This window comes from Lissotriton helveticus, chromosome 1_1, assembly GCF_964261635.1.
Source record: "Lissotriton helveticus chromosome 1_1, aLisHel1.1, whole genome shotgun sequence".
NCBI lineage: Eukaryota > Metazoa > Chordata > Amphibia > Caudata > Salamandridae > Lissotriton > Lissotriton helveticus.
The window spans coordinates 832276863-832421041 of record NC_136057.1 but is presented as its reverse complement, the minus strand read 5'-3'; the positions used below and the strand labels follow the sequence as shown (position 1 = coordinate 832421041).

General features: G+C 45.7%; 1 protein-coding gene across 3 annotated transcripts; it reads left to right on the top strand.

The window, feature by feature from the left end:
* The first annotated feature begins 71275 nt into the window (after positions 1 to 71275).
* WASHC3 (WASH complex subunit 3) lies at positions 71276 to 140416 on the top strand. Of its 3 annotated transcripts, none has more exons than XM_078674650.1 (7): positions 71276 to 71426; positions 76062 to 76160; positions 84797 to 84862; positions 93671 to 93799; positions 104597 to 104695; positions 129326 to 129390; positions 140231 to 140416. In XM_078674650.1, exons 1-7 carry the CDS (start codon positions 71376 to 71378, stop codon positions 140313 to 140315), a joined length of 594 nt encoding a protein of 197 aa, XP_078530776.1. In that variant the 5' UTR covers positions 71276 to 71375; the 3' UTR covers positions 140316 to 140416. The 3 variants fall into 3 exon arrangements, with proteins under 3 accessions (XP_078530776.1, XP_078530786.1, XP_078530769.1); XM_078674643.1 differs by having other exon boundaries at positions 71277 to 71426; positions 104594 to 104695; XM_078674660.1 differs by lacking the exon at positions 84797 to 84862 and having other exon boundaries at positions 104594 to 104695.
* Positions 140417 to 144179: the final 3763 nt, after the last annotated feature.

The window sequence follows — 144179 nt, the reverse complement described above, 5'->3', positions numbered from 1 at the left end:
AAAGAGACAAAAGAGGTACAGAAAGAGGCAGGAGGGGTGCTGAAAGAAGGAAGAGAAGTGCAGAAGAAGCAACAGAGGTACAGAAAGAGGCAGGAGAGGTGCAGAAACAGGCAGGGAAGGTACAAAAAGAGGGGACAGGGATGCAGAAAGAGGCAAAAGAGGTGCAGAAAGACGCAAGTGAGGTACAGAAGGCGGCAACAGAGGTGCTGAAAGACATGAGATTTGCAGAAACAAGCACGAGAACTGTAGAAAGAGGCAAGAGAATTGCTGAAAGAAGCAACAGTGGTGTGGAAAGAAGCAAGATAAGTGCAGAAAGAGGCAAGTGAGGAGCAGAAAGTGGCAAGAGAGGTGCAGAAAGAGGCACGAAGGGTGCAGAAATGTGTAAGAGGAGAGCAGATACAAGAAAGAGCAGTGCAAAAATAACCAACAGAGGTGCTGAAAGAGGCACGAAGTGTGCAGAAAGAAGCAGGAAAAGTGCAGAAAGAAGAAACAGAGGAACAGAAAGAGGCAAGAGTGGTACAGAAATAGGGAAGAGAGGTGAAGAAAGAGGCAAGAGGGTTACAAAAAGAAGCAGGTGGGGTACAGAAAGAGGCAAGAGAATTGCAGAAAGAAGCAACAGAGGTGCAGAAAAAGACAAGAGGAGAGAAGAGCACAGAAAGAGGCACAAGTGGTGCAGAAAGAGGGGACAGAGGTGCAGAAAGAGGCAAGAGAAGTGCAGAAAAAAGCAACAGATATGCACAAAGGGGGAGGAGGGGTGGAGAAACAGGCAAGAGTAGAGCAGAAAGCAGCAAGAGAGGTACAGAAAGAAAAGAAGTGCAGAAAGACTGAACAGAGGTACAGAAAAAGGCAAGAGGAGTGTAGAAAGAGGAAAGAGGGGTGCAGAAAGAGGTACAAGGTTTGCAGAAAGAAGGGACAGAGGTATAGAAAGAAGCACGCGAAGTGCAGAAAGAAACAACAGAGGTACAAAAAAGGCAAGAGAGGTGCCGAAAGACGGAAGAGGGGTACAAAAATAGGCAAAAGAGGTGCAGAAAGAGGGAACAGGGGTGCAGAAAGAGGCAAGAGAAGTGCAGAAGGAGGCAAGAGTATTGCTGAAAGAAGCAACAGAGGTGTAGAAAGAAGCAAGAGAGTTGCAGAAAGAGGCAACTGAGGTGCAGAAATCAGCAAGAGCAGTGGAGAATGAACCAACCGAGGTGCAGAAAGAGGCTAGAGGGGTGCAGAAAGAGGCAGAAGAGGTACAGAAAGAGGCAGGAGGGGTACAAAAAAGGTAGAGAAGTAAAGAAAGAAGCAACAGAGGTGCTGAAAGAGGCTCAAAGAGTGCAGAAAGAGGCATTAAAAGTACAGAAAGAAGCAACAGAGGTACAGAAAGAGGCAAGAGAGGTGCAGAAACAGACAGGAAAGGTGTAGAAAGAGGGAAGAGGGGTGCAGAAAGTAGAAAGAGGAGTGCAGAAAGAAGCAAGTGAGGTGCTGAAAGAAGCAACAGAGGTGCTGAAAGAGGCTCCAAGGGTACAGAAAGAGGCATGAAAAGTGCAGAAAGAAGCAACAGAAGTAAAGAAAGAGGAAAGAGAGGTGCAGAAAGAGGGAACAGGGGTGCAGAAAGAAGAAACAAGTGCAGAAAGAGGCAAGATAATTGCTGAAAGAAGCAATAGAGGTGTAGAAATCAACAAGAGAAGTTCAGAAAGAGGCAAGTGAGGTGCAGAAAGAAACAAGAGCAGTGCAGAAAGAACCAACAGAGGTGCAAAAAGAGGCAAGAGGGGTGCAGAAAAAGGTAGGAGAGGTGCACAGAGAGGCAAGAGAGGTACAGAATGAGGCAGGAGGGGTGTAGAAAGAAGAAAGAGAAGAGCAGAAAGAAGCAACAGAGGTATAGAAAGAGGCAGGGAATGTGCAAAAAGAGGGAACGGGGATGCAGAAAGAAGCAAGTGAAGTACAGAAAGAAGCAAGTGCAATGCAGAAAGAACCAACAGAAATGCAAAAAGAGGCTAGAAGGATACAGAAAAAGGTAGGAGAGGTGCACAAAGAGACAAAAGAGGTACAGAAAGAGGCAGGAGGGGTGCTGAAAGAAGGAAGAGAAGTGCAGAAGAAGCAACAGAGGTACAGAAAGAGGCAGGAGAGGTGCAGAAACAGGCAGGGAAGGTACAAAAAGAGGGGACACGGATGCAGAAAGAGGCAAAAGAGGTGCAGAAAGACGCCAGTGAGGTACAGAAGGCGGCAACCGAGGTGCTGAAAGACATGAGATTTGCAGAAACAAGCACGAGAACTGTAGAAAGAGGCAAGAGAATTGCTGAAAGAAGCAACAGTGGTGTGGAAAGAAGCAAGATAAGTGCAGAAAGAGGCAAGTGAGGAGCAGAAAGAAACAAGAGCAGTGCAGAAAGAACCAACAGAGGTGCAAAAAGAGGCAAGAGGGGTGCAGAAAAAGGTAGGAGAGGTGCACAGAGAGGCAAGAGAGGTACAGAATGAGGCAGGAGGGGTGTAGAAAGAAGGAAGAGAAGAGCAGAAAGAAGCAACAGAGGTATAGAAAGAGGCAGGGAATGTGCAAAAAGAGGGAACGGGGATGCAGAAAGAAGCAAGAGAGATGCAGAAAGAAGCAAGTGAGGTGCAGAAAGAGGCAACAGAGGTGCAAAAAGACACAAGAGGTGCAGAAACAAGCAATAGAAGTACAGACAGAGGCAAGAAAGAAGCAATAAAGGTGTGGAAAGAAGCAAGATAAGTGCAGAAAGAGGCAAGTGAGGTGCAGAAAGAGGCAAGAGAGGTGCAGAAAGAGGCAAGAGGGGTGCAGAAATGGGCAAGAGAGTAGCAGATACAAACAAGAGCAGTGCAATAAGAACCAACAGAGGTGTTGAAAGAGTAACGAAGGGTGCAGAAAGAAGCAACAGAGGTACAGAAAGAGGCTAGAGTGGTACAGAAAGAGGGAAGAGAGGTGTAGAAAGGGGCAAGAGGGGTGCAGAAATGGGCAAGAGAGTAGCAGATACAAACAAGAGCAGTGCAATAAGAACCAACAGAGGTGCTGAAAGAGTAACGAAGGGTGCAGAAAGAAGCAACAGAGGTACAGAAAGTGGCAAGAGTGGTACAGAAAGAGGGAAGAGAGATGTAGAAAGAGGTAAGAGAGTTGCACAAAGAAGGGAGAGGGGTGCAGAAAGAGGCAAGAGAGGTGCAAAAAGAAGCAGGTGGGGTACACAAAGAGGCAAGAGAGGTGCTGAAACAGGCAAGAGAAGTACAGAAAGAGGCAAGAGAATTGCAGAAAGGAGCAAAAGAGGTGTAGAAAGAGACAAGATGAGAGCAGAAAGAGACAAGAGGAGAGCATAAGGAGGGAAGAGGAGTGCAGAAAAAGGCACAAGTGTTGTAGAGAGAAGGGACAGAGGTACAGAAAGAGGCAAGAGAAGTGCAGAACAGAAAAAAGCAACAGAGATGCAGGAAGGGGGAGGAGGGGTGGAGAAGCAGGCAAGAGGGGTGCAGAAAAAGCAAGAGAGGTGCAGAAAGAAAAAAAAGAAGTGCCGAAAGAAACAACAGAGGTACATAATGAGGCATGAGGGGTGAAAAGGAGGCAAGAGAAGTACAGAAAGAAGCAACAGAGATGCCGGAAGAGGGAAGAGGGATGGAGAAAGAGGCAAGAGGGAAGCGGAGAGAAGTAAGAGAGGTGCAGAAGGAAAAAAAGAAGTGCAGAAACAAGGAACAGATATGAAGAAAGAGGCAAGAGGAGTGCAGAAAGAGAGAAGAGAGGTGCAACAAGAGAGGTGCAGAAAGAGGCAAGAGGAGTGCACAAAGAAGCAAGTAAGGTACAGAAGAGGCAAGAGATGTGCAGAAAGAAGCAAGAGAAGTGCAGAAAGAAGCAACATAGGTACAGAAATAGGCAAGAGAGGTACAGAAAGAGGCAAGAAAAGTGCAGAAAGAAGCAAAAAGGTGCAGAAAGATGCAAGAGAACTGCAGAAAAAGGCATGAGAGCTGCAGGAAGAGGCTGGAGAGGTGCACAAAGAGGCAAAGGGGATACAGAAAGAGGTGGTAGGGGTACAGAAAGTAGCAAGAAAAGTGCAGAAAGAAGCAACAGTGGTGCTGAAAGAGGCAAGAAGAGTGCAGAAAGAGGGAAAAGGGATGCAGAAAGAGGCATTAGGGGTGCAAAAAGAAACAAGAGAGGTGAAGAAAGAAGCAAGAGAAGGTGCATAAAGAAGCAACAGAGATGCGGAAAGTGGGAAGTGCAGTGGAGAAAGGCAAGAGGGATACAGAAAGCAACAAGAGAGGTGCAGAAAGAAGGAACATAGGTGCAGAAAGAGGTAGCAGGGCTGCAAAAAGGGGGAACAGGTGTGCAGAAAGAGGCAAGAGGGGTGCAAAAAGAGGGAAGTGGGGTGCCGAAAGAGGCACAAGGGGTGCAGAAAGAAGCAAAAGAGGTGCAGGAAGAAGGAACAGAGGTGCGGAATGAGGCGAGGAGAAAGAAACAAGAGAGGTGAGAAAGAAGCAACAGATGTGCAGAAAGAATGAAGAGAGATGGAGAAAGAAGCAGGAGAGGTGCAGAAAGAAGCAAGAGAGGTACAGAAAGTAACAACAGAAGTGCAGAAAGAAGGAACAGAGGTTCAGAAAGAGGCAAGAGGAGTGCAGAAAGAGAAAAGGGGTGCAGAAAGAGGCTCAAGGGGTGTAAAAACAAGCAAGAGAGGTACAGAAAGACACAAGATAAGTGCAGACAAAATAACAGAGATGCAGAAAGAGGGAAGAGGGGTGCAGAAAGAAGCAATAGACATGCAGGAAGGAGGTGGAGAAAGAGGCAAGAGGGGTGCAGAAAGTAGTAGAGATGTGCAAAAAGTTGAAGAAGTGCAGAAAAAAGCAACAGAAATGCAGAAAGAGGCAAGAGAGGTACAGAAAGAAGCAAGAGTGGCTTGCACACCATTAGTACCAATTTAACACCCACATTCAGCAATAAGTAACAGTTGACCATTCTAGGTTTACGAAGGACCTTCCACCATCATGCTGTAACACTTGTCGCTGCATCTTTGGTAACGTTTGATCCGTTTGAGCTAGAAACAAGGCTTTTTTTGTTCAAATCTGCATATTAGGCAGCAGATAATGAATTATTAGGCTAATGCGGAAAATGTATAATTGTGCAAAAGTTGGTGCAGTCAAACAGTCGTATAAGTCCAGTGACCCTGCTCCTACCTCTGACTAGGTCCAGAAGTGCTCCTCAGTGATTCATTCTTTTTTTGTCTCATTGAGTTCATATGGAAATGAGGAAGACTAAACCTGAGATTACCACTACACAACACAGACTACCATACCACATAATTACTCTCCATAACACATAATCCCACTCTTTATAATTCCTATAAAATAAATACCACATACTTTCTATCCACATAATTTCACTGCACAATTTACCACATAATTCCACTACACACAACGTACATCCACTCAACTCCGAAAAACATTATTAAAAAAACTTTTACATTTACATTGCCAATACCTCTAACTCTCGCAAATGCAAAACCTATTAATGTGCAAACACTTTTTTAACTACTATTCGTATTTGCAGAGTGGTGGAGAAAGGGTGCTGGGCCTCCGACCAGTGCAGAGGAAATCTGCTGCATAGGAATTACAAGAGGTACCAGGAGGGCTTCTTAGCCCCCAAAGTCCCTCCGGAGTAAATTAGACTTCATCCCCCTTCCCGTACTCTGCAGAGTGTTCCGAGGCCACCCTAATTTTTACATTACTCTGCAAACACGGTTACTGGCGCACTGCTATTTGGGGGATGAAGTCCACTTTAGTCCTGAGGTTCTCAGGACACAAGAGGACCTCATCGCCCCACCAGCAGTGTGCTAAGAGGCGCGCTTGCAGAGTGGTGTAAAAAGGGGCGTGGCCTCGGATCACCTCTCAGCAATCCAGCTGTGTGACACTTACTGGAGTTAACTGGTCAGCTAGTTGGCCCCCAGGGACCCTCAGTATTCAAGGGGACTTAATTCCCCAAATTAGAACAAGCTAGGGTATGCGTTTGCTGAGTGGTGAAGAGAGGGGCGATCCTCTGGCGTGATGCCAGCTTTAAAAAAAGAAATAAAAAAATTCATTGAAGGGGGGCTGTGGGGCCCCACCCCCTTTTTCAATATGTTTGGGCCTTGGGGACCCCATCCCCCAGGGCCTACTCATTAAAACAAAAACAAAAACTGGTAGGGGTGTCGTCCCTTCCTGAGGCATTTGTCTGTCCCAGGGACCCCATCCCCCGGGGCATTGCTTCTTTTCTTATTCTATATTTATTTTTATTCCGGAGTGGGGCCGCCCGGCCCCTCTCCTCTGGCCCAGTTCTGTCCCCGGGAACCCCATCCCCCGGGGCATGCCCAAGTCTTTATTTTTTACAGGGAGACTGGGCCATTTTTGGCCCTGGTGACCCATCCCCCGGGGTATGGCCTCTCGTTGGGGACCGCTGGGGGAGCCTCAATGCCCCCGCTGTCCCAGCCAACTCCTCGCCTCCTGCGGGAGCTGGCATTACTTTGGCACAAGGGGAGCTGCATGTCAGCAGTTCCCCTTGTGCCAAAGTAATCTGCTTTGCTTTTTGGAAGCGAGAGCAGGTTTCCTGCTCTCGCTTCCAAAAAGCAAAGCAGGGTTTGCTATGGTAGGGTGGGAGCCGCACGGCTCCCGGCCTGCATTAGCAAACAGCAATGTCCCGGGGTGGGCCCCCAGGACATTGCAGGAGCTGGCCCTGGAGGGTGGCGGTCCCCAGGGTCATCAAGGGCACCAGGAGGGGGGGGCGCGCAGCCCCCCTCCCACCATTTGTAAAGCCCTGGGGAGATGGTGGGCCCCGGGGGTCCGTAACGGACTCCCAAATTTAAGTAAACAGTGCCGCCGATAGGTGGTGGTCCTCGGGGCATTGTAGGGGGCTCGAGCCCCCTAACACACTTTAATTTTGAATATAGCCCCAGGGAGGTGGCGGTCCCCGGGGCTGCGGGGGGCCACGTAACCCCCCACATTTAAATCAGGTAGCCCTCGGGAGGTGGTGGTTACTCGGGCCTAGGTGTGGCCCGTGAGGCCCCCCACATAATTAAATGCCCCTGAGAGGTGGTGGTCCCCGGGGCTTGGGGGGCCCACAAGCCCCCCCACATAATTAGGAATGCCCCGGGGCAGGGTTGGGGTGCAGGAGCCCCCCCATGCATATGATAAACAAAGCCCCAGGGAGGTGGTGGTTCCCAGGGCTGTGGGGCCCCCACACCATAACTAACAATTGCCCCTGGGACCGGGCCCACCCAGGGGCTTGAAACAACCAAAGCAGGGGAGACCGTGCTTCGTTTTTTTAAATAATTGCAGCTGAATGCACGCGCCCAGCGCAAATTCGGGTAAAATTATATTTTTTAATGATTTTTTGGGCCTTGGGGGTCCTTGTGGGAACCCCTGAGCAGGCCTAGGAGATCAGGGTGTTTCTACCCTGCCCCCTTTTCTTGTTTTTTAACCTTTATTTTACTGTTTTCGTGTGACTCGGTTCTACCGAGTCACAAGATGGTTACCAACACTTCCTAGTTTGGAGTGTTGGCAGCCAATCAGAAGTAAGCTCTTGCTCTGGAGGAGTCGCTCCTCCTCCTCGGTGCTCAGATATCGATATTTATAGTTTTTGAATTTCTCAGCAACTACTAAACAGATTTACATCATTTAAAGAAAAGAGTGCTTTCTGGACCAAAAGCTAAAGTAATTCCGTTCAGCAGTTCGGGCTGTAACCGTGTCTAAAGTTCCTACGGAAATTAACATGGGGAAAATGCGTTTTGGGACCGCCCTTTTTTCTCAGCCCCCGCATGACGAATCACCCCGAAACCTTCAAGTCAGGAGCTGACCTGAGGGGATATATATATCCTATTTGTTTTGTGGGATGGAGAGGAGGTGTCATTGATTGAATATGTTGCCATTTTATACATCAATCCCTATAACATACATTGACTGCCACTTGGAGCACTCAGGAAATTGATTTCTTAGATGTGAAATTACAAGTAATGCGGAACTCCATACATACCAAGGTCGTTTGAAAAGAGGCTTCCTGTAATTCATTTCTACATGCCAATTGTGGCCATCTGCGCTCTCTAAAATGGAGTATACCTTATAGTCAATTACTTAGGGCACGGTGGATCTGCTCCACTGATGAGTTGTTTGAAGTGGAGACTAAATTGATGATTGCACGATTCTCTGAAAGGTGATATCTAATGCAGATTCTCAGGGAAGCGAAGTTAAGGGTTTTGACTAAAAATAGGGATCAGATACTGAACATTCAAACCAAAAACACTACAGCTGGAGAAATTACAACTGATCGGAATGCAGTGACACATTTTTTCATGGGCTACAACATGAAATATGGTTCTATTCGCTCCCTGATCAATAGGAATTGGCACATTTTGAAGCATGATGAACATTTGAAGGATGTAATTGGTCAGTATGCCAAGATCACTTATCGGAAGGCACAATCCTTGGGAGACATATTAACAAGATCTATGTTTTACCAAGAGCTTGATTGGTTGACAAGTAGGAGTCTAGGCTTTAGAAAATGTGCCACTCGTAAGTCCTGTAAATTTGAAATCAACTGTACGGATTATGAGACCTTTGAGGGCAAGGTATGGAAGAACATGGAAACAATAACGTTATACAGAGTTTGTGGTCTATATATTGGAAGCGGTTGTAGTAAACGATATGTGGGCAGCACTATTAATAGGCTAAGACTCAGGATTTTGCAGCATATTAGGGCCATCAAGCATCAGGACCGAGCAAACCCCATGGCGAAGCATTTTTGGGAAGTGCACTATGGCGATTTGGCATCCATATGATATTTTGGTATTAAGCATATCAAGCTCCAGCCATGCAGGGGCAACAGGGAACAGGAACTTCACCGATGTGCATTGCGGATGATTATCCTCTTAGGCACTGAAAGACCTGGGGACATAATCTTGATGCTGAGTTGCATGTCCATTTATGAATAATGACTTTGGCCTAGATTTCTGCTGTTCTGCTATAGCTGTGTTGAGATTTTTCTGTCCCCTTCAAACTGAGAACTGGTTGTTATTTATTGGATATGAAATGTTTCTTTACCATGATATTTTAAGATTACGCACATTATAGCACCTGCACTTTACAGGGTATTTAGTAATAGAGCTATGTTTACCATGTTTCAGCAATGGGGATGCACCACTTAGGGGGAGACCACACAGCCACATTTTCATTTTATATATGAAACTAGTGATGAATTTTGTTAGACGGGGACCCTGAGGGTCGGCCGGATACTGGGGGAGAGATCCCCGAGTGGGACCGTCTCCGGCGATCGTACAGTCAAGTTACCTCCCGCCCCACAAACAGGCACCACACCAAGTCGAGTTCAATGCTTTATGTAAGGTTCTTAAGGTAAGGATATCAGCGATACAGGATATCTCGGACCCGGGGGTCCTCTCACTTCTAGTCTCTGTAGGGAAAAGGGGGTAGCGGGACAGTCTTGGTACCGGATCGGTACAGGTGGCGTTACGAGGTGAGCTCACAATCCTCGAGCTGGAGTGTCTGTGGATCGGGCCGCGGCGGCGCCAGCAGGCCAAGATGATAGTCTCACAAAGCAGAGGGCCGCGGCAGCGCCAGCAGGCCAAGACGATGGTTTCACGAGGCAGAGGGCCGCGGCAGCGCCAGCAGGCCAAGACGATGGTTTCACGAGGCAGAGGGCCGCGGCAGCGCCAGCAGGCCAAGACGATGGTTTCACGAGGCAGAGGGCCGCGGCAGCGCCAGCAGGCCAAGACGAAGGTTTCACGAGGCAGAGGGCCGCGGCAGCGCCAGCAGGCCAGTTACGGATGAGTTCTTCTTGGGTCTCTCGACTCCAGGATACAACTGCCTTCCTGTCCTGGGGCTGCCTCAGTTATAGGTCTGGCACTCTTTGATGTCCGGACCCTCGCTCTTGGAGGTCGGGAGGTCTGGGATGAGGGAGTCCAGACACCCAGCAGGGGGGTGGAGCCAGCGCCCGAGGAGGCTGGGGGTGCTCGGCACCTGGCGGGGGAGAGCCATCGACACTTCGTACTCCCATTGACCTGCCAAGTGGGCCGTTCACCTCCTGGGTGGAGGGTGGTGCCGGGATGTCGGGGCCTGGTCAGGCCCAGGGTTGGGGTCGGGCTGAGGCCGCACGGCCGCGTGGTGCCGTGTCCAAGATGGCGGCTGGGCCGGGCAATGGTGCTGACGGTGGCCCGGGCCCTGTCCTGCGGGGAGGGAGCGAGCCCTTCATGTGGCCTGTCCAACATGCGTCCCCCCCAGCTGAAGACGGGGAGAGTCACCCATCTTTTTGGGGACTTTCCTCGTCGAGGCGGAAAAAGCGGGACAGGCCATCCGCGTTGGCGTGGTCTTGGCCGGGTCGATGTTCCACAGTGAAGTCCATCCCCTGCAGGGAGATGGACCAACGTAGCAGCTTCGGGTTCTCCCCCCGCATTTGCATCAGCCATTGCAGGGGTCGGTGGTCTGTTTGCACCCGGAAGTGGGTGCCGAAGAGGTAGGGCCGGAGCTTCTTGAGTGCCCAGACAACGGCGAAGGCCTCTCTCTCAATGGTGCTCCAGCGCTGTTCTCGGGGCAGGAGGCGTCGGCTGATGAAGACCACCGGATGGTCGACCCCTTCGGCGTTGAGTTGGGAGAGGACGGCCCCCACACCATGATCGGAGGCGTCCGTCTGCACAATGAACTCCCGGCTGTAGTCGGGAGCCTGGAGCACGGGGGCCGTGCACATGGCGGTCTTTAGCTTTTCGAAGGCCGATTGGCAGGCCGGGGTCCAGTTGACGGTTTTGGGGCTCTTTTTGGAGGTGAGCTCCGTGAGGGGCCCCACGATGCTGCCATAGTCCTTCACGAACCGCCGGTAGTATCCGGTGAGCCCCAGGAAGGCTCGGACCTCCGTTTGGATCGTAGGGGGTTGCCAGGCCTGGATGGCAGCGATCTTGAGTTGGAGAGGGGCCACCAGCCCGCTTCCCACTTGGTGTCCTAGGTAGGTCACGGACCCTTGGCCAACCTGGCACTTGCTGGCTTTGATGGTGAGCCCGGCTTGCTGGAGGGCGTGTAGAACCTCCCGCAGGTGGCGGAGGTGGTCGGTCCACTGGTGGCTGTACACAGCAATGTCGTCCAGGTAGGCGGCGCTGAAGTCTTCCAGGCCCGCCAGTACCTGGTTTACCAGCCGTTGGAACGTTGCCGGGGCGTTTTTCATGCCGAAGGGCATGACTTTAAAGTGGTAGTGCCCGTCTGGGGTAGAGAAGGCGGATCGTTCTTGGGCCCTAGGGGTGAGGCCGATCTGCCAGTAGCCCGCTGTTAGGTCGAAGATGCTCAGGTAGCGGGCGGCCCCCATCCGATCAATTAGCTCGTCTGCCCGGGGGATGGGATGAGCGTCGGTCCGGGTAACTGCATTCAGCCCCCGATAGTCCACGCAGAACCGGAGCTCAGGGGCAACGCCCGGGGCAGCTGCCTTGGGAACCAGGACGACTGGGCTCGCCCAGGGACTGTCTGAGGGTTCGATCACTCCTAGGGTCAGCATTTTGGACACCTCTGTCTGGATGCAGGCTCGTACCCGGTCTGGTACGCGGTACGCTCGGTGTCGAATAGGAGGGCTGTCCCCGGTGTCCACATCGTGGAGGCACCAGGGGGTGACTCCGGGGGGTGAGGGAGAACAGGGAGGCGAACTGCCTCAGGAGCGTTTGGCAGTCTTGGCGTTGCTCCGGGGACAGGGCCTCGGAGAGCTGGACCCCTTCCACTGAGCCATCCTGCTCGAGGGCCCTCAGTAAGTCCGGAAGGGGTTCGGAGTCTTCTTCTGTCCCAGTATCGGTAGCCATCAGGAGGCTGAGTTCGGATCGCACAAAATGGGGTTTGAGCCTGTTGGCATGGAGGACCCGTAGGGGGTTCCGGGCAGTCTCCATGTCGATTAAATAGGTGACGGGCCCCTTGCGTTCGATTACCTTGAAGGGCCCGGACCATCTGTCTTGGAGTGCACAGGGCTCAACCGGGGACATCACCCAGACCTGTTGTCCAGGTTCGAACTCAATGGAGGACGTGTGCTGATCGTACCACCTCTTCATGTCCTCCTGACTGGCCTCGAGGTTGGCTTTGGCGGCGTCTCGGAACCGCCGGGTCTGGTTGCGGAGAGCCAGGAGATACCTGTAGATGTCCGGGGGAGTTTTCTGGGGAGGCTGCTCCCAACCTTCCTTGACTAGGCTGAGGGGGCCCCGGACGGGGTGCCCGTACAGGAGTTCAAATGGGCTGAAGCCGAGGGACTTCTGCGGGACCTCCCGATAGGCAAACAGGAGGCATGGAAGTAGCACGTCCCACTGGCGTCGAAGGGGTTCTTCTAGACCCCTAATCATCCCCTTGAGGGTGCGGTTGAATCTCTCGACCAGTCCGTTTCCTTGCGGGTGATAGGGGGTCGTGAACTTGTAGGTGACCCCGTATTGCTGCCAGAGGGACTTCATATATCTGGAGATAAAGTTCGTGCCCCTGTCACTGACGACCTCCCGGGGGAACCCCACCCGGGAGAAGATCCCCATCAGGGCCCGGCCCACCACGGGGGCCGTCACAGTCCGAAGAGGGATGGCCTCGGGATAGCGGGTGGCGTGGTCTACAAGGACCAGGATGAACCGATGTCCTTGGGCTGTTCGCGGGTCGAGGGGCCCCACAATGTCTATTCCCACTCGTTCAAACGGGGTGGTGACGACAGGAAAGGGTTGTAACGGTGCTTTGATTTTTCGGCCACTTTTTCCGCTGGCCTGGCAGGTGGGGCAGGCCTTGCAGTGGTTGGTGACATCCTTCCGCATGTGGGGCCAGAAAAAATGGGTCACCAGGCGGTCGTAGGTTTTATCCTGCCCCAGGTGTCCGGCAAGGGGGACATCGTGGGCTAAGTTCAGGAGGAAGTCTCGGAAGCGAAGGGGCACCACCAGCACCCGACCGGCCCCTAGTTCTGCAACTTTCTGCTCGCTGTAGAGCAGGTCTTGGTCCCAGTAGATCCAGTGGGCCCCCGAGGTATCCCCGGTGCTCTGGGCCAGGGCTTGCTGCCGGAGTCCTTCGAGAGAGGGACAAGTTTTCTGTTCGGCCCGGAATTGTTCCTGCGTGGGGCCTCCCTCCTGCCGCCAGTGTGCCAGGTCAGGGACGTCCCGAAGCTGGTCGGATCCTTCTTCTGTTTGGGTCAAGGGACTGGCTTCTGGGGCGGCCTCCTCTGGGATGAGCGCGGGAGGAGGTTCTGGCCACTCGGGCTCTTCCGGGCTGGGGACCGCGCGGGCGGTCATGGACCGGGTCGTGACGCAGACCCATTCGGGGAGGCCAAGCATCCCCAGGTGCTCCCTCCGCTCGACAGCTGCCCAGGGAGAGCTTTCAAGATCGTTTCCTAGGAGGCAGTCCACGGGGGCATCATCGCGGACAGTTACTTTTAACATCCCTGTTACTCCCCCCCACTCGAAGGGGACGCAGGCCATGTGGCATAGGCTTTCAGAGTTGTCGGCTGATCGGACAGGGCAAAGAATGTTCGGCAAGATTTGGTCTGGAGTGACGAGGTGGCGTCGGACCGCCGTTACACTGGCCCCGGTGTCGCGGAGGGCTTCCGCCCGGCGGCCATTAATGTTGACCCATTGACCGTACTTCTGTGTGTTGGCGGGAAGGGGGGCCCGCGGAATCATGTCTCTCTCCCCTAAGCAGACCAGTGCCATGGCGGCGGGTGCCCATTCAGAGGGATCGGCCTCGTACTCTTCTTGGTCCTCCGGGATTAGTTCTTCCCCTAGGGCCGCCGCTGCAACTTGGCGTGGGGTAGTGTTCGGATTCTTTGGGCAGTTGGGATCACTGGCGTAGTGGCCGGGTCGCTGGCACCTGTGGCACGTAATGTTGGCCCGGAAACCGGCCCGGACGGCAGGGCTTCCTCGGCCAACCGGGGTCGAGGGGTTTCTGGGGGGTGACGAGGGGCCGGGGTCTCTCCCCCGACCCTGACTCCCTCCTCCCCCTCGGGGGCGATACGATCTGGATAATTCGCTGGGTGCGTTCCGGCCAACTCGGGTGCTTTCCCACCGGTCGGCTTCGACGGCGAGTTGTCGAGGGTCGGTTAGCTTACTGTCCAGGAGGTGTTGCCGGAGCTCCACGAAGCAGTTGTTCGACAGGTGTTCCCATACGATAAGGTCAAAGAGTTGTTCGTAGGTGGTTACCTTGTTGCCCTTGATCCACCCCTCGAAGGCTCGGCTAAAAAAGTTCACGTACTCCACCCAAGTTGTACCCGGAATCCGTTTGCAGTCGCGGAACCGTTGGCGGTACATCTCAGGTGTGAGCCCGTATCGAGTGAGGAGGGCGGCCTTCATGTGGTCGTAGGAGGTCATCAGCTGGTCCGGGAGTTGCAGCAGGGCGTCCCGCCCTTCGTTGACAAACCTCCCCCATAATCCGGCTCCCCAATCGCTTCGGGGAATCCGGTGGGAGGTCGTTGCCACCTCATAGGCTTTAAACCACTGCTGTATATCATCGTTCTTGTGGTATTCCCGGATGACATCTTTGGGGATGTGAACCTTGGGTTCGGTCGAGGCAGACGGGGTCGGTCGTTCGGGGAGCCCGAGGTCTTTATCTTGTTTCTGGATCTCCAGTGCTTTGAGATTGCGCTCATGTTCGTACTCTAGTTTCTTTTCCTCTAGCTCCCTCTGTCTTTGCTTGTCTTCTCGCTCTTCCCTGAGCCGTAAGTGTTCCAGGGTTATTTTTTGTTCTGCCAGCTTGAGTTCTCCATCCAAGCGAAGTCGGGCTAGTTCTAATTCGTGGAGTCTGTTTTTTTCTCTTTCTCGGATCTCTTCCAGGGAGAGACCCGCTCTTTCTTTAGTTGGTGCGGGGCTCGTTTCGGTTGGTTGTGTTCGGGGTACGGCCGTACCCGTTTCCGCCCAGGCTTCTAGGGCTCGTTTGAAGTCTTCCTTCGTACTCAGACCCGTGGTTGGGAGACCAAGTTCCATGCAATATTGCTTCAGTTCTCGGTGGTTGTAGTCTTCCAATTTTTCCATCTGGAATTTCTCCGTTGTTCCGCTTTCTGTTGTCATGGTGGTCGTGTGTCGTGGGTCGGGTGACTTTCTGTACGATTATGCGTAGGTTCGGATCCCGTCGCTGGCCACCAATGTTAGACGGGGACCCTGAGGGTCGGCCGGATACTGGGGGAGAGATCCCCGAGTGGGACCGTCTCCGGCGATCGTACAGTCAAGTTACCTCCCGCCCCACAAACAGGCACCACACCAAGTCGAGTTCAATGCTTTATGTAAGGTTCTTAAGGTAAGGATATCAGCGATACAGGATATCTCGGACCCGGGGGTCCTCTCACTTCTAGTCTCTGTAGGGAAAAGGGGGTAGCGGGACAGTCTTGGTACCGGATCGGTACAGGTGGCGTTACGAGGTGAGCTCACAATCCTCGAGCTGGAGTGTCTGTGGATCGGGCCGCGGCGGCGCCAGCAGGCCAAGATGATAGTCTCACAAAGCAGAGGGCCGCGGCAGCGCCAGCAGGCCAAGACGATGGTTTCACGAGGCAGAGGGCCGCGGCAGCGCCAGCAGGCCAAGACGATGGTTTCACGAGGCAGAGGGCCGCGGCAGCGCCAGCAGGCCAAGACGATGGTTTCACGAGGCAGAGGGCCGCGGCAGCGCCAGCAGGCCAAGACGAAGGTTTCACGAGGCAGAGGGCCGCGGCAGCGCCAGCAGGCCAGTTACGGATGAGTTCTTCTTGGGTCTCTCGACTCCAGGATACAACTGCCTTCCTGTCCTGGGGCTGCCTCAGTTATAGGTCTGGCACTCTTTGATGTCCGGACCCTCGCTCTTGGAGGTCGGGAGGTCTGGGATGAGGGAGTCCAGACACCCAGCAGGGGGGTGGAGCCAGCGCCCGAGGAGGCTGGGGGTGCTCGGCACCTGGCGGGGGAGAGCCATCGACACTTCGTACTCCCATTGACCTGCCAAGTGGGCCGTTCACCTCCTGGGTGGAGGGTGGTGCCGGGATGTCGGGGCCTGGTCAGGCCCAGGGTTGGGGTCGGGCTGAGGCCGCACGGCCGCGTGGTGCCGTGTCCAAGATGGCGGCTGGGCCGGGCAATGGTGCTGACGGTGGCCCGGGCCCTGTCCTGCGGGGAGGGAGCGAGCCCTTCATGTGGCCTGTCCAACAAATTTGTTTTGGTGAAGATATGTTTGTTTCAGAAAGATGAGGTTCGGTGTACCGGCTCATTATGCTTATTTATGAGATTATAACGTTTTTATGATGCCTTCTAATTCATTATGCTGTCCATTTAAAAAGGAAGGGCCAATTCATTTTTGATGAAGATATATTGTATCTGTATGATTGAAGTTGGTTGTTTACATATGCATTAGCACTTTATAGTGGATGGGTCAACTGTATGTTTGTTCAGGAGTTTAACGACTGGTCCACTGGTCGCAATGTCTAGGAACTGGCATTTGCACTTTATGTGACTGGTGCAATATTAGTTAAATAGTGGTTGAATAGGTTGTTTACATCTGTATTTGCACTTTGTAATGGACAGGTGAGCTGCACAATGGCCCCTAGTCAATATTTGCATATGAAGTTAGCAATTATTGGCCCATAGTGAGCATTGTCTAGGAACTGGCATTTGCACTTTAAGTGGTTGGTGCAATATTTAGATAGCAGGGGGTGGACTTTGCGCTCTCTGTGCACACACTATACATTTGCAAATACATCTGATGCAGCTGCACATTTCACAGATGTAGGATACTGCAAGATTATAAAGGAGAAAGGTGCCCCCTATAGTCCTTAAAGGTCCAAGAGGAGGGGGAAAAACAATAGGTACTAACACTGAAGACCTCTTACCTGACCTATATTACTTTTGTCGTGACCTGTACATGTTCACTGTGTCTGTAACCCATCAATATTATACAACACCTCAAAATTTAAGACAAACAGTATATATTTTTTTTAGATTTTATTATATTTACAACATATTTTCTTTGTGCAAATAGATAAATATTTTGAATTCGCTTTTCATAATTATTTTATCATTTAGTACACACATTAAATAGACAGAATCACAAAAAAATCATAAATACAAAACAATACACTTTTCTTCAAAATTCATAGCTTATTGCAATGGAATTTGTTGTATCAAGATACTTAAACAAGCACCAACTTATTGTCATGCCTCAAGCCCCCTCCCAGTGCGCTGTCCCTTTAATTGTGCACTATTTAGGTCTCCTTGACCCAGGGAGCGACGCTTCACGTTCTTGCGTCTAGCTCCGTTGGGTTCGTTTGCTGCCTGACTTCCTGTGCCTGACTTCCGTTTCCTACGTCCTGGCGTTCTTCCGGATCGAGAGTGTCCTCGGCTCCGTTGGTTCGTTTGTGAGCCTCCGCAGCCCGTCTCTCTTGTTTGCCAAGTGCCTTACCACCGCACTTGTGCATTTTGACACGTTCCGTGTCGTTTCCCGATTTTACTGCTTTTCCAGTGTTCTGGTGTCCCGCCCGGCGGCCGGGTTTATCTCCGCCATCCGGCGGGATTCCTCTCCCTACCATTGGCCTCAGTACTGCTCCGTTTGTCAGCCGGGCTTGTGCTCCGCTGACGAGCTGGGCATCCTCTCTCTGCTGTCGGCCTCATTTCCGCTCCGCTTGTCAGCCGGGTTTGTCTCTGCTGACAGGCCGGGCAAACCTTCACCCTTCCTTTTTCTCCTACACCGGGGTGCTCCGCTGCCAGCCGGGTTCTTCTCCGCTGGCGGCCGGGTTGTTACCGGTGCTCTTACCTTAGTCAGTTAGGGCCTTTCTTTACCCCTGCCCATCCCTTCTGACACCATTTTCCTTGGGGTCATTCAGCTCTTGTGATATATATTTCACCTATTTGGACTTGGTATCTTGCGTGGACCATTGAGGATTGGGCTACAGCTACATGTTCCAGAATCACGGTAACAGCGCATTATTGCGCTGCACATTGTAATTGGTATCAGGAAGACTGTATTGAAATGTTTGATTCCCTGTTTTGTTTATTGTAGATGTTGTTCCCACTATCAAGGATATTGGCAACCGAGTTCTTGTATTCAAACAAACCTTTGGGGTGTGCTTCGTGGCAGTTGAGACAGAAGATCAGAGTGAGCAGGATATATTGTTAGTCACTCATAACACAAGTATACATAGAGTCATTAGACTTATGAGGGTTTTGTCTTCTTCACTGCAGCTCCAGTTATATCCATTTCCAGAGGTTCTCCCATATCCATTCAGGGACATTAACATACAACCAGCTAGGTATGAAAGGTTATGTTGTGTAATTGGGAATGTGATTGTCCTCTTCAGATTTAAGAATATAACTCTTTGCATTACAGTCTCTCTTGATTGCCAAGCCCACAAGAAGGTTGAGACGACCAGTCTGAAGACCCTCAACACCCACTTGTTACCCCAACCTTTCCTTGTTTTGTCTCCCTGTTTTCCCCTGGCTTGCCTCCTGTGCTCTAGTGCTTGATAGAGTCGGAAGGCAGCAGGGGAAGGCTGTGGATTATACTTCGGATTCCTGACGCTCCTGCAGAATCGTCGTGTATCCTTTACACTTATAATTCATTCATTCATACTACACATTCTAACTGCAAACATACTATAAATACACATCGCTAGAGATTCGGCCCTCTGGGCTCCGGTGGAGCTACCTGATAGCTATAGAGGAGATGGGCTGTGGACTTCCCCCTCGGCCGTCACCTACCCAGCCGGACTTTGGACAGACTCTCCTTTGTCTCTCCATCCATCCTTTCTCCCTCCTATTCCTTTACCCCACCCCCTTACCCTTCTAAGCTCAATTTACTTCATCTTCCGACGCTCTTGAAATGTTTTCTTGGAACTGATGTAACTTGTAACTGATGTAATTTTGTGGATCCTTATGTAAAGCGCTCTGATACCCCCGGGTCTAGCCAGCGCTATATAAAACTCAAATAAATAAATAAATATTAGAGAGATCTGTATTTGTAGAGGTCTACAAACAATCCTAGATGATGAAATTGTCTCTCTAGGACCACTTCTCAGGGGCAGGCTTGGTCTACGCGTGTTTCGGTGGCAACGCCACCTTCTTCAGGACTAAAGATTGTGAAGAGAGAATATTGCATACATAGGGGTTGTCTGCAATACTCCTGTCCGTTTCTAAAAACAACGGGCAGGAGTTTTGTACAATTAAAAACTGACAGTCCTACTCTCTATATCATGTTTTGGTGGCCTATATCGCATTCCTTCTACTTAGGACCATCGAGCCTGTCGCCCTTATTATCCAGCATGATTAACTTCAACATGGAAGATGACACATATAGTATTCTTTTTAGGTCGAGCAGACCTGCATTCAATGCGAAGCATTGATTGCTGTCTGCTTCTAGACCTATTGTCAGCCGTATTTGGGAATGTGGACAAGAGATGGGCACGAGCGCAGATTGCACCTCGTGGGCGCGCATGGCGCCGTGCCCATCTCCTGCCTCGGAAGCTCCAACACGCATGCGCATACCCAGAGACACACACACGAGCGCCCATGCACGCACCCATACATACAGAGAACCCACCCCCGCCGTCGCATACACACACACGCGCGCACACACACACACTGCATACACACACGCTCCCCCCCCCTTCTTACCTCACCAGGCTCTTTTCTTGCCCTGTTTTCTTGTGGGCTCCGGCTCCCAATGGATGGGCGGGGGCGATGCGGCCAGGGGCTCCAGTGCTGCTACGGCGGGCGGGGGCGATGCGGCCAGGGACTCCAGTGCCGTCCATCGCCTCTTGTACGCCATCAGCAAGCGGAGCCGGAGAAGCGGCCAAAAACACTCTGTGCCTGCGCGGAAGTGCGTGCGCCCGCCTGACGTCACTTGTGTTTGTTAGTGTTTAATTCTCAGTTTCCACTTCAAAATCTGAGAGGGGGTGTGTCCACTGCGTCCTTTCCCCGCCCCATGCAAAATCGGGTGGGAAATTCCTCCCTGTCCTTCGTGGTTCCACGCCCTCCGCGTACACGGTTGCATCCACTTCACACGACACAAGAACTGTGAGCCGACCCCAGGATCGCGAAACTGCGACATCATAATTAATAACCCTACAACGCTTCTACTTCACACACCACTTGAGAATTCCCTTCCCCGTTCTCTATATCTACGCGCTACTTTATAACCCCGCCTCCATTATGACAGCCAGCCGTACCGGAAATGGTGAAACGGACGTGACGTAATACTGGGAAGTGCTGCAAATAACCCAGCCAGGAGAGAAGAGGGTCTGAACTGAAGAGAAGGTGAGAGGAGAGTGGTGAAATGTGATGGATAGAAATGTCATGAAGGAGAGACTGATTCTGGAGGGTAGTAGGGGTTATACCTGGAGTTCTATTATGAAGCTGTGTATGAGATTAGAAGCAACACCAAGCTAGTACTGGAGGTTCGACCCGCCAGTAGTATGTCCTTCAGGGTGTTGCGGTAATCTAGTCGGTACATATTGTGTCTGTGAAGGTAACTTCTTCTGGCCGTGAAAAAGGTGACCGTACTTTGAAGTGAAGGGGGACGTTGTGTACGGGACATATTCAATGTAAAGTGCTGAAAGTTACTGGATTTGTCCATGCGAGGGTGTAGGCGATAATTGAATCTGTCCACAGAGGGAAGGTAGAGTAGATTATGTGTAGGGTTGTAACATGCCGTACCCAATTATTAGCTGGGGCTCAGCACTGAAATTCATATGTGGGCTCAGGGACTTCATTGGAGAACTTATATTCTCGTTTGCACTGGCTTTATAGTGTGAAGTTAGTTGTACGCATTTGCTTGAAAAGACCACTAATGCTACAGCAATAGTGCTAATTGTGAGTGACACGTTCACATATTTAGTCCAAGCTTGGGACTGCTGCCACAATAAAGGGCAATGGTGCCGGTGTCATAAGAGTCCTCTGTTGGTGTCCATCACGCCCCCATTAATGTGTCTTTCATTGGTTGTGTTGATCAAGGGAGCACAACGACAGCGATCTCCTTCCTGCATGTCGCCCACGAAATTAAGTGACGCGGGACCGCCAGGCACTTCTGTGTTAAGATTTAAAAAATAGTTCATAACAAGTAGAGGCTTTCATCTTGACGCATGGCAAAGAGGTAGCTTGCCAAGTCTCATATGTTTCACGAAATTCTGCTGCCCGTAGTTCGTTTAGTTGTCCTAATACAGGTGTCAGAATGCCGAAGAGGTACTTGACACTGAGTGTCTGGACAATTTATGAACGACAGGCATTGAACAAATACAGGACTGCGCGTCACATGGCGCAGACAAAAAACAGGTCCAGTGGGGCTGCTCAAACCTGAGGTTTACAAAATACGACTTGAGGATTTTGTGGGATCAGCTGTGTGAAGCGAGCTAGTGCTTCAGAGTCTTAACAGGGGTAGTAAGCACCATATAAATACCCATACAATACCACACTGCATCCCAAAGGGCAATGATGTGAAAGAAGTCCCAGTCTGGCGGAACTCAGACTTACTGGTATGGGGTCACGGAGGCGAGAGGAAGCGCTCACAGAGCCTGCCCCGCTGCTGGGAGCACTGCAGTCAGCGCAGACCGGCATGTGTGTGAGACTTGAAATGCAGTGCACAGACACTGCCGCCCGGGCTGCACCACCGCTGACACTGCTGCCCAGACACACGTGTAAGCCACAGCGATCCTTGATATACACTGCATCACCACAGGCACTGCCAGCTGCACTGCAGCGCCACTGACACTGCCGCCTGCACCGTGCCACCACAGACACTGTCTGTCGTCTACTTTGCACCACCGCTGACACTGCCGCCCAGACACACGTGTAAGCCACCGCGATCCATGAAATACAGAGCACCGCCACAGGCACTGCCATCTATACTGCAGCGCCACTGACACTGCCGCCTGCACCGTACCACCCCAGACACTGCCAACCAGGCGCAAGTGCCTCGAAATACACAGCGCTGCCCCAAACGTTGCAGCCCAGAATAAGTAAGTGTTCGCCGACATAAAGCCTTGGAAAGATGTGCAGAACTAAAGACACTGGCCGCCTCAAAATAGGTGCAGTTGCACAGTAGCTGCCTAAACTGTTTTTCCCCCGTGCATGCTGGTAAATGCAGTCATTTGTCCTGCCCCTCAGGGTAAATGTTGTGTTTTGAAAATAGTCATTCATTCCCCAACCACACACTCCAAGCTTCGCTGTGAGGCATAGCACGTATATTAAGAGCACAGAACAGCCAATGCACAAACAGCAGCAGTGCAATTTAAACTAGCATCGAACAGGTGCATCCAGACTCCGACCCGCGGGCTAAGATCGTCCTGCAGACAGAACGGGAAGAACCCCTTCTGTAAGAGTGCACATCTCATACGCACTGCACGCACATATGTTTTGATATTCTCCATTCTGTGCAACCATTCAACAACAACTAGTTCAAATATGTTCTCTCAATGTTTCAAGCTTTATTTCAAATGTGACAAAAAGATGTTAATATTTCACTTCTGTTCTTGGATTTACGTCACAATGAAATACACTGAACATAATCTTCACAAAAGTTATTTATAAAAGTTTATGCTATTGCCATTATAAATTACAATGACTTTTATGTAAGTATTAATTATTACAAAAAATAAAAGCCATTGTTATTTGTAATATCAATACATCTAAGTCACGTAAATACAACACATATTGCATTACAAATGCTATAGGTGTCACATTTGCGAAAGGTGTAACTATTGACACTGTAAATGAAAAAGCTATTAATTTCACTATTTTCAAAACTAACACATAAATAAAAAAATTGTCATTTACAATACCAATAGCTCAAACTTTCCTAATGCGAGACCTATTGCATTGCAAATGCTTGTTTAAATTATACTTCTTCTCTTGATATTGGTGTCCTTGGGCGAGTCTGTTGGGCATCCATTCGCACCCGACAGGCTCACAAGGGAACACCTTTATTGAAAGAAATAGAAAAAAGGCCAGGCCCTGGGGAATTTGGTCCTCGGGGCCGAAATCGGCCAAACGAAGGGGGACTAAGGTAGGCCCCTTCCATTAAAAAAGAAAAAAAAAGGCAGCAACTCGCCGAAGGCCCCACCCCCTTTGTCCACTACTCTGCAAACTGCCACTTGACGTGCTGCTGGTTGGGGGATGAAGTCACCTTGGCTGCTGAGGGCCCTTAGCGGCCAACAAAACCTCCTGTTAACTCCAGTTAGCCCCACACGGCAGGATTGCTGAGAGGTGGTCAGAGGCCACGCCCCTTTTCTCCACCACTCTGCAAACATGCCTCTCGGCGCACTGCTGGTGGGGGTTGACGTCCTCTTGTATTCTGTTGGCCTCAGGACTAAAGGGTACTTCTTTCCCCAAGCAGTAGTGCACCTGGAGTTGCATTTGCAGAGTGGTGGAGAAAGGGGCGTGGCCACCAAAAACCTCTCAGCAAACCCACTATGTGGGACTTAATAGAGGTAACAGGAGGGGTAGTTGCCCCCCAAGGACCCTCGTTTGCAGAGTGGTGGAGAAAGGGGGCATTGCCTCCGAACACCTCTCAGTAATCCAGCTGTGTGGGACTTACTGGAGGTAACAGGAGGCGTAGTTGAACCCCCACCAAGAACGTCCTTGGGGGTCCAACTACCCCTCCTGCTACCTTCAGTAAGTCCCACACAGCGGGATTGCTAAGAGGTCTTCGGAGGCTATCCTCCGCCACTCTGCAAACGCGCCTCCTGGCACACTACTGGGTGGGGGATGAAGTCTACTTTACTCCTGAGAGAACTTGGGGGCCAAGAGGCCCTCCTGGTACCTCCTGTAATACCCACACAGCAGGATTCCGAGAGCTGGTTGGAGGCCCAACCCCCTTTCTCCACCGCTCTGCAAACGCCACTACTACTTAAAAAACCATAGAAATTCACTGAAATATAACCATAGGTTGCTGGGACATTATCGTTAGGAATTAGCATTTAAAATTCTGCAAACGCGACTACTACATAAAAAACATAGAAATTCCCTGATAACACCAAAGGTTGCAGGGGCGATTCACTCGTACAAAACCAGTGAAATTAAGCAATTATTGTTAGCTAAGCCAACTATTACTCGCGCTCCCGCAATGCACTGCTTATAACCTCATGTTACATCACTAATGACATGCTCAGTGACATCACGGATGACATCTCAAATGACAACACTGAGTACACCATCCACAGAATCTGATGCCCCCACTCACACCCCATATAACCTTTCATACACAGACTCCAACTTCCACACTAACATTCTCAAACCCATTCACACACCCATACAAGTACTTACAACCCACTCACTGATTCATAGGTCTACACACACCCAGTTACTCACTCATAAAGCCACTCACTCAAACTCTGACATATTCACTCATACACCCATACAGCCACTCACACACTGCCAGTCACCTATAGAGCTACTCACACCTACTCACTAACCCATAGTCAATCACACAGCCACTTACTCACCCATATAGATACTAAAACGTGCCCTCTCACCTATATAGTCACTGACACAAGCACACACTCACCCATACAACTACTCCCACAATCACTCACTCACCCAAATAGTCACTCATATATCCAACACTCACCTATGCTTTCTTTCACATATGCAGTTACTGACTTGTATACCACCGACTAGCCCTGCATACACTCAGTCACCCATACAGCCCTTCACACATGCACTTACTAACCCATACAGCCACTGACTCACCCACTCACTCATCCATACAAGCAGTCACACACCCCCTCACCCACCCACCCACCCACAGAGACACTCAGACACCCTTTAGGAAGCTGTCTCTGTATATACCATATCATAGTAAGGTATAGTGTGCACAGAGTCTGTGCAAAGGAGTCTCCAAAGGTATAACAGAGGCTAAATTAGGTAAGTACTAACAGCTCTCTTTGTGGTAGTGTGGGCGAGCAGTTAGGCTTATCCAGAGGGTGTGTTAAGCATTTTTTGTATTCACTCAATCAAGGACTGATACACACACTCAGAGACAGAATCCAGACCAATTAGGTAAGTATAAAAAAATATCTACTTAGGTTTTATTTTAGAGCCAAGCAGGACTTGGGACATGGAACTAAAATATGCTTTCAAAAGCAAGACTGTTCAAGGAAATGCAGTTATGGTTGAATTTGCAGTTGTAACAGCTTTGTAGTTTGAAATGCAGTTAAAATTACTTTTAGATTACTTTCTGAATACTATGAGTACTGGAGGTGGTATACCTAGATACCACACCGTACGTTCGTGCAATACAAGGTAAGTACCACTTTTTATACTTTGCAATTGAGTTCACAGTTCTCCATACATTTAACAGTTCCACACTTTAAATATTTTTAGGCCCAAAATCCTATAACATGGGTTCCTATGGGAGAAAATGGTTATTGGTTTTGCAGGTAGGTACTCGACTTACAAGGGCTAGTTTTTGAGGTTAGGACCAAGATTTCCCAAGGTCTAGGAGGGCACTCGAGTTGAACCACCAGCGTCACTGGGGCGGCCTGGTGCACAATGCAGGGGTCCAATGTTAGCCAATAGGGCTAAGGGGGTCTTTGCCTAAGGACTGCTGACGTGCAGGCCACTCAGGTGTGGTAGCAAAGCTCGTGGGGTTCAAGGTCAGCACTGCAGGGGTCAACAACCAGCACAGGAGCTGCATCACCAGCGGCACTGGGGCAGCTGGGTGTAGGGTGCAAGTTGCACCACGGGAACCCTGTGCTTCCAAATGGAAACCTTCTGTTTCGGAAAGATGCTACAGGCTCGGGCAGGGAGACTTCCTGAATGCGACCACCTTCTGGAGAGGTTAGCTGGAATCTTGGGTAATGCCTGAACACCGTTGGTTGGGTCACCCAAGGCTGTGGGGCATCAGGTGCAGGGGTGTTGGGTTTTCTTACCAACTCCAGTCGCGGTCGGGGGTACCCTTCAGGTTGAGGTTGCAGGCGTTGCCTTGAGGCTCACTGGGGAGACCTCCTTGGGGTGTTGGGCCACTCAAAATCGGGCCATGGGCGTCGGGTGCAGAATCGCAAAGACACTGTTGTCCGGATTCTAGAGGTGAGTCATTAGTTGAGCAATTCCGGTGCTCACAGGAGAGAGTTTGTGGGAAGGTTGCAGGGCAGGTCTTCCGGGCTCTGGGAGTTGCTGGCTGCTGGACTCGCTGGGGTTCTTGCTGAAGTCAGGTCGTAGACGGGACAGGGCTGGGGCAGGGGCCAAGGCAGTTAGTGTCCTTTTCTCCTTTATGGGGAAGCACAGCTCTTCGGTCCTTCTTCTTTGTTCCTCGAATCTGAAAAAGGCAAGGTTCAGGGTCACCCCTTAATACTAAATGTAGGGGCATTAAAGGGGTGTGCAGGTCATGACCCATTGGTCCCTTTGTTGGGGTGGGTATACCCCCTATTATGCAACCAGTGGGAGTGGGCATGAGCCTCTTCCTAATTGGAAAAGTCCCCTCATCTTCAAGATGGAGGGAACTGAGATGTGTGCTTCACCTCACCACCCCCACCTAAGGGGTGGGGTTTGTGAAGGTGGGCACACCCCTCTTCCTATCTTGGTTTTCCCGCCGATTCTCCCACCCAAAGTGGGGGTCAGAACCGGTGGGAGCCAGTTGCTGGGGGGCAGCAAAAGGCAGGGACAGCTTCCAAAGGCGGCAGGCCTTTGAAGCCTTCCCTTTCATGGACCCAGCCAATCCTGGGGGAGGAGGCATGACACCTCAGCCCAAGATGGGCTTCGTTCCTGGGCCCAGAGAGCGGAGGCTCTCTACCCAGGGGTCCAGAAACCTGTTTGGTGGTGGCAAATTGCAGGCAGCCATTCAGGAACCACTCCAGGGCTGGTCGATTTATTTTCAGGGGGCATCTCTGAGGTGCCCTCTGAGCGCATTTTACATTAAACCTCACACTGGCATCCATACAAGCAGTCACACACCCCCTCACCCACCCACCCACCCACCCACAGAGACACTCAGACACCCTTTAGGAAGCTGTCTCTGTATATACCATATCATAGTAAGGTATAGTGTGCACAGAGTCTGTGCAAAGGAGTCTCCAAAGGTATAACTAGGCTGTGGGGTTTTAGGTTTTAACCTATAATAACTGATAAAACCCCACTGAAACAAAAATAGCCCTCACCGGTGAAAACATATAAACACTGAAAAAACACCTGCACAACCACAAACTAAATGCCATTTAAAGAAAGGGAAAAGAAAGTAAAAGTAATTTTGTTCATTTCTGAAGGGGTCAATAAAATGTAACTTTGTTATACAAGCTAGCAGTAAGAAAGACTGGCTAACATTATTCTGCTTGAGTTTTGTTCTTTAGGGATGCCACTAAAATATTTTTTCTTCTTCCTTTTACTTTTTTCAGTTTTATGGTCTTTGGTCTAAAGATGCAGGGTTTAGTTTCACGTTTTAGGTTTAGTTTAATTATTTTATAAACTGTAGAGAATCAGGACATATCAAACTCACATTTGATATTTTGGCTGCATTAAAAAAAAAAAAGTCCACATTTGTAAAGCGCACAATCACCCGTAAGGGTCTCTAGGCGCTGGGGGGCCGTCGGGAAGATTAAGCGAGCTATTGCCCAGAGTCACATGGTGCTGGGCTAACCTGCCGCCGGAGCCGGGGATCGAACGGTGGTCCCCAGATTCCAGCGTCAGTCGCCCTGGCCGCGGCGCATTGATTCTTTCACTGGTAGGTAAAATGGCTAATTTCATAAAAATCTTTCCTAATATGTGTCATCACATTTACCCACAGAGAATGGGTAAAAACCCTTAATACATCAGACCATAGTTTCTAGTGGGTCAGTATTGATAGTAAGTGAACTTCCAACACCTCAGGCTTTAAACATTAAATGCAAGGTATAGTGACAAATATATATCACCAAGCATCTGGGATAGTGGTGAAAACGTGACACCAGACTTTTGGAAAGCATGGAACGCAGTGTCACTTGTTATGCTCTGCAAAAAAGGGTATTTCCAAGTTCAACAAAGATTGGAGTGATATTGTTTGTATTTGTAGTGATTCAGCTACGTATATAAAAAATTTGTGTGATGACCTGTCAAAATTGATACCCGAGCTGAAGTGATTCCCTGTAGGAGATCCTTGCCACTTGTTAGATGGTATGCTGAAAGCATCTTTACAATCTTCAGAGTTAATGAGGCATGCTATTGACTTTTTAGTCCATTCTGGTGCACTGTTTTCTTCTGCCCAGGAACTAAAACGCAAATATTTATCATTTCGTGCTTTGTGGCATCAAAGAAAGAGTCATCCCAACTGTGTCCCTTAGCTGACGGTTCTCAGCCCAAGGGGCTATGAATGCTGAGAGGGCCTTTTCACAGAAGTTTACATGGGAAGGAAAGCACGAGCGAACATGACCAAAGACTCACTGAAGAAGTATTGTACGGTGTACTGCAGTACAATTAATTTGCAAAAATCTCTTTGGACCTCATATACACTATACGTACACTGTCTATATACCATGTTCTTTCAGTGCAGAAAGCAAGCAATGATAAAAGCAAAACGTTCCATAAACACCGGAAAAACACTTTTTCTGTTGTTTTTAGTGGCGTGAAAATGTGTAACCACTGATAACTGTTTTTTAAGATATTGAAAACACTGAAAAAACCCCACCAGAATTTACCAAAAATAGAAACTGAAAACAGGACAGCCTAGGTATAACAGAGGCTAAATTAGGTAAGTACTAACAGCTCTCTTTGTGGTAGTGTGGGCGAGCAGTTAGGCTTATCCAGAGGGTGTGTTCAGCATTTTTTGTATTCACTCAATCAAGGACTGATACACACACTCAGAGACAGAATCCAGACCAATTAGGTAAGTATAAAAAAATATCTACTTAGGTTTTATTTTAGAGCCAAGCAGGACTTGGGACATGGAACTAAAATATGCTTTCAAAAGCAAGACTGTTCAAGGAAATGCAGTTATGGTTGAATTTGCAGTTGTAACAGCTTTGTAGTTTGAAATGCAGTTAAAATTACTTTTAGATTACTTTCTGAATACTATGAGTACTGGAGGTGGTATACCTAGATACCACACCGTACGTTCGTGCAATACAAGGTAAGTACCACTTTTTATACTTTGCAATTGAGTTCACAGTTCTCCATACATTTAACAGTTCCACACTTTAAATATTTTTAGGCCCAAAATCCTATAACATGGGTTCCTATGGGAGAAAATGTTTATTGGTTTTGCAGGTAGGTACTCGACTTACAAGGGCTAGTTTTTGAGGTTAGGACCAAGATTTCCCAAGGTCTAAGAGGGCACTCGAGTTGAACCACCAGCGTCACTGGGTCATCAGTGTGGGTTTAATGAGCTGAAAAGTTTCCTACTAAACTTCCTAGTTTTTAGTAAAGCCATTATGGAGACGTGGAGTTCGACATGACCAACTCCCAGACCATATACTCTTTGTGGCTTTACTACACTTACAATGTTTAGGAATGAACTTAGACACTGTAGGGGTATAGGGCTCATGCCTCTGTACCCTCACCTTAGGGCTAGTGTACCCTGTTAGAGGGGTGACTTACCAAGACTTTAGGTACTAGATTGCAGGCAAGGCACACAGGAATGTGTGCCATGTCAACTCTTCACTTTTCTCTGCATAAAAACACACAGCCTGCAGTGGCAGTGTATGTGCTGAGGTGCAGGGCCTCTAAGGGTGGCACAATAGGTGCTGCAGCCCTTAGAGGCCTTCTAAGGTCACAGTGCCCTTGGTACCTTTTACAAGTGGCCTACCTATGGCCAGGGATGTGCCAATTGTGGATACAAAGGTACAGTTTTGGTAAAGACCACAGGCCATAGGAACCTGATTGGCAGGGACCCAGGGCACATCAAGTCAGGTTGCATCAGATGTCAGGCAAAAAGTGGGGCGTTACAATGCAAAAAGGGGCACTTTACTACACCCCCATACAGGTACTCAGACAACCAATCACTCACCCGTACAGCCACTCGCATACCCACTCACACACCCATTTATACACCAACTTACACACTGATACAGACATTTAAACAACCAGTCATTCACCCATAAATTCACTGAGACATGTAATCACTCACTTATAGCCAGTTAAGCACCCACTGAATCATCCATACAGGCACTTATATACCACTCATATACCAATATCAATAAACCTTTTAAAAACAGTCACTGGATGATTTCATCAATGATGTCACTGACCATGTCATGAGTTATGTAGTATGTGAAGTCAAATGCAGTGGATTACGGGTTTGCGAGTTATAGTTAGCTCAGCTAACTATAACTGCTGAATTTCACTGGTTTTGTTTGAGTGAAATCTGAGCCTAACTATAACTTCCCTGTAACTTTTGTTTTTTTCAGTGAAGAATATGAATATATATCTATTACTATATCCTACTGGCAGTCGCCAACAGGTAAGTTATAGTTAGGTCTATGTTTCCATGGTTTTTTGACTTGCCTGGAGCCGGTTGATGAATCTTCACAAAAGTTTCCAAAAAGAGTGTGCCGGTGATTCTTATTGTGCAACGTCCATGTTACCTTTGTTATTTTTCGGGGAATTTCAAAGGTTTTTTAAGTAGTAGTCACGTTCGCAGAGTGGTGGAGAAAGGGGGCTGGGCCTCGGACGACATCTTAGCAATTCAACTGTGTTGGACAACTGGAGGTAACAGAAGGGGTAGTTGGCCCCCAAGTACGTCCTTTCTTTTTAAAAATATCTTTCCCCTATAAAGAGGCCCAATCCCCGTGGCCTGGCCATTTCTTTATTTTTAATTTTTAAAAAGGGGACGGCACAGCATTTTCTGCTCTTGCTTGCTGAAAGCGGAGCAGGTTTATATGGCTTGGCGGGAGCTAGATCTTGGTCCAGAAAGAGTGTTTTTTTGTAATTTGGTGTAAGTCTGTTCAGTAGTTTTGGAATTCTTAAAATGTAAAGATTTATGTATATCTAGAGATGTGGATCCACCGCAGATTTGCAGATCCACATGCCAACAGCAATGCTGTGGTTGGCTGGCCGCAACATGTTGGGGCCGCCATATTGTGCATCTGAACATGGTTCCCAGGGGAGGAAAATAAAATGTAAAAGTGATAGACAGGATCAGGGTAGAGGTACCCTGACCTCATGGGTCTGATGAAGGTGCCTGTGGGGAACACTCAGGTAAGAAATTTTCCAGATTTTTTTTTTTTTTCAGTAAGTATCAGCGAATCCACCAGTATCCTCCTGGATCCTCACAGATTTGGGTGGATCTGCGGATCCAGAACTCAATAAAAAAATCTAACACACCTACTCACACACTGCTTACATACCAACACAACCACTTACCCCCATAAAGCCACTCACACAACCACTAAGACCCACAAAACTGCACACAGACATACACAGCCACTCACACACCCACTCACAAAACCACAGCTACACATACCTACTCCCACAGCCACTCCCACATCCATATAGCCACTCACACAGCCACTCACGCACCCAAACACAGTCAGTGATACACTTATAGAAATTGCAATAGCATATGTTTGTATTAAATGTATTGCTGTGTTGGTTTTGAATGTGTACAATATAACCGGCAGACCCCTTATTTGTCCGAGGATCCGCAACAGATTGGCGGATCCATGAAATAAATTTAAAAACAGAATGACTTGGCCAACTGCCGGGAGGAATGGTCGCACACTAGCGCGGCTCCGGCACCATCCGGCCTGTCTGTAATCTATCCTAACAAACATCCGGCACTGAGCATCACTCACTGTAAGGGGAGCGTGAGAGGCACCGGTGGATCAACTCCGGTGCTTCAACCCAACACGGAACCAGAGATCGAGGATCTTGAAGTAAGCGGCCGATTCGAGTCAGGCTGGACTGACGTTGTGTAAGCGGGAGGCCCCGCCCTTGAGAGACTGAGGCCGGGCTAGCAGTGAAATTGAGCATGGGCACACAGCCACTGAGGCAGTGTTTGGCCTGAAGAGCACCGGTGGCCCCCAAATGGAGTAGGAATATTGGAGACTGCTCACTGACACGGCGTGGCGCAGTGAAAAGAGAAAACAAACCTCTGGTGCGTGGAGGAGGTGTAGACAAGTGCAGTGACGCACCAGGAAATTAGCAGGCCACGCAGGGACCACTCGTATTGCTCATGGGTGCGCTTCAATGACATTAACGCGGGAGGTGTAACTACTGGGTCCGCTCAGGTTCCGCGCTGCAATCCGGCAGTGAAGCAGGAGTGGGAAGGTCTGGGACCGGTGCCACCACACATTCCAGTGCACATCTGTTTCCCGACCTTGGAGTCAGGGGAAAACCGACAGGCCATGTGAGTCACACCACAGTTGGCGGTGGTGAGTACCCTTAACTGCGGATTCAGCGGGCTCCGCTTAAAAATGTTGACTGGCAAAGGGGACAGAGGGTCGCAGCAACCAAAGATAGACAAGTACACCTGCCATAGACTACAGGAAGGGGGTCCGACTGGCACAATCACTGAGCAATTAAACCAAGTGAGCCCAAAAGACCAGGAGGCCCCAACGCTGCAAGATATTATGGCAGCGATTAACGGGGTCCACACCTCACTTGAAGTACATATAAACTCAGTGGCTACTGATATCTCCTTGCTCAGAACGGACTTCCGGAAAATGAACTCTAGAATGCTGGTGGATCGCACCTAGGTTCTTGTGGCTCACACGTCAACACTAAAGAAACAAGTTGCGGAATTACAAAGTCGATCTCAACTACTCTCACAGCAACTCGATGACTACGAAGGGCGCTCAAGGCGGAACAACGTTCGCATCTTAGGCGTGCCAGAAAGGGCAGAAGGTCAATAAACTGACCTGTTCGTTGAAGACTTAGTAGTTAATCACCTATGACCAAAGCGCCTCTCCAACTATTTCACTCTTGGGCGTGCCTATCGAGTACCGGTGGAAAGGCCCAAGCTAGGGTGCCACCCCGGCCGATTTAGGCATGAGTGTTCAACTTTCGCAACCGAAAAGTCATCCTGCAAACGGCACGGAATGCACCCCCCCCCCCCTAAAATATGAAAATGTCACCCTATCCTTTTTCCCGAATTTCACTGCCAGGGTGCAGAAACAGTTGCGCTCCTTCCTGGAGGTCACAAAAGTGCTTAGAGAAAAGGGGGTCAAATACACTATGTTTTTCCGGAGAAACTACGCGTGGAGGCGGAGGGGAAGAGCTTGTTCTTCGTTAATCCGGAGGAGGCCCGAGACTTGCTGGAGGGTTGGCGGCGTGTTGGAGCCAGGGGAGGTTCGGATCGACAAGATCGACGTGGGACCAAGCAGAAATTGTGGCAGGGCTCACCACCAGAAGATGGAGACCAACAGGTCGCTGAAGAATCCTGAGTGGCCCATTCACAGGAATTGAGACTGAATGCCATGATCACCCCAACGCGGGGACCAACCAGATCCCGGACCTGATCTTTGGCAAAGATTTGCATGCCAGGAGTAAGGGGGATGAACACAGTGTGGAGAATCAAACGAGATGGACGACGATTACTGCGCCAGTCCACGCTGGGACTGGTGGAGGCCCAGCCACATTAGAACTAGAGTGAGACTCCTGGTTCCGAGAAAGTAGATAAGTATAATGTTAAACAACTTGATGGCTTGTGTGTATAATGGTTAATCGTTTAAGGGGAGGCGGGGTGGTTGCACCACAGCCACACATTTTGGGATGGAAGGGCGACAGGCACTCTGCAGATTTGGGGTTGCGGGTCTCTGGATTCCGTTAAGCAGGGCGGCAGGGTGGGGGTAGGGGAGTGGGGATTTTATTTGTTCTGTTTTATTGTTTTATGAAAGCAAAATGGGAAAGATGTCACACAACACATTGTAGGAAACAAGCACACATCGGTTCAGTAGCAGCGACCCACTACCTAAAATGGTTGGTAGCTACATATACATCCTGGTTGGGAGACAGGATGTAGAGAAGGAGACAAGTGGGATGCCCCCATGCTGGGTGATAAGAAACACTGAATCAAGATTGTATCAGGGCCACCATAGAATGGGGACAGGAAGGCGGCATCCAGCATTACTATATGCTCAAGCTTATAATTAATTCCCACAACCATGGCTACTACGGCTGCTAATGACTTGAGGTTCCTCACATGGAAAGTGAACAGCCTCGGGGATAAAATTAAAAGAGGGTGGTCTACACCAGACGTCGCTCTTCAACACGAAACACATTTGGTGGGCAATACATGAAAGGCATTAAATAGATGGGGTTATCAGCTGATGATGCAATGCCAGGTTTACAATTAGTTCCTGTGGGATGGGTATACTGCTTTGTAAGAATTGCCCATACATGGTTAAAGAAACTCGGGTAGACGAGCAGGGCCGATTTGCAGCAACCACCAGAACTTGGGAAGGGAGACCACTAACAGTATTATCTGTCTACTTTCCCCCAGCACTGCAACAAACCACACTTCAGGATTTTTGTAGGTTCATGCTTGACCTTCCCATTGGCACCTTAGTGATTGGTGGCGATTTTAACTTGGCACTCAATGGGATGACGGACCGGATGCCACCACTTAGTGATCCAAGCATGGGGTCTAGACTGGTGGCTTTTCTGTCGTCTCTGGGCCTGGTCGACGTTTGGCGGCAACTCAATCCCACTACCTCACAATTCACGTTTCACTCCGGGGCCCATAACACCCAGTCCCGGATTGTCTACATGCTTACACACGCAGTTGATTGCCATGACTTTTCGGTAGCCTGTTGTTTGGCTAGGGGCATCTCGGACCATTCCCCAATATTGATTGAGATGCCCGGGGGGCTGCACCCCCAACGATCTACCCTCACAATTAACACCTGGGCACTACTAGTGCTTGCAATTCATAACGACGGAGGAGCAATTGCAACCAGATTTCAAGACGGAATGTTGGCCATTAGCACCTGGATGGCCAACAACTGCTTAAAGTTGAACTCTGATAAAACGGAGGTAGTGTTTTTTTTGTAATCTTTCTCCTGCATGGTCTCCCTTCGGTTGGGCCACCAGTTTAGGTCCTCCACCGCCCCGTCTCGAAAGTCAGAAATTTAGGTGTCATGTTTGACGACAAGCTGTCCTTTTCATTTCATGCTAATGCAGTTGTCTCCTCATCTCTTTACACCCTTAAAATTATCAAGACTCCTACCATTTGTTCCATCCAGTAGCAAAAAAACCCTTATTAGCACACTAGTAATGTCAAAAAATGATTATTGCAACGGCCTCCTCCTCAATGCCAGAAGAAGGTCATAAATAAACTACAGATGGTGCAGAACTCGGTTGCCAGAATGCTAACAAACACCCCTAAATATCAACCAATTTCAAAAACAGTCCGACAACTCCACTGGCTACCCATAAGAAGCCGAATTAAATTCAAAGCACTCTGCATCGCTTTCAAAGCCATCCACAACACTGGGCCTGAGTTCCTAAAGTAGGCTCTGTGTGTTTACAAGCCCAAGAGACCCTTGCGATCAGCAATGGCCAATCTCCTGAAGGTCCCTCAAACAAAAAAAGTTTCTTGGGGTGACAGAAAATGTACTGTCGCCACTGCTAAGCTACGGAACACCCTTCCCCCTCACATTAAAACCTGCTCTACACTATTCTCCTTCAGGAAACTAGTAAAGACCTGGCTTTTTAACCAATAAGTACCTGGCTTTTTCAACCATTAATTAACTGCTCCATTTACATAGTCCGCAGCCCCGAGACACCCAAGGGCATTTGTGCGCTCTACAAATCGCAAAAAAACAACAACAACAAAAAATAGAATCCCACATTTTAAGGCAGAATTATTGCAAATATAGACCTATACTTTCCCGAGAACGTAGGCTCAGTGGCGTCCCCCCAGATCCTCTGGGGTGCATTTGGGGCAGTGATAAAAGGACAGGCGCTGACAATGGCGGGACACAAAAAAGAACTGACCAAGAGGATAGAGCAATTGGAGTGGGAAATCCTGATAGACGAGGCAAACCTCACACACATCACAGGCGAAGCGGCCCAGCAAGTACTCAACGCTAAGAGACTGGACTATAGGCTATTGTTAACAGAGACGGCTAGAGCTACACAAATGGCTATATATCATAGAATCTACGAACACGGTGAAAGAACTGGCAAACTACTTGCGTGGTTGGAAAAAAGAGAACAGGCGATTAGATGGGTCCACCAACACCAGGGTCCTACAGGAGAGGGCATAGTCCAACCACAAGAGGTAGCAGAGGGATTTGCATCCCATTTTGAGGCAGTATAAACCTCGGGAACAACCGGAACTGCTGCTGACTGCCATGACCTTCTGGCCACTATTCGGATGCCCAGTGTCCCGCCCTATGATCGAATCTCCCTCGAAGGTGATCTCACAATCGAAGAACTACAGATAGCAATCCAAGATATACGCTTGCGTAAGGCAATGGGGCCCAACAGTTTTCTCTTTGAGTTTTTCACATTTGCGACAACTAAATTAGCGCACCACCTACAGGAAATGTACCTAGAAAGCTATGCAAAAGATTTGTTGCCGGCCAATATCCGACTTTTATCTATATTGGTAATACATAAACAGGGCAAAACCGGCAAACACATGTCAGTCATATAGGCCTATATCCCTCCTGACAGCAGAAGTCAAGATACTTGCGAAGGTGTTGGCAAACAGGCTTCTCCCATTGATCATTAACTTAGTGCACCCGGATCAAGTGGACTTTATGCCTGGCCTGAATACAATACGAGAAGATGTCACCTTGTTGTCATTAGATGCTAAAATGGCCTTTGATACGATTGAGTGGCCATATCTCTTTGCAGTGTTGAAGAGAGTGGGATATGGTCCGAAGTTTATACGTTGGATTAAGCTGCTGTACACTGAACCTGTGGCACAAGTTGTAGTCAATAGACACACATCGCAAAGGTTTCGACTGGGCAGAGGAACAAGGCAGGGATGCCCTCTCTCGCTGCTGATTTTTGCGCTGGTACTGGAACCCCTGGCGGTGTGGATCAGAGGGGACCCTTTGATAAGGGGACTAAAATGGAGGGGCCAACATGAGGACAAGATATCCCTTTATGCAGATGACATTTTACTATACGTGGAGTCCCCTGCATCCTCTATCCACTACATCCTACATATATTTCGCATATTTGGTACTCACTCGGGATACACAATCAACTGGTCCAAATCACTGCTGTTTGCGGTGCAGGGCCCTAGACCCAAACTACCGAAAGACCATGACATTCCTATTGTGGTGGATGGGTTCCCCTACCTTGGGATATATATTACCACAGACCCTGTCAAATTCTATCATGCCAACCTACAAAGCCCCCTGGCACACCTGAGACTTGACGTCAAACATTGGTGTGGTTTGCCGCTGACCCTGCTGGGTCGTGCAGCGCTTTTTAAGATGTTAACGCTGCCTTGTTTTTTATATGCACTACAAAATACTCTGTTTAAGATCCCAGACTCCTATTCCACAGACATTGACAATGAAGTTCGCACTTTGCTGTGGGATGGGCGGGCACCACGCATTGCACTGCATAAGCTAACGGCTGGGTGGTACGATGGTGGGATTGCATTACATGATCTCCGGCGGTACTATTGGGCATTGCAACGCATAGTAATTATTCAGTGTGTTCACAACATCCTGGATGAGCCAAGCACCCATACTGACATATGGCTGATGGGACGTGGGGGTATCGAAGAGCTTTATACACAAACCCCAAAAAGTTAGGACTGACGGGACCTACGGCCAGAACGGTAGATACCTGCCATGCCGTCAATAAGAGACTGGGGTGGGATAGCAGAGTCACACTTGCAACCCCTCTTTGGGAGCCGGAGTAGTTGGGCCGCCTGAGTTACTGTCCAGGGTTTGATAATTGGGACCTGATCAGCATCTCGACTGTGAGGGATATATGGACCAAGAAAGGTTTGATCACATTTTCTGACCTCCAGAAAGACTGTCAATTGGCAAAGTCCGAAAACTATAGATATTTGCAAATTAGCCATGCCTTAAAGGCAGTGATACCCAGGGATGGCCAGATCCCAGACTCCTCTCCGCTCGAAGATAGATTGCTATTAGACCCGATGCCCAAAAAGGCCATTTCTCTAACATACAAAAAACGAATAAATAATCGACCTGATCCCTTGATAAAACTTAGGCAAAAATGGGAAACGGATGTTTGGGACTTAGATGAGGATGATTGGCGAGATGCCTTGGTCTCCCCAAGGAAAATCGACATCCTTATGAGGCTCAGACTGATCCAACTTAAGACTTTACATCGAACTTATCTAGCAGCCAATATCCTGGTAAAGATGGGAAGGAGAGTCGATGGTCTATGCGTTCATCAGTGTAACATGGAGGGGACCTTTGTCCAGACACTATGGGCATGCCCTAATATTCCAAAATACTGGTCAGCAGTCACAAAGCGGATGGAAGATGTAGGTGGAAGCAACAGACTTAACCCAAATGGAACAATCGTGGTTACCTTTGGGGTGGGCCCTGGCGAAACGCAACATTGCACAAAAATGGGGAGTCGTGGATTCACCATCACTGGCAGGATGGGTGGGGGACATGGATAGTGCTGTCATCACTGAGCGGGACGTGTTCAAAATTAGAGGATGCCTGAAAAAATGGGATCGAAAGTGGTCTAAATGGAATGTACACAGAGGCGAGATATGAATGTCCCCTACAACTGAACCTAATCGACGGGCGGATGGGTTGAAAGATTTACTAAATGCAGAAAGTTGTATACGCATGTGAACTATGTGGATGATTTACTGTAATTGTACTTTGCTTGATTATGTTCAACGGAAACTGCTTGTATTGTGCAATTTTGAGTTTTGGCTAAATAAAAAGAATATTAAAAAAAACAGAAGGACTTTGTGCATTGCATTTATAGAAAGACTCCTTAAGTTACCTTCCTTTAATTTTAAACTATTTAGTTTTAAGATATATAATAAGAATGAATGTGTGAATAAAATGTGTTTATAAACTTGTAAAAATCTATATAAGTAAATCAAACTTATGGGTCAAATCATAGTACACTTTATATTTAAAAATATTGTGAAATTCAGTAAATAATACAGATTACAGGAATGTTAGATTTAGAAAATAGCACTGAAGAACTGTAGAAATACACTGAAAAAAACAAAGGTTAAAGGGTCATTAGTGATATAATTTGAGATGTCATCAGTGATGTCATTGAACATGTCCTGAGTGATGTCATATGTGACGTCATAAACAGTGCATGGCAACAGCAGGGTATAGTTAGAGCTACTAACAGCAACTGGTGAATTTCTGTTGTTCTTTTGGGTTCAAAACGTTAATGTTGTCACTGAGCAATTTACCCAACTATAACGTTACTTTAACCTTTGGTATTTTCAGTGAATTTCTATGATTTTTTTTCTTTTAAAAAAAGATCTTTATATGAAACCTAACTATAAAGTTACTTTACCCTTTGTATTTTTCATTGAAAAAATAAATATATATATATATATGTTTAACCTTAATACTTGGATTTAAAATGCAACCCATACCCAACCCATACCCACCCTAAACTATAAAAATGCCCACCCTAAACCTGTTATAAAAAATGTTTTGCTAATATATATGTATACACTTATCTAATACTTACATTTAACACGCATATGCCTTTACCATTCAATCTTTTACAACGAAATTCGTTCTAAAGGCATATGCGTTATAAAATTGTCCATGGTAAAGGTTCTGCATGGTAATGGTAAATGTGTGGTACCAGCTGCGTTGTAACGGCAATGCGTGGTAACTGGCGCATTGTAATGGATGATTCCTACCTAGGAGTTCCTACTGCATACATATGGATTATCAACCGCCCCTTGGTGCTTTACTAAGCTACTTTCAAAAGTGGTTTAATTTCTGAGACCGAGAGGAATTTGTCTGATGATATATCTCAAGGATGTCTTCATGACTCAAGACACATCTCTTATACCATCATCTGCAATTGACAAGCTCTGCTCTTCAACAATTGAGTTTAGTAATAAACCAAAACAAATCTAATTTTTCCAAAGTTATAAAAGTTTTGTCATAGACTCGTTGACAGCGACTTTGTCACTGCTGGAACAGAAGATCAAAGCTATAAAAAAAGAAAAAGATTCAGAGAGTTCCAGGGAGAGACAAGGTTACCTTATGTTGCAGTGTTCCTCAGGGGTCATCCCTTAGTCTCACTGTGTTTTAAATATAGATCGCCCCTCTAGCTACTTTGAATAGATATTATGGCTTCAGTAGTGTGTCCAATGCTGACTTTCAGATTACCGGCTCCATTTCGGACAACTCTGGGGAAACACAGAGCCACCAAGCCGCCTATGTAATGGCGGTAGTAGGGTTGACAAATTGTAGTTTTTAAAAAATGTAAACCTGACAAGACAAAGATTTTGCTTTTTGAATCAAAATGTCCTAGTTGGTAAACCAATTGGTGGACCAATTAATTGCAACCTGCTCCCACTCCTACTGCTTGTACCAGGAACCTGGCTGTGTTATTTCACTCCACAGACTACGACCATGGCTTCTAAATGTTTTGGTTTACTACAGTCTACTTGTAAGGTTCTTCCCTACCTTCCCATGTCTCTACAAAAAACGGTTGTCCATGTTTTAATCACCTCCTGCTTGGATTATTCAAGCTCTTTATATCTTGGTCTTCTCTGTTTTCTTAACAACTGTCTACAGGTTGTTCAGAAAGCTTCTCAAGTGATTTTTAATCTTTCACGGAGGATGTTGGTCAGGCATCTCCTTCCAACTTTACACTGACTGCCGATCCAACAAAGATGCATCCTTACGGCCATATATTTTATAGAGCCAGTAAAAGTGAAGGCCCCATTTAGCTAAGACAGAAGGTGTGCTTTTACAAGTCTACACGGGCCTTTCATTCATCTCACGCTAACCTCCTGCAAGTCCCCAGGGTCCAGAAAAGCTATATTGGTGGTCGATGCTTTTCTAATATTAGTCTAAAGATGTGGAACCTACTTGCTTTGGCTCTTAGGCATGTGACTACTTATTTGAAATTCAGGAAAAACGTAAAAATCCAACCATGTAAACATATGTAATTTCTGCATGCTGTCTCTTTCTTTACCACCAGGGCGACCCATGTTAAGGTAGCAGTGTGAGCTTTTTAAATGACATTATAAAAAAATTTAAAATTGCCTGGTTGGTTGGTCTACTATTGGTCTGCCTATAAAGCATTTTTTTCCAGGCTCAATGCACTACAGAGACCTGCAACAGCTAAAAGAAAAATCACATATGCACAAAGGCTTATCCTACACTTGGTTCCACTGTCTCAAGAAAAGAAAAAAGAGCTTCAGTTGTGTTACCTCACGTGGAAGCTTGGAACAAGCATTCCATCTTCAAAATGGCTCTCACATTGTGATCGAATTGGACTCAAGTTGCCTTGGCTGGGGAGCAGAATGCGGATGCAGGAAAGTGCCCTTTTTGTATGGTCACACACCCCTACTGTGTGCTCCAGTGCTGATGGTTATGACTCTGAAAGTGCACTGGCGTCTTAAAGTTTTAAAACGATCTTAACTTTTAGATAAAAAGTTAGGCGCAATGGAGGCTGGCAAGAGTCTCAACCTGTCAGTCATCCCAGCCTTGAGGATCAGTGATCTGAGGGTGTTGTGCACAGCTTGGGGCATTAGCTATAGTACTACAGCTAAAAAGTAGAAGCTTGAAAAAGCCCTTAGCTCCTACGAGATAGAAAAAGTAGAAAGGGACGGCCAGTCCTCAAAAGAAGACCTTGAAGAAGGTGAGGATGGTGCCTTAGCCCTGATTGAAGATAATGGGGAAGAAGGTGAAGATCAATACTTTCCAACCTTTCCCAGACCCCTTTCTCAATTGGGAAGTGACAGCACTCACTCTAGCAGACCCCTACTGGTAAGGTAAGAGCAAGCCTAGAGAAGAGAAAACTTGAACTCAAGGAAAGGAAACTAGCCCTTGAAGAAAGAAGGGTCAATATGGGCCTGAAGCCCAAATATGGGGGTAGCAATACGAACAGGGAGAAAGAGGAATTTCTGACTCTAAAATCCCCAAAGGGATTGTCCCCAACCATAGTGATGGTGATGATATCAACAAGTGGTTTGCAGCCTTTGTGACAGCCTGCAAAATGAGAGGGATATGTTTCCAGCACTGGGGCTCTCTACTGTGAGAGTTATTCTCAGTGTAGGGTAGAAATAGACTTCTCAATCTTAATAAGGATGTTGTTTAGTCCTATCAGCATACGAAGGAGACCTTAATAGAAAGATTTGGACTCACCACAGTGCAATACAGATTGAAGTTTGGGGACACCCATAAAGGTCAAAACGAGACATGGGTGGACTTTGTGGACTCTTCAGGCAAAGCATTAGAAGGCCGGATAAAAAGCAATGAGGTGGACACTTATGATGGGCAGTATAATTTAATTATGAAAGAGCACATTTCAACTAAGTGTACTACAGGGAAATTGCATGGTGGATTCCAAGTTGTCTTCTCCCAGAGAGCTAATGATGATAGCTGACAAATGGGTCAGAACCAGGGTGTCCAGAAAGACCGATGATGGGAGTGACCAGAAAAAGGGTACTTAGATTTCCCAGAAGGGGCAGGAGGTGAGCAACAGTAAAATGGAGTTATCTAAAGGCTCCCAACATTCTTCTCAGGAGGGTGGACCTGAGACTTCTCGCAGACCAAAGGCAAGGGGCATCAGGGTAAGAACTCGGACCCAGCAAAGGCTTCTGGGGTATATCGTGACTGTCATCAGCCAGGACATAAAAGAGGATATGCAGCATGCTCAAGAAAACCCACCAGAGGTGGACAATCCAGGAGATTGGGTAGCATAGGAGTGGGGGTAGAAGTATACTCTAAAGAGGCCAAGCTGAGACCCTACTTGTTTGGGACTCACTTCAAGGTTCAAACTGACCACAGGCCTCTCAGATGGCTGATGCAGATGAGAGGGATGCAGATAAGAGGGGAGAGCCCTGAACTGCTGGGGCGGTCCATTTCCATACAAGGTATGGACTTTACAGTGGAACATAGACCAGGGACTGACCATGCCAATGCAGATGGCCTTTCCAGGTTTTTCCACTTAGACAATGAGAACTAGCAGGGGATAAGTTAGTTGCTCATCACCTTTCGTCGGGTGGGGGGAGTGATGTAGGAAAGTACCCTTTTTGTATGGTTACCCCCTACTTTTGCTCCAGTGCTGATGGTTATCACTTTGGAAGTACACTGTAGCTTGCTGCCCAGGCCCCAGTGCCAGTGCTCTCTCTCTATAACTGATACATGTGAATTGGCAACCCAACGTGGAAAGGACTTTAACACCCTTATAAGTCCCTTGTATATGGTACCAGTGATACCCAGGGCATCGGTGTTAAATGGGTCATTAGGGCCTAAAGCACTGTTTGTGCCATCCTGAGTGACCCAAGTAAACTAATGACTGCAGTCCTGCCATTAACGGTTCAGGCTGGACTGTTCCCAAGAGGCACAGGGTCAGACTGATTTGCATATGGCCATGTCTGAACTGGGGTGGTGGAGTGAGCTAAAGAACGATGATAGATAAAACCCAGATCAGTTGACTTGGGGTGAGTGTTTGATTTGCTCAAACGCTCCGTCCATCGTCCCCTTTGGTATCGCTGTATTCGCTCTGAGTTGGCAGGGTATGCCCAGACGTGGGTCCCTTGCTCGCTCTGCCACTGGATTCACAATAGCCTGGCTGATGAGGGTTATGAACCTGAAACCGGTCCCAGGATGCTTGTTTCTGGTCCCGGGAAGACATGGCTTGGCAGTTCGGGCTAGACTGTTCCCATGAGGCACAGGGTCAGACTGATTTGCATATTGCCATGTCTGAACTGGGGTGGTGGAGTAAGCCAAAGAATTATGATGGAATAAACCCAGATCAGTTGACTGGGGGTGAGTGTTTGATTTGCTCAAACGCTCCGTCCATCGTCCTCTTTGGTATCGCTTTGTTTACCCTGAGTTGGCAGGGTATGCCCAGACATGGGTCCCTTGCTCACTCTGCCACTGGATTCAAGATAGCCTGGCTGATTTGGGTTATGAACCCAAAACCGGTCCCAGGATGCTTGTTTCCGGTCCAGGGAAGACATGGCTTGGCAGTTCGGGCTGGACTGTTCCCATGATGCACAGGGTCAGACTGATTTGCATATGGCCATGTCTGAACTGGGGTTGTGGAGTGAGCTAAAGAATGATGATGGATTAAACCCAGATCAGTTGACTGGGGGTGAGTGTTTGATGTGCTCAAATGCTCCGTCCATCGTCCCCTTTGGTATCGCATTGCAGACTGCAAGAGCATAACAGGCTTTGCCCTCACCATGTGTGGCAAGGTTAAAGCACTATTTATTTAAATATTTAGTGTTTTATATAGTGCAAACGTGATCCGAAAGGGTGTCAGAGCGCTTAACAGAGATATCGGGATCCCAATTGCGACAGTAGCAAGCATCAAAATCGTACGAATGAAGAACAATATAAAACAATATACACAAATAGTGGCAGTAAGAGATCTCTATGTTTACAAAGTATCTTAGACTGACCAATAATGTCAAAATATACATTTCCTTTTTAACCATCGAAGGACTCATAGTTCACACTTTAGCTGAGTGCTCGCCTCAGATTGTGCATATCCACAGAGAGCTTAATTCCGGAAGTCATAGCGGGCTCTTCTGAGTTGTAAAACCGATGGGGATGGATGAAGAGTCAAAGGAGAGATGCAAGGCGAATGATAGTGGAGAGTTAAGGAAGGAATTCACCCACTAGCAAGATCTTAGCAAGATCTTAGCCTCCTTCTTGAATTTTGAATGGGATGGTATTCTTCTAATGTTTGGTGGTAACGAGTTCCAGTTTCTGGGTGCAGCGTCTGAGAAAGCTCTGTTGTAAGTTTTCTTCTTTTGGAAGACTAGATGTTTCAGCATAAGATCTTTAGCGTCCCTTTTTTGCGATCTTTGGCACTATCTTTATTATGTCAGTCACCCATAAAGAAGGTCTCCTCAGCCCAGGAGGCAGGGTGCAGTATATTAAGGGGGGGGGGGGACATATAAGTACAAGCTTTTATGCCCCTATAGTGGTCTTTTCCATTAAGGCTAGTATAAGTGTTCAATGGTCCATAGGATAACATGGGCTGGCACTTAGGCAACCTTGGGGATGCCGGCTCCATCATTTGATATCAAACAACATGCCTCCTCACCCCTGACACGATTCTTGTGCCAGGGGCAATGTGGCATGCACCCAGGTGGCTACCTTAGAGATTTCCCACCAGGTTGCCCCTGCCTTTCCTGTGCTCTAGTTGGTAGCCCACAGCTGCCCACACCAGGATAAGAATCTGAGCCCCTGCCAGAGAGATGTGAACTCTCCCAGGAGTCAGAAACAATGGCCTGGATGGGAAGAAGTTCAGACATTCCACCCTGACAGGATGACGAGTGAAGTGGCACACCAGGGTAGTGAGCTTCAAAGCTTTCATCACCTCTGATATGCATCTGGGTTGCCTCCCAAAGAAAGGAACAGCAGCCCCCAGGCACAGTTGCACCTAAGCAGGCAGTAAAGATTATGTAGTTAAGAGGTTTTCACCCCAAGAAGTCCACCCATACCTCTCGGTTTAGCTACCTGGTCTGTATAGCAGAGTTAGACTACTGCCATTTTTAAAAGTGCTAGAACAGAGGGTTCTGTACAAAAGGAGATCTACACCCCCGAATGTGGTCACCTCAGGAGCGGATTAGCCATTGGGACTAGTAGCCCATTTGCCACTTGCACCAATACCCCTAACGCCCCTGAATCTAGGATTTAAGGGCCTCCCCTGACACCAATAACTCAGTTCTGATCTGACTTGCAAGAGGACAAAGAAGAGACCCACATCTGCGACAACAGGATCTGCACAAAGCAAAGGCGCAATACTCTGCACCTGTGGCAACCTTACTGGAACTGCACAATTGCGACTCGTCCCAGACCAAAGCTCTGTTCCCCCACACATAGGGACCCAGACCCCTTTGAGATCCAAAGGCAACTCCAGATTCCCCTGGACTAGTGGCCTTAGTCCCCTGCACACAACAGGTAAAAACAGCGCACCAGAACCAAAGATTCGCTTGCCAGATGGTCCAGTGCATTGTGGAAAATATAGTCCTGACATCCACCAAGTTATAGGCAGCTACTATGTTTCCCCATGACCTCCGGACATCGAAACAACTTCCTGCTGAGCTTACCGCTGCCAAGTCTTTGTGGTCGCCAGTGTCCGTCAACCACTACCTTTACTCAATGCTGCACCTTGAGGGAACCCTGGAAAATCATCATTCAATGTCACCAGAGGCTTCGTTGTCTATTTTTTGCATCCGGTTCTCCACCAGCACAGTGTAAGCAGTAAAACTAGCTATGGAGAATCTGCTCTGGTGGACAATGAAGTACATAAAACACCTGGGGTGGAGGGGCGAGATGTCACAATTTAGCAGACACTGCAAATGAATTTTGGCAGTTCTTCCTCAACAACAACATTTCTGTACTAGCAGTTCACCTCCCAGGCAGGAACAAACAAGTAGCAGACTGCAATTCCCGGTGTCTCCACAATTCCTTCGAATGGAAACTACATCCAACATGGTTTATGAAACTGATGATGAAAAGAGGACCCTGCACGATGAATCACTTTGGCTCTAGACTGACTTTTCAGTTACCATTATTTTATTGCTGGAGGACAGATCCCTTTGCATTGGTGACAGTTCCATTCCTCAAAGAGTGGAAGAGAAAGAATGATGCATTTCATCCATCTTCAATGATTACCAGGTCCACATGTTATGTTATAAAATTTGTAGAGCAAATAGCCCCAGCAAAGGGGGGTCGCAGCGCTAATCACAGACAGCAAAAGGAAGACCAGTGCTGCCAACGCCACAACACATTAAATCGAAAACAGGTAGATTTTTATAGCCTTACGGAAAGCTATGTGATCATGAATGCATCTAATATTCACCGGGAGGGATTTCCAAAGTTTAGGAGCTAAAGCTCGAAACGGACGTCCTCCGGCTCAAGCTTTCTTAACCTATGGTATAAGCACCAGGAATTGGTTGCAGGAGCGCAAGAGACATGATGGCGTGTAAGGTGTAGGAAGATCCGCAAGGATTTCTGGGGATTGAGAATAGAAAATCCGGTGAGTAATACACAGTTTTAAAAATAACACACTTTTCCACAGGGAGCCAATGGAGTCTATTAATAAATTCTGAAGTATGGCAGGTTCTGGGAAGCCCAAACAACAGTCGTGCAGCCGCATTCTGTATTTTCTGGAGGCGCTGTGTCTCTGCTCTATGTACTCCCAGATATAGACCGCTAGCATAGTCCAGCCTAGACAAGATGGTAGCCTGTATAATAACCTGCCGGATCTTGGGCTCAAAAGAGCCCAACAGAGGTTTCAGACCTCAGAGAAATCCAAAGCAAACTCCAGTCACAGCCTTCAGTTGTGGCTGGAAGGAAAGGACCGAATCGAACTAGACACCCACATTTTTAACTGTCTGCTTAGGTGAGGGTGGAGAGCCAAGAACAGAAGGCCACCATTGCTCACTCCACAAATATGTGTTCTTCCCCACCAGCAAGATTTCCGATTTTGCGGTGTTAAGTTGAAGCCAATTTGATGTCATCCAGTTTGCGACCTCTGCTAAATCATCCCTAAACTTAGTAGCATCCAGGTCGGGGTCACCAGACAGAGCAATCACCAACTTTGTGTCATCACCATATGAGACAACATTCAGGGCTCTATCTTTTGCCAATGCTGCCAAGGGCCAGACTCAGGCCTGTGCCCTGTTGCACATCCTGGTAGACACTGTGCGTCTGAGAACAGAAAGGAGGAGCGATCCCTTGAAAAGGCCTTCCAGAAAAGAATGAGGAAAACCACCCCAGGGCAGTGCCACTGATGCCACTGTCCTCCAGGCACTGCAGTAGGATCTGGTGAGACACAGTGTCAAATGCGGCACTTAAGTCTAATAAAATCAGAGCACAAGTGCCTCCAGAATCCAAAGAGTCCCGCAGATGTTCCGTGACCGCCACAAGAGTTGACTCTGTACTATGACGTGGACAAAAAACATTCTGAGAAGGGTCCAGCATATTGTGGGTGCCAATGTAGCTGAAGAGAAGGGAATTGACATAGGCTTCGGTGATTTTGGCCATCAAAGGAAGGATGGAAATTGAGCGGAAATTAGAGGGCTTGGAGTAGTCCAGAGTGGGTTTCTTAAGGAGAGGGAGCACTTTAGCATGTTTCCAGGCCACGGGAACCATGGCAGAGGCCAGGGACAGATTTACATGGTCACAAAACACCGGCAATAACTGTAGTAAGAAAGCCTTAAATTGTTCAGGTTTTTTAATTTTTTTAAATAACAAATATTATTTGGTTATTCTGCATTGGAGTGGGCGTGGGCCCTACAAGGATCTGTGTGAAAAGAAGGATAATATTTGCATTGGTAACCATTTTAATACTGACGAACAATACCTGCCAAACATGCAGGTGAGAAAATAATACAACCATTATGCAGACAGTTGTTAATCTCAATAATGCAGCACACGATTCATTCAACTCTAATAATACAACATGACAGTGCAATAATACAACCAAATGACACAATATTGTGTGATACACGTCAGGGATATGAGGTAGCCACTCATGAATCCTCTTCAGGCAGAGGGGGCAAATCAATAACTTGATAGGTCGCCCACTGTGTCCAGATCTTCCGATGTTTTTTGGGGCAGCCCCGGGCCTCAAATACCGCAATCTCAGCCCCCATACATTTATCCAATTCAGTTTTCCATTTGCCTATGGTCGGGGAAAATGACGCCTTCCACCCATGTGCAATATCTCTTTTGGCGAAAGTAAGGGCAATGAACAGTAGATGCTGTTTACAGCGGTTCCCCCCTATGTCATCAGTGGAATGCAATAAAAACAGTCGGAGTCGAGTGGAAGCACCCATGCCAATACCTCACTAAGGCATAATCGAACCCTGTTCCAGAAGGGCTGCAAAGCTATGCAGCTCCATACCATGTGTATGAAGGACCCATCATCTACGCCACACCGTAGGCACGTTGGAGATGGAATAACCCTCATTCACCACAGTCATACCCTAGTGTAATATATGCTATATAAGTAGTTGAACTGTATGAGCCGGTATCGTGTGGAGACCGCCGGGCCCCTTGGGCTGGCAATCACCTCAGCCCAGTCATCATCCGTGAGTTCCGGAATATCTGCCTGCAAGGCCAGTCGGGTTTTGTCGAGGGTAGTGGGTGTGTGCGTTGTCAGTGTTTGGTATATTTGCTTAATTTTGTGTAAACCAAGGTCACCCATCAACAGGCGACCCCCCAAGTGCTGGTACTCAGGGAGAGCCTCTAAATTTAGGGTCTGGGGGGTCAGTGCATGACGGAGTTGCAAAAATTCATAAAACTATGACTTATGGAGACCGAAGTCCATCTGTAGTCGTTGGAATGATTTTAGGGTAGTACCCCGTAATATATCCCCAAGGGTCGAAATCCCCACCAGGTCCCATCCCCGGAACCCGCCCAAGGAGGTCACCCATTGAAGGTGTATGCCATGCCACAAGGGGTTTGTTGAGTGAGTTTTCCCTTCCACCCCATTTGTCTAGTCTTGGCCCTCCATAGCTGTATGACTACTCTGCCAGCCAGTGGTAGGTGGTCTAAGCGTGTGTAGCTATACAGTAAGTGGAGAAGAGGGACTTGTTCCATTGCGGCGTGTTTGATAGTGTATGCCAGGTCATAGGGGAATTATACCACCATTCGTTGATTACAAGGAGGTAAGACAAAACATAATAGGGATAAATATCAGCCACCGCTATCGCCCCTCAGTATGTGATCCTGGCTTTTTTCCCTCGCCACAAGAACTCCCCAAACAACCTATCCACTTTTTTAATGAACTCGTCTGTAAAAGTCATTGGGAGCATGCTGGCCAGGTAATTAACCAGAGGCGTACACATCATTTTAAGGGTCTCAGCCCTACCCCACCAGGACAAAAACTTGGGCGACCAGCTATCCAATAACGCCGATATCTTTTTTAAGGTTAGATCTTCATTCACCTTCAGGGTTGTTATTAAGTCTTTCTCGAAATCCAGACCCAGGTACTTAAAGGCTTTTGGCTGCCAGTTGAGACCAGATGTACCAAGTATTTCTTTATTTCCGACGTTATTTAAAAGCTTGACTTCAGTCTTGTCTCTATTCAGCTTGTACCCTGAAACTTTAGAATACTCGTGAATCGTGTCCATCAAAGCCGGGATAGCTTCATCAGCTCTCTCCGACATAATGAGCACATCGTCGGCGTATGCGGTTAATTTCACAGTACATCCGTCAAACGGCACACCGGCAATGGCTTCATTATTCCGGATATGGTATAGGAAAGGTTCTATCGCTAGTAAAAACAGAGACGGTGATAATGGGCATCCTTGTCTTGTTCCTTGTTTAAGGCAGAAGGATGAGGAGAAGGAGCCCCCTGCTCTAACCCTAGCCGTCGGCCCGGCATACAGAGCCATTACGAGTTTAGTGAATGTTGTCCCTAGATTAAATTTGTGTAAAACTGCCTCAAGGAAGGCCCAATCTACCTTGTCGAAGGCTTTTTCAGCGTCTAATGTGATTGCTACTGTGGGGGTATGCAGAAGTCTTGCTTTTTCTAGTACGTGAGCTAATACTCTGGTGTTATCACTTGATAGTCTGTGTTTTAAAAAACCCGCTTGAGATGGGTGTATGAGGGTAGGGAGAACTTTTTGTAATCGAGCTGATAATATCATGGCTAACAGTTTACAATCTAGATTAATCAGGGAAATTGGCCTATAATTTTTTGGCAGTGATGGATCCTTGCCATCCTTCGGTAGAACTGCGATAATTGCCTCCGCTAGTGTGCCCTTCACCTCCCCTGATTTCGTGAATTCGTGGAAAAGGTGCACGAGAGGGTCTACTAGATCTGTTGCAAAACGTTTGTAAAATTTAGCCGTAAAGCCATCAGGGCCAGGTGCCTTACCACATTTCAACCTTCTGATTGCTTTCTCTACCTCACTAGACGAGATCGGTTCATTTAGGTTGCGTTGCTCCTCCGGCGTTAGTTTTGGCAGATCGCACTCCTGCAAATACCCTTGAACTTTGTCCTCGTCAACCAATTCGTTTTTAGCATACAGGCCTTCATAAAAATCTTTAAAGACCTCAGTGATTTTTTGGGGGTCAGAGTGGCTTACACCAGCAGAGTCTTTTATGACATTAATAGAATTTTTCTGCACCTTAAACTTTAGATATGCAGCCAGGCTTTTGCCGGCTTTGTTAGATTCGCAAAGCTTAAATTTCCGTCTTCTGTCTAACCAAACTCCTGCCCTCTCGCTCACCAGCTTATTATATTCGTATTTTTTATTAGTCATAGTGTTAAGTGTCTCCCGATCCCTTGTCAGTTGGTGTCTGTTTTCTAGGTTGGTTATCTCTTTTTCTAGTGCTTCTAATTTTGCATTGTAATCTTTATTCATTGCCGAACAGATCTTGATACATACCCCCCTTAAGGTACTTTCCAAAGCCTCCCAGCGAACAAGATCTGAAGTGTCCCCTCTCTTGTTTATTTCCAGATATGACCGGATGGCTGCTTGAATGGCAGCCTTATTCTTCACTTTGTTTAAGATTTCCTCATTGAGTCTCCACGACGTTTGTTTAGGGGAGGGTTTGATATTGCTGATGGAAAGGGAAATGCATGAGTGGTCTGAGAGTACTCTTGGTTCTATGGATGTGTCTTCTATCCTTGCAACTCCATTTTGTGTGATGAAGATGTAGTCAATGCGGGAGTACGAATCGTGAGGGGAAGAGTAAAATGTGTAATCCCTGTCAGTAGGGTTTTGTATTCTCCACGTGTCAACCAAAATAAAGCGCTGACACAATTTAATGAATGCGTTATGCGATTTGTTTGATTTGAACACACACTTCGAATCCCTGTCTAGGGCAGGATCAAATGGGAGGTTAAAGTCTCCTCCTAACAGATGAACTGCCGTATCAGGTATTGTTGCAATTTGTTTGACTAAATCCTGCCAAAAGTTTAGATCATTAGCGTTAGGTGCGTAAATATTTGTAACAAAAAATTCTACATTGTCCCTGGCGAGCTTTACTGTAACCCAGCGCCCCTTTTCGTCAGTCGATGAAGACAATAACTCTATTTTGGATCTCTTTGATAATAGTATCAGCACCCCATTCTTTTTACCAATGGCACTTGACCCCACAACCTCCGAGTAAAACTTATTACGCAGTGTATAAAACTGTTTCGTGTCTAGTTTGGTCTCCTGTAGCAGGACAATGTCGCCTCTCTGTCTACGTACATAATCTAATATCTTCTGTCTTTTTATGGGTTGGTTCAAACCTTTTACATTCATAGACAGAATTTTAAGCTGGTCAAGTGAGGCCGTTCCGAGCGGAGTGTTGAGTGTCGAATGTATCATTTATGTTATTTCATGTATCATGAGTGTATTATGAATCCCAAGGAGTAGTGCGCCGTGTGGCACCCTATGTGAGGAATCTCCTGCCTTGGTGAGTGTGGAACTAAATCGACAGAACCCTTGGACCGAAGCTCGGGTACATAGATATCGCATTTGAATGAACCAAATATGGGCTCACAGATACAGCATGTAAATGATACAACTTGTCCGGTCAAGAGAGAAGGAATAGATTAGAAGTGAAAAGAGAAATGAAGAGAAAGAGAAAGATGAAAGTAAAAAGAAGAAAAGTGAAAGTAAAAATGCAAACCATAACATGCAACACACACCCCCCCATTCTCCCCCATTCCCCCACCCCACCCACCCCAACTGCAGCGCAGAAGCATGGCGACGTGAGGAAAACCGCAGCAGTCCTCCCGTCGATACCAATCTTGAATGAACATTGGAACAACTGTGTATAATGTATAAAACCATACATTTTAAACAATGAGAACATTTAGATGGTGTAGTTTAACTAAGAGAGTACATTCTTGAGAGTACATTCTTGAGAGTACATTCTTGATAACCTTACATAACCTTACCTACTCTGAAATATTCCATGATATTCTAGTAATAGAACAGCAAGTGGAAGCAATATAAGGTTGAAGGAAGACCCTTGTAAGATATTATAACATCCTATCCTTCATCCAGGGTACCCTAGGAATTAGTAGACTCTATGCATATGCACTAGTGATAAGTAACAGGAACCGTGAATGGTCCTTTAGACAAAAGTCTCAGCAAGGCCGTGAGGAGGCCCAACTAATGTCGAAGTATCATGTCGAAATGCTGATACATTGATATATTGAGATCACACAAATCACACAAATCACACCATTCTACACCCCTTCAGAATTAGTGACAGTTTAAAACAGAGAAGTCAAGTCTGGTCAAGTCCAAGGAGGTAGACCAGCAAAAGCAGTTCGACAGCAGTTCAATACAATGAATGAAGGGCAAAGAAATAGGCAAAAGTTGAGCCAGACTATTACGCTTTAGTATAACTCACGGTATCACCCCCAATGTCCGTAGGTGATCTCGAGTATAAAGTCTAACTCCGATATGTGTCAGGTCCACCAGTCCGGCGAGCCTATTTGGGTAAATATGATCCGTTGTAGACAGCAACTCCCCGAGATGTTCATTTGTAACCTGAGGCCGCCATATTGTCCGGGTTGTTGGTTTCCATGTCGCGTTCTTCCATCTCCTCGAGCATGCGTTTGAGTCTCATAGGATCCGTGAAAAAGTGAGGTGATCCACGTACTGTTACTCTGTACTTTGCTGGGCCCACAAAGCCAAATTGATATCCCCTCGATTTCAGCTGTGGCCGCAGAGCCAAGAAGGCCTTCCTTATCTCCACAGTTTCCTTACTGTAATCTTGAGAGATATAGATCTTTGCGTCTCTCCACAGGATATGATTGTGTTTCCGAACAAAGGCAAGTATTTGCTCCACGTGCTGATAGCGCAACGGCTTACATACGATGGGCCTAGGACCTTTTTGCGTCTTAGTGATTCTTCCTGGCACTCTATGCGCTCTATCAAACTCTAGAGGGTTGGTAAAAGTCAGGTTCGTGGCTGTTGCAAACCATGATTCCAAGAACTGAATACATGACCCCTCTGAATCCTCGGACCCCTCCGGAACCCCAAAAATGCGTAGATTCCCTCTTCTATTTCTATCTTCTAACTCGGCCAGTCTTCTAGTAGTTTGGTCGGAGGAAATGTGTAGGTGCTTCAGAGCCGCAGAGGTCTTAACCTCTACATCTTCCAAATGACTAATCCTGGATTCCGTTTCTGTCAAACGCGCATTAGTGTCTCTGATATCTTGACGGATTGCCACCACTTCCTCCTTAGTGGCCTTGGCCAGGTCCTTCACCTCATCCAACCTATTCAGTATCATGTCGAGTGCTTCCATAGTAACTTTCTTTGTTTTGTTCGGTGATCCCGGGTTCGAGTGATCCGATTTAAGTCTTTTCAGGGTGCCCTGGTCTTTGGTATCCATCTTGAATACTTAGATCCTTGAGTGGTGCCTTGAAAAACTCTTTCCCGGCAAGCACGTGGGGTAGATTAGACAACGATCTTAAGAGCAGCGCTGGTGCAGTCTCGCTGATGCAAGTAAATGAGTTAAGGCAGATCAACAGAAGAAACTGGTCGGCCAGTTCCCAGTGAACTCAGTAGGTATAGTGCTCCACTAGGAGGGTCCTGGAGTGTAGGGTGTCACATATATTCATTCAGGGTGTGCATGTGGTGCATGTGGTATCATAGGAGAGGTTACTCTAATCTAATGTCAGGTTTTCCAAGCACATAGCACATCTGCATTAAATCCCCATTGCCAGATCGGGAATATGTGCCTTTTTTCCTTCCCAGATGCTAGTAACTCCGCCAGTATAGCTCGACAGGTGGCTCATTAAGGCGAGTAGCAGTGTGAAGAGTCATTCCCTTCCGTTTTTCGGCAATACCGAGTGGCGGCCGCCATCTTGGTTAAGGTAAATGAAGCCCTGGGAACCCACATGGCCGATCGAATTTTACTCACGCGGTCATTATCCTGGGCCGGGGACTTAATACTCCTCCGGGCATAACCGCTTCACACCTGGAGTAATACCGCTTGGTTGCAGGCTTCAATGCCCCTTCGGTGGCTGTTCAGTGCCCCGCTTTCGATCCACTGTCCACGGAGCCGCCATGGACGTCCGGAGTCTCGCTCGGTGCAACCTCAGATCTGTTGCAGCTACAGCCACAAAGAGCAGCCCGCCGCATTCAGAAAGTATTCCGGCATCCAAATCTTCGGTCACATCAGTGATGTAGACGGCCGAAAATGTCCCAATTCTTGATGAGAGAGCTCGTGACGGGAGGAGAGACGCTCCACACCGCCATCTTCCTCGGCGTCCAAGCCACGCCCCACTTTCTAGGTGATTTTAATCTTCATTGGAGCAACACAGAAGATTCTGCAGTCAAACAGCTTGCCAACTTTCTCTCTGAAAAGTATCCGATCCAACACGACTTTATACCAACACACAAAAAAGGATCTATACTTGATCTAATAATCTCTAAAGACGACTTGCTCTTAATTGATGAGCCCATTCTGGTAGGCTGGTCCAACCACCTTCTTATTCCTTCGATACAACTCTCTCACGCCGTGACCAGAGGCCAACCAAAAACAGCGACTTCCTAGTTTCATGATATCAAGAACATCGACATCGACATGCTCAGCAAATCTACAATGAAGGTACTACCCCCCCATTAGTCCCACCACAGAAGTCAATGTCTCTACTGCCCACTGCTTCAACAGTTTCTCTGTTTTGTTTGCCAAGGCAACCCCAATCCAAAGCAAAAAAGAACAAGCATTTGCAATGCAATAGGTCTCGCATTAGGAAAGTTTGAGCTATTGGTATGGTAAATGACAATTGTTGTATTAATGTGTTGGTTTTGAAAATCGCTAAATTAATAGCTTTGTCATTTACAATGCCAATAGTTTTAACTTTCGCAAATGTGACACCTATAGCATTTGTAATGCAATATGTGTTGTATTTACATGACTTAGATGTATTGATATTACAAATAACAATGGCTTTTATTTGTTTTAATAATTAATACTTACATAAAAGTTATTGTAATTTATAATGGCAATAGCTTAAACTTTTGTAAATCACTTTTGTGAAGATTATGTTCAGTGTGTTTTATTGTGATGAAAATCCAAGAAGAGAAGTGAAATATTAACATCTTTTTGTGACATTTGTAATAAAGCTTGAAATATTGAGAGAACATATTTGAACCTGTTTTTTTTTAATTGTTGCACAGATTGATGCTTTGGTGGCACTGAGTGATGTTGTGGTGGGGCTGAGTGATGCTGTGGCGATGCGATGGATAGAGTGAGTGCGATGGATAGAGTGAGTGAGATGGATAGAGTGAGTGCGATGGATAGAGTGAGTGCGATGGATAGAGTGAGTGCGATGGATAGAGTGAGTGCGATGGATAGAGTGAGTGCGATGGATAGATAGTGGGAGGGCGATAGATAGAGGGAGGGCGATAGATAGAGGGAGGGCGATAGACAGTGAGGGCGATCAATAGATAGAGTGATGGCGATAGATAGAGTGAGTGCGTTAGATAGACAAATAGAGTGAGGGAGATAGAGTGAGGGCGATAGATAGAGTGAGGGCGATAGAGTGAGGGCGATAGATAGATAGAGTGAGGGTGTTGTTGAGTGTGTGGTTGGGTGTGGTTGTGTGTGTGGTTGGGTGTGGTTTTGTGTGTGTGGTTGTGTGGGTGGGTCTGTGTGGTTGTGTGGGTGTGTGTGTGGTGATGTGTGGGGTTGTGTGGGTGGTTGTGTGTGTGGGGTTGTGTTTGTAGTGGTGTGTGTGTGTGTGGTGTTGGTTGTGTGTGGTGTGATGTCATATCAGACCTGAGTGTGATGTGCTCTGCTTTGTGTGATGTGGTGTCAGACCTGAGTGTGATGTGCTCTGCTGTGTGTGATGGGATGTCAGGCATGAGTGTGATGTGCTCTGCTGTGTGTGATATGGTGTCAGGCATGAGTGTGATGTGCTCTGCTGTGTGTCATGTGGTGTCAGGCCTGAGTGTGATGTGCTCTGCTGTGTGTGATGTGGTGTCAGACTTGGGTGTTATGTGCTATGCTGTGTTAGGTAAGAGAGAGTGAATAAACAAAGTTTAAATGTGTGCGCTGCTCTGCCCCTTACGGTGCCTGCCAGCTGCTGCTGAAAGGGATGGGCTAAAAGGGAGGAGGGAATGCAAGGAGCACAGCTGTACCCGTGATATGATCAACACATTTTATTTAAAACTTTCACAGAAACCACACAGGTGTGCTGGAAAATGTAGTAAAGGGTGGGCGTTGTTATTAAAGAGCCCAAACCGAACCTTTTTTTGAATGTTTACTGCAACAACGCTCGACTATTTTGGGAATGTACAAACCAGGACGCCCAATATAAACATTGTTTTTCACCTAGCCAAAGTGGGAGAAGCCAGGTCTGAGTGACAGTCGGTGTGATCTTGGGCATGACAGCCTTCAGCGAGCAACGGGGGACGGGGGAACGGATTACTTTGAAGTCTGATACCGGTTGCAAGCAAACCAGCATGAGTGCGGAGAGAGGCTCACAAGCTGCCAAATGGTGTGTTCACCCATTCACTGCCTTACTTCGAACTAAGGCAGTCTGTGATAGAATGAAGCAAATGTCATAAAATGCATAGTCGGCATGCTACGAAATAACGTTAACGAACTGCACTCATCGTACCTGTCTGATCGTTTGCATCCTTGTGCATCGCCAAACACCATGCTGCCAATGCCGCAAGGTTCAACTCATGCCACGGAAACCCCAAACAGGACCAAATGACTACAAAGCTAGCAGCAACACACTGGTGCTGTCTCCTGTTTTCAAGTTGTTGAAGTGAAATAGTAAACAGTGACGGGTACATCACTCAGTGTGTGGTGGTTTAAGATTCACTCCGATACCACCAACACAGTCCAAGAAGAAATGGACTACACAAACGTATGCACATATAAGTACAGGGTCAAAACATAAAACACAGCTTTCTTTTTGTCTCTATCATTTTATCTATCTATAAGTTGGAATGTTTGCAATGGTGACACAGTAGAGCTATAGTGGCACAATAAAATTACATGCAAGAAATGGCACAGGTGCGTGCACAGCGAACAGGCAAATGAAGGGATATCGGACTCATGCAGAAATATTGGGCTGCACGTGATGGTATGCAATAAAACCACGGTAGTTGACATCGAGTTGCAGCTTTTGTTAAAATGCGGATTGCTGGTATTAAGACCTCTTGAATTAAACAAACACAGAGCTAAGAAGTATGAAAGAAAATATAAAACGTATTAAACAGAAAGAAAGCTGTTTATAAAGCCTCGTCAGATTGTGCATAAAAGAGAGAAAAGTGCCCCATTTCAGGGGAAAAGACAGAGCTATCAGGTTACCACACACACTGCATGTGTTCATACGTACTGCAAAATTATTTTCCCTTTTAAGAAAAGCACAAACAGCATGTGTAGATATGTCATATCATTCCGTAAATGACAACCAGATCATTTCAAATTATGGCTTTATTTGGTTCATATATACATATCTGCAATGCAAAGTTGGAAAAAACACATGGACTAAAAGTCTCTCTTAGAGACCGCACCCACTTTCCATTAGAATACAGAAACAGAAATCTTTAACTATCGACCCTGCATTTATCATTCAATCGAACATATCACAAGCTAGCCTGATAGATTTAAAAAAAACAATGTGCCTATCTCTTTTTGGGGAGTTAGCACACATTTTTCAGGTACAATAGTACGTGTTAAAATGTACACAAAGATGCCTTTATTTTAACAGTTCACTGCATCTGGTTACCCCCTCCCCACACACACACAATAACAATAAATAAATACCGCCTTCGGGTAAAGTCCGCGCTATATAAAAATGCATAAATACATAAATAAATAAATACCGCCTTTGGGTAAAGTCCGCGCTATATAAAAATGCATAAATAACTAAATAAATAAATACCGCAAATCACCGCCGTCACTCTGCCGGCCTGCGACCAAGAAGTCAGGCAGGCCGGCGCGACAACCGGAAACAGGAAGTAGGAGGGCGGGAGCCTACCCCGCCTCCCACGGAAGAGCCGCGATTGGTTGCAGCACCGGAGCAGGCAGGAGCCTACCCTGCGCCCCGGTGCCGAAGAATGGAGGAAGAGTCCTGCTGCCGTTGAGTGGGGCTTCGCTTTGTGGCTGGCCTGCGAGGGCGGGGGGGGGCATGTGTGGGCGCGCGCGTGGCGGCGGGCTGTGTATGTGTGTGAGCGTGCGTGTGTCTTGGAGTCTGTGTGTATGCGTGTGTGACTGTGGGGGAGGAGGAGGGGTTGCCTGTCTGGGTGCCTGCGTGTCTGTGTAAGTGCGTGTGCGCGTGTGTGCGTGTGTGTGTGTGTATGCAGTGTGTGTATGTGCGCATGCGTGAGTGAGTGTTTGCGCAAGGGAATGAGGCAGGAGAGGGGCACGGCGCCGTGCGCGCTCACGAGGTCAAAACTGAGCAGCTCTGCGCTCGTGCACCCTCTCCTGTCCACATTCCCGAAAACGGGCGACATAAGGTCTTCGCTGCGTGAGACCTAAAAACCAACACCACCTGCTCCATGGCGCAATAAGGCCTTATACAAGGAAAGGAAAACCATGAGCTCTCAGTATAAGAAATGGAAACTGACAACTTCCACCACTAATCTGGCGGGACTCAGTAATGCAAGATCAATTTACCTAAGTGTTAGACCTGGCCTCCTTGACGTGGGCCTTTTTACATCCAGGGCCCCAACCGTCACCTGTGTGAGGCCGCCACCAGTGTAACCCTGTCCTCTGTCCTCCCTACATCCCCCCTGATCCCAGAAGAATAGTAGCCGCACCAGCATAGCACCCCCAATTCCCCCCAGTAGCAGGAGGCCTAGTGCCAAGGCCCAGCGATAGAAACCGAGGTCCGCCAGCGCCCTTCCCCACAGGGCCCCAACCTCAGAGAAACCTGAACCCCCATCGCCCCCTGCCCAGCTGTGGGTAGCGATCCTTTTCCCAGTAGAATGGGGTGGAGGAGTTTCGATCGCACTTCCTGCCAGGAATGGCCCTGCTCCCTTCCGGGCGGCGGAAAAGCCCCACCTCAAGACTTCAAAGGACACGAGTGCCATATGGCCGGACGCACCGACAATCAGCCCCAGGTCCCAAGAGCCATCTGGGAGGGATCAAACTTGAAAGGAAAAAGAGAGATATAACTGGAACTGCCACGGGAGTGGAGTTAGTTGGATCCTGGAACAAGAGGGCCCTGCTGACGTGGTCGTGCCCATCCTGCGAGAAGAAGGACGTTGCTCTCCCGCCAAAACTCGCTGAGCCCTGCTGACTGGATCGCGGCTCTCCTGACCCTACGGGACGCTTGACTTATCCATTTTGAGCTTTGCGGACGTGGTCGCGGCTCTGTCCCCCGTGAGGATGCTTCGTTCCCCCTGACTCGAGCCCTGCTGACTTATTTGCGGCTCGAGCCTTACGGTGCACCTGGAGTTGCATGCTCAGTACTTGGAAGCGCTAGAGGAACTGCCGCGCTCCAGAGTACGCCCCGCACCTAAAACTGTATGCCCGTACTTGGAAGCGCTAGAGGAACTGCAGTGCTCCGGAGTACGCCCCGCACCTAGAGCTGTACGCCCCGTACTTGGAAGTGCTAGAGGAACTGCCGCGCTCCAGAGTACGCCCCGCACCTAGAGCTGTACGCCCTGTACTTGGAAGCGCCAGCGGACCAGCCGCGCGTACGAGTGCGCACCGTACCTGGAGCTGTACGCCCGTACTGGGAAGTGCAAGAGGAACCGCCGCGCTCCAGAGTACGCCCCGCGCCTGGAGCAGTACGCCACGTCTCTGGGAGCGCTAGAGGACCAGCTGCGCTCCAGGGTATGCACCGCACCGGGAACAGTACGCACCGTACTTGTGGAGCGTTGGAGGCCCATTCGCGCTCCGAAGTACGAGCCACACCGGGCGTCCACCGTCCCTGAGGTGCATCCCAAACTAACAGTGCTCAGAAGTGCGAGCCGTGCCCTGAACTCGGGGTGCGTGGCACATAAGTGGACGAAGCGTGCTCGAAGGTATGAGTTGTATGCAAATCCGCCGCTCTGGGATTCATCGGTATCACGCGACTCGAGGATTGTGAGTCGTATGCCTGATACCTCTGCATCGTAGCCCTCCGTATTCCGTGGCTCGAGGATTAAGAGCCGTACACCGGATACGTTGCCTCCAACCCCCGTGCCAGGAGTACTAAATCCCACGGCCCTCCCGAGTCAACCGGACTAGAGACTATCCCCTCCGGGGAGACTGTGAGTACCTCGAGCAATCCCCCGCACGCCTCCTTCCTAAGTCCCGGCCATCATCGGAGCGAACCTGACCTCTAGCCCAAGTGTACCCTATAGTCCTTGACCTGATGAGAAGCCATATATAAAGAACCTGTTTTGCCTTTAACCAATTGGTGTGGTGTCCATTTGTAGTGTGACGGTGTCTCCATGTACATGATCATAAATGCTTAACCCTCCCCTCTGGAGGGTCTGTCTCAAGTGCTCGGTAACGTTCCTAGAGGAGAGGGGTCCCGGGGTGATCAGAAGTACTTACCTCTGTGCCCCAAGGACCTCCCCCCTCCAACACTAAGGGACAAATTTCATGGAAAAATGAAATCACAAACGATCCTAATCCAATTAACATTTACAAACATCTTTACACACACATGCTCCTTACTGACAAAACTAGTGAGTCTCTCTCTCAGACAAGGGTCATTTCCTGATTCCCTTAAAATTGGTCAAGTCCCCCACTTCTCAAAAAACCCTCAGTAGAAGAGAAGGACCTCAATAACGTTCGCCCCATCACCAAGCTACCTTTTCTTGCAAAGATCATCAAAAGCTGGGTAGGGGAGCAACACACTGAACACATCAAAGACAATAACCTTCTAGACTATTTCCAATCCAGCTTCAGTCAAGGATGTAGATTCAGAAAAGCTCTGCTTCAAGTTGTCGACAAAGCTCCTTGAGTCCTAGAAACTGGCAGCTCCTGCCAACTTATTCTTCTTGACATGTTGGCAGCTTTTGATACAGCAAATCACCATAGGCTTCTAGACACACTAAAAAATGTGGATGGGCATTGACGGCGTGGCCCTAAATTGATTTGAATCCTTCCTCCTGAGCAGGTCACAGAGGATCAAAATTGATGATTGTCTCTTTTTACCAAAGGCTGGTGATCACGGAAAACCACAGGGTTCTATCCTTGCTCCTACCCTGTTCAACCTTTATACCAAACCTCTGGGAGTCCTACTAAGAAAGGCTGGGATCCTCTACCATAAACATGCAGCCGACAGCCAGCTCTACTTAAAGATCTCATCCACAAACTACATCTCTCTTCTTGCCAACACCTTAAACTCTGTTCAGGACTGGATAACGTCCCATAACCTACAACTGAACCCTTCCAAAACCAAATGACTCCTCATTTCCTCTTTGACTCCCCAACACCTGCACAATCTTGGAAAGATCCACCCAAAATCTGTGCCAAATCTGTGAAGGTCACTAGATAAAAGGCTCAACCTTCAAACCCAAATCAGCACCATGGCCAGGAATGCATAATATCAACTACATCTTTGGGGAATCCTCCACTACATTCCTGAGCTAGATCTGAAATCTCTAGCTCAATCACCGGTTCTCTCCAAAATTGGCTATTGTAAGTCTATCTTGACAAGTTTCCCCAAGACCTACTTCACCCCTCTGAAATCAGTTCTACATTCAGTAGGACGCTTCGTCTATGGGGTGAAAAGAAATGAACATATCTTACCAATACTTGACACTCTTTGCTGTCTTCCATAGAAGCCAGGGCAATTTATTAGACTGCCTGTTTCACCCAAAAGGACTTGCATACATCCACTTCTCGCTATCTAGCGAACAAACTGAACCTTTCCGTAGCCTTCAGACCATCGCGAAATGCTGAAGCTATGTTGTTAGAGCCTACGACCTGTACAAAGAAACGACTCATGGCACAATCTTTCTAGCATAATTCGACTAAAATATGGAACTCCTTACCCCCAAAACTATGCCCCACTACCTTATTGCCAATATTCAAAACACTGTTGAAAGCCCTTACCCTACTAAGACATTGTGGCCAGTTGTTTCTTTAGCCAACCTCCCCCCAAGATAATGTACCACCCTCAAGACTGAGACTAACTGTACTACTCCTGCCTCACCCAGCCTAACCACTACTATCTACACCGGCTACATCCTCCAATTATCTATAAACCCATGCCTTTGCAACGATCCCTTTGTGGGGATCCGCCCCTCGGTGCCTTTTGTAATGATCGTAATTTTTTGTAATGAAACAAGTTTTTATTGTAAAGTGCTATAACACCTTTGGGCAGGGCCCGCACTACACACTACACAAAAAATAAACAAATAGATAGATAAAATATTATCCTCCCTATCCGATACCCATGTTCTCTCTTCGGGCCGATATTTATGTTTTTCCCGCGCTTGGCTGTGTCCTTTTCTGATTGTTCAGAGTGATCGACTGCTCCTGAATGGTCTGTCTATTATAGTCCACCTCATCAATGTCCAATCTTGTTGCCACATTCCCCCACCCCATCACATTTTCCAGTGATCTATACAATAAATGCGAACAACAAAAAACATTTGAGCGCTGATGTGCCTACAGCCCTGCTGAGTACCTGTGGTGTAGGGAGCTGCACCCTCCCCTCCAGTGAAGACCAGGACACGAGGGTGCGTTAAAGATGCTCTTTCTTAATTTATTTATATCCTACGAGGGGAGAGCCAACATCGGGGTCCATGACCCGCGATCTGGAATGCCGTTCGCGTCACGTCACACCCCACAATCATTTGCAGTGAGTCATGTGACGCGGAACAATTGGACCGCGACGCTACACATCTTCCCCCTTAACAACAATGGCAAACAGAACTGTGACAGAAAAGAGAGAGAGAGAGAAATGTTCACAACTGGAATTCGCTGAATCGTTTCGGAAGCTTCACTGTACGGCCCTTGCGGGTGTGCTTGACGGATGCCTGGTTGCCTACTCTCATCCTCCACAGCCTCCGTCCGTCTTCATACTCTCCTCCGGTTCTACGGTTTGGGTATCGGAAGTCTCTTGCGGGGTACCCACCACATCAGTGTCCTGTCTGGGCAGGCCCCATGTATGTCGCTCAGCTGTCTGTCCTTCCGCATTTGCTATGGAGCTGTTCTCATTCCTGCTGGTAGCCTCCATGTCCTCACTCACTGTTTCTGTGGTCGGTGTTGCAGTCCCGGTGGTGCTGTTGCTTTCTGCAGGATCGCTATTGCTACTGTCCATGCCCCACTGAAGGATTTTATTGCACTAGGCCATTTTGGATTGTGACCACAACTTGCCATCACTCAACAAAGCTGAACGTGTGTATGGCTCCACTACCCGTAGGGGTTCTCTGAATTTGCTGTTTCCTTTTTGTCCTGGGTGACCCTTCTTGACTCTAACCCAATCGCCCTTAGTAAGTGTGGCTTCGTGCACATTATGCCTCTTATCATGGTGTGCGTTGTATATGCATTGGGCCTTCTCAATGTTGCTTCAGACGATGGCCGGGGACCATTTGCTCTGGAGACCCATGTTCATCAAGGCTGTATTGTCTCTGGTAAATGTGTCTCTGCCTCTCAGAATTTTGAACGGGCTGTAGCTTGTGAGGGTGGGTGTGATACGGTACGCCCACACTGTGGTTTTGACTTCGGTCTCCCAGTTCTTCCGGCACTGATGGCGGCCTGGACTGAGCCCATGATCACACTGTTGAAGCGTTCCACTTGGCCGTAGCCAGCCGGGTGGTAGACAGGTGTGTGTTTTGTCTTTATACCGTTGCACTGGTGAAGGCTGTCCACTTGGAGGATGTGAACTGGGGTCCGTTGTCACTGGTGATGGTTTTGGGAATGCCTTCCCTCAGGAAGATGCTGGTGAGGAAAGCGGTGACAGTGTCGGAGTTCACAGTTTCGCAGATTTCGACCTCTGGCCACTTCGAGTATCTGTCCACTAAGACAATGAGGTGTTTGGGTGTGCCCCAGGAATCCAGGATGGGGCCTACGATGTCAATGGAGAAGTCCTCCGACGGGTTGTTGGGTGTGTTGAACTCTACCATGGGTGGTCTCATGGTAGTGAGAGTCAGCTCTGTTGCAATGCTTGCATGCTCTCACAAACCTCTCCTCTTGGTTGTCTATGGCTGGCAACAAGTACAGTAGTTTCATTTGTCTTTTCGCTTTGACGATGCCCAGGTGGCCTTCATGGTTGATGTGGAGTATGCGGTCGAGTAGCTCCTTCGGGGGCACAACTCTGTTGCCTAGTAATAGAAACACTGAGTTGTCACTAATAGAAAGTTTGTCGCGGACTTACCAGTATTTTCTGAAGTTGTCCTTTGTGAGCTTCTTCCCTGGTCAGCCGTGTGTAACGTATAGTTTGACCTGTGACAGCTCGGTGTCTTGTGCATAGGCGTCTGCCCAGTCCTGGGCACTGATGGTGTGTTCGTGATCCGTCATAAAGGCAACGCTGTACTCGTCCCAGTCCGACTGCGTAGCGGTTCCTTCCATGGCTGCTGCTCTGCTAAGGAAGTCTGTGACCTTGTTCTGTGGGCCGGGGATGTATTCCACGTCGTACACGAAGTCCAAGAGGCGCAGTGTCATCTTCACGATGCGTGGTGTGGCTGTCACATTGCCGCTGGATGTGAGGACTTTGATAAGGGGTTTGTGGTCGGTGCACACCGTGAATCTGGATCCCCACAGATATAACAATGTTTGATCATATGTTCCTGGCTAAAACCTGGGAATATAAGAAGGGCTTCTTACAGTAAAACATGAGGAATTTACCTATGTAATATAATGAATTTTCTGGTCTTCGGCTATGAATTGGCTAATCTTATGTATGTATTTGGTGTTCTTTGTCTTGTATATTGGAAGCAATGTTTTTGTGTGTTTAAAAACTGAGTTACATACATTATGTTTTTTAGGGATATCACTTTTACTCCTGTTGTTAAATTTGATCTGTTGTGTCTATGAGTTATGACTAAGACTGATTTTATTTAATTTTCAGAAGTATTGGGAAACATTTATACGCACTGTCCTGATGAAGGCGGGTTCTAACTGAATATACCGCCGAAACGCGTCGATGCAAGGAGTTTATCCGGGTTGATAAATTAAGGAAGATTCAATATAACTGTTTAGTGTTTGAGTTCATTCCTTTTCCCTGTAGCTCCTTTTTTATTGGAATGTTGATTTTATTGATTATTATTCCGTCCTGTATGTGTTTCCCAATTTTCAGTTTTTAATTTATGTAATGTATGCTTAATAAATTGTTTTAAATATTTTATTCTTCTAGAGTGTTTTCACATATATTTAAATTTTCACCAATTTTCATTGCTTCCTTGTTATATGTTGGGTATTGGTCAGATCATTGTATGTCTGTGAGTACCTATGTATTAGTGTTAATTCGCCCAAAGGGAATTATTTTTTGACTTGTGTCCCCACAGATATAGCCAGAATTTTTCCATCGCCCAGATGGATGCGATCATTTCCTTTTCGATCACGCTGTACTTCTCTTCGCTGGGGGTGAGTGATCGCGAGGCAAACCCCATGTGGTCTCCGTGCCGTCCGTAGCCCGCTGGGAGAGAACCGCTCCCAATCCTTTGTCGCTGGCATCTGTGGTGAGGATGCTGGGAGCGGAACTGTCGAACCCGTACAAAGGAATCGCTCCGCAAATGTCACTCTTGATGGCTGAGAATTCTGCTTCTGACTCTTCGGACCAGGAAAAGACGGTCTTGTCTTTCAGCAGTTGACGTAAGTTGTGTATTTTGGTCGCGAAGTTCCTTACAAATTTGCTATAAAACTCCGCCATCCCCAGGAATGAGCTGACTTCTTCTTTGCTTTTGGGGGAGGGCGCGGACTTGAAGGCTTCTACATTGGCCATTTTTGGAGAGATGCCTGTGTCGCTGATCTCGTGTCCTATATAGGTCACTTTGCATAGGCCAAATTTGCATTTTTCAAGTTCTGCCGTGAGATCGTTTGCCGCCAGCGTATGCAGGACGGTGTGCAAGATGTCATTGTGTTTGGTCTTGGTCTTCCCCATGACTAGGATGCCGTCCTGGAAGTAGAGGACTCAGTGGACATCCTTGAAGAGTGTGTGCATGAATTTTTGGAAGACAGCCGCTGCAGATGCAAGGCCAAAGGGTAGCCGTCGGAACCTGTAGCAGCCGAAGGGCGTGATGAAAGAGGTGAGATTCCGGCACGATGGATGGAGCGATACCTGATGGTAAGCGGCTTGCAGATCGATGGTGGAAAACCATTTGACCCCTTGGTCTGGGTTAGAATCTTGTTGATTTTGGGCAGCGGGAACTTGTCGACGATGATGTTTTTGTTGAGTTCGCGGAGATCAATGCAAAGGCGTGTCTTCCCGCTCTATTTGCGCGCCACCACTAAAGGCGCGAGCCACTCGGCGCACTATCGGTTCAGTGATGTTGTTATCTTCCAGCCGTTTGAGCTCAAGCTGAACTGCCTCCCTGCAGTTGAACGGAATGTTCCTGACTTTGTGGGAGACTGGCACCGCTCCCTCTTTAAGCATGATTTTATGGGTGAACTTGGACATATTCCCAATGTGGTCGCTGAAGATTGCTGGAAAGGTTGCTTTCAACAAGGCTGGCGTGGATGAGTTGTCCATCGACAACACTTGCGTGTCCCCGCCTGGGTTGAGCTTGATGCCCAATTCTCCCAGGTCCGCCCACCCTAGGACCGAGGGGCCTTTCTGCGTGACGTACAACTTTGCGGTCGTGTGCCTGCCCTTAAACTTGAACAGGAGCTGCCGGTATCCCACCATGGGGATTCGGTCCCCTGTGTATGTGACTGGGTGGACGTCAGATGGGCAAAGTCTTTGTCCCATATCTGTTTTTGGATGATGGTGTATGGCGAACCGGAGTCCGCCACCATGACTATCTGGACGCCTCCTATCAATAGCATGCATGATGGCTTCTTCTTGGCGATACCGCTGATGCCCAGGATTTGGTCCTCGAAGCAGAGTATGCAATCTTGGTCAGATTGGTCTGCCCCCTCTTGGTCGTCGGAGTCATCTTAGACATATTTGACTGCGGCACTTCTGGGCCTCCGCCGGCAGACCTTGCGAAATGACCTGTGACGTCGCAGAAGGAACATTTGACGAGGAATGCTGGGCACTTCCTATTGTTTCCCATGTGGGATTTGCTGCCGCATCTGTAGCAGGTTCCTTGCTTATCCATGGGAGCGCGACTGGGCCCTTTGAATCTGGACGTAGATTGTCTGTTGGAGGTAGCGCCAGAATGGGTCGCAGGTTTTCCGGTCGGGGCTCTCCGGTCGGACACTTTGCACACCACAGACTGTTGGGGAGGTTCCTTCTTGGCAGCGTGTGCACACCGTTTAGAAAGTTCAGCTCTTTTGACTATTGCAATGATCTCCAGGAGGGATGCTTCACTACTAACCCATAACTTCTCCTGGGCTCTGGAGTGGGTAGTGTGCATTATGATCTGGTCTCGGATGAGGTTATCATGTAGAGTGCCGAACTTGCAGTTGATGGCTAGCTTCTTGAGAGCTGCCACGAAGTCCTCCACTGATTCTGACTCAGTCTGTTTCCACTGGAAAAAATTATACCGGTCGATGGCTGTGCATATTACCGGCTGGTAATGGTTGTCCAGGTCTTCCAGGGCATGTTGAATACATCGTCGTCTGTAGAAGCCCTGGTCTTCTTCACCATGTTCTTGTAGAAGCGCAGGCCTTCCGGACCCAGATTATGTAGGAGTATTTTCTTCCGGCGTTTGCTCGAGAACACCTCCTCGCCCTCATCTTCCAGCGCAGATAAGTAGTTCAGGAAATACCCCTTCCAGTCGGCCCACTTCAAGGCTGGTTCTCCTTACTTAGAGTTGGTAAGTAAAAAGGTTTGGGCGCACATAATGCGGGCAGCGTGGAATGCGGAACGCTTTGATGTGGTGCCGATGCGCCGATGTTAATGGTCCAGTAATTGGCGTGCCCGGTTGAGGGCAGGAAGCCCTTATGTCCTCTTGCCCGTAGCGTTGTGCTCTTGAGCAGGGAGCCCTTGTGCCTTCTCGCTTGAAGCGCTGTGCTCCAGTGTACTGTGTGGTAGTGTGGTGGTGCCACGTGGTCTGGTGGGCTGCATGCTCTTTGTAGTGGCCGGCGAGTGGCCGGGATACTTGGCTTGTGGTGCAGTTGCGGCGTACCTGGTGAAAGAGCTTCTTCTGGGCCACACAGCACCCCTGGGAGTAGGCCTAGGCTTGGTGGTCGAGGATAGGGTGGGGTGTGTGGTGAGCGCCGATGTACGCAACAAGGCCTCATGTGGTGTGACTTGGGGACCACACCTTCCTGCAAATGCGCCTGGCTGGATGCGGCGAGCAGGCCGCACCCACACTAGAGATCGCCGGCTCTCTCCTACCTTGATGGCGGCCTGGATGCGCTGGGCAGTTCAGCCGCCTCGTCGCCACTGTGGTGTAGAGAGCTGCACCCTCCCCTCCAGTGATGACCAGGACACAGGGTGCGTTAAAGAGGCTCTTTCTTTCTTTCCAAGAGGGGAGAGCCGACATCAGGGTCCTCGCGACGCGATCAGGAATGCTGTTCGCGTGACGTCACGCCCACAATCCTTCGCGGTGAGTCACGTGACGTGGAACAACTGGACTGCGATGCTACAGTACCTAGCATCAGGAGTTAAACTAACACATTTCAGTGCTTTTATTCGCGTTACTGCATTGAAATGCAGTAGACACGGAATTAGAGATCCTCTCTGCATTTGTAATAGTATTGTTCGAGCCTCTCAGGGCAGTACTGTGTATTTATTATCTGCATTGTGGTCACTCAACTGCTGTCATGTGGCCTGCTCAAAAACTATTTAAAGTATCAAGAGGATAAGTAGTGCCTCTCTGTGCAGGTTGCTGTTTGAGAGACGAGTGGAGTTATTTCCTTGATGCCGGGATTGCCTGCTCCCACCTTTCTGCTGATCACACCACCCTATTAAAGGTTAAAGTAAGTAAGGGTCAATGGAGTAAACTGCAAGAACTTGAGCGGCATTATTGGCTGGCACCATCATCCTGCGGCAAATAAAAAGACAGGCTTTGCCAACTGTATTCATATGCTTAACAAGCAACATTCATTGTCAGCGCAGTCTATAGGAGATGCACATTTGCAAATGTCTTCTCGGTTGTATGTTCATTTTTGATAGGGTATGGCACTCACGGTCCTGGTCTGAAATCTAGCCAGGGCACAGAGGTACACAGAGAGTTGATCATTGAGATGCCACAGCTGCCAGGTACTCTGTGTCGCGTTTAGAAAGGGATAGGCCAGTAACCTATTACATGCATTTGTAGGAGTATTGTAGCAGTTGTAAAGCAGTTTCTAAACAATTACAGTTTTTGGAAGGGGTAATTTCGAAGATGTATATACTTTATATAAATCGTCACTCTATGTGTCTGTCACACATAAAGCTTTGAGATGTCGCACATAAGTACAGTCAAGACATTGAAAAGTCACCCGAAGCAAACTGAAATCCTGGTAGCTGTGTGACTTTGTAACGCCACTTCTACCGCGTGACTTGGGAACAGAACCTCTCTTTCTGCAACACACGTCAGACTTGGGGGTGCGAGCAATGGTCGAAGGTGGGGTGGGTCCGAGGGACACGACATGCCCAAACATTTTTGATGTAAGTTAAAAAGCTCCCATACTTTTCGTGAAAAGACACTCTATGAGACAGATTTATTCGTTTTGAGAGGTACTATAAGGGAGTTACCAGCTGAGGTGTAAAATGTGTGCTGTTAAAAGATATAAAAATATTTGCACAACGTACAATATGGGTATTACTCAAATCTATATTTTGGAAACACTTTTTTAAATCTTAAACCTTTTTGCACATTTTTTAGCATCCTATTTTATACTATGTGCAATGCAAGTTTAAAATAATGACTTACATAGTCATAGTGCTTTCTGTCACAGACAGCGACTTTGTAGCACTAAGCATATACACGTGACTATTCTCCACTGCACCCACGAGGATTCAATTTTGTGGCTTTCTGATTCAGTGCTTTAAATATAGAGGTTTCAAAATGTACGATAGTGCATCCTCCAACATACTTGCATTTAATTTTAAGCTGTGCGTTATTTTATATGTAGGTACCTAAAGGTGAAGGACCGAAATGTTACAGAATACTTTGTTTTATAAGCCTTGCATATGATCACGCACACTCACCGCGCCCCCATTGGTTGCAGATGGTGAAAGACCGAATTGTTACAGAATACTTTGTTTAATAAGCCTTGCATATGACCACGCACACACACCGCGCCCCCATTGTTTGCATCATCACAGTGCCTATACTTTTATTAATGCACTTCGACCGCTGCGTGCAAGCTAAGTACCGCTAACTTGTTCGATTTCTCTCCGTCCCCTGCAAGGATGCTCAGCTCAGTCTCTGCCCGCAGTAAAGCCTCTCAGTGCGTTCCTTCCGGACTACCAGGGGGCGGAGTGGACATGCGCACTGGGTGAGACGCCTCTTTCACGTGATCCGCAGCTTCCTGTGTATCCAAAGCTGCGCCCATGGATGAAGACGGGCTGCCGCTAGTGGGGTCAGGGATAGACTTAACCAAGGTGAGGAGGAACCTGGGGAGAAGAAGGGGCAATCGGAGGGGTAAGCAGAGCGGGCGCTGACCAGACCAGTTTTTGCCATAAACGACGGGTACTGTCCATGCCTATTTACGATACATGTGTGCATGATGCCTATGTGGTGCTCCTTGCTGCCTAATTATTGCTTCGGCTTCATGCTAGTGGGATGTATCTATGTGTGGCATGTGTTGGCGTTTGATTTTAGGCATCCCTTTTTTATGTGTGTGTTTCCTCGGAGATTTTGTTTTTGTTTGGTAAAATGGGTCAGGTTTCAAACATATTAATTAAGCACTTTTAGGACCTGATCATGGCATTCCATCCAGGCCCTTAGAAGCCCCCTCCATCCGTAGCAACCCACCGGGGATATTCAAAAGTACTCCAGTGATCAGTTCTGCCTATGTGATGCCTGTCTCTGCTCATGTGATGCCTGTCTCTGCTCATGTGATGCCTGTCTCTGCTCATGTGATGCCTGTCTCTGCTCATGTGATGCCTGTTTCTGCTCATGTGATGCCTGTTTCTGCTCATGTGATGCCTGTTTCTGCCCATGTGATGCCTGTTTCTGCCCATACGATGATGTCTGTGTCTGCACCCCATGCCTGTTTGGGTCGTCATGCCTATTTCTGCTTATGTGATGCCTGTGTCTGCCCATGTGATGCACGTTTCTGCTCATCGGATGCATGGCAATTGAAACGAGAAAAAGAGGTGTTATTTATTTATGTTAATTTATTTAATGCAGTTTTATATAGCTCAAAATTTACCCAAAGGTGTCAGAGCGCTTTCAAAAGAACCATGTAAGTTACAAAAGGTACACAAGATAGACTAAACACGCTAACAATCACATATATATATATACAGTTACAAAGGTACACAAGATAGACTGAACACGCTAACAAGTTACATATATGTAGTTACAACGTTAACAAGTTGCATATTTATATATTTTTTTAAAAAAGAAAGGTGTCAGCGTTCGGTTAAAACAGGAGTAAAATACCTATTTACAAAGTTGACCTCATGAGAGTGCTAGATGGACGTAAAGGTTAAGAAATTGCTTGAATTATTCCAGGAAGTGCCTTTGGAGCAGGAGAGTTTTAAGATCTGTTTTGAATGTTCGGAAAGAGGTGGTGGTTCAAAGGGATGGAGGAAGTGAGTTCCAGATTCTGACCGCATTACCAGTGAAGGATTAGGCATACATCTTTCCCTTTTGAAGGTAGGAGGTTCGAGCAGTAAGTTTTCCGCATTGCATGAAGGTCTAGAGCAGAGGTCTTCAAACTTTTGTAGGTTGAGCCCCCCCAGCTCCATTTTTTAGCTGTTGGCCCCCCCCCCCCCCAATTCCCAACAGAAATGTCTGGAATCTGGTACACTACATAATTGACCGCCGCACGCATATCCGGGGCCATATCCAGCATATAATGTCCAACATAATAACAGTGTTTAGTTAAGTGCAGGTTTGTGAGTGGGTGTGCTGAAATGACAGATTATTACATAGCTCAAACCACCATTTTCCAAGATAAAATGTGTGCAAATTGTTTTTACTAGGATGTCTTTTCCCCCTACTAGTTGGACGTGCAGATTTTGGTCTGCAATCGTCTTTGATGACTCTGCAGAGAGCCTGTTCAGGAGTCACTGTTTGCAGGCCCTGACTCAGTTAGCAGTCAGTGACTGCGTTAGTACTTCTGGCTCCTATTTTGACTGTGCGAGTTGGGTGTTGTGTTATCCCTGGCAGTGTGTGACTGCTATGTTCATCTGCATCTGCGGATGCTTGCAGGGAGGCTGTCTGCTGGCTCACAGTTAATGAGTTTTCCTTGTGGGAGGGGATTGATTGCTTGGACACCTCTAAAGTGAGACTCCTGCACTAACATTTAATTCTTGTTTGACGAGTTCTGAAGCTGCTCCTGTAAAATGTGACTGCAGAAGGGTTGAGAGTTCCAGTTGGTGGTATAGTATAGGATGGAACCATATGCAAAGGGGGCTATCATGGTGATGGGCAGTAAGTTTTTGCAGCAAGCACTGTCTTTTAAGAGGAATGTGAAAACGGGCCCATTAGCAGTGCAATGCTAACATATGCAATTGAAATAGAAATGCATTCAACACAAGGCTCTGACTTCATTTGCTGCTCTGGCAGCCATGCGGATCATTGCAATGATAAAGAGGGCACACATAGTTAGTCAAAGGCAGGCACATATCTGAATTTTACCATAGTTCAGCTAATATCGATTCAGAGCTGGACTTTGGTACAGGACTAAAGCACTCATCCACGAGGAGGTGCATATTAAACTTCCTAAACCCACTTATGATTCTACATAAACATATACATTCTTCTATCAGTCCCACTGAACAAAAGAAAGTTAAACATGTCTCGTTGTTAGCTAGATCGTGATGGCAGCTTCTTTTCTGTAGAAATTTTAGATCAAAGTGATGCTTTTAAATCGGTGGCCACCTCCTGGGTGTGGATTGAGAAATACGTTTTGTTGACATACCGTGGAAACTGTGTCAGTTTACTCTGCTGAAATGTGTCTCATGTGCCCCGAGGGTATCCCCGCAACATACTTCCTAAGACAAGATCTGATGTACAGGAAAAGTTTTGAAACAGTATTTTGCTGTTTTATAGATGCCCCGTTTCTTGCTGTAATTGTCAGCCCATTGTGTGTGTGCGCTGTTTTGGCTGATAAGTAGCTGCAGGCGGAGAGGTACTTTGATTCGCCCAGGATCACACATCTTGGCAATTCTCTTTTCTGCCTGATAATGGCCTTGATACTCTCTGATGCACCTTGTCATAGGATGGTGGGTTATCAATATTAACTTTTCATCTTAACCGTTTCACTGCTGGGGTGGAAGCGTACACACCTTGCAAGTGCTGCATTTTGTAACATTTTCTTGATACCACCTGAAAATGTAGACATGTACGTTAACCCTCCTTAAAACACACCCACACGTTTTACACCCCACGACTTTGAAATGTCACGAGCCACAACTGTACAGACCTCATTTCCTGAATGAAATGTCCTGAAGAGGCAGTTTACCTTGGTTTAGCAGAGGAGACTTCCTGCCTCCTCGCTGAAGCTGAATGAATTAACTCCCTCCTGGGACGGTGAACATAATAAAAGAAGGGCCACTTCGTGCCCCGTCGATTTCCCCTCCCTCGACTTGCCACAGGGAACAAAGTTGAAATTAGAGTGGAGTGCGCGCCCCCCCTAGGATGGTGTCGCGCCCCTCCCAGGGGGGGGGGGGGCACTGTTTGAAGAACTCTGGGCTAGAGCCACCTGAGATTTTGAGTTTATTTGCGAGATAGCTTGGGGTGGAGGTGTGCAAGGCTTTGTGGGTGATACAGGCAGTTTTGTAAATTGACCTTGCCTCAATAGGAAGCCAGCGAAGAGACAACAGTATGGGTGTGATGTGATAATTTCTCATTATTCACGTCGAAATGTATCACTCGCTCAGAACTCAACATTTGAGTTTTTAGTTTAACAAGTACTGAGTGTTCTGAGTTTATTCGGTCAAAACATTGCTCTTGTGATGGACTCAAATGAAAGTAAAATCTTACCTGCAGCGGTTTTTGTTTATTCCAGGTTAGCTTGGATGCTATTTGACCTAATCCAAAAGCTGGAGTACTTTACCTTTATGAAATATTACTATGTATGTTATCATCCGAATCAGCAGGGATAGTACTACCCTAAGCCATTTCCTTTAGAACATGCCAGCCGGTTGCCACTAGGTCATTAAGGGCAGTTGTTCATTAAGGATGGCTATGCTGTAATCCACTGTTGACACCCATCTTTAGTACTGTTCATTGAGCGTATGCTGTGCTGGCCACAAAAGTGCTGTCAGTCTGTTAAGTGAAACTGCTTTGGACCATGGACACCCCACCCTCGGTCCAGTCAGAAGCTGGTACAGGACTGGGGACAGGACCATGGAATGTCCTTCCAACAGCCCTATTCTGGCTTCTGATAGTACACCTTACTGCTCAGGAGAGGCACAACCATGTAGAACATAGAAGTGCTACTGGTGCTGTTGTGTTTGTTGGATATGGTGCTGTGTAGGTTGAAGGTTCTTGGGGTTTCTTGGATTAACTCAATTCTTGATGAGCAGCACTGGAAATTCATCCGCTATTTCACAGTTGTGCTTACAGTAAGGTATTGTAGTTTGTGGCAATCCTTGTCATGATACATTCACTGCCGTGATGTTACTAATCTTTGGCATATTGTCGGACATGTGTAGCATCTTGTGGGTATCTCTAGCAGTGATGGCCATCTCGGCATGTGGTGACCACTCCTGGCACCTGGTTGACACCCCTTGGCCTACAGGCGGATTTATGTTTTTCAGTTCGATTGTCAAGTTGTTATAAATCACTTCATATTTTAATTTCCTTGTTTTGTGAGAACTTCACATATGCAACAGATGTTAAAACTGAGGGACAGGGATATCAAGTTATTTGCACATCACTGCAAAAAGTGGTCAGCTAAGGAAGCTTGGATTATATAACATTTATACATTGGCTTTTACAGTTGCATGTTGTAATACAAAGCAGTAACTTGCCATGTGGATGCGCAGTAAATATGAGGTCGTAATAAAAGGTCAATTTTTATTGCAATATGACATTTCTTACTTGCCTCACTATTGTAGGTTCCAGCCATTCAACAGAAGAGAACAGTGGCATTTTTAAACCAGTTCGTGGTTCATACGGTCCAGTTCCTAAACCGTTTTTCTGCAGTTTGTGAAGAGGTATGTAGGAGAATTTGCAACTGTTAAAATGTACAAGCTGTGTCGAAAATATAAAATCTGTTTGCTATTGTAACAAAGCCAATGGCTTTCTATAGGTTAATGGGAATGGAGGGAGGAACTGGAACTTCTCGTGTAAGGGATGATCGCTTTCCTGCTCATTTAGTATCTCCAAACCGTCCATGCTCTTCGTTCATATTATGCTCTAACTCGACCCACGCTGCGCTCAGCAGGAGGATGGTATAAGGAAGAAGAGGAGCACGGATGCAACATGCATAGGAACGGAGGTGCACCTACAGGTGCTATGTGGAAATGGGAATTTCAATGGTGCTTTACATGCTTGGTTGATTGGAAAGTACATGACATTGGACCTTTGTTTGCCCGGGCATGTAAAAAGTTTTAGCATGATGGTGTAGTGTATAACATGGGTTGGGAAAGAAGGCCAAAGAGATTTTACCTGGGATATGTGGATAAAGTGCAACATGATTTAAATACATGCGCAATGTGGAAATGAATCTGGCATGGTATTTTCTGCTTTACATATTATGGATAAGTAAGATTGCTGCATTAGCAAGGTATGCTTTATGTTCGGGCGGGCATAGTACTACCGCCATGATAGTGTTTGCTTTATGTAGTGGGACAAATTCTGTTCAGACTGCTTACAAAATGAGCAGCCCTGACCTATTTGTGCTTCACTGCTCACCCCTCACAGGCTTGCACATTGAGCATGTCTGCTATATTTGAAGAGCATCCTCTTAGCATAACTCTAAAATATAATGTTGTTACCCTGCTATATTGAACAATAACCTTACGCGTTTTGGATGGTATTTTATTTTCTGCCAGATACATTTTGAGGGGGCTTCTGACTAGTTTAGGAGCAGTAAGTGATATTTTGTTTTTTGAACAGAGCTTAGCCTATGTAATTTCTATTGATTTAGGATTTTCGAAACACATTTTTTCTGAGGTAAAGCGGATCAGATAAGTTCTGCTTCTCCTGTGGCCCAGCTATATTTACCTACTGTGCCTATCCAGAGTTTTTGTATTGAATGCACAATTTTCTCAAAGGCACAAATGTATTGTTGCACTTGAGAAACAGTGCCCGTGGCTACTGTGGCATATATTTGATATATTTCATTAGTTTCCCTTCAGAACTACCAGTAAAACTCAAGGATATTCTTAAGTCACTGTATCTTGAAAATATGCCATACATTTTTCCAAACATTTTTCAGGGCGAGACCCGCTCTCCTACAGATCAGATTGGGATAGATGGATATGCTAACTCAGGTCAACAAAGGGCTGTTGTTTTGGCTTTCTCCACCTACACAAGACTGTCTGCCTAGTAGCCAAATAACACTAAGGCAATTTAATAACCTTTGACTGAATTAGCTGGACATTGAATCTTTCTGTCAGGCCCAGTATGGTGTTTGCTAGGAGTCTAGGCTGCTCCGCTTGGGATATCGTGTCAGTGATGTCCAGAGTCTCACTCTAGAAAGCCTAGAGCCTCGCGCAAGCCCAGAGCAAGTGGGATAATGTGCCTTCGAGGCCATACACTGTCCAGTATGCACAGGACCTACTTTGGTCATATAGTTCCAATTTTGCCATGGTGAGATACCAGTAGTGACTTATCTTTGCAGTGCTTTCTTTAAAGGACGTGACTTAAGTGATGTTTTGTATCCTTCCATACATATTAATACCCACTCTTCATCTGATATCGTATGCTGTAGTTCTTTCTCCCTCTTCAGTCGTCAGATTCTAATATAGTTGTATAATTGATATTAGCCATTGTCCCCCCTTTTCAATAAATCCATTTTTCAAAGGCATTTAAATTGCGAGTCACAGCTTTCCAGACAGCAAAATCTATTGCTTAATTTGAAAGTACCAGAAACTTACATTTTTCACTGATGCCGTACTACCATCTGAGCGTGTCAAACTCCTCGATGCCTGACTCACTCAGTAGGTCTCTTATTCTTTTGCAACCAGCCACTCTTCATGCATCAAAAGCCTTAATATCTCGACCTGGTGGGAATAAGGAGTTTTCAAAAATAAGAGGCAAAAAGTGGTGGCAAACTGGTCAGCTCATTCTTATGAGCCTCTTCATCCCATACTGCTAAGGCTGCTCCTGTTACTGGAGACGAATAGAGGCTCCACACTCTCTAGCTCCTTTCACGTATGTGTGCAAGAGATGGTCTGGTGTACAGAGCACAAGTGCTTCCCTGGTTCTTTGCGCTTTCATTTCAAATAAATTGAAGCTTTGTTACTTCATAGTGTTTGTAGACGGTTGGGACTTCGAGACCCCTTGCTATAAAGGTTTATGTTGTCTCTCTCTGGCAATTCTGGGTTTCTTCCCATCCCATGTAAACTCCCAAATGGGCCCTTTAAATTTATCAAGTGTAGAGGGTGGTATCCAGAGAGGAATGGCTTGCACTGGAAATAAAACCTTTGGAAGGGTCTGCACTGTGTGCCAAGTTTTGGAGGTCCCTCAACCTCGCTGATGAGGCGGGAGAAGTTGGTTTCAGTTTATTTAAGGACTATGTGATTTTGACCACCAGATACTCTCCGGTTACTCTCAGCGGGGATGCGGAAATTGAGGCCCCCAGGTTTCAGTCCGGACTGAAGGCGGTGGCTAGCTGGCTGACAGGCAACTGCCTTCAGCTAAACGCCACTAAAACAGAGGTGATGGTCGTCGGGAAGGGAGTGGAGTTGTGGGGTGACCACTGGTGGCCCTCAGAGTTGGGACCTACTCTGATCCCGGTATCGGAAGTGAAAAATCTGGGGGTATGGCTGGATGCGGGCCTCTCCTTTATAGGCCATACTAAAAGAACCGCGGCCTGTTGTTTTGGTCTCCTGAGGGGCTTGAGACCTGTTCTCAAGTTCTTTGATGCCCCGACCAGGCAGCTGGTGATCCAGGCTACTATCATCTCCCGCCTGGATTACGCCAGCTCTCTCCTGGCTGGGGCTAACCAGGCTGAACTAACCCGTTTACAACGGGTTCAGAATGCTGCGGCGAGGGCGATTGTTGGTTTGCCCAGATTCTGTTCAGTGACAGGTGTCATTCGCTCCCTACACTGGCTTCCGGTTAGGAAGCGCATCCTCTTCAAGGTCTTGTGCCTTGCTTTTAAAATCTTGAGAGGTACAGGCCCGGAAATCCTGTCGAGTTGTCTGTCTTTTTATGTCCCTGCCCGTAGCCTCCGCTCTCAAGGTCTGGCCCTTGCGGTGGTTCCCAGATTCAGGCTCAGCCGCATGGGAGGCCGCTCGTTTAGGGTAATGGCTGCGTCAGCATGGAACTCCCTGCCTGTTGAAATCCGCTTGCTGGAGGACCTTCTGACCTTTCGGAGGGCTATAAAAACCTTCTTGTTTTAGCTGTTTCTTAGTTTCTGTTCTTAGCCTCTCGTTGTGTTACGGGCTACCTTGTCTCTGCGCCAGGACGCTCCTTGGCTGGAGTATCTGTGCGCACAATAAATAGCCGTAACATAACATAACATTTAATATGATGTACAGCCCCTATAAATGGACAGCATGAGGCCTTCTAATTTCTTCCATGGGACTGATAAGTTCGGCACATGTGACTTAGTGAAGTTAATTTAGAAGCCTGAAATCTGGCCAAAATCTCATAGGTGTTTCAGGAGTGTTGGTATAGAACTGTCCGGGTTCATGAAGATCAGGAGGATGTTGTCTGCTTAAATAGGGAGTTAATGTGTATCACAGCATATTTTCACTCCCTGTACGTCCTACTCGCTGCCTATTCTGTTAGCCAGTAAATCTATTGAGGGCGAAAACTAGGGGGGAAGAGGACATCTGTCTTGTACCTCTCCTAATGTTGAATGCATCTGAGGTTGTCCACGCTTTTGCAAGGGGGTATAGTAACATCGGACTACCCAAGAGGTGAATGCAGGGCTAAATCTGAACCTACTTAAGACAAGGGCTTGAAATGTCCAATTCACCCTATGAAAACACCTTCTCTACGCCCAAGCAAACCATCCTTCTGCATTCTGTGAACATTGTGAATGAGGTAGATTTTATTTTGTATTTACAGAACACAGAGAGTACAAAATGGTATAAAAACAGATTTATCTTGCTCGATTAATCCTAGTAACGGGGAGTCCAGTCTAGCTGCCAGAATTCCTGTGAAGGGGTTTGAATCTGTGTTCAGTATTGATATAGATCTGTAGGAAAAACAACTTATGGGGCCCTTACCAATCTTAGGGATCACTATTATTTTAGTCTGACGTTGTCATTATAACTTGTTTGTGAAATGTGTTGAATACTCTTGTCAATACTGGGAACACCACATTGAATTATGTTTTATAGAGCAGAGGTGGGAACTCATCGAGGCCAGGTGCCTTCACCTTTTGTAGTCTATTTAAACAGGTAATTACCTTCTCTGATCTGATGGGTTCATCTGGATGTTCAGATTAGACTTTCGTTAAGAGTTGTACCTGCAAACCTTATACCTAGTTTTTAATCTCCGACTATGGAGAGTCCTCCGCTGCCTATAGATTACCATAATAGTCATTGCCTACAGATTACCATAATAGTCATTGAAGACATTAGCAATTTCACTGTTTCTTTTCCATATTTTCCCACTATGGCCCCCAATACGTACCACTCTGCATCTAGCAGTGACCCCTCTATGCTAACTCACTAGGAGCCTGGTTGCTTTCCTTATCTCCACCACTGTAGTCATTCAGCACATATTCAGCCTTATTATCTAAGGCCTTAAGGTGTGCACTTGTAGTGGAGAGTTGGTGCAAAAGTTTCCAGGAGTCCATTCTTTCATGGATCTCTCCTAGTCCACTTACTTGAGCTTCCAGGTTTTGCCTCACAGGTTTTATGTCCTTATTAAATGACAGCTACTGGTCCAGTAAGATGCCCCTTGACCACTGCTGTGAGAGTCTCCCACAGTGTGTTGATGTCTACTTCCTCTATGTCATCAGCTAGGTAGGGTGCTATTACTTTTGTGAATTTGTCCTTAAATTTAGGAGTGTGTTTATCTTTATTGGTGCCCGGGCTGAGAGAGTGAGAGTACCTATCTCAGAAGCGAGTATATAATCCCGAAGAATTGTGGCGACCAAAACGTGGTCTAACCTAATGTATTTCCTCTGTGTTTGAGTAGAATGTAGCAGTGTTAGGCAGTTCCCCACTCCAGACATCTATTAGGCCCATCATGGTGTGCCATTGAGTGGTTCTAGTCTAAATTAGCTACAACCATCTGATCTCAGAAGTGATTTATCCTTGGAGGCACCAACAACCATTACCTCACTTTTCCTTCCTCCAAGAGCTGTTGAGATAGTGATTTTAAGAAATAGGTTTTTGGCCGAGTTGAGGAAGTACAAATTTAAAAGGGGGAATGAGTGGGTGTTGGCTATAAAAGTAGGTAGAAGTCACCTAATTTGAAAATATGTTTTGAAGTGGGATATCTTGTGGATGTTATTTTTGCCTATTTGGATCGCTATACCTTTTTGCTTGTTGGGGATGCAGGAGAAGTAATTTCTGGGTACCACCTAGACCTTGGTCTTGAGTAGTCTGGCCGGGAGAAAATAATCTGCTGGAGGAGACAGACATCCTCCTCTTTCTCCCTAAGTTGTTGGATTTTTGCTATTGATTTGACTGGGGCATTCAAGTTAGAAACATTCAAATGAACTGTTTTCATGGAGTGGCTATCGATTTGTGTCTAAGTGTGCCAATGTTTTGATACCCTAATTCAATGGTCGATAACCTGTGGCCAGGGACAACAGATTAGTCTGTGATGTTCTTAAAGTCTCACCGCTTCCGAAGGGTAGCTGAGGATAGGTCTTAAAAGATATGGATTGTTATTTAGTTATGGTGCATTTTGCCCGCTTATCCCGCCACCTCCATTTTATTCTCTTTCATTTGGTATCAATGAACCCTTTAGATTATATCTGGTGTGCACTTGAGGCTGTTTAATCGAGCTGCCTCTTGGTGCGTTCTGTCTAGTTCAGTGGGCTCAAGTTTGTCTTGGCTAACGTTGTCTCTTGAAGGTCTTTTGGACGTACTCTTTATGCTGTCCCCCTTTTTTAACCTTGTTAATCCCCTTATATATACTTCTACTGTGAGCAGGTTTGTAAGTCTTCCAGTTTGCTTAGAAGTGCTATATTTTGGTCTTGCAGTGTGATGAGTGCTTGGTATGTAAACTGCTCTTCCTGTCTGAAAACCATTACCCCAAGTTCCAATATCCTGTTTAGGTCGAGTCTGGGCAGTGCATGCGCTCCTCTGTGAGGCATTCTGTATTCAGGAAGGGACATGAAGCTCCACCTTCTCTCCACCCATATTTTTCATTGCTGTGTGTCATTGTCCACTGTAAACTGTGGCTGTTCATTGGTCAATAGGCTTAGTAGTACCTCCTTAGTACCGCCTTGGCTCATTTTGTAACCTCCCACGACGACACCCACTGCTGTTACTTGTGTTGTTGCTCGGTATACTTTAGTTAAAGCTATTTGAGAAAATAGTGCTCGGAGGCTGTATCAGGCAGGATACACTGTCTCCCATCGCTTTTTAATTTTTTTTATTGCACGGATGCCGAACACATTTGCAATGCAATAGGTCTTGCATTTATCAAGAGTTTAAGATATTGGCATTGTAAATGACAATGCCTTTTATTTATATGTTTTAAAAACAACACATAATTAAAAGGCATTGGCATTTACGATTCTAATAGCTCAAGCTCTTGTAAAGTCGAAACCTATTGCATTGCGAATGCTTTTTTATATCTGTGATTTCGCTTTTTCAGGTCCCTTCTCAATACAGCCAGGTATTTTCTGATTCCATTAAATATGGTTTTCAGTTATTAACATGTGATGGGTTCTTCCACCTGGTCTGGTTTTGACAAAGATCGGGTTTCTCTCTAGAGTTTCTTTGATTTATTATTCTTGTGAGAGTTTTGCTTGGATGTGCCGGGATTAGCAATTATGCCTTCATTCTGGAATTCCCTGTTTGTCATAAATATAGCATGCAGTCAGTTTCCCACGTAAAATGTAAATGTCGGAATTTGTAAAGCGCACAGCTACCTCCACCGGAGGTGTCCCGGCGCTGTCCGTATACCGCTTAGGAACCCTTCCTGGCTTTCCTGGGAAACGTCCACTCCTGGGCACCCCCCAGGTGCAGCCAGGCATCCCAGCGCTTTTGGGGCCGTTGTGGAGACTAAGCAAGCTATTGCCCAGAGTTGCAGCGTGGGACCCATGATCAGAACAGGTACTGAGGCGAGAATATCCAGTCAGGGGAATTAATGAGTCGGAGACCCGCCGAGGCGGGAATCGAACCCTGGTCCCTGGCCAGAGCTCTGCATCAAGGTCTGCCTGCTCTAACCATTGAGCCACACTTCTCCACGTAAGTGTGAAAAGGGTGTATTTCTAAACAATAGAGTGCAGCTGCTTAGGATTTACAATAAGGGTACATTTGCAGGACAATCCTCTTTAGCCTCTTCCTCGATTCATGGCTTCTACAGATAATGTTTGCAATATTTCTTTTTGTGTCAGAAGGTGAAATTGATAAGTCTTCTGTTCTGATCTTTCTCACTCCGGTGATCCTTGTAACTCATTTCGCAAGGAGTATGACATGTTTTTATGTGTAAATGTGAATAAAAGATGCATTTTTGTGCCATATGCTGGTCAATCTATAGGATTATGGGTAATGAAAAGTTGTCTCAGTAAAGCTGGTGACTCTGTTTCATAGTCCTTCCTTGACATTGTGGAAATACCGGTTCCTGACAGAGTTGTTGTGGAGCAGGAGGATGCAGGGTTGTATAAAGACCTTGGTGATCTTCTGTTAACGGAAGGCTTGAGGTGGACCAGAAGGGATAATACCTGCTATGTCCAGTAGACATGTTCCACGCCAGAATTCCAGTGGAAATAGTCAGCATGTCAGAAGGGAATTCAGAGAGTGTGTCCTTTGTATCTTCATGGATTTGAGGCAAGAGGAAGAAGTATTGAATAGTATGCTGTGCTTTCCTGCTGATTTCTAAATAGTTTGACAATGATACTTTTTCAAAACATGTTGTGTATTAGATTACAGGCCTTCTGCCTAACTGCAGTTATGATATTGATGTGTTGTTTACAGGAATTGAAGAGGAAGTGTCTTTGGCAATTATCCCTGGGATAACCCTGTCCTGCCAAAGCAAGCTCTGGCACTGATATCCAGACCTTGACTTTCTGATCCCACGAGTGACTGATGATCTGATTATTTTGATTGTTTTTCTATGGGTTTCCTCGCATGAAACCGGAGAACCAAGGACATTTAAAAAGCTGCATCAAAAGACTTCTATGTTATTTCAAAACCATAGCTTTACCTTATCAGAAAACATAACCACTACGTATTATATACATTTTTATTTTTTGACAACATGGTGTAAGGTTGGCAGGAACTCAGTTGTCTCGGGCACACAAGTGAGTATGGTAGCAGTTCAGCATTGTCAGGGGTAAGAGAGTAAGAAGTGCTTGTTTTGTGCATTTCTTGCCTAGTCTGCAAGAAATGCTATTATTATCCTTGGCTGCTGATGTTACAGTGATATAGGTTTTTGACAATAAGAACGTTTGACCTTGTATTAAAACATAGTGGACTCCGACTGTGCTAATATTTTTTATGTTATTCCCTTACTGACATTTTATATCCTGGTTCTCTTCTAGAAACTGGCTACACTTTCACTCCGTATTCAACAGATTGAAACAACGCTAAACATTCTGGATGCTAAGGTTTGGGCAATTTTCTTTTCAATTTAATTTCGAGGCTATATGTTAAATTTTTTTCCGTACTGAAAACGAAGTAGACGTTTTCTACGTAAATTAAAACATTATGAACATTCTAGACTCTTGAACAATTGTTCAAGAGTCTAGAATATAAATAATTTTTCTGCTGAAGTGGGAATGCTCACGATGGTTAGATAATAACACTTGAAACCCCAAATTCTATCTTGATTTGAGGGGTTGGTTACATCACACCTTAATGATGCAGTGAGATTAACATGGTGCTGGATTCCTACCTGGTAGACAGAGAGGTAGAGCATCACTTCTAGGAGAAATTCTGGGATTTCTTTGAGGCTCAAAATGGTTTCTGAGGATGCCTGGGAACTCAAGATGGGGGGCATGGAGAATCAAATGGAATAATTACAGATTTAATGAACTTCAGAGACTGCCTGTGTTCCCTTATGTCGACATATGGGTGATGATGATCTACAGGTTGACAGTCTCATTTTTTAAAGAGACTTTTTCACAGATCTTTGAAATACTTTTACACACCCTTAGGCTTAAAATCTAGTTGCTCTTCTATCTGGGCTTTCAGATGTTCACACTAATTGACTTAGACCTCTGTATGTCTCTTTTGAGGGGTCTTGCTCCCCATTTTTCTTTCATATGAATTATTTGGGTTCCAATGCCTGTGGCCATTAATCTGTCAACCTGCAGATCCAGTCGTGCATCTAGTTCCCTGTCTAGCCCTTTTATGGGAAACCTCTCTTCCTCAGTGAGACCCTAAACTCCAAGTTAAAATCACCACTGAAACCATAGGGAGTATTTTGTATGTGTGCAAATGTATGTAATCATATTGCTAGAGCACAGGCCTAGATAGGGAGCATGGAAATGCCATACATATTATGGAAACAGAACTCTAGATCTGGTCATGGTTGGGGAATGATTAAGTATTGTGTACAGGGAGTGTAATGCAGTTAGTTGCAGGAGTGAAGTGTTCATCTTGATAAAGGGGAGAGAGATTGTTCCAGATCTTTGCCACACAGAAGAAACATGCTAAAACTTGTAGGTTGTGTTTTTTTTCTTCTTTGTTATATTTCTTGGTCTCAGGTCTGACTTTCTCCAGAGGTGCTCAGCTTTTCGGCGAGGAATGCAAAAGCTTCAGTAGTTAAAGCCTTGAAGGTGATGGCAGCACAGTTTCATCAGGAAGGAATGATGTGATCGTAGTTAACAAGCCCTTTCAGTCGGCTAGAAGGTCCTGCTTCTCAGAAACCTCTGTCGACTCAGGAACGTCAGTAGATCCACCATTCAAGTTGGATAGGACAAGGGCTCGGCTTGTGCCTCGGAAGTCTGATTCTGGGAGGTGGGAGAGTAACGATGTGTAGGGCGTGAGTGGAGTTGGCATGCTTGGAAGGAATAGTTGAGATATGCGGAATGGCAGTGTTCCTTGCCTGGATTTGTGCCTGATGACAGTTGGAAGAGTCAAATGTTAATAAACTGGCACACAGGACCTATGTGCCTTTCGAGGGTGTTTACAAGGAACTTTGTACGACCTACATGGTTTAACATAACCCTATTTTACCTTGAGTGTCTGGACATCGACTTCTATACTTTTTAGGGCTCGGCCTACGTCACCACGAAGTGGGGCGGAGCTCCGAGCTCCTATTGTTAAAGAAAAAAAAAAAGTTTCTTTAGGGCTCGGGAAAGAAGCATTCCTTAGTGCGCAAGCTTTTTTTTATTATCTGAATGGTGATTGGTCGTCGCGGTGCTGTTTTTGTAGTAGGCTTGATGCCATAGGGCATATGTAATGTTAGGCGGCCATGTTGGCATATTCTGTGCGGTTACGCGCACGGCAGACTATTAATCTTAATTAGGAGCTGTCAGAGTGCCCGTGTAATGCAATCCAGATGGTCTGAGCGGTGAGCGCGTTCAATGTAAAATGACGAGAGGAGAGGCAGCAGGCGAGGCTCACAGAAGATGACTCGTACGTGCTCGTCTACACTGTAGTTCTTGTGTTTCCTGAATACTCTCATTTTGGTGCTTTATTTTGCTCTCTTTCAAATATTCTCACAATAATGTCAGTGCTAACCAAATGGCAAAAAGTCTAGCGCGTCTTAGCATGACCACAAAATAATGTCTATTTAGTGAAAATCGTTTAAGCACTGTGCAATTGACAGCTTTTTCGAATGCTTATTAACACTCACAACTACTTAAGGGAGGCCATTTCACCCAGTTGTGTTCGTACAAGAATAGCTGCCTGAACAGCTCGAACCACCTCTGCTTCACAAAAACGGCATTTCAAGAAAGCCACCCCTCTAGCACACCGACCCTACTCCCCCCCTCATTAAATCTGTCCATTATAGAAATTACCGGGTGTCATTGTCTTTCACTAGTTTTTATTGAGAATCTTTTGCAGTTTGCAAAGTTATTTGAGTAGCCTTGGGCAATGTGTCCCACTGTGTGGATAACATCTAAAGTTAAAAACATTGTACGTGAGATGTTATGATACATGGCTTACTGTTGCAGGTATTGTTACATTTCCTATTACACAAAAAGTTTGAAGGGACTTATGTGTTAGAGAGTATGCTGGTTTTTTTGTAATTTATTTTAATCCTTGCCTTAGTGGGAGAACAAAGCATCCAATCTATTGGGCCCCTCTCTTTCAAGCATGAGGACACAGGGAAGCGTAGGAATGTAACACTACTGTGACAAGATGAGATAAGAAGTGCATAGGGAGTGCATAGGGAGCGCAGAGTGCATAGGGAGCGCAGAGTGCATAGGGAGCGCAGAGTGCATAGGGAGCGCAGAGTGCATAGGGAGCGCAGAGTGCATAGGGAGCGCAGAGTGCACAGTGCATAGGGGGTGAAGAGTGCACAGTGCATAAGGAGTGCATAGGGAGCGCAGAGTGCATAGGGAGCGCAGAGTGCATAGGGAGCGCAGAGTGCATAGGGAGCGCAGAGTGCATAGGGAGCGCAGAGTGCATAGGGAGCGCAGAGTGCACAGTGCATAGGGGGTGAAGAGTGCACAGTGCATAAGGAGTGCATAGGGAGCGCAGAGTGCATAGGCAGCGCAGAGTGCATAGGCAGCGCAGAGTGCATAGGCAGCGCAGAGTGCATAGGCAGCGCAGAGTGCATAGGCAGCGCAGAGTGCATAGGGAGCGCAGAGTGCATAGGGAGCGCAGAGTGCATAGGGAGCGCAGAGTGCATAGGGAGCGCAGAGTGCATAGGGAGCGCAGAGTGCATAGGGAGCGCAGAGTGCATAGGGAGCGCAGAGTGCATAGGGAGCGCAGAGTGCATAGGGAGCGCAGAGTGCATAGGGAGCGCAGAGTGCATAGGGAGCGCAGAGTGCATAGGGAGCGCAGAGTGCATAGGGAGCGCAGAGTGCATAGGGAGCGCAGAGTGCATAGGGAGCGCAGAGTGCATAGGGAGCGCAGAGTGCATAGGGAGCGCAGAGTGCATAGGGAGTGCATAGGGAGTGCAGAGTGCATAGGGAGTGCAGAGTGCATAGGGAGTGCAGAGTGCATAGGGAGTGCAGAGTGCATAGGGAGTGCATAGGAAGTGCAGAGTGCAGAGTGCATAGGGAGTGCAGAGTGCAGAGTGCATAGGGAGTGCAGAGTGCATAGGGTGTGCAGAGTGCATAGGGTGTGCAGAGTGCATAGGGTGTGCAGAGTGCATAGGGTGTGCAGAGTGCATAGGGTGTGCAGAGTGCATAGGGTGTGCAGAGTGCATAGGGTGTGCAGAGTGCATAGGGAGTGCAGAGTGCAGAGTGCATAGGGAGTGCAGAGTGCATAGGGAGTGCAGAGTGCATAGGGAGTGCAGAGTGCATAGGGAGTGCAGAGTGCATAGGGAGTGCATAGGGAGTGCAGAGTGCATAGGGAGTGCATAGGGAGTGCAGAGTGCATAGGGAGTGCATAGGGAGTGCAGAGTGCATAGGGAGTGCAGAGTGCATAGGGAGTGCAGAGTGCATAGGGAGTGCAGAGTGCATAGGGAGTGCAGAGTACATAGGGAGTGCATAGGAAGTGCAGAGTACATAGGGAGTGCATAGGGAGTGCAGAGTACATAGGGAGTGCATAGGAAGTGCAGAGTGCAGAGTGCATAGGGAGTACAGAGTGCATAGGGAGTACAGAGTGCATAGGGAGTGCAGAGTGCATAGGGAGTGCAGAGTGCATAGGGAGTGCACTAGGCACACACACCTCCAGGCACCAGTGCACTCTTCCACCAAACACACACACCAACAGCCATCAGTGCATGCATCAATTGTTAACGCATCCACAATTAACTTTTGTACCAATCGCAGTATGATACACTTTACTTTTAAACATATTCATGTAAAGCACAGCATGACAGCATTGGTAAAATTACAATACAACTCACATATTACCACTGCACACCACATGCACACACTCCATCACACATGACGAAAAGACATTGCCATTTACAATACCATTAGCTCAAAATCAAATAAATCCGAGCCCGATTGCATTTCTAATGCTTGTTTATTATTCTTTTTAAAAGTGATAGTGTTTTTAGCATTTTGTTGTTATGGCGAATTCCAAAATCAAATAAGACAGTCTTTGGGAAGAAATGGTATATTAGTGAAATACCTTTTCCACGAAAATAGATTGTTTTTGTGATAAAGTTATACCGGATTAAAGAAAAGAAAAAGGTCTTGCAATTCATGGAACAATAGGAATTTTACAAATGAATTGTTGTAAAAAAAAAAGTTATGAAGTTCTTTCTTGTCTGTCACAGTCCAGTACTGCAACAGTGAAGGAGTCGAAGCAAAGACAGGGGAATAAAATAACTAAGACAGGCTAAGAAGGGAAACAGGTTAGGAACTGAGAATGGTGGGTGGGATACATGAGTTGGGGGAGTTTTTAGAGTGGCCTGGTCAAAAAAGTAATAGCTCCCTCAAGAAGGAGTTAAGGGTGGTGGTTGGATGTGTTGGCGAAGGAAAATTGAAGGTACCTGAGAGTGTTTAAAGGTGGGGTCAGGGATTGGGGAGTTAAGGAGGAGCTTTCCCTGTAAAAGAGAATGTAAAATGAAGGTAGGGAGGGAACCTCGCCTTAAAAACTGGGCAGGAAAACCAACCTGAAGAGAATTCTTTATTCTCTGAAAAGGGCTTTATCCAGGTTGATTTTGTCAACCTGACGAAAGCCATTTTTAGAAATAAGATTGTAATTAATTGTTGGATGAAACTGATTTGTCAGGACTAGCTTCTTCAGCAGGATTTTCATGACATTCAAATAGAACCAGTATTCTTTGTGGTTCGTGTTTTGAAGGCTTGGTTGCTATTAATAGTGAAGCCAAGTGACATAGCTTTCATGGAGTTGAAAGATGCATTTATCCCATCTTTGTCGGAGAACCATTCCTGGATCTAAGCTTGTTTAATATTGGTGAAGCGAATATTGATGAAAAACACCTTCAGAGACGTGCAGTCACAATTCTGACGCCCAAAGCTTTGTGAAAGCTCCAAAAAATGGATATCTTTAGTGCAAATCAAAAACGGGAAGTAGTGCAGATGTTGCCTCTGCATCTGAAATATACAGTTCTCATGAGTGGCAATTCGAGGTTTCTACAAAAAAGTAAATTACGCTGCGAAATTGACCGTAATGAACTCATAACAAATTAGAAATATTTGTAAAAGTTAAGACAGATCTGTTAAATGAGCATGAATGTGCAAACTGTGCAGACACAAAAGAAGATTATTCTCTGTAGGTGCTGGTTCCTATTGAAAATGAACACAATAAATCTAAAAGGGGGTAGGGATTGTTCGTGATTCCCAGCACACATAGCCAAACAGCAACAGAGAATGATACCTGGGAGGAAACCCTTACATACAACTGGGGATTGTTGATTTGTTGATGAAAGTTCCTGTCATTTGAAGGTGTAATGTGTAATGGTGAGCCAAAATAGGTTTAAAGTGAAATCCAATATCACTGCTACATAATCTTAAAACATATCACTTGAAACATTTTTCTTGAAAACATACAGACGTGTCTGCGTCACCTGCACACAATTTTAAGTATTGGGACATTTGAAAAATCAGTATATCTGGTTCTGTTACTATACCTCATGCTTGGTGTACTCTTTCACTAAATCAGTTAAACACATTTACTTTTCACATATTATCTGTAGTTGCACACTAATATCTAGTGTTCTTCATTGCATGGCTGGTTACACCAAATTATGGGAGGCTGGAGGAAAGTTGGGTTTCATTTGACATCTAATGGCAAATTATTTATTTGTGTTTCTGTTTGCTGGTAACTTATGTTAGGATGCCTTTTTGACAAATACCCATCCTGTGGGGGAAAAGTTTAAGGAATTATGACCACATTATTTTTGACATTTTATTTATCAAAGATCTCTGCACTGGCATTCATCAGAAGATGTAATGTAGAAGACAGTGGGATCACCTCAGGAAAAATAATGGGAGAATTGAAAATATATCTTAGGGGAGATGCCAACTTTCCACCCTCTCTTCTTCCTATGATGCTGCTTCTGCCACTTAAGGATGTGGACAGCAAGTCTAGGGCACAGGCAGTCCTAATCCCTGTCTATGTTGAGGAAAGCCCATTTCGAAAGATATTTGGGATTGGTATTCAACATCAAAGAATTCAGCGTGAAGGCTTACATAAGCTCCAACATTGAGAAATGTAAGAGTATTATGGATCAGTATTGAGACACCTTTTGTTGTTGAAAAACACCATGTTGTGGGGGTGGTGGGTTATTGGGGGAAAGGCTCCTTGTCTCTCAGGATTTCTCCCTCTTTTACAAAAGCTGTGTTGCTTTCTAACAGCGAGCCCTAAAAGAGGATTGTGCCCCCTTCTCCATCTCCTACAGATCCGGCTCATGTGGGAGGATGATGCTTTGACCCATACCCCAATGGCCCCAAGCTCTCCTCAGAAGGTGTACCTGAGCAACATCGTCAGTCTTAATTGGGGGTCTCAGTCACACCTTGGATTGAAGAGTTAAGCCTTGACAGGAAAATGTAAAATAGAGCTCCTTTCCTCCGCAGAGCATCACCATGCCCTCTCATCCACCTTAATCTTCCCGCAATTCTCACTATCAATGTTCAGAGCGGGCATGCAGCCTAGTCTGTCAGTCATTTGGCCATCAGTGAGCCATCTTTGTTGTGACGAAATCCTCGTTACTTGCTTTGTTACGTCTTCCGGGAATCCCAACACAGGGACTAAGGTTGATGAGACGGCAAAGTGCTGCTCTGCGGAGGAAAGGCGCTCTATTTGTGTTCTGAGTCCGGAGGAGAACCCTCAAAAATTGTTGGAAAGGGTTCGAAACACGTCAACAATTTTTTAAAATCAAAACCAAACAAGTGTTTTATTTATGCATCTCCACTGTAGCTCATGTGACAAATTAATTCACAGTTGTATAAGAAATTAGGTTGGAGCTCAGTAGGACCACTATTTGGTAACTGCCCTTGCAGAATATATACATAAATTGTTTCATTTGTGAAGCAGGGGCTATTGTTATATTTTCAAAATTCGTTTGATTACACAGAACCAGAGCTATGGTATGTTTTGCACTGTGATGTCTTATATGTAATGTGTAAAGTTTTTGTGTTTTGTTCAATGTTGTACATATTGTAAGTGTTTTCTCCATGTGGTGTAAATATTGATGTATTTATTCAATTGGTGGAAATTTGAAACCAAATATTTCTTTTGAAATTTGTTTTTGTTGCAAATTATAAAGACAAAAGATAAAAAACGAAACATTTGAGAATAAATCATGAAATGATAATAACAGTTCAGGAGTGTGGTCATCAGGTTTGAATGACAGAGTGAATGAGTATCAGTATTAGCATCTTATTGTTGCTTTTTATATTTTTATAAAATGGCATTACCACAGAGGGGGGGTGCACTGCCACGATAACCTCAACTGGTTACGTAAAATAGAAGCAACCAAAACAAGTGATGCCAAACATGTAGCAAGCAAAATCAGTGAGACATGTAAATGGATATTGGTTGCAGAAAATGTAATTTGAGCACATAGGTTTGCAGTGCCTTATGACATTTTGAGTGGAAATAATAGTTGCCACAAACCCGTTTGCTTGTTGTCAAATATACCTTCCTCTGATGCCCTCCTTGCTTGTGTTAGTCCAAGTACTTTACCACACAGTCTTTGTTGAAGATTAAGGATTGAAAATACTTCGTTTGTTTGCAGTATTTCAGAAACACTTGATTGTTAACCATTAAGCTATTGAAGTTATACTATGTTATCCTGTATACTGTTTTACTTCTGAAACATTCTAGTAGAATTAAAAACTATATGCTTTGTAGTACGTTAAATTGTGTACCGAATGATTTGTTTGATTCGCTGCTGTACCCCTGGTAGCGAATCCAACAGATTGTAATCTTTAATGTAAGCCTTTCCTATTTCTGGGTACCTTTTGAATAATGTAAGTAGAATGCCAGTGGGGTTAATTCAGATATAACAGATAGGAGGGCTGTAGATGAGAGAAGAAGACTGTGTACTGATGTGCTTCGAAATGTATGATCCAAATTTTCTAAGTGAACGTCTTGGAAGAAAACAATTCAATGAGATGTTGCTTGTAAGTCCAATGTTAATTCTTAGAACTGTGGCAACACTTATTAGAACCTGCTATATAAGAACGTGATCCACATGACCTTTCACACTAATAGCAGGGTGAACCATCTCCTTAAATTGCTCACTTTTATTATTGACTGAACTTGGTGATACGCCTAAATGTGCTCTGGCAGTAGTTTAGTCTCTGCTCCTTTGAATTTAGGGTGAACATGGAACTGTTATTTTGATTTTCTACTTCTGTTTCTGATTTCAGCTGTCTTCCATTCCTGGTCTTGAAGGTGTTAAGCTTGAAGTACATAATGCAAATCATATAACCAATGGGTTTGTGCCAGTACCACCCGGTGAATCACTGCAGCCTTCACCCGTCACTCCACAGTCAGAGGTAGGTAACCATGACCTAAAACTGCATTTAAATGTGTTTGTTTTTTCGGATACTGACCTGGAAAGCGAATAAAAGATGTGAAGTGGAGGTACCGAATTAGTTTTGGGATATTTTATTACTAATAATGTTGGGCAACTCATTCTTTAGGTGAACATGTCACAGAAATAAGCTTGTGGTCACTTAAGGTACTAATGAAACCTACAATTTACTTTGTGTCCCTTTTTAGGTCTCTGCTAGCGTAGGCTGCGCACATGCGCAGTCTCGCTGGCAAGATTTAATGACTGAGTAGCGAGGGTTAACCCTGTCCCTCTTCTCCATTGGCTGGACTCCTAAACGGCGTCCAGCCGTTGGAGAAGAGGTCTCAGTGACTTCATTCTTTGGTTGTAAGCCCCGTCTTTTTTGGATTGGGGGGCGTGTTTTTTAGGTTTGTTCTACCCTCTTCTCCATTGGCTGGAATGGTAAACAACAAGTCAAAAACACGCCCGTTGTTTACATTCCAGCCAATGGAGAAGAGGGGAGAAAGAAAAACATGCCCCCCAGTCTGGAGAGGACGGGGCTTAGTGACAAATGGCGAGCGCGTGGAACGCTTGTTTTTTTTTCTGGGTAATCCTGTGTGCGAGCTCGAGCACTATGGCGTGTGCTCTGTCAGATCGGGCGCCGGCCTGTCAACCTGAAGCTTCCTCTACTGCCGAGTATGGGTCTCTTCCCCTCTTCATTCTTGGTGAGCACTTAGGGAGCGAGACCTCTCCCTCGCATCTGGGAGCTCGGGCCCGATGTGGAGTGCACTGCGAGGCCGGGTGATTTCTCGTTCAGTAAACGGCGCTCAGTGGGTCCGGCGGCAGTCCGTGACGTCAGGAGAGTACGAACGAGCGGAGTTTCTGTGTCTGCGAACCTTGGAGCACGGCCAGCAATTACCCGTGAGTACATAGAATGGGGGTCTTGCAGAGACTGGAGTTCGGTGTCTGGTATACGTGCACGGCTAGATCGATTAGCTATTGTACAGAGGGCTTTGGGTTCTTCATTCTCTGGACCTTCGCCAGCCGGTACTCTCCGCTCCCCTGCCTAATTTAACAGGGTTGAGAGTGGATTTTGAAATAAATGTGTGTGGGGCGGTAACGGGCTTCTGTTGTGTGCGTCCTCTTCCTCCTTGCCGTCGCCACGTCACCGGCCTAGTGGGTTCCCAGGGAGCGGCTGGCGGGCCTAGCACTGATAATTTCCCATTAAGCCTTGTGACATTTCAGTGTGCGTGAAACGATATTACCCCCTGGCGCTAGCACCTAAAACATTGCATGCCTTCGATCAGTTTCTGAGTACACTATCTTCATCCACTTCCCTTCCTGTTTACTGTTCCCGTCGCCTGAGGCTTCGTTGCAGAGTCCAAAAAGATCATCCGTCCAAGGGTATAGTGAGTGTTCCCGTTCTAGGTATAGCCCCTCTAGACCACCTAATACCCGTTAAAAAATTATAGTAAACCATTGTTCCTGAAAGCCCCTACTTACCTCGCTATGTCGCCAACACAATGGAGGTAGGCCTGCTTTCCCCCATGACAGCACGGAGCTCCTGAGTTTCGGTTTCTCTCCTCCACCCCCTCAGGACAAAACTGGCAACGCGGCCGAGCAAGTTCAGTGTCTGAATTCGACTAAGATTGTGACCTGGCGAGGCCAGTTTCAATCATGGCATGTGTAACCGAAATTTGCTGTGTGGGTGTGTGTGTGTGTGTGTGTGTGGTGTGTGTGTGTGTGTGTGTGTGGCTTGTGTGTGTGTGTGTGGCTCTGTGTGTTTGTGGCTCTGTGTGTGTGTGTGTGTGGCTCTGTGTGTGCAATAGGTCTCCTTTCCCTCTGCTCCCTGTTGAAGGTGCTCCTCCTCCTGTAGAGGGCTTCGCTGGATTACCCCCGCAGATCTCTTACTCTGCAGTTTCTGCCCCTTTGGTGTCCCCTCCCCCTGCTCTCTGTGGAGCTCAGCCTGCTAAGGTCTGACTTGGCCCTGCCTCCCGCCACAAGACACCTCCTAGGCTCTCCCTGCCCTCAGGGACAGGCCAGCCAGCTGCTTTTGAAGAAGAACTGAAGCTCCCTGGCCCTGGTTTGCATTGTAATTCAGACCCTGACAGACCGTCGGAGCCAGGCACTATTTAACTAAATTGTTTGCATCGCAGCGCCGGGGTGTGAGGCACAACAAAAGGCACTCGCGAGATAATTAAAAACCCAGAGACGGCCAGTCACCCAGTTCAACCATAACGAGTCACTAAACAGAGACTCCCTTAATGGACTGCTTTCACTTCACCCTTCTTGGCAGTACCTCAAATATTTAACTTAAACAAACACCTCTGCGCTGCTTCGTATTTCATAGATTTCATACATTCATTAAAATAATTCATACGTTATTTAAAAAAATTGTGATTTCGGTAGCAGGACAAAAAGCGGAAAACCTGAGCCATTTATCAGGCAGCGGACAAAAAACCCCCCAGCAAGTTCTAACTAGACTCTGGTGTTTATTCGAATTGGCACATTTCTAATGGTATGCAAGGGAAGCAGGGTGGGGGGCAGGGGGGAGGTGGGAGCGTAGCTGCCTGCCAAGGGGAGGAAGCGCCGGCCCGCCGCTGGTGTTCCTGTTGTAATCCGAAGCCGGCTGTCTGACCCTCCCTGGCAGCAGAGCAGAGACGCGCTGCCGACCCTGCGGCAGCTGAGCGGTCACCACTGGTCCCCTCCGAGCGTCATCGAGGGCTCAAGGCTGACTTTTTATAATCACAGACCTGAAGACACGCCGGCGCGCATCCACGCCTCGTTCCCGCAGGACAGAGGCTCAGCCTGCAGTGATGAGGACGAAAAGTAGCAACTGCCTGTCACTGCTCGTCTGCATCCAAGGTACTGTAACTTGTCTGCAGTATTTACATCACTCCTGGTTATCACCAGTTCAAAAATGCTTGCCAAGGTTGCTGACTTAAAATAACATCTTTTGTGGCCATTGTTTGCGTGTGTTTTATCACGCTCCATGCCTCTAATTGATTGCTGGTGGCAGCCTTAAAACCTGCTCCACCGTGCAAGCTACTCTTGCAGAGTTGTCCTAATTAAGAAAGCAATACCGAACATAATTACCGGGCAGAACAAATAATCAATGGCACCGCGATGACTGGAGCATGAAATGTCACCATGAACGAGACGACGACTCTTGGCAGGCGCTGTGTGTGTGTGTGTGTGTGTGGCTCTGTATGTGTGTGGGGCTCTGTGTCTGTGTGTGGGGCTCTGTGTCTGTGTGTGGGGCTCTGTGTCTGTGTGTGGGCTATTCACACTTTACTCAATCTCTACTGCTCTCTAATACGCTCAATTCACACTCTACTACTCACTCTACTAATCACACTCTAATACTCCCTCTAACTACTCTCTACTACATACAAGTCACACTCCTCACAACTCACTCAATTACACTATCCACAATTTTATACTCACTCTCTACTACTCTACTACTACACTCTAATACTCAAAAGTACTAACTAACTACTGCTCTCTAATATATACTCTATTTCAAAAGTCATTCACTACTCACTCTACTAAATAGATAGACTACTCCAAATACTATCTACGACTCACTACACTAAATCTATTTCTATATAGTAGTTTTCATTACTCACTACTACTCTGTCTCTACTACTCGCTAACTCCTACACGCTCTCTACACATTATCTACTACTCACTCTATACTACTCTCTACTAATCTACACTACTCACTAACTACTATTGCCTACAACTCACTCCTACTCTACTCTATACAAGTATACTCTCTATTAATAAACTAGTCACTATCTACTAACTATTAATCACTGCTAATACTCTCTACTACTCTCTAATGCTCACCTATTGCCATTGTAAATGACAATACCATTTATTTATGTTGTAAAAAAAAATTGCCATTTGCAATGCCAATAGCTCTAACAAAGATGAGACCATTGCATTGTAAATGTGTGTTTCTGATAGAGGCTTGTAACTGCAGATTCCTCACCTTGTCAGTTTCTCCAGGCACCAGACTGGATATGGAAAAATGTTATGCCACTTCCCTCACCTGTTGGTGAGTGGCGTTGTGTGGTTCTGCATCTGGTCTGTCCTGCTCCTCCCTGCATGTGATGTCATGGCTACTATATCAGCACCACCACGTCTGTGCACTTGATGTCTGTTGCTTTCTTTCCACGCCTTCTGACACAAATTTGGTGCTGCTTCGAATTCTGTCAGCTTGACAGAATTTTTATTCCCTCTTTGTTTTGAGTGTCCTAGGGACATGCCCTCTCCAAAACCCACAGGGTTTAAACTCTTTAAGGATTGTAACCACCCGATGTCGGTGACAGACACCCACTAATTCAGCCTCTAGTGTCTCGGCTCCAAGCACAAATCGGCATTGTGTGATTGCTGCACAAAGATGAAGCAAGAGGCCATCCGTGAACGGCTTACCTGCCGTTGTGGAACTTGAAGAAAGCCCAATCTTGGTTGAGGGCATGGACATGCTCTTGAGGCAGATCTTGCAATCGTTCATCGTCAAAGTCACAAAGCGTAGGTAATTAGAATAAGTCTAAAGAAATAATTCCAACCACTCCCACCTTTCAGAGTCACACGACACTCCTAGTAACTCTAGTCCATAGAATTGTTATTCCCCTCCCCGCCCCTTCTGGAATAGATTCTGATGCTGCAGCAGATGCACCCTGACTTCCCGGGCAATCAGCAATGCCACAACAGGTTTGTGAGGTGAAAACAGCCCTAGATAAAATCTTTGGTACTCCTTCGGCTCTCGCTGGAGTTCCTTTGTGCCCTACAGATGTGAGGCAGTCCTAAATCCAGTCACCACTGGTGGACTCGTCCCCAACTGTGCCTCGTGACCTCAACCTGAGGCTGGCCCCATGTGCGAAAGTTTTCAGATTCAGAAGCTCTGTAGCAACTTCAACTTCCCAGGGGTCACAAGCAACCCACTATTACCCCCCCCCCCCCCATTCAGTTCCTGAACACCGTTACGATGAAAATGCTGAAGATGAAAGCCTTCATGATGATGAAAACTTAATCTTGGATCTGCAGAGGGGTCTGGACATGGCACCAGACATTGGTCTTTCGACTGTTAATCCTGCTTCAGAGAACTCTGCCACCTTTGTTACTCGAATTCCGAGGGCAGCGTAAGTGTTGGGCCTTACCTCAGAGGATGATAATCCTCTGAGGTAAATACTAATGTACTCACTGAGGTCCTTCAACCAGGTCAAATAAATTGGTAATCTCTCCTCGCACCTAGGAAAATCCAGGATCTTGCACCCCAGTCAATAGACAAATTGCAAGGCGGCACAGACCTACTCCTGGTAATCTGGGCCTCCACACAGAACACCCCACAATGGAAAACCTGGTGGTGCAGTTGTTTCTAAATTGTCAGTTCCAACATGTTTCCCGCTACCCTGCTAGACAGGGAGTTGAAACCTATAGAGACATTTGCCAAGCACGTGAAATGGCTGTCAGGGAGTTACTCTCATGCGTTGTGGAACAGAGTGACGGACTTCTTACCAGCTGTCCCTGATGACTTCCAGCCATCCCCCGCAACACCTTATTCAAGAAGGCCAGGGCACCCAGTAAGATACTTCATATGTTTAGGTCTGGACTCTACCGACTGTCTCAGTAGAGCATTCAGAACCAGAGTGGTGCTTCTGCACCATGCTTGGATTTGCTCCACTAGCTTTTCAAACATCATCCAACAATCTTTATTGGACATGCCATATGATAGTTCTGGGCTCTTTGGAGCGAAGGTTACTCTGACATGGAAGGATTTAAAGAGAGGTAGGCCACGGCACCCTCTCCAGGCCTACCTCTGCCTGCTCTGCAGTTCTCCCAGCAATCTCACCCAGTTTTGGGCTTCGGCAAGGGGTACCAGCAGAGGCAACAGAGAAGGCACCTCGGCAACAGCATGCTTCTCAGTCCTTTCAGGGTAGAGGCAAGGGATCAGGCCAACAGCATCTAGGTCCCTAGGTTCAACACATAACCCAAATCCCAACCTCCTCTGCTGCAGTTGTCTCCGAAGCACTGGAAATCACCCTCAACCGCTCAAGAACACCTGGAGGGACGCCATATCACTGTCTACCTCCCTGGGTAGAGGAGCATCACATCCAAATGGGTGCTCCTGATTGTGGAACATGGGTACTCCCTACCCTATCTGTCGCATCTCCTGGATATGCTTCCCACACCACACCACTTCCCGGAGATTAACTTGTCCATACTCGAAGGGGAAGTTCAAGCTGTGTTAGCCAAGGGAGCCATAGAGAGGGTGCTGGCATGAGAGATCAGGACCGGCTGCTACTCCTATTATTTCCTGGTGCAGAAGAAGGAAGGATTCGTCCCATTCTCGATTTTGACCCTTTTAAATTCTCCCTTCGGAGGTTCAATTTCAAACTAATCACCCTGCCCAGGTTCTGTCTGCCCTGAATCCGGAAGAGTGGATGGATTTGTTGAATTTGCATTGTACCTTCGCTTTATGGTAAGTGGTAAACATAGCCGGTTCAAAGTTCTCCCTTTTGGGGTTACCACAGCCTCAAGGGCATTTACCAAGTTTCTGGCAGTCATTGCAGCTCATCTTCGCAGACATGCCATTCGTATGTTTCCATATATAGATGACTGGCTGATAATAGTAGCAGAACGCAGTGCCTAGCACGCACTCAGTGCAAAAACGTTGCATTTCCAACCCCACTAAATTCAATCCTTCCTAGGAGAAGTCTTGGAAGGCAGAGATGGGCAAGTCGTAACCAAACCCACAGAGGGTGCTGACATACCAGCAGCTTCTGCCTTATTTTCAGACACTCCATCCTACCACTGTACAAACTGTGATGAAACTATTGGGCATGAAGGTTTCTTGCATAGCAGTAGTCCTGCACAATACACTGCACATGAGACCACTGCAAGAGTGTCTATCGTGGCAATTGGCAGAAGGGCATTGGGAGGATGTAGTGTTGGTAATGACAAGGGTCCAGCATTCTCCTTGCTGGTTGAGCAACAACAGTGTATTTATCAGCAGTCCCTATTTAGACCCCATCCCACAAGTGATCATTACCGCAGATGCCTTTCTCAGGTGCTGAAGTCCCCACCTTCACTACATGACAATCCAAGGTACATGGTATCGTCAGCACCAAGGTCTCTACATCAACTACTTAAAAGCGCTAGACATCAGACTAGACTTCAGAACATTTCTTCAGGTTAAAACTGTCCTCCTAAAGATGGAAACGTGATTGCTATGTTCTACATCCAAAAGCAGGGAGGGACCCATGCAAGGGGGAACCAACCCTCGAGAGGCACACATCTTTCGTATTTAGCAAAGGAGATTTGGCATTGGGCAACCTGCCACAACAGTCACCTCTTTGGGGAGCATCATCTGGGAGTGGACTAATACTTTGCGGACCTGCTCAGTAGGATGCATAAAAAGCAACAGCTGCATGAATGGGAACTCCACCCACAAGCCCTTCAAAAGTACTTCTACTGTTGTGTGACTTTAACCGCTTAACCGCGGTGGCAATTCCGCCGCAGTGCGGCGGTTTAGCACAGTAGGCGGGGCCGCGACGCCCAATGGACGTGCGCGACGGCCGTTGGCCGCCAGAGGCAGCGAATAGATCTGTTTGCAGTACCCAAAAACACAAAATGCCAAAACTTTATCACCAGATACCCACACCCTCAGTACAGGGACAGTGCTCTATGGATCAATTTGTCAGAGATATCTTCATCTGCTTTTACTTTTCCGCCTCTTCCCCTCACCCCATATGTTGTGGGGACGATACAAGTGGTGTCTGACTCTACTCTTGGTTGCACCAGCATAGTAATGATTGCCATGGTTCTCAAAGCTGCTAGAGAAGTCAGTCACCCCTCAGTAGAAGCTTCTAGCTTGGCCAGACCTCCTTCAGCACCAAGATCTTCTTAGACATCCTGATCCCAAACAGCTTAATCTAGCAATTTGGCACCTAAGTGGGTACTATAAGAATGCATGGTAATTCTAAAAGATGCTAGGAAACCTACTTCTCTTACATGCTTCTCATCCAAATGGAAGTGATTTAGGCACTATATTATTTACAAACAGATCAACCCGTTTACAGTTTCTGTACTGGACATTGTTTTCTAGCTTCTTCACCTTTATAAATGAAATCCAGAAATCCAGTATTTGTAAAGTGCACAATTACCCAAGGGTATCAAGGCACTGGGAGCCATTGGGAAGATTAAGTGAGCTATTGCCCAGAGTCGCATGGTGCTGGGCTAACCTGCCACAGGCACCGAGGATCGAACTGTGAACGCTTTGGTTTGGAGTCAGGCACCCTGGCAGTTGTTCCACACCTCTTTCTAACACAGAGTTTGCGCACACCTCCATTCAACTACACCTCACTGCAGTTGCAACATACCTTCAGAACAGACAACTTGTGTCCGTCTTTAGAGCGCTTGTTATTAAAGCATTCATGGAAGTGCTAGAAAGGCTTATTCCTCCAAAATGACCTCCTGCCCCTATGTGGAACTTTAACGTTGTACTCCGCATGACTTAATGACCATCCTTGTGATACTCTCCATTCTTGTGCATTACAGTATCTATCTAAAAAATTGGCTTTCCTTACAGCAATCACTTCACTTAGAACTTGTGTGTATGGATCCTAAACACTTGCATCTCACTAATATGTCTAAGCACTAACCCAAAATTCTTACCCAAGTTTGTCTCCTCTTTTTACATCAACCTAACCTTTGTGCTACCTGTCTTTTACCTGACTCTAAATCTGAAAGGGTGCACAGTCATTATATTAACAAAGCACTTATGTACTGTATTGCCAAAAATAAGCCATTTGAAAAGTCTAATCGACTTTTTGTCGCCTTTGCAAAACTCCATATGCAGACTGGTATAGACAGATGGATAGTTAAATGTAGCCAAACATGCTATGCTAGAGCTAAACGCAACCTACTAGTGCCCCAAAAGTGGAACTTTTCTGGTGAAGATATCTGCTATTGATATGTGTAAGGGAGTTATTTGGTCAACACCATGTGCATTCAGTAAGTATTACTGTGTTAGATGTGCTGTAAATTCACATGCTCCCTTGATCTACCCCAGAAGCAGGTGATGATCATATATATCTACCTTGCTTTCCACATATTACTCATATCATATAATCAGTACTCTCTCGCTAAGTAAATGCGTACCACTTACACTATTTACTTTTCAGCTGGAAAATAATCTGAGGTAGAGTTAGTGTGCTAATGCATTCTGGGATAGGGGAGGAGTCACAACAGTCTTGTGACTTGAACTTCTTTGAAGAAAAAGAAGTTGCAAAATATATAAATATATATAAAGTGCCCGAAAGCTTTTTCGAAGACGCACTCACAGGAGACACCAGTGTACACGGCAGCCAGCATTGAATTCCGGTAGTAATTCTATTTATTTCACCAACGCGTTTCGAGGCTGTCGCGCCTCTTTTTCACAGGCAGTTCCGGATGTGCTCAGGAGGCTCACATCACTTATTATATGCATGCAATGTCCTTTACGTATAGTACGTCAGTTTGTGAAGCATGATGGGACCTGTAGTCCCAGAGTGGAGCGGTAGTTGTCCTTTAGTAGGTTCTGGTACATCCAACTTGAGAACATTTATTACCCTCAGTGGGCCCACCAGTATGTCCGTTGGCCCATTTATCTTCTGTGCCGCAATTCAGGCATGGATATAGTTCCTACCATGCAGCTTCGCCTGTTATGCGACGGTGCAATCTTCCACGGCAGGGACGGCCGTGTAATTATGTTGAAAACAAAGTGCCCGAAAGCTTTATTGATGTACTCCTACCTTTTTAAACCCCTTCGCCTCTCCTGGCTGTTAAGTTGGTTGCCCTCCAGACAAAGGGTGTAGCTTTTTCTGAAGGAAGGTATAGAGGTACATCATAATATAGACTATAAGTCACTAAGCCATTTCTTCAGCTTCCTCCGTTCCTTCACATGCTGTTTACAAAACTGAAGAGCACTTTTCATTTTGGTTGGTTTGGTTAATCTGGGTTGGGGGGAGGGGCATTGCGGTTGAGAGACTACTGGGAAGTTCTTCGATCGACAATGAATGGCTCCCGTTTACTTTTCCGTCACTTACTGTCTCCTCACTCAATGATTATAAATATCAGGTCAGCCATGGACGCTTTCCGTAGTGGTTGTCTCTAAACGCTTCTCTGCTCAAGTATACAGACTGATAAGTGGCAGGCTGAAAGTAGAAGCCTTGAAGAAAAGCAGCTGTGTCGTCCACTGAAAAGAACCTTACAACCATAGTCTATTTTCATCTACGAACTAATGTGTTCTGCAAATATATTTACTTATTTCTGAACTTCAAAGTGGTGCATCATGGTTGTTGACGGGCTGAATCTCAGAGACCAGACTACAGTAGCAAGCAAGCTCTACACTGATTGTTGTTGGCTCAGCATTTGTATCTAAAATCTTTTTATGTTCCCCAGTAACTGCATGTATGTCAAAACGTTATCTGCTATACACCTATGTGGCCCCTTAAATCATAACATGGGATCATCTCAAAATGTTTACAAGCAGGAATTAATTTCTGGAATGTAAATTTTTCTCTGCACGGATTTAATAGATATGGAGCTTGCACCCATTTCACTTGAGGAATATTAAAAATAGCTTACATTTCTGTAGACAGTGAAAAAAAATTCCCAGACAGGTGTCTCTCCAGGGCCCCCCTTGGAAAGTTTACCAGTACCCTGGTAAGCAAGTGCTCCTTAGGAAATTTTAACTTAATCTAACATTACATGATGAACAATTCTAATATTTTTATTTTTATTTTAGCAGGACATAGTAAATGATACTAAAACAGAAACCCAGTATGAAAATGTGACTACTGTTGCAAAGGATCCTAGGTATGCCAGATATCTCAAGATGGTCCAAGTGGTAAGTTACTTGTTTATTGAGATTATAACTGCTGCTCTTGTTGATTTTGCTGTGTTCAGGGTGCTCTGCCTTTCGCCCACATACTAGCACTTTAAAAATTATAGGGAGTACTTCATCTCCCTTCACACATTACCCAGATATTTCGTTCTAACAATTTTTTAATAGTGTTTTAAATGCGTTTTTAACCATCTCGCTGCTGTTTGCTTACTTTGTACATGTACTGTATTACTCTTGTGAGGTCCGCGTCTCACCGGTAGTCCTCCTTCGCTATTTGAAGGCTCCGGGTGAGCGCCATTTTTGTTGACGCGCTAGTTGTTCTGTCCTGCTATGTAAGAGGACAGATGCTAGTGTGCAGCGCGCGCCGGAGGCGTGCCAGAGGCAAGCCCGTCTGCACCCTGCCACGCCCAGCGGCCAGAGGGCCTGTTCAAAATCTTGTGAGTAACACTAAATTGATAAGCTACACTGCCACTGATTTAAAGCTATTTAGACATAGTCTTTCTCTCAAGTGTAAGATATGTGTTTTTCCCATGCATGGCTTCAAATGTCCTCACTGTGGGTTTTCACTAGGCGCGATGCTCAAAAGTAAGACAGTTCTTGGAGCAGGTCCTCAGGGCGGAATGAGTTGTAAAATGTTACCGACTCCTGCTCGCCATTGCCTTCATTTTTGGAGCATTAACTGTAGGTCCCTCTCCAAACATAAAGATTACATTTTTGACATTTTGTCAACGCGGAGAAACCTGACTTTCTGTTTCTCACTGAAACATGGCTGCATGCCAGTTCAGGACCCGACGTTGCTATCGCCCTCCCTCCCTCCTGACTATGTTATTGTCAGGAAGGACAGAGATATAGGAAAAGGTCGAGGTATTGCAGTGATTTTTAAAGCTATTTATTGCTGCAAACCTGAAGCTCTGCCTCTCCAAGGTTGCGAAGCCACTCAGTTCAAACTAGCAGTTAACCCTCAGCTGACCCTATCTGGCCTCCTGGTCTACCGTCCCCCGGGGAACCCAGGTTTATGGGCAGCTTCCTTTTCTGATTTTATCACCCCTCTCCTGTCGTCTCCACGTTCTTTCCGTGTTCCTCCAAGGGTGACTTAGTGATTCCCAGATTTAAGTTGGTGAGAATGGGCGGCCGCTCTTTCTCCCACTTAGGCCCTAAGATTTGGAATTCCTTGCCTACTTCATTGAAAACTGAAACCATCTATTTCAACTTTCGAAAGGACCTCAAGACATGGCTTTTTCTGCAATAAGCAGCATTTTGTTCTCTTTTCACCAATTAGACTATCCCCTGGCGCCGGTAAACCCTGTATGGGTAGCTGTGCGCCTTAAAAGTTAAATAAATAAATTGTGTATTTTTATTTGAAAATAAAATGGTAAGTACAAGGCTTCTTTTAATGTGGGTGCTACAACAACCAGGGGTTATTGGGCTCTGTACTGTGTGTGTGCTGGTAGGAACTACTGGTGTCTCATGGCTACGTTTGCTATTTCAGTCCAGTTAGGTTAATTCCTTTTAGGTACTTCATACTCCTGAGCTAGTCAAGGCTCACACTAGCAGATTTTAGGGGTTAGAAACACTCCATAAATGCAATGTCAAGACCGTGCTATATTTTCAGCATAAAAATTTCATTTAACGTGGGCTCTGTGGGCACTGTTATCTCAAGTGGCTGTATTTAGGTTGACTTGAAACTTCAGGACCTATTGGGTGTTTCATTATGTTGTTTGCACATAGCTCTTTTTGATACTTTAGTGAACGAGACAGAGATATCAGTCAGAAATAACACCCTGTAGCTATGCCTTGATATATTTGACCCTCTGTATCAGTGGCTCAGGCTTTGGGTGCAACACTGGACTGGTGAGTGGACTTGGCAATCAGTTGCTGAGTTTCCGGTCATAAAATTAATAAGTCCATGAAACTAGAATTTCACCACCTACTAGTGTCCCATACGGTCTAGTCAGTGGTTGAGAGCAAATTTCTTTTAGAATCATATTGTCAAAATTTACAGTGACTGGCAGTGCGGTTACTAGGTGAACTCGCTTTAATACGACTGCAACATTCATAGTCGCTCCTCGGCAGGTGCAACATCGGAAATCTCTATTTCGCAGGTACTCTTTCACTACAAATACAGCAGGTGTCTCTACATTTAACAGACATTACATCGCATGCAAGTACAGGTACAAACTTAAAAAATAAAAATATGTTCTCAGCATCATCTGTATGTTGCAAAGTCACCCCTTTGTGGGTGGTCACCCCCAATTTTACTTTTTCGTGGGACTCACTTGCTGGCAATTTGGAACTCTTAACAAAGGGATACTGCTATTGAGTGCCCAGTGTATATGCTCTGATATGAAATTGTCTTAGAGCCCCATTTGGCATATTTCATTTTACTATAAGCACAATTCATATGGTGTAAAAACTATAGTTAAGGCATGTAAAATTAGTGTTAGATGTGGACTGAGGCAGTGCCATCCACTTTGTAACCCTGAAAACATGACACAGGCCTGGTCCCTGCAAAATCCCATGGTTGCAGATAGACTTGTAAAAAAACTCTTACAGACTTCAAAACCCACTTCCAAGTGCTAAATAAGTCACTCTCAAAATTACCTTATTGATATAAGGGAGGGTGCCTATAAGTGGTACATGTCTAAATACATGTCAGCATATATCTAAAGTGGATAAATAACCAAAAGCTATTTTCCTTGTATTGGGTTTTGCTGCTCCCATAAGAAATAGTTTTGAAGCAGATTAGATCATTATCTCTTTATTATCCAGTAGAAAACTGCTACAGAAAAAAGTTCAAGAACGTTTCATACCTGTTTTTAAAAATCCAGTTCTTTGGGAAAGTCAGATTAATTTTATAACTGGTTAGAAAATATAATTTTCCGAAAAGTACTGTTTATTTGCCTGAAACAGTCTTAATCTGCAGATGCTGCCCCACCTGTGATGCAACAAGAAATTCCCCAGAGGGTCTGCAGAATAGACCACGTTGATTGACAAGTCGACCTGAATGGGCAGGAATGGTTTATCTGACCTCAGCAGATTATTCAGACTGGTCGCTACTGCCCCTACTGTTGGTGCAACAGTATCAAATTCTGTATGACAGGCCAGTCAGAGGCACATGTAAAATGTTTGTGCACAGGCGCAGATCACAGTTAAGTATGTATCCCCTGTCTGGTTACTGCAGAAGAACCTGGTTTATTTTTATTAGACTTCTCTCATTTTAAGTTGGTGGGTGAGTGTGTGTGTATGTATGTGGATATGGTTGTGTGTGTGTGTGTGTGTGTGTGTGTGTGTATATGTATTTGCACACACACACACACATACGTTAAAGGGACGTTCTAGTTCGGTAAAAATGTGAGTTAAAACATACCATTTTAAACAAAACCACTGAAATTCACCATTTATAGTTTTCTCAAGTGAAAATGTGAGTTAAAACATACCGTTTTGAACAAACAAAACCACTGAAATTCATCATTTATAGTTATCTCAAGTAACTGTAACTTGTGCCTTAATGTAACTAGAACTTGTGCCCTCGCTATGCCCAGTTTTGTTATCAATAATATAATTACAGATGTTGCAGTCGTGTTATCAATGATTCGGTGTAAATCCCTTCAGTTGTTCTTCAGATATTAGTGTTTAAAAAGAGTTGCTGAGAAGGGTTTAAAGGGTTAATTTTTTTGTATACCTCTGCTGCTCTAACTCATGACTTGCGGTTCCTGTCAATCACATTTTGAATTTTTAAACTAACTTGATTGCCTGGAGATCAGCTCTGAATGTTTTTTTTCAACACCTTGAAATTCTTGAGTTGGCTGTGACTTGAACGTTTTGCACCACAGAAAGATATTTCACATTGCCATCGGGAGGCCACCATCCGATGTTCCTGACCTAAGAGCAGTGCTAAGGGGTACCCAGAAGCATAAATAAAACCTGTCCTATGACCAGGAAAAAACACCAAAAACCCTGTCCAAGTTGCCCTTTTCCGTACCAAGTCAAGTGAACATGCTCTTACCCCACATCAATTCAGATAACTAATGCAAAATGTTAAGGATACCAACAACCCCCCCCCCCCCCAAATATCTATAGTCACAGTCATACATTCAGTATCAACATTTTGTCTTCATATTTGATGCTCCTAATTGTAATGTTGTACAATTTTAAAACCTCCATTTATGATTGACCTAATAGCTTACTTTATCTACTCCTTAGAGTCTAACTGTATTCTCCACATAAATCTGGGAGCAATCACTTTGTACAATATCAGTCTGAAAATTACCCTAATCTGAAGATTTCATGGGCCTATGTCTTGAAATGTTTTTATTAAAATTGGCTCATGACTCTTAGGTCACAAAAGGTTAGACAGCCATAGTGGGAATGTTATGTGCCGACATTGACTTCCATTTTGCGATTGACTCTCAAATCACTTCTGATTTAAGAGTTTCAGGCTCATGAAAAAGAAAAACAAAGGCAAACACTAACGCGCACAGCCAAATGTCCTGTGTCAAACCGCCACTGTTTAAGGCTTAAAGTCATGTGCATTAGAGATTGGCTGAGAGTAGAGGTTTTTAGAAAGATGACCTGGCTGCAAGCCAGGCCCTCCACCCAACCCTGTTCACAATGGTCATGTGCCACAGCATATCAATCAATCAATCAATCAATCACTGTATTTCTAAAGCGCGCTACATACCCGTGAGGGTCTCAAGGCGCAGGGGTGGAGGGGCTGCTACTGATCGAAGAGCCAGGTCTTGAGAAGTCTTCTGAAGGCCAACAGGTCCTGGGTCTGTCGTAGGCTGGTGGGGAGAGCGTTCCAGGTCTTGGCGGCGAGGTAGGAGAAGGATCTGCCGCCGGCGGAGGTTTTCCGGATACGGGGAACTGTGGAGAGGGCGAGGTTGGCAGAGCGGAGGCTGCGGATGGGGGTGTGGAAGCTGAGTCGGTCGTTGAGGTATGTTGGCCCGGTTTTGTGCAGTGCTGTGTGTGCGTGGATGAGGAGTTTATAGGTGATCCTCTTGTTGACGGGGAGCCAGTGTAGGCCTCTCAGGTGGGGTGTGATGTGGCTGCGTCGGGGGACTTCGAGGATCAATCGTGCCGAGGCGTTCTGGATTCGTTGTAGTCGTCTCAGGAGCTTGGTGGTAGTTCCTGAGTACAGGGCGTTCCCATAGTCGTATGCAAGGTCTAGCTACAGACCAAGCCCTCAATCCGGCCCCTGTCACACGGCCGAAGGCCATGTGCAGTGAGCTTTAAATAATGGCCCGAGATAGGGCATAAGGCCACTCACTAAGCCCTTGTGCTCAAACACGTATGCGCCCGCCCAAAGACTATACACTGTGGATGTAGGCTACAGGCAGGAGGTGGAGCGCAGCGCCTGGGCGCTGGCAACCTATTGCACCCAACACCCGCACTGGTCACTGGCGCATATGGTGGGTCCTTAACACTGTCTGAGTTGGATTGCCTAAGAGAATGCAGAGGTCTGCTCACTATAGTCCTTCATCCCTGAGGTGGTCAGTGAGCTGGGCCAGGATCCACTAGCCACACTCCCCAATTCAGAGCTGCCTTTCCTGGGATGATGTCACTGCTCCATGCTTTTTTTCCAATGAGGGCAAAGTGGGGAGTCTAATGTGAGGGAGCAGTGACAAGGGTTTGAGGGGCCATGAATTATGCCATGCTTTGCCTCTGGAGGTGACTATCTAGAGCCCAGCCAGGAAAAGGAAAATATGTCTTACAGGAAGGAATGAAACCAAACTTGCTGAACAGTTGCAGGGCCAGTTGCTGGCTATTTTGAGCGAGGTCCATGGTATACTGACAAGATGTAATACTGAGCATTTATACTTGGTTTATGATGTCTGTTTTTACCCTAATCCTCTGCTGTTTCCTGAAACCTTGTTAATGTGTGTTTGACAATATTGGTTTGTTTTTGAAATTGTTCTTATGTAAACTGCTCCTTTTTTTGCAGTATGCAACGGTTCTTTTTTAAAAGCTCTCAGCTATCTGTTGGGTCTTACTTGTGCTATATGAAACTGCAAAAATAAGAATTACAGCTGCCAATTATTGACACATTTCCTTGTGAATCGTAGGTGTTGGAAATGGCCCTTTCTAGAGTGCTTTCCCTCTACTTTTTGCTTTTGTCCGGGGAGTGGGGGGGGGACCTTCACCTGTGCATTCCTGATAGACGGCCATAAACTAGGGGCATTTGGGGGAAACTGCAGACCTCTGACACTGAGGGGCTTTCCTGGGATGGATAAGAGTAGGTGAATTGGCACCTGCATTCCAAGGGGCAGGGTCCTGGCCCCACTAAAGATATTGATCAAGGCTCCCAGGGTAGGGTGGCAGACCGGACCACATTTAGGCCTTTTGAACTGATCTCATCTTCAAAGGCCATTGTGGGTATAACTAATGCTGGGGCTCCCCCCTCAGGCGTTTATAGACATTTTTGGTATTGGAACCATACTATGCTCGTTCAACGCAGGTGCATCGATGAGAGGAACCATTGGGGCAGGAGGGACTGCAACTGGATTAACCGCAGACCTGTTGTCCTTCAGGAAAAGGACTATCACTTGGTGGATTTTGCCTGGATGTTGCTGGTGTGCAGCTAATTGCCAACTTTTGTGGCCCGGGTCCCTCAGCACTCTCCGAGGGCCAGTTGGCTGGCCTTCGGTCCCGAGATCCCAGGGACAGAAAGGATCTCCCCATTTCGATCAAATCATATGGACCGCACAGGGTGCGGTGGAAATTGGTGGAAGCTGTCGTCGGTTGGGACAAGGACTGTCCTGACGTTTGCAGTAATCACACTGTGCAGAGGAGTGTGCTTGTAAAGATCAGCGGCCCACCTGGGGTGCTGTAACACGAGGATTTAAAGGAGTACTGAATAAGTTTGGCAAGTCCGAGGGACTCAAGCTTGCATCCGGAAGCTAGTGCTAGTTCTCACTTTGTAGTATGTGGTGTTTGGGGACTTTTGTCGAATCTGCAGACCCAAGTCGGAAGCCTGGACTGTCTCCGACTCCAGATCGGGAGGACGACAGTGCCTGACACTCGGCCGCCAGGTCTTCTAGCGCCCCCACCCCCAGACCCAGGCCTCAAGGTACTCTGTTGTTGGTAACATCTTGACTGGACCCGAGGAGTCTTGTTGTGCCTTGTGTGTACCCACAGCTGGCTGACAGGAGCAACTGCGGCTCGCACCTTCGCGTTAGGGCGGGGACATTTCGTCAAATTAGCAGGGGGCCAGCTTCTGGTTTTGCAGTCTTTTGCCTATGGGTACGGGGGGGGGGACAGTGATCCTGCTCTCATCAAGGTGCCACAGGGTGCCTTGACAGCCTAATCTGGAAGGATGAAACTAAGTAACTGTTTCCTTTTGCTTTAGGTGGTCCTGACAATCTAATCCAAGCAACGCCAGCGTGTGCAACGTGTATTGTTGGCTGGTGTAGTTTGAGTGGCTATGGGGCTGGGTCATGAGGCGTAACCATAACCTGTGGTTTCTTGATCATTACAACTGTACCGGGAATGCAATATTTGGGAATGTCATGATTTATGCTAATGTGATAGTAAGAAAGTGAAATACCTGTGAACAGCCGGCATATATGTTTGTTGTTTTTGATGTGGGAGGTATCTCTTGGATCCTGAACGCCCTGGAGAAAAAAGGCACATGGGTTTATGCCGCTTGTGAGACCGAGTGGATAACGGAGCAAGTGAATTCCTATGTTCATCACGTTCTGCTGCTAATGGGAGAGTTTGACAATTGCATATAACTGTAAAGCATACATCCAATATGTATGTCATTTGGATTTCAATGTGTGTGTGTATAATACAAAGATCAGTGTTGTATACTTATGGTGTGGAGACTTTTTGTAGTGTACTCAGTGTGTTGTGAGGGTGGTACTGTGCCAATACTTTACACTGTACACTTTCCTGAGGATAAGCCTGACTGCTCTGTGGCACGCTACCAGAGGGTGAGCACAGGTTATTTGTTTGTATTCAACACACATATCCAATCATTATAAGATGAGCACCATATATTTTTGGAGATATTACTAGCCACACTAGGCCTAATCCTATTGTTATGATATCAATAGTATGCACCCTGTGGACAATTCCGAATCTAACCATACCCCACCCCCACAGAGAAAGAGAGAGCACCCTTATGTGGAGCAACACACTGTCTGCTCCAGTCCACCATAGCAATCCTGATAATACAATCCCACACATTCTTTAGTTATGTTATATGCTCTTTTATAGCGCACGATTCACCCTGGGGCATCTTGGCGCTGCCTAGAGAAAAAAAGACAATAGCGGAAAGTCAGGTCGGCAGCTATTTTAAAACAGAAAGGCTTTTAGTTGTTTCCTAAAGGTGCTGTAATTCGGAGTTTCCCACAAGGCCATGGGCAGTCTATTCCAGTAATTTGGAGCAAGATACGAAAAGGCTTTGCCCCCAGTGCGGCTCAAGCGTATACGAGGGATCTGTAGAAGTCCTAATGTACCAGATCTCAGATTTCTACCTGGTACGTATTTTACCAGTTTCTTTCGTAGATAGTAAGGGCCTCTACCATTTAGAGCATAATAGGTAAGGCAGCATATTTAAAATAAGGATCTCTTCCTTACTGGTAGCCAATGCAGTTCTCTTATTAAGGGTTCAGAGGGGGAGCCAGCTGACATGTTTAAAATCATTCTGGCAGCTGTATTCTGAATCACCTGTAATTTATTTAGCACAGTCTCATCCGCTTATGCCAGCAGGGTATTGCCATAGTCTAAACGACTAATCACCATTGCTTGTACCAAGGTACTGCGATAATGAGTAGGCAAGTATGGGAGAATTTTTTACGAAGTAGTCGTAGGCTATAATAGCAGGTGCTCGTCGTGGCTGTTATGTGATCCTTCATTGTTAGCGATTGGTCCAGTTTTAGTCCAAGATTATTGACACTTTGTTTGGGGACAGGGGCTACACCCAACTGTGAAGGCCACCATTCGTTTGACCAGGCCGCCAAAGCTTTCCCCAGTAGCATAACTTCAGTTTTTCCAGGATTCAACTGGAGACAGTTATCAGTCATCCAGTTGGAGATTGCCAATATACCAATGGAGAAACAGACTTTGTCAGATTCTGGATTAGGGCCGATGGTGAACATAAACTCCTAGCCGCTGTAGCGACTGGAGCCATGCGGGTAAATCCAATGTCAAATGTATTGTGCTTTTGGCATAAAGTAAACTTATAAAGTAGCACCGCTAGTCAGTGTCATAAATCACAGGTGAGTGATCCTTCGACTATCACTCCAACTCACACACTAAATCCGCACCGCTATACAGTGTGACAGATATCAGCCCAGTCCGTATGGAAAACTCCCGCACACATGCGCACTCAGCACCCTAATTTGGTGTTACTGGTACCCAGCAGGTCTATGGATAACACCCTGCGGAGTCCGTGGCCCCAGCCTCCCTCCACCATCTAGTTCACCTCGATTGTCCTATGGCTCCGAAGGGAAGATAACCAGCCCCTCCTCCCGGATACTAGGCCACATGCAGCCGAAGTCACACTTAGTCTGGGTCCTCGGGAAGCAGGGGGGCTATGTAGCAAGTTTTAATTTGGAAGTAGACATAAACAAGCGGATTCTAGCAGCCACTCGGGAAGTTCACCCACAGGTCTCAAAACACCATGGAGTCACGAAGTCTCTTGACCCTCTTCCGATTTTCTCGGAAGCATTCCTTCAACCCAGTCAATCTCTCTCGCTACTACCTGGCTCCACAATGTCTTCGGTAGGGGCCAGGTGTGGACAGGGCAGTTGGTCCGCCGCAATGCGGGTCAAAGGGGAACAGCAGATGAATGGTAAGTAACAAAGGGGAGCCTCTCGATAGGAGACATCCCGACCGGTACACGTTGATCAGGGTTGTGCCTAGGCCATCTGGGCACATCGTCTGGTGCACGTTGGTAATGGTAGCAACAGACACCTCATGTCTCAAACACGAAGAGTTGCAAATTCCGTACCTCTCTGGAAATGAGGCACACTGACTGGTGCACATTGAGATGGGTTGCACCAAGCAATTCTGGTCACACACAGTTAAGAGTTGCAAATGCCGTACCTCCCTGGAAATAAGGTACAACGTCCAGTGCACGATGATACAGGTTGCCCAAGACCAGTCAGATCACACACACAGGCGCAAGTTCAGCATAGCCACATGAGGTTGAATGAGGCACTACTACGGGTACACCCCCACCTCCCAGGGTTGCACTCTGTTAATCGGACACTGCATGCAATTGTCACAAGTGAGGTTACACTAACCTGATCCGCCGGATACAGCAGGAGCGATGTAAGGAGCTAGTTTTCCTTCTCCCCTATATGGAACTACAGGAGAGTAATAGCACACTCACCAAGCAGCACCACAATTGGGGAAGGGGAAAAAAGGGACAAAGGAAACAATAAAGTTGCGGCAGTCAGTGAGCGCTCTCTTGCACAGGCGCGGAGTAGAGCAGACTTCTCTCTGTCTAGGCTTTCCGTGCTCCCTGTACAAAGATATAACGCATAGAAATCAATACACACTCACCCTTGCACACTCTATCAATATATGTATGTGTGAACGTTACACTTACATTTAAGACTGCTGCATATTCCATAAAGAAAAAATATGGTTCAAAAGTAGAAAAAAGAAAGAAAAGAAATCAAACAAGGACTCTATCACTTAGGCAGACAGTGATAGAGTATTCACTTATCATAGTTATCGGAACCTAATATCACAGTACTTATCTGTTACCAGGCCGTTCTCTGGTAATGCAAATCCAATGTAGGAAGGAATACGTAATCCCTGGAACAGTTAGAGCACACGTAATATCTAATCCGAGCCCTCAACAGCTCAATAGGGCTACACGGGTTGAATTGACCTTCACAACAAAATAAGTAATACTCCCAGCTGGTAATAAGGTGCTACTGGGCTTAAAAATCATACAGCAGATCTCCAGATCCTAAGTGAGGACGTCAAGCGTTCAATATTGTTGCATTCACAGCAAGCAGGAAATGTATTCACCCCAAATGGCAAGAAATAAATTCACCAGCGCATCTCAGCGCAAAGTTTCCTGAGACGCGTCTTTTGAAAGCAAGACGCTGCAGATTTATTGATTTCTTCCAGCAAGCGCAGGTCGAAACAGGAAACACTCTTCGCGTCTCCCGATGCCGGCGAGTGCTAAGGCGAAGGTTTCCAAGAATAATTAAACGCTCCACTCATTAAACAAAATACCTTTGAGAGCTTCCACTTAGCACTCCAAGCGAAAAGCGAAGGTTTGCAAGCAATAACGCTCCACGCGTTTCCCAGTGCTTGCGAAACTGAGTAAGTACAAGCTCTCTATGATCCAAAAGGGTCGAGAAACTCCGGAACTCAGGTGACAAGCACCGAATTCCAGGGCTGTTGGGAATATGTAGGTGCGGCAAAAGATAGAGATAGGACTACATCCTCCCTAGGTGTTATGGGAGATGTAGTGCATTCTTTTCCCTTAGCTTCTCACCACACCCATCCAGGTCTACCTAACCGTGACAGCAATGAGCATGACGCACAAGAAAAATGCGGACCGATAGACAAAACGGGCGGAGGGGGTTCCCGTAACCAGTAAATCCGCTCATCACCAACTAGACGCTTATGAGTGTCGGGGTCCCTGTGGTACAGGAACCAAACGCCTTGGATACGGGCAAGATTTCTGTGGTTCCACTGTACGCAATCCGGTCTCCAGGCACGAGTCTTAGTTCCACGCTCACACTGCCCTACCTTTTGGGATTCAGTAGCCAGCGTGGTACTTGAGAGGGCACCGCTCTCTAGTTCTAACCCTATTCAACTATTTGGGTTTTGAAGGGTTTCTATTCTCCTTGGAATTAGCACCCACCTTTACTTTTTTAGGATTACTTATTTACCGACCACCAGGGTCTTCCCCACAATTTATTCAGGCACTCCCAGATGTGGTGGCAGAACAGTCTTATGACAGCTTAATTTTCTGTCTTATGAGATCTCAGTTTTCACCTGGAAAATAAGAACTGCGAAACGATCAAAAACTTCCTAATGGACCCTGAAGCGGTCCAATTAACACATTTAGTTAATGACCCTACTCATAATCAAGGGCACTTACTCCATGCCATCTTTACCAATTTACCTGACTTAGTTATTGGAAACCCCCCAGATAGCATATGGTGCCATACAAACTGACCAAATTTAATCATACAGCAGAGGTATATACCAATCCTAAAATTCATCAGAATTGGGCAAAATTGGATTTAAGAGAATGAGAAAACACACTCTCCAATCCATTCCTGAAATGACTGGAGACATAACTAGCAGATACAATGGTTTCAAAACATGGATTTTAAATGCCTTTAATCTCCTGGTCCCTTTGAAACAACAAAAAATCTTCTTGCTCAAAAGTGAAAGAGCCATGGATCTCAAGAAAGCTCCTGGAACTAAAACAAGAATCCAAACAGGCAGAAAGGTTATGGAGGAAAAACGACACTAGCATAAGTAAAAACTACTATAAAAAAACATAAAAAGTACCACTATGCTATCAGAAATGCAAGAGTGAATTACTTTGCTAAGAAAATAAATAACACATCTAATTCCTCAAAAGAACTTTACAATCCGGTGAATAGTTTAATGAATCCCACCTAAACTTTACAATCCGGTGAATAGTTTAATGAATCCCACCTACACCAAATCCGGCCCACTCCCCTCAGAAGAACTCTGCTATCAACTGGCCAGTTTCTTTTAGAAAAGGTCAATAACATCCTCCATACTCTAGGAGAACGTATGGAGACTATCATACCCTCAGGTTAGGGAAATGAAAAAATTAGCAGCTTCTCTGAGATGACTATTGAGTATACACAAGCTACTCTGTCCTCTCTCAAATTGGGCACTCCTCGGGATCCGGTATCCTGTGATATTATGTTCAAAGGAAGGATGCCAGTTGTTACCATATAGACTAATATGTTCAACCAGTCATTAAAAACTGGTGAAGTTCCTCCAATGTGGAAACATGCCATTGTCAGACTACTCTTGAAAAAAACAGCAGCTGACCCATTACTGTGCGAAAACTACAGTCTAGTCACCATCTTACCAGGCCAAAGTAAAATCTTGGAGCAATTTGTAAATACATTTCTTTCCTAATACTTAGAGTCCAACGGAATTCTCCACAAACACTGATAAAAGACTTAATTGAAGGTGGCATTGGGGTTACAGCCTCAAAATAGCTAACCTCTTTACTTTACAATTTCACCTTCCAAGTAAAAGAAGAAAATAGGCAAACAAAAATGTTTCCCCTCACAATCAGAGTACCGCAGGGCTCGTCCCTTGGCCTGACACTATTCAACTTGTATGTCGCCTATCTGGTGGAGATGATAAAATCCTAAGGCTTTACTTCAATCTCCTATATGCAAATGACACACAATTTAACATTAGTCTATCCCATCAAACAGAAAATGCCCCACTTGACTGGGAGGCAGCCAGCAGCCTCAAGCTTAATGCTGATAAGACAGTCCCACTCAGTGGTTGGAAATGAACTGGACAGCTGTCTTGGGCAGTCCTCCCACCCCCAAAATGGAGGTTAAAAGCTTGGAAGTCTGGCTAGATGGAAAACTGACAATGGAAATCCAGGTCAAGAAACTGGCAGCCACATGTTTTGCCTGCTTTGCACTCTATGAAGACTCTTGAGATGGCTACCAGACCCAAAACATTGTGTGGTGATACAAGGCCTAGTTATTTCTCGACTCGACAACAGCAGTTCCTTGTACCTTGGAAGCCCTAAGTTAGTCCTGAAAAGAATGCAGGTCACACAAAATCCTGCAGCATGCATCCTCCTAAAAATACCCAAGGCACCCGTCGGCAAGGAAAACACTGGCAGCCTTGCTCTGGCTTCCAGTGAGCAAAAGAGTTAATTTCAAGACATTCTGCCTTGTGCATAAGATGGTCCATAAAAAAGGTTCTAAATTGATCCAGGATCTTTTCACTGCTTGCAATCCTCTTGAGATCGTTACACTCCACTGACAAGTTGCTACTCACAGTTCGTAGAATTAAGAAAGCTAGAGCCAGGGACCATTCCTTTGCTTACATTGCCCCGTAGCTTTGGAACTTTCTCCTGCTACAAATGAGGCAAATCGAATCAGAGCTGAAATTTAGAAAACTGCTATAGACTAGGCTGTTCCAGTAGACTTTGCATGTTAGTGGTCTTGTAGCTGGTCAGTGCTGGGAGGCCCTTCTGGGTAGCCATGCGCTTTATAAATCTAGTGAATAGAGTAGAATAGATATCACAGGTAGATGCAGGAGATCTTTGATGTCACTGAGATCTCGGTGAGAAAAGGAGGGCCGCAGATGGGGGCTTAGAGAGCACACTTCAGGGCGCCACACTTCAGTATGTCTTTAGCCCAGGCCAGCCACTATTCACTAGGAGCACGTGGGCCCCTTCAATAGCAGTAATCCTCAGTCTGCACAACAGAGTCCTCTGGCAATGTGCACCACACAGTCCGGGTTCTTCGGTCCAGCATCCCCACAAGCGTATCTCACCATTTGTTAAAGGATGGCCCCAGTAGTAATACTGTTGTGTGTCTTTGAAGTTAGGGGTGGTTTAAGGGGTTACTCTTGAACCACAGATGTCTCCCCAAAATTGTAGGCCTGTATGCCATGGGGCTGCAGAATGTAGGGGCCAACAGAGGCCATGTGTCAAAACCTCTCCTTCCAATCTATCCTGTTCTGCCCTCAAATTGCAGAAGCCTGTTGTTCTAGTGGTATACCCATGGTTTATAACTGTCACTGGGGACTCCACAGATGTCCTCCCTCGACCCCTAGGGTCCACCGCAGCCAAGCACCACAGCACCCAAGACTCTTAGAGCATAAACATTTCCATATACTATAAGTAAAAAGCAAAACCTGGATGTGTAAACCTGGATATTACGTGCACTACTGTAGGTCACTTTAAGAGTGTACACAATGTTAAAACACAAAGTGACGTGAATTTTGCAAAATCAATCAGTCTTTAAACAAAGTAAACAGATGAATCTATGTATCCATTCATCAATCAAAACGGTGAAACGTTGAATGTTACTCAGTCTGCTTAATTTCCAAAAGTTGCAGATGATGTAGATTTCATTGAAATAACTCAGGTTGCATGATAACAAAGTTACTGTAGTACAAACGGTTTCTCCCAATGCATTTTAGGCGTTACAATAGCCCTTCGTCGGGGAAATCTGAAACATCAATATCATAAATTGAGTTGAACAGCTGTATGATCAAAACATGCTGTAAAAAAGAAAATAGTACAACTGGCTCAAACGTGGGCTGGCATTTGAACGTTATGCAAAAGAGTAGAGGAACTTTGCAAAATAACTTGGTGCGCAGCGATGTGTGCTATAGAAACCTTCACCAGTGTGCGAAGAAAATGCCAAGTGTTCCCTCAGTGTGTCTTAAAACTGCCTAGAAGAGTCTCAGTCACTTATTGAAAAAGTGAATTAAAGGGAAAACCCTTGTGACATGCTAACCCAAGTGGATCATGCAAATGCGTACAAATCACCAAGATCGTACCTTTAACCGTTATTGCCCAAGGTGAACAAATGATGCGAAAGCCAAACCGCCACAAGCTGAAAATAAACAAGAAAGTCCGAAACAAAATGATAAAAACCACAGTATCACTATTCGACAAACTCCTCAAAGCTCACCATGCCAAGGAGCAGGATCCAATCCAAGGTGTGTATATTTTGGAACACAGTGCGTGAAAGTAATCCTCGGGGAAAGCAAGTGAACACATATGCGTTTACTGGATCTTATCTCAGGGGGAACATCTTTTACCATGCGGATTTTACTCCGCAGTACCCTTTCAACGCGTCTTTTAAAACGCAGGTCGTAACCACGACTTGCGCTGGAGGGCGCTACAGGACAAGGAACAATTTAATTTACTATCCAACACCTTCCCTACTGTTCGTAGGCTGGTGTTGGAATAGTAAATTAAAAAATTCCTAAGTCCGCACCCCTCCACGACTTGCGTTGTAAAAAACGCGTTGTAACGGTACGCGTGGTAAAACCATGCGTCGTACATCCTTATCTCAGTCACGAGAGCGCTGGCCGTAATGTGACTAACGTAAATCATGACCATGAAAATAGGACTATGAATAGAAACTAGTGTTCGTTTAAAAAAAAGATAGTGACATAAATAAAAACGGCATGCTCCCAAAACTGCGAGCACCAAGACCATTAAGTGAAATGAAAAACAGAAAATAATCCAATCTGCAAATCATAGCGGAATGTTAAAAAATCAGGCTCTACAGCGCTAATAGGCAGAACGAAGTTACCACAAACAAAAGGTTGCACAACTGTGCGTGACACTGCTCGTGCTACCAGCGATAGCAATTGAATAGCCGCCTAGTGAACTAATGAATGCTGACATTAGGAGTCAAACAAGATGAAGTCACTGACACATGAGTTATGTAATCCAAAGGAGCACTTGTGTTGTACAAAAGTTACGAACATGAAAACAAACAACTCATAAAATGGTGATATACAACATGACAATAATCAAGTGAATAGTCAGAATGAGACATACTCGAACTCTTAGATACCACCAGATAATTTTGACAATTCTTGCTACTCAACGTTCCTAACCTCAAAATATAGGGTCTAATGGCATTAGTGAGGTATGATTGCATAAATAAGCTGAAAAGAAATACAGGGAGTATATACAGTGATTATAGAATCAATTTCGAATGGCATTAGTGAAGTATAATTGCATAAACAAGCTGAAAAGAAATACAGGGAGTATATACAGTGATTATAGAATCAATTTCGAATGGCATTAGTGAAGTATAATTGCATAAACAAGCTGAAAAGAAATACAGGGAATACATACAGTGATTATACAATAACATTAAATAACTGACTTCATAAAGGTAAGGGTGACATCAAGAAGATGCTGGTAAGCACTCATAAGCATTAAATCATTGGATGAATTGACTTGAAACATAATAATGTAACAAATGTACAATGATTCAACAATGAAATGCCAAATATAATTTGACAAGAAAACAAGAATATAACAAAAGTTCATTTCATGAGGGTGACCTGTTGTTTTCACAAGAAACAGGACAATTAAAATGTATCATTCAAACCATTCTGTGTTAAAGTATCCAAGAATCGTATCCAGTGTGTCTCGCGTTAGTACAACAATATGGACAGTCTTTATCTGGTTGAAACTTAACTACCTCCAGAACAGCGAATTTTAACTGTGCTGTAGTGTGGTGATGTGAAAGCCAATGTTGAGATAGTGGTGAACTCAGGGTCTTGGTTCTGATTCTGCTCTTATGTTCTGTGACGCGAGTACGCAGTGATTTCTCGGTTTTCCCAACATAATAAAGACCACAGGAACACCTAATTGCATAGATAACATGTTGGCTATTGCAATCAGCAGTGAAATTAAGATTGATATATTTGCCAGACCATGGGTGGGAGATGTTCTTGCCTAATAGTACATTATTGCAATGGGAGCAGTTCAAACATTTTGTCATGCCTATTTTTGAAACATTTGTAGCTACAACAGGCAGAGAAAAAATCTCCTTCAGGTTACGTGATCTTTTGTAAGCAAATAATAGGGATTGGAAAAAATCTTTGTAAAATAGGGTTCAGCCATAATAAATCCCAGTGTTGTAATAAGATATTCTTGATCATATGGGAATGTGTAGAAAAAGTCGAAACAAACACCTCTCTACGCATCATCTGCTTCATTTGTTTCTTCAGAAGATCATTTCTGTCAAGAGGTAAAGCACGTTTTTCTGCTTTGTTTACTACTTCTCTGGGATAACCCAGAGCCAAAAATTTCTGTTTGTACTCCTGTAGTGTATTAATACATAAAACAGGATCCGAAGTGATACGCCTGACTCTGGTAAATTGTGAATAGGGTAAATTACGTTTTAAAGACCAAGGGTGAAAACTGCCGTACAGTAGAGAGTTATTGCGATCGGTGGGTTTCTTATAAATGCTGGTAGTGATCATAGTCCCCATCCGTTTTATATTGACATCCAAATAAGCGATGGACTGTGAGTTTATGTTAAACGTAAATTGGATTGTAGGTTTCTTGTTGTTCAGTTCCAAAATACGAGTTTCCAAATCCATCCGTGAACCTTGCCAGATGATTAAAAACGTAATCTATGAAACCGCGGTATAATATCATGTTGCCCATCCATCCTTCATCAGAAAGAATATGTTCCATCTCAAATTTAATCATAAAGATGTTGGCGTAGCTGGTGGCACCTGAAAAACCCACAGAGGTTCCATTAGCTTGAAGAGAAAAATGATTTTTCCATTTAAAATAACTGTGAAATAGACAAAAATGCAGCAGTTCTAGGACAACCTTGTTATCTTGTAGTTCCTCATGCCTAAGTAGTGCCCACTTAATAGTCTCTATGCCCTCTAAATGGGGGAAAGAGGTGTACAAAGCAACCACGTACACAGTACATAGCCAAACCTCTCCAATCTCTGGTATTTGAACTGCTTGCAAAAGTTGTAATAATTAAGTTGTGTCCTGCAAGTATGAGGGACCAGCCTGTACAATAGGTTGCAAGAATAAATCGAGGTAGTGTCCCAAAGGTTCATGAATAGAGCCGCAACCTAATACAATAGGTCTGAGCGGTAGATCAAAGAGATCTTTATGTAGCTTAGGTAGCATGTATAGTCCCGGTCTACGTGGGTAGCGAGTCAACAGAAATTCTTTGGTTTCCTCAGTGACCCATTTCATCTTAATGGCATGAATGAGAATGGATGTAAGCAAGGATTGAAATGATGCTGTCGGATCTTCAGGTAAAGGTAAATAAGTCGAATCATCCTGCAAAATGGCCTCAATCTTGTCCTCATAAAACCTGTGATCCATTTCCACTAATGCGCCACCCTTATCTGCCCTTGTGAAATGTAAAGCTTGATTCATCCTTTGTGATTTCAATGCTGCTTTCTCACTTTTCGACCGGTTCTGTTGTGTAGTGGGCTGTACCGGCTGGTTAGAAAGGTCTTGTTTAACAAGTGTCTCGAAAGTATCAATGATCTTGTGGCAGATAGGAGAAATAAAGGTGCTCTTTGGCTTCAATTCACGATACGTAGATTCCAGTACCTTCTTGGAATCCACGTTGAGTGTGAAAAAGAAATAACAAAGACGTAATTTCCTGGTGAATTTATGCCACGCAATCTCAGATTCTAATGGCTTTGTGTGGAAAGTGGGAACAAAAGAGCTCCCCTTATCCAAAACGGAAAGTTGGTTTTTAGATAAACTCTGAGAGGAAATATTGATAACTAGTGTTTCTTTTGTCATCGCGATGTTCAGGGTTGTGCCCTCTGCGGGTTTTGCTGTGCCTACCTGTGCCACTGGGTGTTGTATTGGAGGGTTGTTTGCTGCGGCACTGGTCTCTAAAAAAGACACCTTAGGAGCCCTTGAACCACCAGTCACTGTGTTGCTAACTGCGAATGATGGACTTTTGAAGGTACAGGAGGACGAGACAGTTGAGTGTCGCTGAAGGAGGCTAAACTCTCTTCAGAGGATATAGTGCCTGGTTTACTTAGATTGCGTTTCTGAGATTACACCTCAGCCAAGGAATAAACCTCATCTAATTTGTAGTTTATAGTATCACAGCGAAACTTCCATACTGAGTGCCAGAGCATCCTGCAATTCCTTGATTTCTTGCTCTAGACCCACTTAAACCTGAGAAAGTTCTTCCACTGTCAATAGAATTAGGTCCAGCGAGCACTTAAGAAAGGCGTACCATCTACCCATGAATTTTGTATTCATTTTAAAAAGCATCGGTTCGATAGCTAAGTGCAGGCTTCTCTGTATTCTACTGGCTTTATGATATTGAATATGGGTTCATTGCAGGTTATTGCTGGTTTATCTCTCTGCGCTTCGGATATTCCAAATGTCTGATTTGTTGGGTAACCGGTCCATGTGAAGTGTCAAATGTCCTAACCTCTCGAATGAGCCCGTAAATGTTGTGCGCCTCAGATGAAGTGTAAGCTTTGGTCTCAGCTTCATTTTCAGGAAAATGTAAAATGTCCTCAAAACATAGGTTGGTGCAAAAATAGCTGTAGTGGCAGAAAAAATTATTGAAAAACAAGTCGGTTCAGACTGTAACAAATCCCAGAGTTGTAATAAGATATTCTCCCCCTCAGACTTTCAAAATTTTCACTAGGGAACCCTGTGGTTTGTGCTAAATGTGGACTGCCTGTGGCTTCGGATGCCCATATGTTCTCCGAATGCCCTCGCCCAGCTCTCTTTTGGGATGCTATGTGCCACACTCTTTCGGAATCACTAGGAAGGCTGGATCTCTCTACTGTCCTTTTTGGGGTCTCGGCAGAGGTTCAAGGGCAAGCAAAAAGTCTTTTATTTTAATCTATCCTACTTGCCCGCAGAGAGATTTGCAGAAAGTGGAAAGTTCCTATTCCTCCTTCATTCATTGACTGGCTGATATCAGTCTTGCAGGTTTCCAGAGTAGATCTAGCAAGATCCGGTAACTCAGCTAAGAAAGCATTTTGGCACCAGTTGGTTTGGGGTCGTTGAGTTGACGGGGTTTTTTTTTTTTTTTGTCTCACAAGAGTTTTCCCTTTAATTCACTTTTTCAATATGCGACAGAGAATCTTCTAGGAAGTTTTCAGACACACTGAGTGAACACATTGTGTTTTCTTCACACACTGATGAAGGTTTCTATAGCACACATCGCTGCGCACTCTAGTTATTTTGCAAATATCCTCTACTCTTTAGCATAACGTTCAAATGCCCCGGCCCCATTTGAGCCAGTTATACTATTTTCTTTTTTACAGCATGTTTCGATCAGACAGCTGTTCAACTCAATTTATGAAATTGATGTTTCAGTTTCCCCTGACGAAGGGCTATTGTAATGCCCAGAATGCATTGGGAGAAACCGTTTGTACTACAATATCTTTGTTATCATGCAACTTGACTTATTTCAATGAACTCTACATCATCTGCGACTTTTGGAAATAAAGCAGATTGAGCAACATTCTACGTATCACCGTTTGGATTGATGAATGGATACATAGATTTATCTGTTAACTTTGTTTAAAGACTGATTGATTTTGCGAATTCCGCTTCATATTGTGTTTTAACATTGTGTACACTCTTATCGTGACCTACTGTAGTGCACTTAGTATCCAGGATACACATCCAGGTTTTGCTTTTTCCTTATGAATCAGGCAGCTGGCAGATCCCCCTACTAGGTGCACACTTGATTCATATCAGCACATTGATATTGTGATTACTTTGATTATAATTTGTTGAAGTTAGTGTATTCCAACTGTACACATCTCGACATATTCTATAAGTGCCATTTCTAAGTGAGTTATGCCAAAACCGTCTTTACCGCTGGAAAGGGTTTGGCATGGCGAATCCATTTATAGGAAACACCGTGAGGCTGCTCCACTGCAGTCCACTATTGCAGCCTGAAGTAATGTCAACCAGCTCATCATTTTAACCTATGGGAAGAGCAAGCCTCATAAGTAGTGAAAACCCACACAGGTATTCCTCACTACCTGGGCACATGTGCACTAGTGCACACACAGACCTGCAATGGCAGGGTGGTTTATAATCCCCAGCACCAGGGGTGCTAGTGCGCCCACCTGAGTCTGCAACGGCAGACTGGAGATGGGTTTACTAATACGGGTGTCGGTGTGCACACATAGACCTGCAGTGGCAGGCTGCACATGCAATCACGAGGACCAAAAGTGCAGTTGCACACATATAGCGGCCTGCAATCACGATGCGAGTGTCGGCACAGCCCCTGCGCGCCCCAGCTGGACACGGGTTGACCCACTTACACAATTGCACACACCCAGCCTGCAATGGCAGACCGGACACCTTGCCACTAGCACCATGGGCGCAAGCACATGGACACAGGCCTGACCCTGGTGTTAGAACACCGGGGAGGCAAGTACACACTCACCGGTCCGCGATGGCAGGCCGAGCACCTATCCAAAATGCCCTAGGTGCCAGTGTGCATCCTCAAACCTGCAACGGCATCCTGGACACGTTTAAGGGCTGGTGCACGCACCCAGGCCTGCAATGGCAGGCTGGGCACATAGTTAACACCCCACTAGTGCAAGTGCGCACTCCCAGGTCTGCGTTGACAGACCGGCCTATGTTTCAGGCAGAACCGATACATGGTTGGCAGGTTATCCATTGGGTGCCACAATCAGTGCTACGTCCCACTAGTCCCACTTGATTGGTTCCGTTCTTTCTTGGAGGACAGGTCCTTCCGGGTCTCAGCCCCTCCGTTTATCTCCCGGTCCCACCCCATCGACCAAGGAGTTCCCCAGGGCTCTGCACTCAGTCCTTCCCTTTTTAACCTCTATGTACAGCCTCTCTCGGCAGTGGCCAAAGAGTGGGACCTCACGCTGGTGTCGTACGCCGACGACACGCAGCTGGTCATCACTCTCACTGAGGGCCCCTCAATCTCGGCTACGAGATTTAGGGATGGCTTAGCTGCAGTTGCCCAGTGGATGACGGGCAACTGCTTACAACTGAACGCAGGGAAAACGGAGGTGCTGCTCTTCGGAAAAAACTCCTATTACTGGAGTGATCACTGGTGGCCTTCCTTGCTGGGCCCCATCCCTTCACCAAAAACTCAGGCGAAAAACTTGGGTGTCTGGCTGGACTCCTCGCTCAATTTTCAGACCCACACAAAGAAAGTGGCAGCTACTTGTGTGGGTCTGTTGAGGAGTCTCTACCCGATACTCGGTTTCTTCGATGCAAAAACGCGCCAGCTAATTGTTCAATCTATCATCCTTTCTCGGTTGGATTACGCCAGTGTTTTACTGCTAGGCACCAATAAAGCAGAGATAGCACGGCTGCAACGGGTACAAAACTCAGCGGCAAGGGCCGTGGTGGGCCTCCCCCGTAGGTGCTCCGTCAGAGCTATCATTCAAAGACTACACTGGCTGCCGATCGAATCTCGTATTCAATTCAAGACCCTCACTATCGCTTTTAAAATTCAGCAGGTACCTGTTTCGGACTCATGCGCTCTATCCGAAAGATCCTCCCGCTTCTCCCTCCCCTATCGAGGAAACTCCTTGTTCAAGGATTGATCCTTGCTCGTCTGGACTATAGTAACGCCGTCTTTCTAGGAGCCCCCGAATCCACTCTGGCAAAACTCCAGCGCGCTCAAAATGCGGCCGCCCGGCTCCTAATGAGTCTTCCCACTAGATCCTCTGCCAGACCAGCACTCAAGGCCCTACACTGGCTTCCGATCCGACAGAGGATTGAATTTAAGGCTATGTGTACCGCCCACAAACTCCTCAATGGCCTAGGCCCTTCGATCCTGAGTGACATGATCATTCCCTATATGGCTCCCAGACTCCTGCGCTCTGACAATGAGCGTCTGGCCAATGTCCCGAGATTCAGGAAGGTGCGCACTGGTGGTCGACGCTTCGCAGTAAAGGCGTCCTCTGGCTGGAACTCGCTTCCACGCTGCTTGCGCCTGGAACCCTGCCACCTTCGGTTCTGCAAAGAACTGAAAACCTTCCTTTTTCCCAAATAGGACCCCCTTTCCCCTCTTGGTCATTATAAGTCTTTTACAGCGCGGGGATGCCTCCGGGTCACCAGGCGCTTTATAAATCGTTAAATAAATAATAAATAAATAAATAAATTAGAATGTCCTGAACTCCTACGCCCGCTCCTAATACCGTACACCCCTCAGCGCAATTTGCGCTCCCTAGGTCAACATCTTGTGACTATCCCCCGAACGAAGCTCTGCCGAATGGGTGGCCGTTCCTTCAAAGTTCTGGGGGCAAAACTTTGGAACTCCCTGCCACTGAACATTCGCTCCCTGAATAACTTGTCCGCCTTCCGGAAGGCAATAAAAATCCATTTGTTCCCTCTGTCCTAGGCCTTGTCGCTGTTCCCTCTCATTCCCCTCAGCTGTTGTCATGGTTATTAGCGCCGGGACGCCTCGTTGCTGGGGCAGCTGTTCGCGCTCAAACAAATAAATAACATAACATAACATAACTAGTAGTTAGTGCTGTACCCGCCCAGGGTATGTGGTGTATCTGTTTACGGGGCACACAGAGGTACGAAACGTAAACCCATTGTGTACGCACCCCGTGCCTAATGCGGGCGCACGCACCTTCTCTCTGCAGTACAGGGGGATGGCGCCCAGATTCCTATAGTCATGTGGAGAGAGTCGGCAAAGACTAGGAGGAAAAAGCTAAACGTTTTGGGGTAAATTTCCCCTAAGGGCCATTTCCAACAATTACGCTTTAGATTTTCTCTCTTCCAAATTCTGTCATCGTGCAGAGCAGGCTTTGTGAGCGTGAAAAACATTTAATTATTGCTTCCCTATTCTTCCGCAACAATCTGACGCATTTAAAAGCATATGAAAGGCTGTGGTGGACCCTATACATTCAATTACTTCATAACAGGGGAAATACAATGGGTGTAATTCTACCCCAAAGTGCGTTTCTAAAAAATAAAAAAAAAACTCAATCAGAACTCTCAATATATTTTTGATGCAGAATTGAGTTGTGGAAATTCCATCGTTAAGTCGCTGCAAGTAAAACCTTTTTTTATGTTTCACACTGCTTTTAACAGATGCTTTCATATCCATTAATCTTCAGACTTTGCCTGTAGCCCATGTTTATAGTGCATTTTTTTGTCTTTGTTTAAAGGGTGTTCCTGTAATGGCAATCAGAAACAAAATGATCGCAGAGGGACTTGATCCAAATCTCCTAGAGTAAGTAAAGCCTTTGATTTCCAAAACTTGTATGTGTGTTCTGCTGTTCTGCAGTCCGTATATGACTGTTTAAGAAATAATTATGCATCTCTAATGATAATTGATTGTTGCATAGTAGACCAACCAATTTCTGTCATGGGCAGGAAACTTTACTAGGGCACAAACTAGTTTTATTAAAAAATGTTTAATCTTGTGCAACTGTTTAAGCTACAAATTGCAGATATCATGATTTAACTACTGTTTATTTATTGGTGTATACACTTTGCGGGCATATGCATTGTGAATGCTAGCATGACCCTGATGGATCAGAAAGAACATATATAAAGAATTTCTATCTTTATAAACTAGACTCCATTCCAGGTAGCTGAGCTTGCCTTAGGCCTTTCCCACCTTTCTTTTTGTACCAATGTTTTCCTTCCATGTAAGCACCGACAGCAAGTGATCACTTTTCTCTGCTTTCTAAGGATCCAAATGGGATGATTACTAATAAAAGTCTGAGTGACAGGAGCTGATTGCCGCTACTAGAGAGGTCCTAATATTTACTGCTGCAAAAACTGTTGCCATGTTTTACTTTAAATTACTGATGTCGTCATACTTTTCTTCTGGGGGAAGGCAGTATAAAAAGCACAATGGATATACCAAAGTTATGTCTGTTTGCCATTCAGATTGGTAATTTGTCCTCTTTGTACCATTTACCAGCACAATTGTCCACATATGTGTGAATACCCCCAGAAAAACAACTAAGACAGTACTTTAGCTTTAAACAAATGCACTGCCATTCAAAATTCACATAATCCTACTGCTGTTCCCTCATGTGCTGGCTCATAAACGTGGTAGAAATGAAGACCCAAACTGTACCCATGAAAAGGGAAGAAGGTAGTGCAAAAGCTTCCATCATGGTTTCTAACCACACTCATTAAACCCAGAGAAGCGGTAAGAATGTGAGATGCGTGTTACGTTATGTTAAAATAAATTTATAAAGCGCACATACACCGAGGAGGTTTCATGGCGCTACAATGTCTTCAGAACCCAAGTTCGAATGCATAATTAGAGAGCCTGGCGAAATAGGCAAGTTTTAAGACAGCTTCTGAAATTAAGAAGAGTGTGGCAAAAGCATATATCGGAAGGGAGAGAGTTCAAGAACATGGGTGCCAGGACAGCAAACCTGGCACCACCAGTGCGCTTTAGTCTGTAGGAAGGCCGAGACAGCAGTAGCTTGTGAGCTCAGAATATTCCCAAATGTTTGACTTTTCCCATTGAGGGACTTGTAAATGAGGCACCCAACCTTAAAGGCGCAATGCTGGATTATAGGTAGCCAATGGAGTTGTTTCAAGAGGGGGGTGATGTGTAGAAGTCTGGGTTGATGAGTAATCAAATGAGCCGCCTGGTTCTGAACGATTTGTAAACGTTTGGAAATATAGAGGGGAATGCCAAGTAAAGAGAATTGGCATAATCAACGTGGGACATAACCATAGCAAGAATCACCTGGATTAGAGCTTCATAGGTGAGGAACCTGCAGATCTTTTTTATTTTCCTAAATTGGAAAAAGCAGGTAGAGATCACTGAGCCGATCTGAGCCTTCATCGTGAGGTCCTGGCTGATAATGACCCCTAAGCTCTTGGCTGTGGACGATGGAGAGGGAGCTTGGCCAAGTTCCCTGGGCCAAAAATGAGGGCCTCAGGGGTTCTTGATGATACCTCCAGTGAGAACTAGCTCTGTCTTATCCGGATTGAGCTTAAGATGATTGCTGTTCATCCACTGACTGATGAACAGTATGGTGTACTGAAAAGTGAGGACAGACTCCGGAGAGTTACTAATGGAAAAGATGAGTTGAAAGTCGTCTGCATAGTTGAAGGTGCAGACTTTACGTTCTTACAGAGCTCGGATGAGAGGGAGAAGGTACAGATTAAATAACAGGGGAGAGAGCGAGGGACCCTGAGGGACTCCGCAGGAGATGCTCACTCTGGGAGTAATAAAGGGTGCTGTGCTGACTGCCTGAGATCGATTCTCCAAAAAGGAGATAATCCAGCCAAGGGCAGGTCCCGTGATTCCCGCGTCTCTGACACGATCGACCAAAAGAATATGGTCGACCTTTTCAAAGGCCGCGGAGAGGTTAAGCAGGACAAGGGCCTGCGGAGAACCAGAGTCAACCTTGTCACGAAGATAGTCTAAGACTGTGAGGATCACAGCCTCGGTAGAATGAGCCGGGCGAAACCCTGCTTGGTTAGAGTCAAGAAATTCAGAATCTTCTAGAAACTCAGTAAGACATCTAGTGACATAAGTTTCCAGAACCTTGGCACGGTAGGGTGATGTGATTCAGCATCAACTTTTTAGTACATAGCACCACATTGTTCAAGATAGCTTAAATCGTGATATTTGCTGCATCTAGACCAGAGTTTGCTATAACCAGAGGTAACTCGTGGATTATTTATTATCAGTAAGAGAGTAGTTCTTTTGTAACCTATTACTGCATACGTTACATATAACTTTGACAAATCGAGTTTGAAACCAGTTCGCATCTGCACCTGGAGATTTTACAAATGCAGTACGTTCTCAGAGTATTCACAGATAAGAATTTAATTTTCAAGACAGTGGTCTGTGAAATGTTTGGGTTAGGTTAATTTTCAGATAAATTTTTGGGAATGTGGTTGCTTCCAGATATATTTGGAGAGTACAATTATACTTCTTAACCGCATCGCTGCGGCGCATTTTCCCGCTGTGCGCTAAAGTTTTTAAAAACCTGCGGTTCATGACGAGCTCAGCTCGTCATGAGCGTACGAGAGGTGTACCTCATGACGAGCTGAGCTCGTCATCAGCGTCGATGTGGTTAAGGAATGAGTGAAAGATATTAGGGCAATCAGAAATTGAGGTTTAAAATTAGAGTATTACAATCTGGAGTATTGGAGTGCAAAGAAGAATGTTGGTATCGAAATGTAACTAAAGATTTGTTTGGAGATTATTGGTATCCTTAACATTTTTGTATTCGTTATTTGAATTGATATGGGGTAGTAAAGTAGGAAAGTGCATCTTTGAACAGGGTTCCCCCAGTATTTTGGCTGGATTTGACAGGAGTTGCTGACGATTTGACTCTGGGCCTTGGGAGTCAGCTAGAACACCTTCCCTTGCATGTACTCTGACCCCTACACATTACACTTAAGTTGAAAAACTAAATTGGGTTAATCAACTTTTAGTTAAGGTTACAATAGAAATGTGTTAACAACAGCACTAGCACTAGTGATATGAAAGGCAACTATTGCATGAGGGTTGCTTGGGGTTTTGCACCACTCACATCACATTGGATAGCTTAAAGCATGGCATTAGATGTTTGCAGCCGCGGTCTGAGCAGGTAACAGCGGTGGGGCAATGTAAGGGGGACGATGCAGAGTGAAAATTAATATTCATTTAATTTTCTCTCTGCATCGTCCCTCGGAATCCCCCCTAACACGGCCCCACTGCCCCACCGCTGTTACCTGCAGGGACTGCGGCTGGATGTGTCCCTGCTGCCTTAGCCGCTCTATGCCAAAAACTGCATCAAGCACATGTCAGAAAATAACCCTACTGGTGAGTGTGAAAGCCTGTGTCTAATATTACTTTACCCAATAAGACAAGCATAAGTACATCAAGTCCCCTTTCAAATGAAAGGAGCCATGCCGGTTATAAGGCTAATACGTCTTTGCAATCAAACAACACAGAAGTGCTTTCTTACTGCACAATCTAAAGCAGACTTTCTCATTTAAAAAAAAAAAGGCCTGCATAAAGAACAAAAATAACATTATCCGGATAGGGAAACACCATCTTAAACATAATCTGCTAGTTAACAAAAATCAAACTCATTATTGAACTCTGATTTTATTTACAAATTCCAGAAAGGTTGGCTGTCCCTGCCTGATGGATGATATCCTGTGCCCACCAGACTTTCCCCCTCCAGCTGTGATCCCAATTAGATTCCCCATTTCGGAGCAGGCCTTGACTAGGTGTAAACAACCCTCATCATACCTGTCCTGGAGAACAATGACCACCTCTGCAGCTGCCCTGTGCCTAGATTCCGGACAGGAAGACCATGGAAGTTAAGCATAGGAACTTCACACATCACTTTTCTAAAGAAAGTTAGAAGTAGGGAAGAGTAGCGCTAACCCAATGGCGCACAAAAGTACAGACAGAAACCTTTTAATATATGCAATTTCAGTGAGCACAGAGACTTAGTGTAGGCCTGCCTTTGAAGTTTGCCTAGCTCTGCTTCCTCACAGGGTGGGAGTTAGAGCAATTTTAATTTGTGGTATTTTTTTTAACTAGTGAGGGAAGAAAGTCACTCTATTTGACTATGGCCTCCCGAGGGCGGGCTATTAAAGCTACAGCAACCTGAACAGAGGCCTCCCATTTATTTTGAAACAGCCCTGAGTTGAGCTTCCTAGGACTATTTTGACCAGTGTTTAGAAGAACTGATACAAAGATAGAAGGAGTCTACCTTCGGAGCTGAGCAGAAAAGTGCGAAGGGCCAACCACTGTTGTTACTTTTATTTCTTGGGGCTCTTATCGCTGAAGGTGGAACACAACTGGACTTGGACTGGGCCAAGAAGAAAGAGGAGAATTCGAATTTGCATTTACTTAAATGGTGCTTTTGGCATACCTCACATGCCTTTTCCAATAAAAACAAGTTTAATATACTTAAATCAAGAAGCATTTGAATCATAATTAGGTGAAATCAATTAAGTCAGTTCAGTCAGTTTTGTGGGTAAAACAATTTTTACAAAAGAAGTAATTTTGTTTATTCATATTCAAATCGGAATCTACTGTTCCTGCTAGAGGGATCTTCAGTTTTCCATTAGTGTTTATGTTTTCCAAAACTTAACATAGATTGAGCTCAAAAGGGAAGAAACTACTTCATAATAGCTATTATATCACAGCTCTTCACCAGATGTCTTCCAATGTGTTTCTCTGAGAAGTTGCTTAATACGAAGAAAGTAAACTCCTAATCAATCTCTAGTTTATTTTCTTCAGAAGTGATTTAATGGTGTTATCTCTTATCTTCTGGTATGTTCAGCAGTGTAATAGCAAGTGTACCAGGTGTTCTGTTTGTCCACATACACAGAGTTGTTGGCACTATGTTTCTGTTTTTCAGGAGAGCCTTTAAGGGGAGTGCCCCACTTCTAGCTTGAGCAAGAAAACCTCCTCTCTCTGTAATTGGTTAACTTGACCATGTATCGTTCTGCATGCTTGGAGGACTGTAAAGCCCAGCATGACCTGAGGGGTGGAAGGTTCCAAGGAGAGATAATCAAACAATGGCGAGGGGCCACGCAGCCTCCCTCCTGGAGCCAGTAATGACCCTTGGGACTGACACCCCCCAGGGTCGGCTCCTGCAATGTCCCGGAGTGCCCACCCCCGGGACATTGCCGTTTGCTATGGCTTGCAAGCCATAGCAAACTCTGCTCGGGTTCTAGTAAGCTAGAACAGAAAAAATGCTCTTGCTTAACAGAAGCAGAGCAGAATTGCTTTAAGGCAGAGGGAGCTGCTAACAATGCCGGCTCCTGAAGGAGGCAAGGAGTTGGCAGTGACCATGGGGGCCTTCAGGCTCCCCCTGCAATCCCCAGCTTGAGCAACTGGGTGCTCTGGGTGGGACCAGGACACTCAGTATTGTGGCTGGGGTCGTAATCGGCCTGTGGAGGCCCCACTCCCCATTCTAAAAATACCTGGCCCCGGGGAATGGGGTCCCCAGGCCAAATTCGGCCCAGGGAAGGGGGGGCCATAAGGCTCTCCTTCCGTTAAAATGTGAAAAAACAATAAACAAATAGCTACTGCCATTATGCCAGAGGCCCCGCCCCCTTTCTGCACCACTCTGCAAATGCAGCTCCTGGGGCTCTGCTGGTTGGGGAGGAAGTCCTCTTGGATACTGAGGGTTCTTGGGGGGGGCAGAAGCAAGCCCTCCTGTTACCTCCAGTAAGTCAGACACAGCAGGATTCCTGCGCGCTGTTGCTATTTAAAAAGCCATTGAAATTCTCTTAACAAAACAAAAGTACAGCGACATTATTGTTTGGAAATATATTTTGAAAAACCTTAGAAATTCACTTAAAAAGAAAGGTGACCAGGGTCGTTATAGTTAGAACATGGAATTTAAGCATACCTTAGAAATTCACTGAAAAAAACAAAGGTTACAGGGACGTTCTAGTTAGGCTCAGATTTCACTTCTACAAAACCAGTGAAATTTGGCAGTTATAGTTTCGTGAGCTAACTATAACGTACACCCATGCAGTGCAATGCTTATGACCTCACATATTACATCACTCATTACATGATCTGTGGCATCACTGATGACATCATCCACAGAACCACTCACACATCTACTCACACCTCCATACAACCTCTCGTATGCCCATTCACACACCCTCACAACCACTGACATAGCCATTCACAGACCTATACCAGTGCTCACACACCCACTCACTCTTCCATAGAGTCTCTCACTCACCTATTTGCTCACTTGTACAGCCACTCACACAACAGTTCACTCGCACATACAGGCACTCATACAACCAGTTACTCACCCATACAGCCAGTCACATAACCACACACTCACCCATACAGCTACTCTCACACTCACTTATTTACCTACAAGTTATACACACCCACTCACTCACACAATCAGTCTCTCAACACAGCTACTACCTAACCCATACAAACCCTCACTCACTCATCCAACCACTTACATATCCATTCACACATCCATACAAGCACACATCCCCGTCCTCACCCATACGGCCATTCACACAGACACTCACTCTCCAATACAGCCACTCACACACCAACTCACTTAACAAACCACTCACTCAAACAGCCACTCACTCACTCATTCATACAGCCATTTAGACACCCACTCACCCATAGTCACTACACATCCACTCACCCGCCCATAGCCACTCACACTCCACTGACTCACCCACTCACTCACCAATATAGCCACTCATACAGCATTTCACTCACCCACACAGCTACTCACACACCCACTCAAACACCTATACAGCCACTCACACACCCATACGTACGAGGATAGATACAGTCACACAGCCACTCACATGATATATAGTAAAAGTAGTATCCCTCATTAGTAGTACAACTAGTATACCACTTTAACTTTTGTAGTACTTTAGTATTTTGGTTTAACAATCATAAACTCTTACAAAATATTTACACTCACTTGATGGTGTCATCAGTGATGTCTTCTGTGATGTTACTGACCGTGTGATCAGTGATGTAATATGTGAGGTCATTAGCAGTGTATAGCGGTGGTCATATGGTATATTTAGCTCAGGTAACTATAACTGCCGAATTTCACTGGTTTTGTACGAGTGAAATCTGAACCGAACTATAACGTCCCTGTACTCTGTTTTTTCCTTCAGTGAATATATATATATATATATATATATATATATATATATATATATATATATATATATATATGTATGTATATCATTTCTTTTTTTACAATTTTTTTGTAAGTTCATGACTTTTTTTCTTTTTTTCTCCAAAGGAATGTCCCTTAAGCTACAGCGATTCACATTTCAGTTCAGCCAAGCATGGTCTGATTCTTTTTCCCAGTTGATTGTGAACTCCGACTTGGGTCTTTGATTAAAGTGTTCTTTCCAGGGTTTGTCAACCAAGTTGGAACCTGGCAAACCAAAGTCTTTTCATGACTTATTTTATTTGGCTCATATGCAGGATAGAGGAGCATCCAACTTTTGACTCCAAGGCAATGTAGGGGGAAACCTATGTGTAGCGTAAGTAAAGTGGTTCGGAATTTCCTTTCATGGCAGCCATGCCAAATCTCTGCCCATATGAGATTTGGCAATCCCCCTTAGCCTGTACCACTTAATCAATGTGTGGAAATTCTAGTTTCCAAAGTTATAGGCCAATCTATGAATGGGGTTTAGAGAGGCTTTCGACTACTGTAGAACTGTGTTATTATGTGCTTTCCTTGAGAGTTTACTTATGATGGTCAATCCATGGTATGTGAATGAGTTTACTTCTTTCAGCTTCGTATCACCACTCTGTAACAGTTTTTCTTTATGGGTTTTCTCAATTACTATGGTTTTTATTTTCATTGTATTTATTGTCATGCTGTTTTCATTACAGTATTCATCCATTGCAATTCGTTGCGCTTGATGTTGGAGTGTGTTTAATCACGATGGAATGATCAGCATGTTGTAGGGTTGGTACTTGAAAACCCCTCTATAGGTGTACTTCTTGTGAGGCTTTAAGAATCTCAGCATAAAAATAGTTGGTGTACAGTTAAAACAGAAAGGGGCATGTGGACAGTCTAGTTTTACACCACTGGTGATAGCAAACCGGTTGCTGTGCAGGCCTTTATTTTTTAACATGACTTGAGTCAGAAATTGCATCAGATTACTATATATGTATTGACAACAAAAGTCCAGGATTTAGGTCTACCTTGTGCAATTTTTTCATAACCTGTTTCTTGGCACCAGTTTGAATGCAGATATGTAGTTCAGAAAAGCTAAGTAAAGTGACATATATTTGTTACTATATTTGCATTATGTGAAGGAAGACAAAAATGGGATCAGTGGTAGATGAGGCTTTACTGAAGCCACATTTATTGGAATTTGGATGTTTGCATTTGATGTCCATCATCATAAGGACCATCTTTGAGAAGAGTTTGCAGTTGATGTTGATTAAACTCAAAGGTCTGCAAGATTGTAATTTTATTTTTTAGACCTTTTGTTTTTTATAAGTATACCACCATATTGTTTTGCCTGGAAGGAGGGCATGTGTTTGATACAGAAATCTCAACGAATACTGTTATTAAAGCTTTTAGCCACTACCCTAGACAATGTTTAAAGACCTCTGAGGAGATAATATTTGGATAGAGTGCTTCTCTATGTGAAATTGTCTAATAAGTGATGTCACACATTGACATTTTTATGTAGGTTGTCCCAAACTTTAGTTTTAAAACAGTTTTCAAATATGCAGACTATCTGTAGTACCCGGCTGTTTCTTGAGCCTTCCTGTTGCATGACACATCTAGTAGGTTCATATACCCAGGTATCTCCTGGGATGTAGCAATCCAGGTTTCTTGCAAGACTAATATTTCATTTTCATGTAGAAAGTGCATTTCATCAAAATCACCTATTTTGTTGGAGATACCAGCCACATTGCATGAGAGTAATGTTGTTTTCTTACCCCAGATGATTTTGATGTTCTTTTGAATTTGTATAGCCCACTGGTAGTCTGTCATGTTGGCTTGAAGTATTTGACAAGCAACTTGAGTTGTAGGTTAATCCGAAATGTATACTCTGACTGACTGGACTCTTGCACTTTCTTATTTACTATAATGGGTCAATTGTTGAGGGATAGAAGGTAAAGTTCTTCTGGTTATTCTTCCCTTTCCTTTATTACTGTATGGTTCGTCTGATATTTAATGATGGATTGTTAAAAGGAAGTTGAGTGATCCACCATCTATGTACTACTGTTTGCTCTCTGATTTTGTAAGGTGTTTAGCTTTTGTACAGCTAGTTTTTGTGTTCTGACCATTTAATGTTTTTTTCAGAAAAAAAGGTGAGAAAGTGGATTACAAGGTTGGAGAGTGGATTACCTTTTTGCAAGAAGTCTAACAGATAGGAGTTCCCTGTGCCTACCAGAATATAGTCATAACTCACCCTTTTCTTGCTGTATCCCTTCATTATTTGTAGATCATTTATATAAGCGGTGATATATAATATGCCGCAGCTACTCAGGACTAAGCGAAGGGTTACATGGTGAGGTTTCCCAACCTCCCCATATAATAATCCACTTTCCTACAACTTCCATTTGAGAGGCTTGAGTCCAAATGTTAAGCTGGTGACTGGAATGAACCTTTAAGCTGTATCATTTTTTTCTCATTTTGAATGAGATGTTTGTGTTAATATTTAATATTTGTTCACAATGATTTTCCTTACTATTTGTTCTGAGGAAATTAGTTGTGGAAGCATACAATAAAGGGATCATTTAAATATTTGCAACATCAGTATAATTTGAACCACTTGCCCCAATAGTCTTTTGTGTGCATTGCGAGGTTCATTGTAATGACAGTGAGTTACCACAACCATTGTCTAGAAAAAGTTTGTTAATTTTCTTTGTACAACCGAATCTTGTGAACGTGCCTGCCTTATTGCATGTAGTAATTCGGTGTGATTCTGTTCATTTTGGGTTTTAAGCCTAAGTAATGCATTAAGATTATTTGTATTTACTCCCCCAAAGAAATAAGTGCCACAGTTAACTGTATTGAAATAAATGTTTTCAATAAGTCTATGCCTGAATACCAACAGAAAACATACAGCATGCTATAGCGTATCACAAATGTCATACATCCTACTTTCATTTTCTCCTCCAAGCCACAGTAGTACCCCACATGTGCAGGTTGAGATAGGTCTTGAGGCAGGAAAGTGCTAGAACTTCATCCATTTCCAACTATGATTTCAGCGTGTGAATGACATTCAAGACAAACTTGCTTCTATGATTGACAACCACATCATTTTTTAATTTCTGAAAAGTAGCAAACCATTCAACCCACACACTAGGTGTCCTGCTGCAAAACCATTGTAACACGTAAGTATCTTTTTTCTTAAACAGGCATTGTTCACTTTGTCCTTCATTTGCTATGCTGAAGTTTGGAATACATATATACAATTTCTCTAAAATGATCTAGAAATATCCCTAATGTTAATGTCTAACAATGAATTAAGAGATGCATTCATAAATAAGAATATGAGGCATTGTGAGTTTTCAGTGTTAGGTAATACATTTGAATGTTGGTTTATTAATTGGTTTGGTTTTTTCTCTTTCCTCCTTAAAGAACTCCTAATGCTCCTGTGCCTGAGGATGAAGTAAATACTAACGCAGCGGAAAGTTCAGACAGCGAATCTTCGTTTAGCGATTAATACAAGTTAATTCAGCCTCTAATTCTTTTTGAGAACTGTGTAAAAATACAGCAGTACATTTTGCTACAACGTGTATATAATTAAACTTTTGTTAACCATTATCTCAATTCCCAGCCACTTCAATGTGAATCTGACTAATGAAGTATCTCTTTACTGTACAAAATGAATCTATCTTTGTAAAGTTACTTTTTCATTTCACATCGATAATGAAAGTAAGTAAGGTGCCTTAAACATAATTTTGTGATGGTAGGTCCTTGTATCCTGAAACCATGATTACAAATATTTTTAAGTACACCACTCTTATTTCTTAGCAACTGTTGTGTTCAACCCAATATCACTGAGGTCACACCCGGTAGATTCTCTTAGCCCCAAAAGGAGTGCGCCATTTTCAGAGAAAATTGAAGCTGGCAGGCGTCTCTCATTTCTTATTTTTCAAGTTAGGCTCTTTTAGACAGGGAATGTGAGTTGCCTGTCAGAAAACTCTTAACTTCTAGTCGTCAAGATTCTTACCTTAGCCCACATGCACCAGCTCCAGTGACAGAAGAACTGTTCACCAGATCAGCGGCCGCGCAAGAATCTACTTTGAGCATCATTGATGAGATTTTCTAGAGGAAACTGGTTATATTTATTTATTTTTGGGGGGAGGGGTGTAAAGTGCACTCTCACTCCAAATGGAAACTCTTGGCACTGAGAGAAGCTGCATCCAAAAGGTGAAAATAAGAGCTTATAGTATTGAGAATGACTGTTGGTTAAAGGTGTTATGAGAAAGCACCCTTCCAATTATGTCCTAAATGAAACTCTAAACTCCTCTGTTCCTACCACTATCAGGTATACAAACCTTGCTTATCTCCGCAGCACAAGGAGTCTATCTGCTCAGTGTGTAAGGTGCTCAAATGCAAGAATGCCTTTCACCACTGGTGGGAATCAGGCAGAGGAAAGCCCACATCATAGGAAAAGGAACTCCCATTACCCTAGAATGACCACCATGTATAGAAGACTCCATTCCACCACACTCACTCGAGGTGCTTGAAAATGCCCTACATCGATACCACCCTCCAGAGTTAAGCCACAAGAGGCTGCGACCCAGTGGTGCTGGAACAATTTTATGACTGAGGGTGCTGTGCAGTAGCATCTGCTCCCTAAAGTTATAGGGGTTCTGAAAAATCCAGGTGTCTCTGCAAGAGTGTGTGCAGCAAATGAGCTGAAAACTTTAGATTGGGAGAATGTGTTTGTGGAAGGGAGGGAGGGAGGGAGGAAGGGAGGGAGGAAGGAAGGTAAATTAGTTGTCAGTCTGAGACACTTTTGCAAAAATCTGGTTCAGTGGTGCTTTATGATTCAATATTCTTAAATATATGAATACATTTGTTTACTGAATTGGAGAGACTTGCAATAAACTATTAATAAAAGAGAGTAGTTTTACTTTACCCAAGAGTAAAGTAAATGTATATTGGTTTGTTTTATCACCGTACTTCTAAACTTCCCTGGCACAATATTCACCGGTTCAGAGGCCCACATTAAAATACGTCTTATTTTGTAAAAAAAAATTATTTAAAAATAAGCAATTTTTTACGTTGTTGCTTTTCACGTGCCTCATTCTTTCATTCTCCACAGGACTTGATCACAAGAGTAATAAACGGTTATAAGCAAAGGTCATCTTTTTGAAGACGTATTGTAATCTCAAATATATAAGACCATCGACCTTTTACTGAGCTGGAACAAACTGATAATGTTGAAGGAAGTGGAAATTGATTGAAAGGCCTTCTTGTTCTCTATTATCTTTCTGACCTGCCTCCAAGTGTGGAGGTACCGACCATAACCTTAGGCATCAGGCTGTGAGGCTCCATGCTGTGAGATCTTTCAGCCAGATAGACCCCCTCCACTCCTGAAAATCCTCTTGCAAAGGGCACTGAACTTTGACATCCTTCCATGCCGGCTCCACCCGGAGCCTGTGAGAATTATCGTATGAACCCATACCATGTCAAGCCCCCCACACATGTATGACTCCCCTGCCTACCACGCAGTTACACAGAAGGTGGCACAGCACCACAAGGTTAAGGAGGACAATGATTTTTTGATTGAAACCCTCCCTAAAACCGAGAGGTTTGTCCGGTACCTGCACCAGCTATAAAGCATGGTGAATGTATGACCGACATTTTCAGGGACTCAGTCAGGATTAGAGTAGTCACCCTGCGGCTCCTCTGGATAAGTAGAGCAAGACAATCTTATGACCCCCCCTGCAGGATGCCATACCACTGCTCTGCACAAGGGATCATATGATGACCCCAGATTACAAGGATGCATACTTCTAAAACCTAATACTTTAGGCTCATCATCACTACATGCCCTTTGTGGTAAGTAGCCAACTCTACCAATTCTAAGGTCTACAATTTGGGTCTCAACTGCATCTAGCGTATTTACAAAATGTCTAGTGGTTATAGTTGTGCACCTGCGCAGAAACGCTATCCATGTCTTGTCTTATCTAGATAATCGGCTGATCAAGAGCTGCAGCTGAGGGCAAAGAATAGCCCACACTCAGACAGCTGTATAATTGTTATACCGGCAAGGTTTCACTGTCAGTGCCAAAATGTAACATCTTGAGCCCCAGCTGGTCCAGACCTTTCTAGAGTATGTGATAAATTCTGTCGCTGGGAAAGTTTACCTGAACCAAGAGAGGATGATGGCACTCCAAAGCCTGCTGTTACTGTTTCAGACTCTACAGCCTCTCACTGTAAGGATTTTAATGAACCTGTTGAGGATGATGGCTTAACGCATCGCAATAGTGCTGCACACACACCTACTTATTTATCCACTATTGGAGTGGTTAGGGAGGCATTATCCGAAAGCAGTGGGGCAATGCGAAGATATAGTTTTGGTACAGCCCAGGACACCACACACACTCCTATGGTGTAACAACAAGATCTTGTTGCTGAGCAGGACTTTTCTAGACTTGCTACTGCAAGTGATCTTTTCCATGGCCGCATCACTTATGGGGTGGGGAGCACATCTAAACTACATGATTATGCAGGGTATCTGGATGTTACAACAACAGAATTGCAACATCACATACCTGGTGCTCATAAAAATCAATTCAGCACTCAGAGCCTTCTACAGGCTTAAACGAAGGAAGGCCTCGTAAAAACGGACATGACTGTAGGAAGCAGAAGAAGTGCAAGACTCACTTGTCCCAGCTGCCAGATGTAACTCAAAAGATTTTGTCATTGGGCCGTTCAGAATCACATTCAGCCCCTTGCGGAGCATCTGTCGGATGTGGAGAACAACATTGCGGACCAACCTGTTAAGCGGAACATATCAACTACTCCACAAATGGGAATTAAATCCACAAGTGCTTCAAAGTTTCTGTCACCACACCCACAGCTGATCTATTTGCTACTGTGCAAATGCCAAAACCTTGCCTCCAGGTACCCACAGCCCAGGGCCCATACACTATGGATGAACTGGGCAGAGATCTGTGCCTATGCTTTTCCTCCAAAGTCTCTGAGCCTATATATTGGGAGCAAAAAGAGGCAAGTATCCATGGCTCTGATTTGTTTTTATAGTTTGATTACCTCAAACCTTTAGAGGAGTACATGAAAATCCTGCGTGAGGCACGTAAACTACTACTCATGTTTGCTTTGCTGCAAAATGGAAATTATTTGTACTCCATGGTTTGTGTTAACAAGTAGAACCCAATACAACATTTAAGCCCAACACTTTAATGCAGAAGTAAGCAGAGTGTGTGAATCTACTGCACTACAAACAAAGAACAGATAGTCAGTGCAAGTACCCCGGCACTCAAAGTAATATCCTTTTTCCTTTTTGTCTAGCCTTTATAAGCAAGCTACATTCCGTTTTCTTAATATACAA

What these genes read in the sequence shown, in the direction of transcription:
- WASHC3 (XM_078674643.1), top strand. Translation starts at nt 71,376, where the DNA reads ATGGATGAAGACGGGCTGCCGCTAGTGGGGTCAGGGATAGACTTAACC. An exon ending in ATCTCAAGATGGTCCAAGTG is followed by an intron (nt 104,696 to 129,325) that starts GTAAGTTACTTG and finishes CTTTGTTTAAAG; the next exon opens with GGTGTTCCTGTAATGGCAAT. An exon ending in CTTGATCCAAATCTCCTAGA is followed by an intron (nt 129,391 to 140,230) that starts GTAAGTAAAGCC and finishes TCCTCCTTAAAG; the next exon opens with AACTCCTAATGCTCCTGTGC.